The sequence below is a fragment of the Rutidosis leptorrhynchoides genome, chromosome 9 (genome assembly GCF_046630445.1).
Source record: "Rutidosis leptorrhynchoides isolate AG116_Rl617_1_P2 chromosome 9, CSIRO_AGI_Rlap_v1, whole genome shotgun sequence".
Lineage (NCBI taxonomy): Eukaryota > Viridiplantae > Streptophyta > Magnoliopsida > Asterales > Asteraceae > Rutidosis > Rutidosis leptorrhynchoides.
The window spans coordinates 227,147,564-227,291,742 of record NC_092341.1 but is presented as its reverse complement, the minus strand read 5'-3'; the positions used below and the strand labels follow the sequence as shown (position 1 = coordinate 227,291,742).

Genomic DNA, 144,179 nt, shown 5'->3' with positions numbered 1-144,179 from the left:
AAAAGAAAAAAAATGGTTGAAAAATAAAAGGTGACGGAAAAATAACAGAAACTTATAAAAACTTAAAAATATTTGACTAACCTAACCTTATTACTACAACTAACTTAAAATTATAATCGCAAATTGAAATTACTAATTGGAATGATAATTGATACATAGTAAAAGGTGTCTAAAAATATTAAAGCTTACAGGAAAAACTAAATCCCAAATGGAAATAACTTAAAAAGAAACTAAAACTTAAAAAGGCGTCGCAAAATTCTAAAGTACCTAAATCTTAGTCTAAAGAAAAAGCACTTAAGGAATTCTACGGCAAAGCCTAAAAATCTAGGAGTAAAAATAACTATAGCAAAAACTAAGTTTAAAATTAAATATGAGCTAAAAAATACAAATATTACGCTACAACGATTAAAAAGGTACAAAATATAAAAATATACAAAAAGTTGTAAAAAGTACAATTTTTATAAAAATATTATTTTTATATTATTTATTTAATAAAACTACTAATTTTACAATTTTATTAAACTAATTTAACTAAAATACATAAATTAAATAAAAAGTAAAAATAAAACTAAAACTAATAATAATAATAATAATAATTAGGTTTAAATAATAATAATAATTAATTAAATCCCGTAATTAATGCAGATTTAGGGTTTCTGTTCGCGTGTCAGAGTAGCTCCGCGAGTCGCGGCAATTAAAGAAGAAAACCCCGCGAGTCGCGGGGTTCAGAAATTCAGTTGACAGCTTTGAAATTTTACGCGTTTTCTTTATTTATTTTTTTTTATTTCCTGTTTTCTGTTTTTTTAAATAAATAAAAGATTTTAAAATAAAACTTATATTTTTATAAACTAAAATAAAAATAAAGAAACTTATAAAACTTAAATATTTAACAAAATCTTAAAAATACTTATATTTTTCTTTTTCTTTTTATATTTTCGAATATTTAAAACGTATTTTTACAAAAATACTTTTAATAAAAGTAACTAAAAATCTTTTTTTTTTTTTTTTATATTAGCGTTGCGCTTCCGGCTTTTAAGATAATTCCCCGGCAGCGGCGCCAAAAATACTTGATGTTAAAGCTAAGGGGTATAAAATACTATTAAATTTTAGCAGAAAATACTATTAAATACGATACAATTTTACACAAGATATTTATTTATTTATAGAATGGATATACTTAAACCTTGCTACAACACTTATAGGCAGTGTACCTAATCGTACAGTAGTGTAGTTTTTAGTAAGTCCGGTTCGTTCCACAGGGAAATCTTTAAACAAAGCTCAACGCTATATTAGTTTACTTTTATAAAAAATACAAATATATATATAAGTAATATTATTATTATAAAGGGGGGTTTTTACCGTTTAATGACCGGTTTGTCGATTTTAAGACTTTAGTCGCAGTTAAAACCTAATGTAAAATATAAAATAAATACAAGACTTAAATTAAAGCGTAAAGTAAATAACGATAATGAAATTGCGAGTAATAAAAATGCGATAAAATAAAATTGCGATAATTAAAAAGTACGATAATTAAAAGTGCGATTAAATAACAATAAATAAAAGTGCGATAATTAGAAGTGCAATTAAATATAAAATAAAGGAAATTAAATATGAAATAAAAGAATTATGCTTATTTAAACTTCCGTAATCATGATGTTTGATGTGTTGATTTTAATTTTATGCCCATGGGTTAATTGTCCTTTGTCCTGGATTATTTAATATGTCCGTCTGGTTTTTGTCCATAACAGTCCATCAGTCATAAATATAAATTGCAAGTGTCCTCATCAAATTATTCTTATACCCGAAGTTAAATATTCCAACTAATTGGGGATTCGAATTGTAACAAGGTTTTAATACTTTGTTTAATGAATACACCAGGTTATCGACTGCGTGTAAACCAAGGTTTTACTACTTTGTTAACAATTACACCAATTACCCTTGAATGTAATTTCACCCCTGTTTTGATTATTCTAGTGGCTATTAATCCATTCCCGTGTCCGGTTAAATGAACTATTATTCGTACATATAAATACCCCGCCCATCGTGTCCGATCGAGTGTATATGGTAATTTATAGGGACGCCCAATTGTAAATCTTTATATTAACATTAACAAACTTTCATTTAGTTAAACAAATATAAAGCCCATTAATAGCCCATAGTCTAATTTCCACAAGTGTCGTTCTTTTGTCCAAACCCCAATTATGGTACAAAGCCCAATTACCCAATTTTAGAATTAGCCCAACATCATGATTACTTCGTTTTAAATAAGCATAATAATAACTTAGCTACGAGACATTAATGTAAAAAGGTTGAACATAACTTACAATGATTAAAAATAGCGTAGCGTTACACGGACAGAATTTCGACTTACACCCTTACAACATTCGCTAACATACCCTTATTATTAGGATTTAAAATTAAAATTAAAATTAAAATATAAAATATATATATATATATATTACGTATATATTGAGAGAGAGATAGATATTAGGTTATGAAATTTGATCAGAATTCGGTTTGCTTTATAGCCAGAGTTGAATTTTGGGGCTCCGCGACTCGCGGCAAAATGCTCTTCAAACTCCGCGAGTCGCGGAGATAGTATTTACAGCTCAGCCCTTGGAGTTTTCTCTGCCGACGGTTTTTATATATATAAATATAATATTTAAATAATTATAAGAATTATTTAAATATTATATTATATTTATGTGCATAGTTGACTCGTAATTTTTAGTCCGTTGCGTCGAGCGTTAAGAGTTGACTCTGGTCCCGGTTCCGGATTTTTGAACGTCCTTGCGTACAATTTTATATTTTGTACTTTGCGTTTTGAATCTTGTACTCTTGTAATTTCGAGACGTTTCTTATCAATAATTGGAACCTTTTTGATTGTCTTTTGTACTTTTGAGCTTTTTGGTCGTTTGCGTCTTCAATTCGTCGAATCTGTCTTTTGTCTTCACCTTTTATTATTTAAACGAATATCACTTGTAAATAGAACAATTGCAACTAAAAGCTTGTCTTTCTTGAGGAATAATGCTATGAAATATATGTTCGTTTTTAGCATTATCAGGTGCCGTCTACTTAGGTCCCGTTGCGTGGTCATAGTCTCTATATGAGACGCGTTTGACCAAAATCATGTCGCATTCATTTGAAATGTACAAAACTTGCAAAGTTTAGTTTACAAAACGGTTCGACAACAAGTTTAAGTTTACAAAAGTTATAAAGTGTAAATGAAATAACTTGCGACATAATTAGTTTAAAATCACGGTTTGCTATTGTAGTGACCCGAACTTTTCCATGTTTATATATATTAATTGAGATTGATATTTACATGATTAAATGTTTCCAACATGTTATGCAATCAAACTTGTTAAGACTTGATTAATTGAAATATGTTTCATATAGACAATTGACCACCCAAGTTGACCGGTGATTCACGAACGTTAAAACTTGTAAAAACTATATGATGACATATATATGGATATATATATAGTTAACATGATACTATGATAAGTAAACATATCATTAAGTATATTAACAATGAACTACATATGTAAAAACAAGACTACTAACTTAATGATTTTTAAACGAGACATATATGTAACGATTATCGTTGTAAAGACATTTAATGTATATATATCATATTAAGAGATATTCATACATGATAATATCATGATAATATAATAATTTAAAATCTCATTTGATATTATAAACATTGGGTTAACAACATTTAACAAGATCGTTAACCTAAAGGTTTCAAAACAACACTTACATGTAACGACTAACGATGACTTAACGACTCAGTTAAAATGTATATACATGTAGTGTTTTAATATGTATTTATACACTTTTGAAAGACTTCAATACACTTATCAAAATACTTCTACTTAACAAAAATGCTTACAATTACATTCTCGTTCAGTTTCATCAACAATTCTACTCGTATGCACCCGTATTCGTACTCGTACAATACACAGCTTTTAGATGTATGTACTATTGGTATATACACTCCAATGATCAGCTCTTAGCAGCCCATGTGAGTCACCTAACACATGTGGGAACCATCATTTGGCAACTAGCATGAAATATCTCATAAGATTACAAAAATATGAGTAATCATTCATGACTTATTTACATGAAAACAAAATTACATATCCTTTATATCTAATCCATACACCAACGACCAAAAACACCTACAAACACTTTCATTCTTCAATTTTCTTCATCTAATTGAACTCTCTCAAGTTCTATCTTCAAGTTCTAAGTGTTCTTCATAAATTCCAAAAGTTCTAGTTTCATAAAATCAAGAATACTTTCAAGTTTGCTAGCTCACTTCCAATCTTGTAAGGTGATCATCCAACCTCAAGAAATCTTTGTTTCTTACAGTAGGTTATCATTCTAATACAAGGTAATAATCATATTCAAACTTTGGTTCAATTTCTATAACTATAACAATCTTATTTCAAGTGATGATCTTACTTGAACTTGTTTTCGTGTCATGGTTTTGCTTCAAGAACTTTGAGCCATCCAAGGATCCATTGAAGCTAGATCCATTTTTCTCTTTTCCAGTAGGTTCATCCAAGGAACTTAAGGTAGTAATGATGTTCATAACATCATTCGATTCATACATATAAAGCTATCTTATTCGAAGGTTTAAACTTGTAATCACTAGAACATAATTTAGTTAATTCTAAACTTGTTCGCAAACAAAAGTTAATCCTTCTAACTTGACTTTTAAAATCAACTAAACACATGTTCTATATCTATATGATATGCTAACTTAATGATTTAAGACCTGAAAACACGAAAAACACCGTAAAACCGGATTTACGCCGTCGTAGTAACACCGCGGGCTGTTTTGGGTTAGTTAATTAAAAACTATGATAAACTTTGATTTAAAAGTTGTTATTCTGAGAAAATGATTTTTATTATGAACATGAAACTATATCCAAAAATTATGGTTAAACTCAAAGTGGAAGTATGTTTTCTAAAATGGTCATCTAGACGTCGTTCTTTCGACTGAAATGACTACCTTTACAAAAACGACTTGTAACTTATTTTTCCGACTAGAAACCTATACTTTTTTTGTTTAGATTCATAAAATAGAGTTCAATATGAAACCATAGCAATTTTATTCACTCAAAACGGATTTAAAATGAAGAAGTTATGGGTAAAACAAGATTGGATAATTTTTCTCATTTTAGCTACGTGAAAATTGGTAACAAATCTATTCCAACCATAACTTAATCAACTTGTATTATATATTATGTAATCTTGAGATACCATAGACACGTATACAATGTTTCGACCTATCATGTCGACACATCTATATATATTTCGGAACAACCATAGACACTCTATATGTGAATGTTGGAGTTAGCTATACAGGGTTGAGGTTGATTCCAAAATATATATAGTTTGAGTTGTGATCAATACTGAGATACGTATACACTGGGTCGTGGATTGATTCAAGATAATATTTATCGATTTATTTCTGTACATCTAACTGTGGACAACTAGTTGTAGGTTACTAACGAGGACAGCTGACTTAATAAACTTAAAACATCAAAATATATTAAAAGTGTTGTAAATATATTTTGAACATACTTTGATATATATGTATATATTGTTATAGGTTCGTGAATCAACCAGTGGCCAAGTCTTACTTCCCGACGAAGTAAAAATCTGTGAAAGTGAGTTATAGTCCCACTTTTAAAATCTAATATTTTTGGGATGAGAATACATGCAGGTTTTATAAATGATTTACAAAATAGACACAAGTACGTGAAACTACATTCTATGGTTGAATTATCGAAATCGAATATGCCCCTTTTTATTAAGTCTGGTAATCTAAGAATTAGGGAACAGACACCCTAATTGACGCGAATCCTAAAGATAGATCTATTGGGCCTAACAAACCCCATCCAAAGTACCGGATGCTTTAGTACTTCGAAATTTATATCATATCCGAAGGGTGTCCCGGAATGATGGGGATATTCTTATATATGCATCTTGTTATTGTCGGTTACCAGGTGTTCACCATATGAATGATTTTTATCTCTATGTATGGGATGTGTATTGAAATATGAAATCTTGTGGTCTATTGTTACGATTTGATATATGTAGGTTAAACCTATAACTCACCAACATTTTTGTTGACGTTTTAAGCATGTTTATTCTCAGGTGATTATTAAGAGCTTCCGCTGTCGCATACTTAAATAAGGACAAGATTTGGAGTCCATGCTTGTATGATATTGTGTAAAAACTGCATTCAAGAAACTTATTTTGTTGTAACATATTTGTATTGTAAACCATTATGTAATGGTCGTGTGTAAACAGGATATATTAGATTATCATTATTTGATAATCTACGTAAAGCTTTTTAAACCTTTATTGATGAAATAAAGGTTATGGTTTGTTTAAAAATGAATGCAGTCTTTGAAAAACGTCTCATATAGAGGTCAAAACCTCGCAACGAAATCAATTAATATGGAACGTTTTTAATCAATAAGAACGGGACATTTCAGTTGGTATCCGAGCGTTGGTCTTAGAGAACCAGAAAATTTGCATTAGTGTGTCTTATCGAGTTTGTTAGGATGCATTAGTGAGTCTGGACTTCGACCGTGTTTTCTTTAAAAATGATTGCTTAACATTTTTGTTGGAAACTATATATTTTTAACATATGAATATTATGTGATATATTAATCTCTTAACGTGTTTGATATTATGTGATAGATGTCTACCTCTAGAACAAGTCCCATTGACTCACCTAATAATAATGAAGAGTCAAATGTAAATTGGAATAATTTGTGGACTGATTCACAAGTTCCCGAAGAGGAACCGGAAGAAGAGTCGGAACCGGAAGAAGAATCGGAACCGGAAGAAGAATCGGAACCGGATGAAGAAATAGAACCGGTGGGGGAAATAATAAAACGGTTAAGTAAAAGAAAATCCTCAACCAACCGACCAAAGTTAATTATGGTCAATGGTGTTTCCGCCAAGGAAGCAAAATATTGGGAGGATTACCAATTCTCCGATGAATCGGATTCCGACGAGAATTCCGATGATGTTATAGAAATTACCCCAACTGAATTTAAAAAGGCAAAAGAAAATAATAAGGGAAAGGGCATAAAAATAGAGAAATCTAATTCCAACCCCGATGAACTTTATATGTATCGTCAACCCCCGAAGTCCTTAAGTTGTAACAATGACCCGGGAACCTCTAAACCACCAGGTTTTTCTAAACCAATGTGGACAACGACGGTTCGTATTAGGGGAACATCATATATCCCTAGAAACTTGGCAAAACGAACCAAAACCGAAGAAGAAGAAACGAGCGAGTCGGAATAAGATAGTTGTATTCGTGTGGTGTAATATATGGAATATAGTGTTCTTATGCTTTATGATATATGTAAAAATTGCTTGTATTAATAAGTATTTTTTTTTATGAATCTAACTCTTGTCTATTTTACAGTTTAAAAATACAAAATGGATAGACAACCCAATATTTTAAGAGACCTACCCGGAGACATGATTGATGAAATCTTGTCTAGAGTCGGCCAGAATTCTTCGGCACAACTATTTAAGGCGAGATCAGTTTGTAAGACATTCGAAGAACGTTCCAAGAATATCTTGGTTTATAAGAGACTTTCGTTTGAAAGATGGGGGATATCACATTGGGAAACCCATAAGTTACGATGTGTTTACTTTGACGCATATATTGCGGGGAACCCAAATGCTATTTTACGCAACGGGTTAAGAAATTATTTTGACTCAATATATCCGAATATTGGACTTCGTGATTTAGAAAAAGCGGCTAACATGCAACATAAAGAAGCATGTTATGCTTACGGATTAGTAATGTTCGCTTCTCACCAAAGTGAGAACAAGAACATCGGGCTGCAACTATTAAACAAAACGTTTCCACAAGTGACGGAGTCGGTAATTGGGGTAAGAAATGAGGTTTTTAGATTATTACGGGACTGTTGGACATTACGTAACCCTCGTCCCTTTGATGACGTTACAACACGCTGTCTTATCAACGGCCATAACGGTTATGTTGCACAAGACCAAGGATGGGAAGTAGTCCTAGTAAAACCAGAATGCATGACTTGTTTCTGGACGTATGAATTACGTGTCTTTATTGCCTTTGCCGAACGACTTATGTACTAGCTAGAATTGTCTTCACAACTATCTTGTATCAAAGTTATTGTGTGCTATATTTCATGCTTTATGTAAAATAAGCGGTATTGTAAGTTTGTAAAATATTGTATAAAAGTTTGAACGCGAAATATTATTACAATCAGTTTTTCATATAGAATTGTAGTAGTTGAATTGTATATTAGCTACTAAGTATGAACTTAACGGGTAGGTACTACCCGAATTTAAACTTATAAAACGCTAATATGAAGAAAAAGCTTTTATAAATGAGTTCATATTATGCTACGAAATACTATTAACTACTCTTAATATTCTGTATGATTAACTTGTTCCATTTAACTATTTTGAAGGAAATGGCACCGACTACTCGACACACCGTGAATATGAATGAAGAGGAATTCCGTACTTTTCTAGCTTCAAACATAGCCGCAGTACAGGCTGCGCTACATACCAACAATAACCTTGGATCTAGCAGTACAGGAAATCGTGTAGGATGCACCTACAAAGAATTCACTGCCTGCAAACCTTTGGAATTTGATGGAACCGAAGGACCGATCGGATTGAAACGGTGGACCGAGAAGGTTGAATCGGTGTTTGCCATAAGTAAGTGTACTGAAGAGGACAAAGTGAAGTACGCTACGCATACCTTCACAGGTTCTGCGTTAACATGGTGGAATACCTATCTAGAGCAAGTGGGACAAGACGATGCGTACGCACTACCGTGGTCAGCATTCAAGCACTTGATGAACGAGAAGTACCGTCCCAGAACCGAGGTCAATAAGCTCAAGACAGAACTTAGAGGGTTACGAACCCAAGGATTTGATATTACCACGTACGAAAGACGATTCACAGAATTGTGCCTATTGTGTCCGGGAGCATTCGAAGATGAGGAAGAGAAGATCGACGCATTTGTGAAAGGATTACCGGAAAGAATCCAAGAAGATATAAGTTCACACGAGCCCGCCTCCATACAACAGGCATGTAGAATGGCTCACAAACTAGTGAACCAGATTGAAGAAAGAATTAAAGAACAGACTGCTGAAGAGGCCAATGTGAAGCAAGTCAAAAGAAAGTGGGAGGAAAACGGTGATAAGAATCACCAATACAACAACAACAACAATTACAACAATAATCGCAACAATTATCCCAACAATCGCAACATCAATCGCAACTACAACAAACGGCCCAACAACAACAACAACAACAACAACAGCAACTACAACAATCATTCCAACAACAATAATAACCGCAACAACAACAACAATCAGAAGCAACTATGCCAAAGGTGTGAAAAGAATCACTCGGGGTTCTGCACCAAATTTTGCAACAAGTGTAAAAGAAATGGTCATAGCGCGGCGAAGTGTGAGGTCTACGGACCAGGGGTTAATAGAACGAAAGGAACAAATGGTGTCGGAACGAGTAATGGCGGAGCAAGTAGTGTCGGAGCAAGTTATGCCAATGTAGTTTGTTATAAATGTGGAAAACCAGGCCACATTATTAGAAATTGCCCGAACCAGGAGAACACGAATGGACAAGGCCGTGGAAGAGTTTTCAATATTAATGCGGTAGAGGCACAGGAAGACCCGGAGCTTGTTACGGGTACGTTTCTTATTGACAATAAATCTGCTTACGTTTTATTTGATTCGGGTGCGGATAGAAGCTATATGAGTAGAGATTTTTGTGCTAAATTAAGTTGTCCATTGACGCCTTTGGATAGTAAATTTTTACTCGAATTAGCAAATGGTAAATTAATTTCAGCAGATAATATATGTCGGGATCGAGAAATTAAACTGGTTAGCGAAACATTTAAGATTGATTTGATACCAGTAGAGTTAGGGAGTTTTGATGTGATAATCGGTATGGACTGGTTGAAAGAAGTGAAAGCGGAGATCGTTTGTTACAAAAATGCAATTCGCATTATACGAGAAAAAGGAAAAGCCTTAATGGTGTACGAAGAAAAGGGCAACACGAAGCTACATCTTATTAGTAATTTGAAGGCACAAAAACTAATAAGAAAAGGTTGCTATGCTGTTCTAGCACACGTCGAGAAAGTACAAACTGAAGAAAAGAGCATCAATGATGTTCCCATTGCAAAAGAATTTCCCGATGTATTTCCGAAAGAATTACCGGGATTACCCCCACATCGATCCGTTGAATTTCAAATAGATCTTGTACCAGGAGCTGCACCAATAGCTCGTGCTCCTTACAGACTCGCACCCAGCGAGATGAAAGAACTACAAAGCCAATTACAAGAACTTTTAGAGCGTGGTTTCATTCGACCAAGCACATCACCGTGGGGAGCTCCTGTTTTGTTTGTCAAGAAGAAAGATGGTACATTCAGGTTGTGTATCGACTACCGAGAGTTGAACAAACTTACCATCAAGAACCGCTACCCACTACCGAGAATCGACGACTTATTTGATCAACTACAAGGCTCGTCTGTTTATTCAAAGATTGACTTACGTTCCGGGTATCATCAAATGCGGGTGAAAGAAGATGATATTCCAAAGACTGCTTTCAGAACACGTTACGGTCATTACGAGTTTATGGTCATGCCGTTTGGTTTAACTAATGCACCAGCTGTGTTCATGGACCTTATGAACCGAGTGTGTGGACCATACCTTGACAAGTTTGTCATTGTTTTCATTGATGACATACTTATTTACTCAAAGAATGACCAAGAACACGGTGAACATTTGAGAAAAGTGTTAGAAGTATTGAGGAAGGAAGAATTGTACGCTAAGTTTTCAAAGTGTGCATTTTGGTTGGAAGAAGTTCAATTCCTCGGTCACATAGTGAACAAAGAAGGTATTAAGGTGGATCCGGCAAAGATAGAAACTGTTGAAAAGTGGGAAACCCCGAAAACTCCGAAACACATACGCCAGTTTTTAGGACTAGCTGGTTACTACAGAAGGTTCATCCAAGACTTTTCCAGAATAGCAAAACCCTTGACTGCATTAACGCATAAAGGGAAGAAATTTGAATGGAATGATGAACAAGAGAAAGCGTTTCAGTTATTGAAGAAAAAGCTAACTACGGCACCTATATTGTCATTGCCTGAAGGGAATGATGATTTTGTGATTTATTGTGACGCATCAAAGCAAGGTCTCGGTTGTGTATTAATGCAACGAACGAAGGTGATTGCTTATGCGTCTAGACAATTGAAGATTCACGAACAAAATTATACGACGCATGATTTGGAATTAGGCGCGGTTGTTTTTGCATTAAAGACTTGGAGGCACTACTTATATGGGGTCAAAAGTATTATATATACCGACCACAAAAGTCTTCAACACATATTTAATCAGAAACAACTGAATATGAGGCAGCGTAGGTGGATTGAATTATTGAATGATTACGATTTTGAGATTCGTTACCACCCGGGGAAGGCAAATGTGGTAGCCGATGCCTTGAGCAGGAAGGATAGAGAACCCATTCGAGTAAAATCTATGAATATAATGATTCATAATAACATTACTACTCAAATAAAGGAGGCACAACATGGAGTTTTAAAAGAGGGAAATTTAAAGGATGAAATACCCAAAGGATCGGAGAAACATCTTAATATTCGGGAAGACGGAACCCGGTATAGGGCTGAAAGGATTTGGGTACCAAAATTTGGAGATATGAGAGAAATGGTACTTAGAGAAGCTCATAAAACCAGATACTCAATACATCCTGGAACGGGGAAGATGTACAAGGATCTCAAGAAACATTTTTGGTGGCCGGGTATGAAAGCCGATGTTGCTAAATACGTAGGAGAATGTTTGACGTGTTCTAAGGTCAAAGCTGAGCATCAGAAACCATCAGGTCTACTTCAACAACCCGAAATCCCGGAATGGAAATGGGAAAACATTACCATGGATTTCATCACTAAATTGCCAAGGACTGCAAGTGGTTTTGATACTATTTGGGTAATAGTTGATCGTCTCACCAAATCAGCACACTTCCTACCAATAAGAGAAGATGACAAGATGGAGAAGTTAGCACGACTGTATTTGAAGGAAGTCGTCTCCAGACATGGAATACCAATCTCTATTATCTCTGATAGGGATGGCAGATTTATTTCAAGATTCTGGCAGACATTACAGCAAGCATTAGGAACTCGTCTAGACATGAGTACTGCCTATCATCCACAAACTGATGGGCAGAGCGAAAGGACGATACAAATGCTTGAAGACATGCTACGAGCATGTGTTATTGATTTCGGAAACAGTTGGGATCGACATCTACCGTTAGCAGAATTTTCCTACAACAACAGTTACCATTCAAGCATTGAGATGGCGCCGTTTGAAGCACTTTATGGTAGAAAGTGCAGGTCTCCGATTTGTTGGAGTGAGGTGGGGGATAGACAGATTACGGGTCCGGAGATTATACAAGAAACTACCGAGAAGATCATCCAAATTCAACAACGGTTGAAAACCGCCCAAAGTCGACAAAAGAGCTACGCTGACATTAAAAGAAAAGATATAGAATTTGAAATTGGAGAGATGGTCATGCTTAAAGTTTCACCTTGGAAAGGCGTTGTTCGATTTGGTAAACGAGGGAAATTAAATCCAAGGTATATTGGACCATTCAAGATTATTGATCGTGTCGGACCAGTAGCTTACCGACTTGAGTTACCTCAACAACTCGCGGCTGTACATAACACTTTCCACGTCTCGAATTTGAAGAAATGTTTTGCTAAAGAAGATCTCACTATTCCGTTAGATGAAATCCAAATCAACGAAAAACTCCAATTCATCGAAGAACCCGTCGAAATAATGGATCGTGAGGTTAAAAGACTTAAGCAAAACAAGATACCAATTGTTAAGGTTCGATGGAATGCTCGTAGAGGACCCGAGTTCACCTGGGAGCGTGAAGATCAGATGAAGAAGAAATACCCGCATCTATTTCCAGAAGATTCGTCAACACCTTCAACAGCTTAAAATTTCGGGACGAAATTTATTTAACGGGTAGGTACTGTAGTGACCCGAACTTTTCCATGTTTATATATATTAATTGAGATTGATATTTACATGATTAAATGTTTCCAACATGTTATGCAATCAAACTTGTTAAGACTTGATTAATTGAAATATGTTTCATATAGACAATTGACCACCCAAGTTGACCGGTGATTCACGAACGTTAAAACTTGTAAAAACTATATGATGACATATATATGGATATATATATAGTTAACATGATACTATGATAAGTAAACATATCATTAAGTATATTAACAATGAACTACATATGTAAAAACAAGACTACTAACTTAATGATTTTTAAACGAGACATATATGTAACGATTATCGTTGTAAAGACATTTAATGTATATATATCATATTAAGAGATATTCATACATGATAATATCATGATAATATAATAATTTAAAATCTCATTTGATATTATAAACATTGGGTTAACAACATTTAACAAGATCGTTAACCTAAAGGTTTCAAAACAACACTTACATGTAACGACTAACGATGACTTAACGACTCAGTTAAAATGTATATACATGTAGTGTTTTAATATGTATTTATACACTTTTGAAAGACTTCAATACACTTATCAAAATACTTCTACTTAACAAAAATGCTTACAATTACATTCTCGTTCAGTTTCATCAACAATTCTACTCGTATGCACCCGTATTCGTACTCGTACAATACACAGCTTTTAGATGTATGTACTATTGGTATATACACTCCAATGATCAGCTCTTAGCAGCCCATGTGAGTCACCTAACACATGTGGGAACCATCATTTGGCAACTAGCATGAAATATCTCATAAGATTACAAAAATATGAGTAATCATTCATGACTTATTTACATGAAAACAAAATTACATATCCTTTATATCTAATCCATACACCAACGACCAAAAACACCTACAAACACTTTCATTCTTCAATTTTCTTCATCTAATTGAACTATCTCAAGTTCTATCTTCAAGTTCTAAGTGTTCTTCATAAATTCCAAAAGTTCTAGTTTCATAAAATCAAGAATACTTTCAAGTTTGCTAGCTCACTTCCAATCTTGTAAGGTGATCATCCAACCTCAAGAAATCTTTGTTTCTTACAGTAGGTTATCATTCTAATACAAGGTAATAATCATATTCAAACTTTGGTTCAATTTCTATAACTATAACAATCTTATTTCAAGTGATGATCTTACTTGAACTTGTTTTCGTGTCATGATTTTGCTTCAAGAACTTTGAGCCATCCAAGGATCCATTGAAGCTAGATCCATTTTTCTCTTTTCCAGTAGGTTCATCCAAGGAACTTAAGGTAGTAATGATGTTCATAACATCATTCGATTCATACATATAAAGCTATCTTATTCGAAGGTTTAAACTTGTAATCACTAGAACATAGTTTAGTTAATTCTAAACTTGTTCGCAAACAAAAGTTAATCCTTCTAACTTGACTTTTAAAATCAACTAAACACATGTTCTATATCTATATGATATGCTAACTTAATGATTTAAAACCTGGAAACACGAAAAACACCGTAAAACCGGATTTACGCCGTCGTAGTAACACCGCGGGCTGTTTTGGGTTAGTTAATTAAAAACTATGATAAACTTTGATTTAAAAGTTGTTATTCTGAGAAAATGATTTTTATTATGAACATGAAACTATATCCAAAAATTATGGTTAAACTCAAAGTGGAAGTATGTTTTCTAAAATGGTCATCTAGACGTCGTTCTTTCGACTGAAATGACTACCTTTACAAAAACGACTTGTAACTTATTTTTCCGACTAGAAACCTATACTTTTTTTGTTTAGATTCATAAAATAGAGTTCAATATGAAACCATAGCAATTTTATTCACTCAAAACGGATTTAAAATGAAGAAGTTATGGGTAAAACAAGATTGGATAATTTTTCTCATTTTAGCTACGTGAAAATTGGTAACAAATCTATTCCAACCATAACTTAATCAACTTGTATTATATATTATGTAATCTTGAGATACCATAGACACGTATACAATGTTTCGACCTATCATGTCGACACATCTATATATATTTCGGAACAACCATAGACACTCTATATGTGAATGTTGGAGTTAGCTATACAGGGTTGAGGTTGATTCCAAAATATATATAGTTTGAGTTGTGATCAATACTGAGATACGTATACACTGGGTCGTGGATTGATTCAAGATAATATTTATCGATTTATTTCTGTACATCTAACTGTGGACAACTAGTTGTAGGTTACTAACGAGGACATCTGACTTAATAAACTTAAAACATCAAAATATATTAAAAGTGTTGTAAATATATTTTGAACATACTTTGATATATATGTATATATTGTTATAGGTTCGTGAATCAACCAGTGGCCAAGTCTTACTTCCCGACGAAGTAAAAATCTGTGAAAGTGAGTTATAGTCCCACTTTTAAAATCTAATATTTTTGGGATGAGAATACATGCAGGTTTTATAAATGATTTACAAAATAGACACAAGTACGTGAAACTACATTCTATGGTTGAATTATCGAAATCGAATATGCCCCTTTTTATTAAGTCTGGTAATCTAAGAATTAGGGAACAGACACCCTAATTGACGCGAATCCTAAAGATAGATCTATTGGGCCTAACAAACCCCATCCAAAGTACCGGATGCTTTAGTACTTCGAAATTTATATCATATCCGAAGGGTGTCCCGGAATGATGGGGATATTCTTATATATGCATCTTGTTATTGTCGGTTACCAGGTGTTCACCATATGAATGATTTTTATCTCTATGTATGGGATGTGTATTGAAATATGAAATCTTGTGGTCTATTGTTACGATTTGATATATATAGGTTAAACCTATAACTCACCAACATTTTTGTTGACGTTTTAAGCATGTTTATTCTCAGGTGATTATTAAGAGCTTCCGCTGTCGCATACTTAAATAAGGACAAGATTTGGAGTCCATGCTTGTATGATATTGTGTAAAAACTGCATTCAAGAAACTTATTTTGTTGTAACATATTTGTATTGTAAACCATTATGTAATGGTCGTGTGTAAACAGGATATATTAGATTATCATTATTTGATAATCTACGTAAAGCTTTTTAAACCTTTATTGATGAAATAAAGGTTATGGTTTGTTTAAAAATGAATGCAGTCTTTGAAAAACGTCTCATATAGAGGTCAAAACCTCGCAACGAAATCAATTAATATGGAACGTTTTTAATCAATAAGAACGGGACATTTCAGCTATAAATAGCAAAAGTATGTAAGCTTTAAGTTTGAATCCAAAAGCGCTATCCCTAGCGTATGCATGTATACTTGACTCCAAGTAAGTAATCAAAGTGCGCGGAAGCATAAATCAAGTAGCCAAGTATGAACCTGAGAAACATATAGAAAACTGTCAACGAAAAACGTTGGTGAAATCATAGATGTAGTAATAAACGTTATTTTTGAATCACAAGATTTAGTATTTCCATAAAATTGATCATCCAAAAGTTGCATTCCAAAAGTTTGTTCGCGAGCACCCAATTATCAAGACTTAACGTTTCCTTCCATAGAACCCCATCACAATAGTGTTAGAACATACACTGTTTCTCAAAAATATATTTCATCCGTAGACGGTAGCGAACCGTCCGAAATGAGGGTTTGTCAAACCCGTATGGCCACACAATATAAGTTCTCGCTTACACCCTGCAAGTGTAACTAATGATAATCGAATTGAGGATTTTTGTTCTAACTCGCTGTGGAATGTTTGTTTCATCGTACTTGTGTTTAAAGTATAAAAGTAAGTAGTACAAAATGTAACAAAGTATATGTTTCTCAGCCCACAATTTAAAAGTATAAAAAGTTGTTGAAAAGGTGGGACTATGATCTCACCTCGAGTGCAAGAGTATAATAGTACTTCACAAGTAACGTATGCAAGAACGAATGCTAGTCTTGACCTAAACAAATAGGTTTGTATCAATATCGGTAAACACGGTCGGTCAAAGTGTTCAATTAGTCCTATGGCTCGTTACGACTCGATTAAGTAGCATGTGAATCAAATTATCACGTTTCATGCAAGATACAAGTATAGAAGCGAGTTAGAAAGATTGTATAAGTATTCGGTTAAGTTTTGCTAAAAGTCAAACTTGGTCGGGTCAAAGTCAACGAAAAAGTCAACACGTTCGGGTCGGGTCCCGAACTATTTTTCTGAGGTTTTTAATCATATATAAGCATGTTGGTCAAGTTTCATGTTAATCGGAGGTGCGTAGCATAGTTAGAATTAAACGAAAAACGACAATTTTGGACAGCCCCTGATAGTTCATCTGGACGGCGTCCAAAATGGCTGGACGGCGTCCAGTATTGAAGGCCTGGACGGCGTCCAAAAGGCTGGACGGCGTCCAAGTCTGAAGGGCTGGACGGCGTCCAAGAATCTGGACGGCGTCCAGATCTGTATCCAGGCCCTGTTTTGCTGCAACAAAGAAATGCACGAATCAAAACTCAAACAATCCCAATTTATGACCCGCAAACAATCAAAACATGTATCCTATATCATCGGGAAGGTATTTTGACAAAGGATACAACTAACCACATATCATCAATCGAGTTTATCATTTACAACAACAAAAACCTCATCAAGAGATCGTTAAATGTTCATAATCAAAGTCTCAAGTTCGCAAAATGCATTTCATGATTCGGGAATCCAATTTATACATATGATATGCCGTTTTGAAGGTAACGAAACATACAATACAACTAAACACTTACTAACAATGTTTCATGGCATTCAAATCATCAAAAGTCCATTTTAAGAGCTATCAAACCCTAGCCAAGAATCACAAAATCAATAATCATGTTAGTGATGTTTTTCCAAATCAACCTACACACCAAATTGAAGCTAGTGATACTAGTAACACAATTAAAACATGAACTTTAACAATTTAACAACATTAACTCATCCAAAATCAAAGATTAAGCACACCCATTTCAATTGTTCATACTAGTTACTCAAAACAACAAATCGAGCAAGTAAATCATATATTCATGCTAGACACGAGCCATAGACACTAACTAACACCATTTCAAATCAAAAACACGAATTTAGAGAAATCTAGAGTTTTAGAAATGTTACCCAAATGAGATGAAGTTGGTATCAAATTGTAGAGGATGAAGAGAGGATTCCAAATACGTAATTTGTTTTGATGTTGGCCTCCTAGATCGAATTTAGATGATGAATGATTGAATTGGGTAAATGTGTGTGTGTTCTTGCTAGAGAGAAAGAGAGAGAGATGGAGATGATTGAATGGTGGTGATTGGGGTGGACTAGTTGACCTAGTCAACTAGTTTGCCCCGTGTCAATTTTAGTCCCTCGAATTTAGAAGCGGGTGCGGGATTTTACCTAACGAATATTTTGAAAATGCTCGAGTAAACGAGTGATGTTATAATTAAATAACGGAAATATTATGAACGTTAGTCAACGGAAACTACGAATTTAGATAACGGAAGATATTATCTAAAAAAAAAAGACGATCGTTAAAATAATTTAACGGAAAAATGCGGGATGTTACATTACCTACACCTTAAAAGAAATTTCGTCCCGAAATTTAGTTGAAAGTAGTAGTCGTTGTTCCTTCATCGAGATCGTGCGTTTCCCATTCTATGGATAAGTGAAAGTACTTCATCGGGCATTTCAACGAACTTTGACAGTCGGGGTTTTACGTTGTTTCAGAGTTTGGTTTCATGATTCAAAATTTCAACCGGTTCTCCTAGGAAGGAAAGTTTGTCATCGATAGTAGGTTCGTCGAAGAGGGTAACAAGTCCTGGTTTCGCAAGGCACGTCTTTAAGTTTGATACGTAGAATGTGGGATGTACGGAGACTCGAATGAGTTGAAAAATCTAAACGGCTAGTAACGGGTCCGAAACGCTCCAGGATTTTAAAAGGTTTTGTGTATCGCGGATTTAGCTTCCTACGTTTATCGAAACGGATTGCACCTTCCTAAGGTGCGACTTTTAACGTTACGCGGTTACCCACTTGGAATTCGAGAGGTCCACGTCTAACATCGGCATAGCTCTTTTGGCGACTACGGTCCGCCTTGAGCCTTTCTTGGATTTGAACGATCATAACGGTTATCTCATAAATGAGTCCGGGTCCGGTGGTTTGCATGTCAACTACTTCGGTTCAACAATTTAGAAAATGAAAATTGTGGCTATATGAGTTCTCGAAAGGTGTGGCGTTAATACTCGAATGAAAATTATTGTAGTACTAGAATTCGGCTAAAGGCAAATACTTTTCTCAAGTAAATTTGAAGTTGATAACGCAACTTCGTATTACGGCTTTCAAGGTTGAATTGTACATGTGCTTTGTTCGTCGGTTTGTGGATGATACGCGGTACTCATGTCTAAACGTGGTCCCGAGACTTTTGTAAGGCACTTCTAAATCTAGAAGTGAAACGAGGATCTCGATCCGAAACGAGGTACATTTCCTTAAGATAAATTTGAATAAGTTTGTTAGGACTTGAAAACTTTAGTTAGAACAAGTTTCTGTTTCTCAAGAATTTCGCGCCGCGTAAGATTTATCGGTTTTCGAAAACGTTTGTTAGGACTATTCACCCTTGTGGTGAATACTAGTATAACGTGAAGAGTCTCTCTCTCCATTGAGAGTTTAGAATAATGATTTCCTTAAACGGAAGTACGAGTGTAATGCGAGAGAAGTTTCCGCCTCGATGTGAGCATACCAAACAGTTTGTAGTTCGTCGATAAAACTATGCGAAAACGAGGTAGTATACACGTATAACATACGTCTGATGTTGAAAGAATTTGCCATTCATTCGGAAGCATAACTATGGTTCGACAATAATTGAAGATGTGTCCCGGGTATGGTTGTTATCAGTATTCTCGAGGTTTTCGGATATCCAATCAAGAAAGATGAAGTCATGTACATGGCACATGGTGGTGATTAGGTTGATCGAGTCCAACCACCATCACGTGTCATTAGAACTTTGGTATGACTTACCGTAATATAACCACGAGTGTCGTTATATTACGCTAACTCATACCTCCATTCCCACATCACTCCATAGATTCAAGTTCGTATAATCATAAAGTTTTAAAATGAACAAAGTGTAACGATGTCTCTAACGTAACTCGTATTGAATCGAAAGAATTAGTGCAACTCGGAAGGAGCGTTTCCCGAGGGAAGTGTATAAATGATTGTTCAAGTCAATGCGGTTCAAGTCAAACAATAATGTCCTTAGGCACGAAAAGAGTAACGAATTATGATAACGAGTAGTACGCAACCGTAGTGATAAGTAGTGACGACGATACTCACCTAGAGTAGTGATGGTAGTAACAAGAAGTGGTAGATAGTGAAGAACACTGGTGTGGCACCGATAGTAAGTTGAGACAGTGGCGAATAACAATCTGGGAGATAGAGTTCCCGAACAAGTGTGACTAACGAAGTCGTTGTCATCCTTTCGTGTATGAATCTTGAAATTAACGTGGTTTACCAGAAAGTGCCAGAATACCGATTCGTATGATGAAAGTTTGGTATCATTAAGAAGTTTGCCTAAGAATGATTTAAGTATAATGCACAAGTAGTCAAGTAAGTGCTATCTATAGCAAATGTATGTCAGAATGCAATGGCTAACAATCCGGTTGTAGTCTAGATTCACTAATGCGTCCTAACGACTCTGTCAGACACACTAATACATGTCCTAGTTCCCTACAACCAACGCTCTGATACCATCTGTAGTGACCTGACAAAATCGTCATTGACAGTGCCGTCTACTTAGGTCCCGTTGCGTGGTCATAGTCTCTATATGAGACGCGTTTGACCAAAATCATGTCGCATTCATTTGAAATGTACAAAACTTGCAAAGTTTAGTTTACAAAACGGTTCGACAACAAGTTTAAGTTTACAAAAGTTATAAAGTGTAAATGAAATAACTTGCGACATAATTAGTTTAAAATCACGGTTTGCTATAAATAGCAAAAGTATGTAAGCTTTAAGTTTGAATCCAAAAGCGGTATCCCTAGCGTATGCATGTATACTTGACTCCAAGCAAGTAATCAAAGTGCGCGGAAGCATAAATCAAGTAGCCAAGTATGAACCTGAGAAACATATAGAAAACTGTTAACGAAAAACGTTGGTGAAATCATAGATGTAGTAATAAACATTATTTTTGAATCACAAGATTTAGTATTTCCATAAAATTGATCATCCAAAAGTTGCATTCCAAAAGTTTGTTCGCGAGCACCCAATTATCAAGACTTAACGTTTCCTTCCATAGAACCCCATCACAATAGTGTTAGAACATACACTGTTTCTCAAAAATATATTTCATCCGTAGACGGTAGCGAACCGTCCGAAATGAGGGTTTGTCAAACCCGTATGGCCACACAATATAAGTTCTCGCTTACACCCTGCAAGTGTAACTAATGATAATCGAATTGAGGATTTTTGTTCTAACTCGCTGTGGAATGTTTGTTTCATCGTACTTGTGTTCAAAGTATAAAAGTAAGTAGTACAAAATGTAACAAAGTATATGTTTCTCAGCCCACAATTTAAAAGTATAAAAAGTTGTTGAAAAGGTGGGACTATGATCTCACCTCGAGTGCAAGAGTATAATAGTACTTCACAAGTAACGTATGCAAGAACGAATGCTAGTCTTGACCTAAACAAATAGGTTTGTATCAATATCGGTAAACACGGTCGGTCAAAGTGTTCAATTAGTCCTATGGCTCGTTACGACTCGATTAAGTAGCATGTGAATCAAATTATCACGTTTCATGCAAGATACAAGTATAGAAGCGAGTTAGAAAGATTGTATAAGTATTCGGTTAAGTTTTGCTAAAAGTCAAACTTGGTCGGGTCAAAGTCAACGAAAAAGTCAACACGTTCGGGTCCGGTCCCGAACTATTTTTCTGAGGTTTTTAATCATATATAAGCATGTTGGTCAAGTTTCATGTTAATCGGAGGTGCGTAGCATAGTTAGAATTAAACGAAAAACGACAATTTTGGACAGCCCCTGATAGTTCATCTGGACGGCGTCCAAAATGGCTGGACGGCGTCCAGTATTGAAGGCCTGGACGGCGTCCAAAAGGCTGGACGGCGTCCAAGTCTGAAGGGCTGGACGGCGTCCAAGAATCTGGACGGCGTCCAGATCTGTATCCAGGCCCTGTTTTGCTGCAACAAAGAAATGCACGAACCAAAACTCAAACAATCCCAATTTATGACCCGCAAACAATCAAAACATGTATCCTATATCATCGGTGTAGCGACCCCGACAAATCGTCAAGTGACGGCGTCGTCTACGTATGGTCCCATTACATGGTTATAAGTATTTATAACAAAGTTTGACCGAAAATATGTCGCATACATTTCATAAAGGATGTTTCAATGTTTACAAAAGTAATTCCCAGGACAAGTACATAACAATGTTTAAAGTTTGTATGAAACACGTGCGACATAGTTTAAAATAGCCAAAAAGACGCTCCACGTATGCAAGTATACTCGACATCCAATGCAAGTATCAAAAGTATGTGCGGAAGCATGTATCACCTAAGTTCAAGGACCTGAGAAAAACATAGAGAATCTGTCAACGAAAACGTTGGTGAAATCATAGGTTTAAATAAGTAAATGAGTAGTAGTAAGTTGAACCACAAGATTTGCAACATCGATAAAGCCATAGTACATTCTAAAAGTTAATATTCACGAGCACCCAATTATCAAAGCTTAACGTTCCGTCCGTTGAATACCCCATCAATTAGTGCTAGAACAACACTGTTCCCGAAAATATATTTCATTCGTAAACGGTAGCGAACCGTTTGAATGAGGGTTTGTCAAACCCATATGGCCATATAACATAAGTTCTCGCTTACACCATCTGATGTAACTAATGATAATCGGATTGAGGATTTTCGTTCTAAACTCATATGTAGAATGTTTGTTTCCCCGTTCTTGTGTTCACTTAGTTCAAAAGAATCGTTTATGTTTTCTCATCCCAAAAGTAAGTTTAAAAGAGTAAAAGTGGGACTATGATCTCACCTTTGATTGCAAGAGTGAAATAGTACTTCAACAAGTAAACGTGCAAAGAACAATGCTAGTCTCGACCTAAACAATTAGGTTGTATCAATAACGATAGTCACGAAGGGTCAAAGATGTGCAATTAGTCCTATGGCTCAATACGACTCGATTAATATAGCATGTGAAGCAAATTGTCAAGTTTCATGCAAGATACAAGTATAAAAGTATGTTAGGAAGATTGCAAAATCATTTGGTTAAGTTTGACAAAAAGTCAAACTTTGGTCGGTCAAAGTCAACGAAAAGTCAACATGTTCGGGTCGTGTCCCGAACTATTTTTCTGAGGTTTTTAATCATGTATGAGCATGTTAGGACAAGTTACATGTGAATCGGAGGTGCGTAGCATAGCAAACATTATTCGAAAATTGACCAAGTTGGACAGACCCAAACGGCGCGCCGCGCGGGTATATGGCGCGCCGCGCCAATACCTGTGCAGAGAATTCTGGCAGTTTTTAAGTTTTATGCACGAACCTAACTTCAAACAATCACCATTTATGATCCGCAAACAATCAAGACAAGTATCTTATACCGTTGGGAAGGTAATTTGACGAGGAAAACAACTAAACACATTTCATCAATCAATCTACCTATTACAATAACCAAAACCGCATCTAATGCTTAACATTAACCGCATACAAGTTCATAAATGCAATTCAATGATTCGGGCAACCAATTTACATGAATGATATGCCGTTTCGAAGGTAATCAAGCATACAATCCAACTAAACACTTACCAATAATAATCCATGGCATTCAATGCATCAAAAGTCCATTTCAAGTTCATCAAACCCTAACCCAAATTCACCAAAATCAATAATCAAGTTCATGAAGTTTTCTAAGGCAACCTACACATCAAATTGAAGCTAGTGATGCTAGTAACACAATTAAAACATCAACTTTTAACATCTAACAACATATGATCATCCAAAATTCAAGAACAACACACCAAAATTCAAGTTCATGCTAGTTACACTAAAACAACGAGATCGAGCATATAAATCATATATTCATGTTAGACTTGAGCCATAGACACTAATTAACAACCTTTTAATTCAAAAATCTCAAGAACACACAAAATTAGTGATTTTAGAAAGTTACCCAAATTTGATGAGGTCGGTATGGAATCGAAGAGGAGATCACGAGGAGTTCAAATATGTAATTTGTTTGGCAAGATGACCGCTAGCTCGATTTTGGATGATGAATCTTTGTATGGAAGTTGAGAGAAAAGTTGAAGTGGTAAGAGTGAAAGAGATGAGATTGAATGGATGAGGATGAGGGTTGACTCTTTGACCTAGTCAAAAGTTTCAACCCTTGGCAAGTTTGGTCCCTTAACTTTAAACCGGGTGCGGGAAATACCTAAACGAGATAATTCAACGCATATTAACGGGATGTGTTATAAACATATAACGGAACTTAAATAGTTAAACGGAAAAGTAAACGGAAAAAGGCGGGATGTTACATTACCTACACCTTAAAAGAAATTTCGTCCCGAAATTTAGGTAGGCGTAGTAGTCGTTGTTTCTTCCTCAGAATCTGACGTTTCCGGAACCGGGAATAGATGAGGGTGTTTCTTTCGCATTTGATCTTCTCTTTCCCAAGTAAACTCGGGTCCCCTTTTGGCGTTCCAACGGACCTTGACAATCGGGATCCGGCTTTGTTTCAATTCCTTCTCGACGTAGTCCACAATTTCAACCGGTTCCTCCACAAAATGAAGTTTGTCATTAATAGTAAGTTCCTCGAGAGGAACGACGATATCGGGCTCGGCAAGACATTTCTTCAAGTTAGATACATGAAAAGTAGGATGGACGGAGCTTAGTTGAGGCGGAAGTTCCAAACGATACGCAACGGTTCCAACACGTTCTAAGATTTCGAAAGGACCAACGTACCGCGGATTTAGTTTCCCACGTTTCCCAAAACGGATGACACCTTTCCAAGGTGCGACTTTTAACATGACGCGGTCACCGACTTGAAATTCGAGGTCTTTGCGTCTTTTGTCGGTATAGCATTTTTGACGACTCCGGGCCGTCCGAAGCCTATCTCGGATTTGAAGAATCTTCTCGGTGGTTTCGTGAATGAGTTCAGGCCCGGAAATTTGCACGTCACCCACTTCGGCCCAACAAAGAGGAGAGCGACATTTTCGACCATATAACGCTTCAAAAGGTGCGGCCTTAATACTCGCGTGATAACTATTGTTGTAAGAGAATTCGGCGAGAGGTAAGTGATTGTCCCAAGCTTTTCCAAAATCAACAACGCAGGCTCGTAACATATCCTCTAAGGTTTGTATTGTACGTTCACTTTGCCCATCGGTTTGGGGATGATATGCGGTGCTCATGTCCAAACGCGTTCCCAACGCTTCTTGTAACGTACGCCAAAATCTAGAAACGAAACGACCATCTCGGTCGGAGATAATCGATAACGGTACTCCGTGTCTGGCTACAATCTCTTTAATGTAAAGTCGTGCAAGTTTCTCCATTTTGTCGGTTTCTTTCATGGCGAGAAAGTGCGCGGATTTAGTGAGACGGTCAACGATGACCCAAATTGTATCATAACCGCCCGACGTTTTCGATAGTTTGGTGATAAAATCCATCGTGATCCTTTCCCACTTCCATTGCGGGATCTCGGGTTGTTGAAGTAACCCGGACGGTCTTTGGTGTTCGGCTTTGACTTTAGCGCAAGTCAAACATTTGGCAACGTAAGTAGCGACTTCCTTTTTGATGTTCGGCCACCAATATCGTTCTTTAAGGTCATGGTACATCTTATTGGCGCCGGGATGAATCGAGTATCGTGATTTGTGGGCTTCGTCTAGGATGAGGTTTCGTAAGTCGCCGTATCTAGGCACCCAAATTTTTCCGGCGTAATATCGAAGTCCGGTCTCCTTAACTTCGAATCGGGAGACGAGAATGTTTAAAAGTTCGCGTGCGATGTTGTTGTCCTTAAGAGCTTCATCTTGGGCTACCCGAATTTGGCTATTAAGGTTGGAGTGGATGGTGATATTCAAAGCTCGAACACGAAGAGGCACCGCTCTTTCCTTTCGACTTAAGGCATCGGCCACTACATTTGCCTTTCCGGGGTGGTAACGGAGCTCGCAATTATAATCGTTCAAGGTCTCAATCCACCTTCGTTGTCTCATGTTTAGTTGCTTTTGATCGAAGATATGTTGGAGACTTTTGTGATCGGTAAAGATAGTACTCTTGGTACCAAGAAGATGATGTATCCATAGCTTAAGTGCAAAGATGACGGCACCGAGTTCAAGATCATGTGTCGTGTAGTTTCGTTCGTGGACTTTGAGTTGTCGAGAGGCATAAGCAATGACTTTCTTTCGTTGCATTAATACGCATCCATAACTGTTTTTCGAGGCATCACAATATACAACAAAATCATCATTGCCTTCGGGAAGTGACAAGATAGGAGCGGTGGTTAGCTTAGTTTTCAAGATTTGAAAAGCGGTTTCTTGTTCGGATGTCCAAACGAATTTTCGTTCCTTGTGAGTTAACGCGGTTAGAGGGCGAGCGATTAAGGAGAAATCCTTGATGAATTTACGATAGTATCCGGCGAGACCCAAGAATTGACGAATTTGAGTAGGAGTAGTAGGAGTCTCCCATTTACTAATGGCTTCGATTTTCGCGGGATCGACTTTAATGCCTTGATCACTTACAACATGACCGAGGAATTGAACTTCCTTCAACCAAAATTCACACTTGGAGAACTTGGCATAGAGTTGTTCTTTTCTCAAGAGTTCAAGCACGAGTCGAAGATGTTCTTTGTGTTCCTCTTTGTTTTTAGAATAGATCAAAATATCATCGATGAACACGATAACGAATTTGTCGAGGTAAGGTTTGCACACGCGGTTCATGAGATCCATGAACACAGCCGGCGCGTTAGTGAGACCGAAAGGCATGACAAGGAATTCATAGCTACCATAACGAGTCCGGAAAGCGGTTTTGGAGACATCTTCCCCCTTAACCCTTAGTTGATGATAACCCGAACGGAGATCGATTTTTGAGTATACACGAGAACCTTGTAGTTGATCAAAAAGGTCATCGATGCGAGGAAGAGGATATCGGTTCTTAACCGTCAATTTGTTTAGTTCACGATAATCAATGCACATTCGTAGGGATCCGTCTTTCTTCTTGACGAACAAAATCGGAGCGCCCCATGGTGAATGGCTAGGTTGAATGAAACCACGGTCAAGTAACTCTTGGATTTGACTTTGTAATTCTTGTAATTCGGATGGAGCGAGTCTATACGGTGCACGCGCTACGGGTGCGGCTCCTGGAATAAGATCGATTTGAAATTCAACCGGTCGATGAGGTGGAAGACCCGGTAGTTCGTCGGGAAACACATCGGAAAAGTCACTAACAATCGGCACATCATCGATGCGTTTCTCGTCGGCCTCGACTCTCTTAACGTGGGCAAGAATCGCGAAACAACCCTTGCGAAGTAGCTTTCGAACTTTAAGGCACGAAACGAGATTGAGCCCGGTGCAATTTTTGTCGCCATAGACAATCAATGGTTCACCATTCTCGATAGGAATTCGGATTGCGTGAAGATCGCAAAGAATGTGAGATTTATTTTTGACCATCCAATTCATACCGATTATTACATCAAAACTCCCTAATTCCATGGGTATCAAGTCAATTTCAAATTCCTTACCCAAAATGTTTAAAGTACACCCCCGGTAATATGTGTCGGCACTTAAGAGTTTTCCATCGGCCACTTCAATGGAATAAGTAGTATCTAAAGGGTGTGGTGGAGTGCAAAGAGTAGGAGTCAAAGTCTTAGACACAAAACATTTATCGGCACCCGAATCGAATAAGCAAGTAACATAAGTGTTGTTGAGAAGAAACGTACCCGTGACTAGTTCGTTGTCATCTCGGGCTTCCTCGGTGTTAATGTTAAAGGCTCGGCCTCGGTTGTTGGGGTTGGCTTTCTTCTTCGGACATTCGTTCTTATAATGGCCCGTTTGGCCACATTCGTAACAAGTGACCGTTTTTGGAGGATTGGGCCCCTTTCGAGCGACGGGGGCGGTGCTTGTGCAATTGTTGGCCCTATGACCAACTCCTTGGCAACGGTGACAAATTAGCTTGTTACATTCGCCGTAATGATGTTTGTGGCACTTGTTGCACAAAGGTAAGTTTCCGACATAACCCTTCTTGCCGTCGTTGTTGAAGGGCTTTTTGGTGAAGGTGTTGTTGTTGTAGTTAGTTGATGGAGTGGCTTCCCATTTCCTTTTGTTGCCACCCGACTTGTCCTCGGCCTTAGGAGCCGGTACTACGATTTCGTCAACCGTTTCAATTAATTGGCGAGCCATGTTCATAGCGGCTTGATGAGTAGTGGGTTTGGATGACATCACCCCTTGTTTGATGCTTTTTGGAAGACCGAGCATGTAGAGCTCAATCCTTTGAGATTCGGGGTTAACAAGATTAGGACACATCAAGGATAGTTCGGCGAAGCGTTGATTATAAGCCTTAAGATCGTTTCCGACCGCTTTCAAAGCTCTTAGTTCTTCCTCGAGCTTTCGGGTTTCTTCGCGCAGAAAGTATTCGACAATCATCTTTTCCTTCAAATCGGCCCAAGAGAGGGCATGAGCTTCATCGGTACCCACCGATTGAACATAGGTGTTCCACCAAGTGAGAGCAACACCGGAGAACGTGTGGGTGGAGTATTTGACCTTGTCTTGATCCCGACAACCGCTTATGCTAAAGACGGCCTCGGTTTGTTCAAACCAACGAGTAAGCACAACCGGTCCACCGGTTCCATCATAAGTGTGAGGTTTGCACCCCATGAAAGCTTTGTAGGAGCATCCCTCGTTTGAGTTACCGGCCCCATTGTTGTTGTTGTTGTTGTTGTGGTTGTTGTTATTGTTATTGTTGTTGGAAGAGTGACCGGCCATGGCCGCATCTACGGCGGTAGCTATCATCCGTTCGAGAGCTTGTTCGGGAGTTTCATTGCGGCGTACACGACGAGGAGCCATTGTTCCTTCAAAACAAAAGAATACCGTTGGTTAGTATTCTAAATAATACTAACCGTGATATGGGATAAAGATAGAGAGAAAATTATCCTTGACCCGCCTTAAATTCTTTATGTCATAATGTCGGTATGTTCATATGAGTCACCGTAATATAATTTCCGGGAATTATATTACCCTAATTCATATGTGCATTCGACATTACATCATATAGTCAAAGTGGCGTGTCAATTAAATTATACAACGCAAGATTTAGATAGGATAAGAGTAGATATGAGTAAGAGAGTTCGAGTATAAATGCGCAAATAGTCAAGTAATTCCTACGTCAAGTCTATATGCCGGTTGTAGTCTAGACTCACCAATGTACCCTAAGACTCGGGGTTGACACCAATGAACTCTAAATCCCTACAACCAAAGCTCTGATACCACTTGTAGCGACCCCGACAAATCGTCAAGTGACGGCGTCGTCTACGTATGGTCCCATTACATGGTTATAAGTATTTATAACAAAGTTTGACCGAAAATATGTCGCATACATTTCATAAAGGATGTTTCAATGTTTACAAAAGTAATTCCCAAGACAAGTACATAACAATGTTTAAAGTTTGTATGAAACACGTGCGACATAGTTTAAAATAGCCAAAAAGACGCTCCACGTATGCAAGTATACTCGACATCCAATGCAAGTATCAAAAGTATGTGCGGAAGCATGTATCACCTAAGTTCAAGGACCTGAGAAAAACATAGAGAATCTGTCAACGAAAACGTTGGTGAAATCATAGGTTTAAATAAGTAAATGAGTAGTAGTAAGTTGAACCACAAGATTTGCAACATCGATAAAGCCATAGTACATTCTAAAAGTTAATATTCACGAGCACCCAATTATCAAAGCTTAACGTTCCGTCCGTTGAATACCCCATCAATTAGTGCTAGAACAACACTGTTCCCGAAAATATATTTCATTCGTAAACGGTAGCGAACCGTTTGAATGAGGGTTTGTCAAACCCATATGGCCATATAACATAAGTTCTCGCTTACACCATCTGATGTAACTAATGATAATCGGATTGAGGATTTTCGTTCTAAACTCGTATGTAGAATGTTTGTTTCCCCGTTCTTGTGTTCACTTAGTTCAAAAGAATCGTTTATGTTTTCTCATCCCAAAAGTAAGTTTAAAAGAGTAAAAGTGGGACTATGATCTCACCTTTGATTGCAAGAGTGAAATAGTACTTCAACAAGTAAACGTGCAAAGAACAATGCTAGTCTCGACCTAAACAATTAGGTTGTATCAATAACGATAGTCACGAAGGGTCAAAGATGTGCAATTAGTCCTATGGCTCAATACGACTCGATTAATATAGCATGTGAAGCAAATTGTCAAGTTTCATGCAAGATACAAGTATAAAAGTATGTTAGGAAGATTGCAAAATCATTTGGTTAAGTTTGACAAAAAGTCAAACTTTGGTCGGTCAAAGTCAACGAAAAGTCAACATGTTCGGGTCGTGTCCCGAACTATTTTTCTGAGGTTTTTAATCATGTATGAGCATGTTAGGACAAGTTACATGTGAATCGGAGGTGCGTAGCATAGCAAACATTATTCGAAAATTGACCAAGTTGGACAGACCCAAACGGCGCGCCGCGCGGGTATATGGCGCGCCGCGCCAATACCTGTGCAGAGAATTCTGGCAGTTTTTAAGTTTTATGCACGAACCTAACTTCAAACAATCACCATTTATGATCCGCAAACAATCAAGACAAGTATCTTATACCGTTGGGAAGGTAATTTGACGAGGAAAACAACTAAACACATTTCATCAATCAATCTACCTATTACAATAACCAAAACCGCATCTAATGCTTAACATTAACCGCATACAAGTTCATAAATGCAATTCAATGATTCGGGCAACCAATTTACATGAATGATATGCCGTTTCGAAGGTAATCAAGCATACAATCCAACTAAACACTTACCAATAATAATCCATGGCATTCAATGCATCAAAAGTCCATTTCAAGTTCATCAAACCCTAACCCAAATTCACCAAAATCAATAATCAAGTTCATGAAGTTTTCTAAGGCAACCTACACATCAAATTGAAGCTAGTGATGCTAGTAACACAATTAAAACATCAACTTTTAACATCTAACAACATATGATCATCCAAAATTCAAGAACAACACACCAAAATTCAAGTTCATGCTAGTTACACTAAAACAACGAGATCGAGCATATAAATCATATATTCATGTTAGACTTGAGCCATAGACACTAATTAACAACCTTTTAATTCAAAAATCTCAAGAACACACAAAATTAGTGATTTTAGAAAGTTACCCAAATTTGATGAGGTCGGTATGGAATCGAAGAGGAGATCACGAGGAGTTCAAATATGTAATTTGTTTGGCAAGATGACCGCTAGCTCGATTTTGGATGATGAATCTTTGTATGGAAGTTGAGAGAAAAGTTGAAGTGGTAAGAGTGAAAGAGATGAGATTGAATGGATGAGGATGAGGGTTGACTCTTTGACCTAGTCAAAAGTTTCAACCCTTGGCAAGTTTGGTCCCTTAACTTTAAACCGGGTGCGGGAAATACCTAAACGAGATAATTCAACGCATATTAACGGGATGTGTTATAAACATATAACGGAACTTAAATAGTTAAACGGAAAAGTAAACGGAAAAAGGCGGGATGTTACAATCGGGAAGGTATTTTGACAAAGGATACAACTAACCACATATCATCAATCGAGTTTATCATTTACAACAACAAAAACCTCGTCAAGAGATCGTTAAATGTTCATAATCAAAGTCTCAAGTTCGCAAAATGCATTTCATGATTCGGGAATCCAATTTATACATATGATATGCCGTTTTGAAGGTAACGAAACATACAATACAACTAAACACTTACTAACAATGTTTCATGGCATTCAAATCATCAAAAGTCCATTTTAAGAGCTATCAAACCCTAGCCAAGAATCACAAAATCAATAATCATGTTAGTGATGTTTTTCCAAATCAACCTACACACCAAATTGAAGCTAGTGATACTAGTAACACAATTAAAACACGAACTTTAACAATTTAACAACATTAACTCATCCAAAATCAAAGATTAAGCACACCCATTTCAATTGTTCATACTAGTTACTCAAAACAACAAATCGAGCAAGTAAATCATATATTCATGCTAGACACGAGCCATAGACACTAACTAACACCATTTCAAATCAAAAACACGAATTTAGAGAAATCTAGAGTTTTAGAAATGTTACCCAAACGAGATGAAGTTGGTATCAAATTGTAGAGGATGAAGAGAGGATTCCAAATACGTAATTTGTTTTGATGTTGGCCTCCTAGATCGAATTTAGATGATGAATGATTGAATTGGGTAAATGTGTGTGTGTTCTTGCTAGAGAGAAAGAGAGAGAGATGGAGATGATTGAATGGTGGTGATTGGGGTGGAGTAGTTGACCTAGTCAACTAGTTTGCCCCGTGTCAATTTTAGTCCCTCGAATTTAGAAGCGGGTGCGGGATTTTACCGAACGAATATTTTGAAAACGCTCGAGTAAACGAGTGATGTTATAATTAAATAACGGAAATATTATGAACGTTAGTCAACGGAAACTACGAATTTAGATAACGGAAGATATTATCTATAAAAAAAGACGGTCGTTAAAATAATTTAACGGAAAAATGCGGGATGTTACACCTAACACTTACAATTAACATTTCATGTCATTCAAAGCATTAAATGTTCACATTAAATTCTATCAAACCCTAACCAACAACATCAAAATCACTAATCATGTTTATGAAGTTTTCTAAAACAACCTACTCATCAAATTGAAGCTAGTGATACTAGAAACACATTTAATACATGCATTTATAACATTTAACAACATTCAAACAACCAAATCACCAAATCAAACACACCAAAGTTCATATTCAAACTAGTTACTTCAAATAACGAAATCGAACATATAAATCATATATTCATGTTAGACTTGAGCCATAGACACTAATTAACAACTTTATAAGTCAAAAACATCAAGAACACAAAATCTAGTGATTTTAGAAAGTTACCCAAATGAGATGTAATCGGTATGGAATCGAAGAGGAAGTTACAAGGATTCCAAATATGTAATTAGTTTAGATTGAAGCTTGCTAGATTTTGATTAGATGATGAATCTTTGAAATGGTGTTTGAGAGAATTTGTGAAAGTATTAGAGAAAAATGGAAAAAGAAAAGAAATAATGAATGGAGGAGGAAGAGTGTTGACTCTTTGACCTAGGCATCTCTTTGCTCCTTTGTCAAACTTAGTCCCTCAACTTTGGAAACGGGTGCGTGAATTACCTAAACGAGATAATTTAAAACGCGTATTAACGGGGGATGTTATAAACATATAACGGAGTTTAAAATAGTATAACGGAAAAGTAAACGAAAAAGGCGGGATGTTACAATTGGTTCACCCGACATGAACCCCACTCAACTTGAACTTTTGTTTGGTTGGTCTTGAGTATCAAGCTCCTGACATGAACCCAGTTCAATCTTGAACCTTGTTTGGTTCGCCTATAATATTCGGTTTCCTGTTTTATAAAGACAAACAGAGCTTGCTGCATTGACTCAACCCTGTTGCTTCTCCTTCTTTGAGTAGCTTCATGCCGCCTCTTCTTAATGGCAGTTTTGATTACTGCCTCTTCTTTATCTTTTATCGTTTGTACTTTTTTCTTACAGACATCATTGTTGCCTCATAGCCGATCAATTGCTTCTTCTTTACGATTCATCTCTCAGTCAAACAGTTATGTATGTCGTGGACTAAATTATTTAAGTTGATTCGGCTTGACTTGAACTTAGGTTCATCAAACGCCAACGTGTCCTGCTCTTTTTCATTAGATGCCTCGGTAATCAACTCACGGTAACACTAGAATCAATCTCCCCCTCACCAGTGTGTTGGATATACACCGGAAATATAATAAAAGCAAGGATTAGTATTTCGTAACCACATTTCATTCCACCAACACACAATGATCTTATGAAAACTCCCCTCACTTGTGTGTTGGGGTTTATAATAATATTTAGTCTAAAATAAAACCGTTATAATTCAAGTGAAGATGTGACACCTTTTTGACTTGAACATGAAAGTTTTAATATTTGACGAGGTTTAATCGCCCACGTTTAAATTGAACAACCCTCAATTTACAGTTTAAGTTTATTACAACTTAAACCGTGGTTTTACATCGGAATTTTTTGGAAAAACTTGGAACCTCTTTTAAGAAAATATTTTAACATTGACTAAAAAATTGTCTCGTTGATCAGTTTGACTACTTATTTCTTGAAAGATAAATTGACCATTCCGTTACTTTTCAAATACTTCTAAAAAGTGACTCCTTTGTTATCATTCGTGATTTTTTTATCAATAGCGCTTTTGGTCATTTTTAGTCACTTGTGCAAAATATTGGAACCTTTTTAATAATAAAGGATTTTAACATTTAACGAAATTACAAACCAAAGTCCCCTTTAGAATATCTAATGATTTCTTAAAAAGAAACATCAATTTTGGCCAGTACCATAATTCATTTATACTTTTTATTCTATTATTGTTACATTTGTTCCTCCAATTAAAAAATGTGTCACAAAATTTAGAACCTCTTTTTCATAAACTTTAATTTAACTTGAAAGAAAAACCAGCTCCTGAAATGTCCCGTTCTTATTGATTAAAAACGTTCCATATTAATTGATTTCGTTGCGAGGTTTTGACCTCTATATGAGACGTTTTTCAAAGACTGCATTCATTTTTAAACAAACCATAACCTTTATTTCATCAATAAAGGTTTAAAAAGCTTTACGTAGATTATCAAATAATGATAATCTAAAATATCCTGTTTACACACGACCATTACATAATGGTTTACAATACAAATATGTTACAACAAAATAAGTTTCTTGAATGCAGTTTTTACACAATATCATACAAGCATGGACTCCAAATCTTGTCCTTATTTAAGTATGCGACAGCGGAAGCTCTTAATAATCACCTGAGAATAAACATGCTTAAAACGTCAACAAAAATGTTGGTGAGTTATAGGTTTAACCTATATATATCAAATCATAATAATAGACCACAAGATTTCATATTTCAATACACATCCCATACATAGAGATAAAAATCATTCATATGGTGAACACCTGGTAACCGACAATAACAAGATGCATATATAAGAATATCCCCATCATTCCGGGACACCCTTCGGATATGATATAAATTTCGAAGTACTAAAGCATCCGGTACTTTGGATGGGGTTTGTTAGGCCCAATAGATCTATCTTTAGGATTCGCGTCAATTAGGGTGTCTGTTCCCTAATTCTTAGATTACCAGACTTAATAAAAAGGGGCATATTCGATTTCGATAATTCAACCATAGAATGTAGTTTCACGTACTTGTGTCTATTTTGTAAATCATTTATAAAACCTGCATGTATTCTCATCCCAAAAATATTAGATTTTAAAAGTGGGACTATAACTCACTTTCACAGATTTTTACTTCGTCGGGAAGTAAGACTTGGCCACTGGTTGATTCACGAACCTATAACAATATATACATATATATCAAAGTATGTTCAAGATATATTTAAATATATTTACAACACTTTTAATATATTTTGATGTTTTAAGTTTATTAAGTCAGCTGTCCTCGTTAGTAACCTACAACTAGTTGTCCACAGTTAGATGTACAGAAATAAATCGATAAATATTATCTTGAATCAATCCACGACCCAGTGTATACGTATCTCAGTATTGATCACAACTCAAACTATATATATTTTGGAATCAACCTCAACCCTGTATAGCTAACTCCAACATTCACATATAGAGTGTCTATGGTTGTTCCGAAATATATATAGATGTGTCGACATGATAGGTCGAAACATTGTATACGTGTCTATGGTATCTCAAGATTACATAATATACAATACAAGTTGATTAAGTTATGGTTGGAATAGATTTGTTACCAATTTTCACGTAGCTAAAATGAGAAAAATTATCCAATCTTGTTTTACCCATAACTTCTTCATTTTAAATCCGTTTTGAGTGAATCAAATTGCTATGGTTTCATATTGAACTCTATTTTATGAATCTAAACAAAAAAATTATAGGTTTCTAGTCGGAAAAATAAGTTACAAGTCGTTTTTGTAAAGGTAGTCATTTCAGTCGAAAGAACGACGTCTAGATGACCATTTTAGAAAACATACTTCCACTTTGAGTTTAACCATAATTTTTGGATATAGTTTCATGTTCATAATAAAAATCATTTTCTCAGAATAACAACTTTTAAATCAAAGTTTATCATAGTTTTTAATTAACTAACCCAAAACAGCCCGCGGTGTTACTACGACGGCGTAAATCCGGTTTTACGGTGTTTTTCGTGTTTCCAGGTTTTAAATCATTAAGTTAGCATATCATATAGATATAGAACATGTGTTTAGTTGATTTTAAAAGTCAAGTTAGAAGGATTAACTTTTGTTTGCGAACAAGTTTAGAATTAACTAAACTATGTTCTAGTGATTACAAGTTTAAACCTTCGAATAAGATAGCTTTATATGTATGAATCGAATGATGTTATGAACATCATTACTACCTTAAGTTCCTTGGATGAACCTACTGGAAAAGAGAAAAATGGATCTAGCTTCAATGGATCCTTGGATGGCTCAAAGTTCTTGAAGCAAAATCATGACACGAAAACAAGTTCAAGTAAGATCATCACTTGAAATAAGATTGTTATAGTTATAGAAATTGAACCAAAGTTTGAATATGATTATTACCTTGTATTAGAATGATAACCTACTGTAAGAAACAAAGATTTCTTGAGGTTGGATGATCACCTTACAAGATTGGAAGTGAGCTAGCAAACTTGAAAGTATTCTTGATTTTATGAAACTAGAACTTTTGGAATTTATGAAGAACACTTAGAACTTGAAGATAGAACTTGAGAGAGTTCAATTAGATGAAGAAAATTGAAGAATGAAAGTGTTTGTAGGTGTTTTTGGTCGTTGGTGTATGGATTAGATATAAAGGATATGTAATTTTGTTTTCATGTAAATAAGTCATGAATGATTACTCATATTTTTGTAATCTTATGAGATATTTCATGCTAGTTGCCAAATGATGGTTCCCACATGTGTTAGGTGACTCACATGGGCTGCTAAGAGCTGATCATTGGAGTGTATATACCAATAGTACATACATCTAAAAGCTGTGTATTGTACGAGTACGAATACGGGTGCATACGAGTAGAATTGTTGATGAAACTGAACGAGAATGTAATTGTAAGCATTTTTGTTAAGTAGAAGTATTTTGATAAGTGTATTGAAGTCTTTCAAAAGTGTATAAATACATATTAAAACACTACATGTATATACATTTTAACTGAGTCGTTAAGTCATCGTTAGTCGTTACATGTAAGTGTTGTTTTGAAACCTTTAGGTTAACGATCTTGTTAAATGTTGTTAACCCAATGTTTATAATAACAAAAGAGATTTTAAATTATTATATTATCATGATATTATGATGTACGAATATCTCTTAATATGATATATATACATTAAATGTCGTTACAACGATAAACGTTACATATATGTCTCGTTTCAAAATCATTAAGTTAGTAGTCTTGTTTTTACATATGTAGTTCATTGTTAATATAATTAATGATATGTTTACTTATCATAATATCATGTTAACTATATATATAACCATATATATGTCATCATATAGTTTTTTACAAGTTTTAACGTTCGTGAATCACCGGTCAACTTGGGTGGTCAATTGTCTATATGAAACCTATTTCAATTAATCAAGTCTTAACAAGTTTGATTGCTTAACATGTTGGAAACATTTAATCATGTAAACATCAATCTAAATTAATATATATAAACATGGAAAAGTTCGGGTCACTACAGTACCTACCCGTTAAATAAATTTCGTCCCGAAATTTTAAGCTGTTGAAGGTGTTGACGAATCTTCTGGAAATAGATGCGGGTATTTCTTCTTTATCTGATCTTCACGCTCCCAGGTGAACTCGGGTCCTCTACGAGCATTCCATCGAACCTTAACAATTGGTATCTTGTTTTGCTTAAGTCTTTTAACCTCACGATCCATTATTTCGACGGGTTCTTCGATGAATTGAAGTTTTTCGTTGATTTGGATTTCATCTAACGGAATAGTGAGATCTTCTTTAGCAAAACATTTCTTCAAATTCGAGACGTGGAAAGTGTTATGTACAGCCGCGAGTTGTTGAGGTAACTCAAGTCGGTAAGCTACTGGTCCGACACGATCAATAATCTTGAATGGTCCAATATACCTTGGATTTAATTTCCCTCGTTTACCAAATCGAACAACGCCTTTCCAAGGTGCAACTTTAAGCATGACCATCTCTCCAATTTCAAATTCTATGTCTTTTCTTTTAATGTCAGCGTAGCTCTTTTGTCGACTTTGGGCGGTTTTCAACCGTTGTTGAATTTGGATGATCTTCTCGGTAGTTTCTTGTATAATCTCCGGACCCGTAATCTGTCTATCCCCCACCTCACTCCAACAAATCGGAGACCTGCACTTTCTACCATAAAGTGCTTCAAACGGCGCCATCTCAATGCTTGAATGGTAGCTGTTGTTGTAGGAAAATTCTGCTAACGGTAGATGTCGATCCCAACTGTTTCCGAAATCAATAACACATGCTCGTAGCATGTCTTCAAGCGTTTGTATCGTCCTTTCGCTCTGCCCATCAGTTTGTGGATGATAGGCAGTACTCATGTCTAGACGAGTTCCTAATGCTTGCTGTAATGTCTGCCAGAATCTTGAAATAAATCTGCCATCCCTATCAGAGATAATAGAGATTGGTATTCCATGTCTGGAGACGACTTCCTTCAAATACAGTCGTGCTAACTTCTCCATCTTGTCATCTTCTCTTATTGGTAGGAAGTGTGCTGATTTGGTGAGACGATCAACTATTACCCAAATAGTATCAAAACCACTTGCAGTCCTTGGCAATTTAGTGATGAAATCCATGGTAATGTTTTCCCATTTCCATTCTGGGATTTCGGGTTGTTGAAGTAGACCTGATGGTTTCTGATGCTCAGCTTTGACCTTAGAACACGTCAAACATTCTCCAACGTATTTAGCAACATCGGCTTTCATACCCGGCCACCAAAAATGTTTCTTGAGATCCTTGTACATCTTCCCCGTTCCAGGATGTATTGAGTATCTAGTTTTATGAGCTTCTCTAAGTACCATTTCTCTCATATCTCCAAATTTTGGTACCCAAATCCTTTCAGCCCTATACCGGGTTCCGTCTTCCCGAATATTAAGATGCTTCTCCGATCCTTTGGGTATTTCATCCTTTAAATTTCCCTCTTTTAAAACTCCTTGTTGCGCCTCCTTTATTTGAGTAGTAAGGTTATTATGAATCATTATATTCATAGATTTTACTCGAATGGGTTCTCTGTCCTTCCTGCTCAAGGCATCGGCTACCACATTTGCCTTCCCCGGGTGGTAACGAATCTCAAAGTCGTAATCATTCAATAATTCAATCCACCTACGCTGCCTCATATTCAGTTGTTTCTGATTAAATATGTGTTGAAGACTTTTGTGGTCGGTATATATAATACTTTTGACCCCATATAAGTAGTGCCTCCAAGTCTTTAATGCAAAAACAACCGCGCCTAATTCCAAATCATGCGTCGTATAATTTTGTTCGTGAATCTTCAATTGTCTAGACGCATAAGCAATCACCTTCGTTCGTTGCATTAATACACAACCGAGACCTTGCTTTGATGCATCACAATAAATCACAAAATCATCATTCCCTTCAGGCAATGACAATATAGGTGCCGTAGTTAGCTTTTTCTTCAATAACTGAAACGCTTTCTCTTGTTCATCATTCCATTCAAATTTCTTCCCTTTATGCGTTAATGCAGTCAAGGGTTTTGCTATTCTGGAAAAGTCTTGGATGAACCTTCTGTTGTAACCAGCTAGTCCTAAAAACTGGCGTATGTGTTTCGGAGTTTTCGGGGTTTCCCACTTTTCAACAGTTTCTATCTTTGCCGGATCCACCTTAATACCTTCTTTGTTCACTATGTGACCGAGGAATTGAACTTCTTCCAACCAAAATGCACACTTTGAAAACTTAGCGTACAATTCTTCCTTCCTCAATACTTCTAACACCTTTCTCAAATGTTCACCGTGTTCTCCGTCATTCTTTGAGTAAATAAGTATGTCATCAATGAAAACAATGACAAACTTGTCAAGGTATGGTCCACACACTCGGTTCATAAGGTCCATGAACACAGCTGGTGCATTAGTTAAACCAAACGGCATGACCATAAACTCGTAATGACCGTAACGTGTTCTGAAAGCAGTCTTTGGAATATCATCTTCTTTCACCCGCATTTGATGATACCCGGAACGTAAGTCAATCTTTGAATAAACAGACGAGCCTTGTAGTTGATCAAATAAGTCGTCGATTCTCGGTAGTGGGTAGCGATTCTTGATGGTAAGTTTGTTCAACTCTCGGTAGTCGATACACAACCTGAATGTACCATCTTTCTTCTTGACAAACAAAACAGGAGCTCCCCAAGGTGATGTGCTTGGTCGAATGAAACCACGCTCTAAAAGTTCTTGTAATTGGCTTTGCAGTTCTTTCATCTCACTGGGTGCGAGTCTGTAAGGAGCACGAGCTATTGGTGCAGCTCCTGGTACAAGATCTATTTGAAATTCAACGGATCGATGTGGGGGTAATCCCGGTAATTCTTTCGGAAATACATCGGGAAATTCTTTTGCGACGGGAACATCATTGATGCTCTTTTCTTCAGTTTGTACTTTCTCGACGTGTGCTAAAACAGCATAGCAACCTTTTCTTATTAGTTTTTGTGCCTTCAAATTACTAATAAGATGTAGCTTCGTGTTGCCCTTTTCTCCGTACACCATTAAGGGTTTTCCTTTTTCTCGTATAATGCGGATTGCATTTTTGTAACAAACGATCTCTGCTTTCACTTCTTTCAACCAGTCCATACCGATTATCACATCAAAACTCCCTAACTCTACTGGTATCAAATCAATCTTAAATGTTTCGCTAACCAGTTTAATTTCTCGATTCCGACATATATTATCTGCTGAAATTAATTTACCATTTGCTAATTCGAGTAAAAATTTACTATCCAAAGGCATCAATGGACAACTTAATTTAGCACAAAAATCTCTACTCATATAGCTTCTATCCGCACCCGAATCAAATAAAACGTAAGCAGATTTATTGTCAATAAGAAACGTACCCGTAACAAGCTCCGGGTCTTCCTGTGCCTCTACCGCATTAATATTGAAAACTCTTCCACGGCCTTGTCCATTCGTGTTCTCCTGGTTCGGGCAATTTCTAATAATGTGGCCTGGTTTTCCACATTTATAACAAACTACATTGGCATAACTTGCTCCGACACTACTTGCTCCGCCATTACTCGTTCCGACACCATTTGTTCCTTTCGTTCTATTAACCCCTGGTCCGTAGACCTCACACTTCGCCGCGCTATGACCATTTCTTTTACACTTGTTGCAAAATTTGGTGCAGAACCCCGAGTGATTCTTTTCACACCTTTGGCATAGTTGCTTCTGATTGTTGTTGTTGTTGCGATTATTATTGTTGTTGGGATGATTGTTGTAGTTACTGTTGTTGTTGTTGTTGTTGTTGTTATTGGGCCGTTTGTTGTAGTTGCGATTGATGTTGCGATTGTTGGGATAATTGTTGCGATTATTGTTGTAATTGCTGTTGTTGTTGTATTGGTGATTCTTATCACTGTTTTCCTCCCACTTTCTTTTGACTTGCTTCACATTGGCCTCTTCAGCAGTCTGTTCTTTAATTCTTTCTTCAATCTGGTTCACTAGTTTGTGAGCCATTCTACATGCCTGTTGTATGGAGGCGGGCTCGTGTGAACTTATATCTTCTTGGATTCTTTCCGGTAATCCTTTCACAAACGCGTCGATCTTCTCTTCCTCATCTTCGAATGCTCCCGGACACAATAGGCACAATTCTGTGAATCGTCTTTCGTACGTGGTAATATCAAATCCTTGGGTTCGTAACCCTCTAAGTTCTGTCTTGAGCTTATTGACCTCGGTTCTGGGACGGTACTTCTCGTTCATCAAGTGCTTGAATGCTGACCACGGTAGTGCGTACGCATCATCTTGTCCTACTTGCTCTAGATAGGTATTCCACCATGTTAACGCAGAACCTGTGAAGGTATGCGTAGCGTACTTCACTTTGTCCTCTTCAGTACACTTACTTATGGCAAACACCGATTCAACCTTCTCGGTCCACCGTTTCAATCCGATCGGTCCTTCGGTTCCATCAAATTCCAAAGGTTTGCAGGCAGTGAATTCTTTGTAGGTGCATCCTACACGATTTCCTGTACTGCTAGATCCAAGGTTATTGTTGGTATGTAGCGCAGCCTGTACTGCGGCTATGTTTGAAGCTAGAAAAGTACGGAATTCCTCTTCATTCATATTCACGGTGTGTCGAGTAGTCGGTGCCATTTCCTTCAAAATAGTTAAATGGAACAAGTTAATCATACAGAATATTAAGAGTAGTTAATAGTATTTCGTAGCATAATATGAACTCATTTATAAAAGCTTTTTCTTCATATTAGCGTTTTATAAGTTTAAATTCGGGTAGTACCTACCCGTTAAGTTCATACTTAGTAGCTAATATACAATTCAACTACTACAATTCTATATGAAAAACTGATTATAATAATATTTCGCGTTCAAACTTTTATACAATATTTTACAAACTTACAATACCGCTTATTTTACATAAAGCATGAAATATAGCACACAATAACTTTGATACAAGATAGTTGTGAAGACAATTCTAGCTAGTACACAAGTCGTTCAGCAAAGGCAATAAAGACACGTAATTCATACGTCCAGAAACAAGTCATGCATTCTGGTTTTACTAGGACTACTTCCCATCCTTGGTCTTGTGCAACATAACCGTTATGGCCGTTGATAAGACAGCGTGTTGTAACGTCATCAAAGGGACGAGGGTTACGTAATGTCCAACAGTCCCGTAATAATCTAAAAACCTCATTTCTTACCCCAATTACCGACTCCGTCACTTGTGGAAACGTTTTGTTTAATAGTTGTAGCCCGATGTTCTTGTTCTCACTTTGGTGAGAAGCGAACATTACTAATCCGTAAGCATAACATGCTTCTTTATGTTGCATGTTAGCCGCTTTTTCTAAATCACGAAGTCCAATATTCGGATATATTGAGTCAAAATAATTTCTTAACCCGTTGCGTAAAATAGCATTTGGGTTCCCCGCAATATATGCGTCAAAGTAAACACATCGTAACTTATGGGTTTCCCAATGTGATATCCCCCATCTTTCAAACGAAAGTCTCTTATAAACCAAGACATTCTTGGAACGTTCTTCGAATGTCTTACAAACTGATCTCGCCTTAAATAGTTGTGCCGAAGAATTCTGGCCGACTCTAGACAAGATTTCATCAATCATGTCTCCGGGTAGGTCTCTTAAAATATTGGGTTGTCTATCCATTTTGTGTTTTTAAACTGTAAAATAGACAAGAGTTAGATTCATAAAAAAAATACTTACTAATACAAGCAATTTTTACATATGTTATAAAGCATAAGAACACTATATTCCATATATTACACCACACGAATACAACTATCTTATTCCGACTCGCTCGTTTCTTCTTCTTCGATTTTGGTTCGTTTTGCCAAGTTTCTAGGGATATATGATGTTCCCCTAATACGAGCCGTCGTTGTCCACATTGGTTTAGAAAAACCTGGTGGTTTAGAGGTTCCCGGGTCATTGTTACAACTTAAGGACTTCGGGGGTTGACGATACATATAAAGTTCATCGGGGTTGGAATTAGATTTCTCTATTTTTATGCCCTTTCCCTTATTATTTTCTTTTGCCTTTTTAAATTCAGTTGGGGTAATTTCTATAACATCATCGGAATTCTCGTCGGAATCCGATTCATCGGAGAATTGGTAATCCTCCCAATATTTTGCTTCCTTGGCGGAAACACCATTGACCATAATTAACTTTGGTCGGTTGGTTGAGGATTTTCTTTTACTTAACCGTTTTATTATTTCCCCCACCGGTTCTATTTCTTCATCCGGTTCCGATTCTTCTTCCGGTTCCGATTCTTCTTCCGGTTCCGACTCTTCTTCCGGTTCCTCTTCGGGAACTTGTGAATCAGTCCACAAATCATTCCAATTTACATTTGACTCTTCATTATTATTAGGTGAGTCAATGGGACTTGTTCTAGAGGTAGACATCTATCACATAATATCAAACACGTTAAGAGATTAATATATCACATAATATTCATATGTTAAAAATATATAGTTTCCAACAAAAATGTTAAGCAATCATTTTTAAAGAAAACACGGTCGAAGTCCAGACTCACTAATGCATCCTAACAAACTCGATAAGACACACTAATGCAAATTTTCTGGTTCTCTAAGACCAACGCTCGGATACCAACTGAAATGTCCCGTTCTTATTGATTAAAAACGTTCCATATTAATTGATTTCGTTGCGAGGTTTTGACCTCTATATGAGACGTTTTTCAAAGACTGCATTCATTTTTAAACAAACCATAACCTTTATTTCATCAATAAAGGTTTAAAAAGCTTTACGTAGATTATCAAATAATGATAATCTAAAATATCCTGTTTACACACGACCATTACATAATGGTTTACAATACAAATATGTTACAACAAAATAAGTTTCTTGAATGCAGTTTTTACACAATATCATACAAGCATGGACTCCAAATCTTGTCCTTATTTAAGTATGCGACAGCGGAAGCTCTTAATAATCACCTGAGAATAAACATGCTTAAAACGTCAACAAAAATGTTGGTGAGTTATAGGTTTAACCTATATATATCAAATCATAATAATAGACCACAAGATTTCATATTTCAATACACATCCCATACATAGAGATAAAAATCATTCATATGGTGAACACCTGGTAACCGACAATAACAAGATGCATATATAAGAATATCCCCATCATTCCGGGACACCCTTCGGATATGATATAAATTTCGAAGTACTAAAGCATCCGGTACTTTGGATGGGGTTTGTTAGGCCCAATAGATCTATCTTTAGGATTCGCGTCAATTAGGGTGTCTGTTCCCTAATTCTTAGATTACCAGACTTAATAAAAAGGGGCATATTCGATTTCGATAATTCAACCATAGAATGTAGTTTCACGTACTTGTGTCTATTTTGTAAATCATTTATAAAACCTGCATGTATTCTCATCCCAAAAATATTAGATTTTAAAAGTGGGACTATAACTCACTTTCACAGATTTTTACTTCGTCGGGAAGTAAGACTTGGCCACTGGTTGATTCACGAACCTATAACAATATATACATATATATCAAAGTATGTTCAAGATATATTTAAATATATTTACAACACTTTTAATATATTTTGATGTTTTAAGTTTATTAAGTCAGCTGTCCTCGTTAGTAACCTACAACTAGTTGTCCACAGTTAGATGTACAGAAATAAATCGATAAATATTATCTTGAATCAATCCACGACCCAGTGTATACGTATCTCAGTATTGATCACAACTCAAACTATATATATTTTGGAATCAACCTCAACCCTGTATAGCTAACTCCAACATTCACATATAGAGTGTCTATGGTTGTTCCGAAATATATATAGATGTGTCGACATGATAGGTCGAAACATTGTATACGTGTCTATGGTATCTCAAGATTACATAATATACAATACAAGTTGATTAAGTTATGGTTGGAATAGATTTGTTACCAATTTTCACGTAGCTAAAATGAGAAAAATTATCCAATCTTGTTTTACCCATAACTTCTTCATTTTAAATCCGTTTTGAGTGAATCAAATTGCTATGGTTTCATATTGAACTCTATTTTATGAATCTAAACAAAAAAATTATAGGTTTCTAGTCGGAAAAATAAGTTACAAGTCGTTTTTGTAAAGGTAGTCATTTCAGTCGAAAGAACGACGTCTAGATGACCATTTTAGAAAACATACTTCCACTTTGAGTTTAACCATAATTTTTGGATATAGTTTCATGTTCATAATAAAAATCATTTTCTCAGAATAACAACTTTTAAATCAAAGTTTATCATAGTTTTTAATTAACTAACCCAAAACAGCCCGCGGTGTTACTACGACGGCGTAAATCCGGTTTTACGGTGTTTTTCGTGTTTCCAGGTTTTAAATCATTAAGTTAGCATATCATATAGATATAGAACATGTGTTTAGTTGATTTTAAAAGTCAAGTTAGAAGGATTAACTTTTGTTTGCGAACAAGTTTAGAATTAACTAAACTATGTTCTAGTGATTACAAGTTTAAACCTTCGAATAAGATAGCTTTATATGTATGAATCGAATGATGTTATGAACATCATTACTACCTTAAGTTCCTTGGATGAACCTACTGGAAAAGAGAAAAATGGATCTAGCTTCAATGGATCCTTGGATGGCTCAAAGTTCTTGAAGCAAAATCATGACACGAAAACAAGTTCAAGTAAGATCATCACTTGAAATAAGATTGTTATAGTTATAGAAATTGAACCAAAGTTTGAATATGATTATTACCTTGTATTAGAATGATAACCTACTGTAAGAAACAAAGATTTCTTGAGGTTGGATGATCACCTTACAAGATTGGAAGTGAGCTAGCAAACTTGAAAGTATTCTTGATTTTATGAAACTAGAACTTTTGGAATTTATGAAGAACACTTAGAACTTGAAGATAGAACTTGAGAGAGTTCAATTAGATGAAGAAAATTGAAGAATGAAAGTGTTTGTAGGTGTTTTTGGTCGTTGGTGTATGGATTAGATATAAAGGATATGTAATTTTGTTTTCATGTAAATAAGTCATGAATGATTACTCATATTTTTGTAATCTTATGAGATATTTCATGCTAGTTGCCAAATGATGGTTCCCACATGTGTTAGGTGACTCACATGGGCTGCTAAGAGCTGATCATTGGAGTGTATATACCAATAGTACATACATCTAAAAGCTGTGTATTGTACGAGTACGAATACGGGTGCATACGAGTAGAATTGTTGATGAAACTGAACGAGAATGTAATTGTAAGCATTTTTGTTAAGTAGAAGTATTTTGATAAGTGTATTGAAGTCTTTCAAAAGTGTATAAATACATATTAAAACACTACATGTATATACATTTTAACTGAGTCGTTAAGTCATCGTTAGTCGTTACATGTAAGTGTTGTTTTGAAACCTTTAGGTTAACGATCTTGTTAAATGTTGTTAACCCAATGTTTATAATAACAAAAGAGATTTTAAATTATTATATTATCATGATATTATGATGTACGAATATCTCTTAATATGATATATATACATTAAATGTCGTTACAACGATAAACGTTACATATATGTCTCGTTTCAAAATCATTAAGTTAGTAGTCTTGTTTTTACATATGTAGTTCATTGTTAATATAATTAATGATATGTTTACTTATCATAATATCATGTTAACTATATATATAACCATATATATGTCATCATATAGTTTTTTACAAGTTTTAACGTTCGTGAATCACCGGTCAACTTGGGTGGTCAATTGTCTATATGAAACCTATTTCAATTAATCAAGTCTTAACAAGTTTGATTGCTTAACATGTTGGAAACATTTAATCATGTAAACATCAATCTAAATTAATATATATAAACATGGAAAAGTTCGGGTCACTACAGCTCCTAACCAAAGTTCCCTTTTGTTTTCAAATGAAAGAAATGTGTATTTTTAAATTAACAAGAATTTGACTTTATAAATGAAAACTTTCGATTCCTCATCATAAAAAAAATATTTGGACCTGTTTAACTTTTTTTTACGTTAAAAAACGATTTGACCATGTTTTCGACTTGGCTTATTATGTACACTTAAAAGTACATTTTGCTTTATAAGGTTGTATTATTCAACCCTCACTTTTTGTAAAACTCATTTACACACTTTATTTTATTATTATTATTTTTAATTCTTTTAAAAAAAAAAAACAAGGTTATATTGGCGTAGTTGGGCTGATTAGTGGATTCAGGACATTCAGGCCAAAGGTTATAGTAATAATGGGATTTTAAAAATAAAAAAATAAAAATCTAGTTCATTAATATTTTTAAAAAGAGTCATGTGTTGGCCTGGTCTCTTTTTTAATGTTGATCCAGCCCATGCGTTTTTAATTTCTGACCCGCTAGAACAGTAGAACCCATTTGTTTCCCCATATGGCCAGCATGTGAACACCCCATTTGGCAGTATTCAGGCACGCGTACACCTCGTGTCACGTACCCCATGTTCCCCAAAGTCATCGTTTACAGTATGTTTATTCTCCCCAGGGTGGTTTTATCCCTAGATGGACGATACCCAAACGATAGTCGATTGAAGACATCATCCCCAAACCGTTTATTATCCCCAAATTGACTATTCAATTTATCATCTCTATCTCTATTCTCATAAACCCTAGATTTGGTTCTTCCTATATCTGTAAAAAAAAAGAGATAAAAGGTTTGAGATTGAGTTTTGTACCAATTTGGTCTTTGGGTGCTACAACTCCACCGAAACCTTTTTCGGTGATGGTGATGGCAGGTTGTTCATCCACCGTTGCGTTGCTCCCTCCGTCAACGTTCAAGTCGTTGATTTCTTTTCCCTTTTTTCCCGGTGCCAGGTAATTACCTATGGCAGCCTTTAACTATTGATGGTTGGTTGATGGTCACCATTGTTGGTAGCTCCTTGGTTACCCACGGCTTCAAATCCCACTTTTTCTTTGTTTAAAAGTTGCAACATAATCACCATGGCAACTGCAACTATATTTTGTTGCTTGGTGGCTGGTGAAGTTGAGGCTTGAGTTGAAGTTCTCGGTTGATTATTGAGTCAAGCTACCATCCTTCTTTGACATGGCATATTGACTAAGATAACCTTTTATTTTTTTTTATTGTAATCTGCTCAATTGAGCAGCTAAATCATGGTTACTCATTGTAATCTTGTATTTTTATATTGGGTTTGATTTGTGCTACCGTCTATGGACATGGCGGCACGAATCATGTAGGTGAAGTAAACCTTGAAAGATCTTTGCTTTGATTCTACGATCAGCAGACCTTTCGGCTCTTTCTGCTGCCTAAATTTTGGTTGGGTTTCGAAACAGTTTATGAACTACAGTTAATTGACATGGCAGCTCAATTTGGTAAATGATTACAGCTTAAAATGATTATCTTACTCAAAGGATCGATACATATTTCGAAGAGGTAACGACCCGACTTTTTCGACTTGCTTTTGTGCTTTGTACTTTCACGAAACTGCGTATTTGTGCGTACTGAGCTATATTATACTCTGAGATCTTACTACATGTGGATTACTTTCGTTTATATATTAAAACGTGGCTTTAAGTACATAGGTTACTTAACTTGAACCCCGGAAGCCTTTATGACCGTTAGTATCACTTGACGTTTAGAACGAACTGCGTACTGTGTACACGTTTAACTTTTGTCGTAACCGGAATATTACGACTATGAAATACTAATTGTTATTTTATAATAACAAGTACTTGGGTTTTTGAATGCTTAATTACGCTTAGTAATTTACCAGAGCACACTAGTTGGTCTTGTTGGACTTTCTACCTTGTTGGACTTTAGCCCACCCTACACTAGCTAGTGGACTATTTAATTAGCCCAATTATAATAAGTTAGTGACCCATATTAATGGAAGACAAATGCCCATTTATTAGAGGGAACATAATAGCATTTTTGTTAAGCATTATCCTTAATGTTGCATGGGATTCTAACATAAGCACCAACTTTAGATAGCCATTAACCAAAAAGCAAAAAGTTTGTCCCCCTATCTCCCCCCAATCCCACGGCCATACCACCCCACCACCACTATAAATACTGCTCAAACCTCACCCATTTTACACTTGATCTCATTTGCAATTTACACACACTTACTCTCTAATTCTCTCTCTAGTCTTTCTCACTCTAAAAAGTGTAAGTTTTAAATTTTCTTCTTCTTCTTTTCTTCTTCATAAAGTCGACATCATCATCATCATTTTATGGATCTAGCTTTTAGCTTTTGATCTTGTTATATCTTATAGATTCAAACTTGGGTTTGAATCCTTCAAGAACATGAAAGATTCAAGCTTTCTAGCTTGGAATCTTCATTTACTTGTTAGATCTAGCTTGTAATTTCTTTGTTTTGTTATAAAGATCATAACTTGTGTTTATGATCTTCATGTATCTTAAAGATCCAAGCTTTATGCTTTAAGATCTTCAAGAACACTAAAGATCCAAGCTTTCTAGCTTAGGGTTTCATTATTATGTTAAAGATCTTAGTTTTTTAGCTTATGGTCTCATTACTTTTATTATTTTGTTAAAGATCTTAGTTTTCTAGCTTATGGTCTCATTAATCTTGTAAAGATCAAAGCTTTCTAGCTTAGAGTTTTCTTAATACTTGAGATCTAAATTATTATTGTAGATCTCACTTACTTGGAACCTTTTTGTGTTTGCTGTGATGATAAAGATCAAGTCATCATCATCACATATGATGGAGATGCATAAACTTGTGTAAAAAGGACAAAGGTTGAAGCTTTATTGGGTTTATGCAATAAAGAGGCAATCTTGATGTCTAAAACTTGTAGCTTGATAGATTTTACTCTTAGTTATGTATTGATGGTTGAATCTTGGTCAAATTGATGCTAAAACATCAAAGAGTTGTGCACTTGAAGCTTACAAGCATCAAGGATGAGAACCGTGATCAGCATCAAGCACCAGGAACCTCACCGGAGCACTTGTTTGCATTTTTTCGGGGTCTGATCAAACTCCTGGACTTCTGGAAAATTGATTTTCAGATATTTCATTTCGAGTACATGACTTTTCGTTTAGGCCTCGACTTAATCCGATATACGGTTTAGGATTTATAGTCTTCCGAAAGTCTCTACGCGTTTGTAACGTTGTGCTTAAAATTTCTGACCTACTCGCACTTAAACCGTCGCCACGGTCAAACGAAGACGAGTTAGGTTCTGAAAATTGGTCAGCCGTTAGAGGACTCACATATGGAGCCATAGCCACTGACTACGCGTCTTTTCGATTTGTATAGAGGTCGTAACAGCTGTCCAAAGTCAGCCTTTTGTTTCGATCACTATTCTTGTTAAACATACTTAGCTTTTATGATGATGAATGATGTTGATGATGACACTTAAACTTAATTTATGCACTTTTAAATCTTTTGGGACAACATACTGTAACCACCCGTCAAAATTGCTATTGACGCAGCACGTTAATCATTGATTCAACAGTGAGGATTTGACCTCTATATGATACGTTTTGATAAAATATTGCATTCATTAAAATAAGTGACTTTCTAAACATAGAAAGTTATAAACACGTGGGCAAGTGCTTAAGTATAAGCAAAACCCCAAAATACATAAGTCTTTAATTTACAAGTTGACATCACAGTCCAATTATTTATTACACAACGCAGTTTTATTTTGAATGCAATAAAATTTGTACAAAGCATGAGAGACTCCATGCAGGCAACAAGCACATCACAGCGGAAGCAGTCTAAGGACCTGAGAATAAAATATGCTAAAAAGGTCAACACGAATGTTGGTGAGTTATAGGTTTAATTGCTCGAGTCATAAATATATATAAAGATAGACCACAAGATTTCATCGAAAGTTTATCAATAGATTCTACGTAACAGAGCACCCTGGTAACTAAACTTAACGCTATAATGAAAATTACCCCATTCGTTTTAATACATGCAAACCAACGTGTCATAAACTCAAATAACATACGTCCGTTAAAAGGCTAGCGCTCTAGCTCGGACGGGGATGTCAAGCCCTATGGATCCATATACAATTATTCGCGTCCACCAGTCCATATCCTATGTACTGGCAGCTATTAGTTACCAAAGCTAAGGGATTTTCGGTTTAACTCAGTGTAAAATTTAGTATGTACTTGTGTCTTATTGCGTTTAAAATAAATTGCATGTATTCTCAGCCCAAAAATATTTAAAGTATTTAAAAAGGGAGACTATAAACTCACAGTTCAATATTGAGACTCAATATTGTAGGCAAATTGCGTAAACGTAATGATGGTAGACGACTGTATGGTTGGCCTTGGATTCAAGAACAATACCCCGAACAATACCCAATACTTCCTTAGCTTAAAGCGGTTTGAAACCCGAATTAAAAACACCCTCGTATATACCTTATTATTATTAAACTTAAATTTAAAATTATAATTATAATATAAATATAAATATAAATATAAATATAGAGATAAAAAAAAAACTTTGTGTAAATACATCGTCGAGTAAACTGCCTTTTATAGGCATGTTTCCTGATTTTGGTCCCCATGCGATCGCATGGGTTTTCAGTGCTTTTGCCATGCGATCGCATGGCTAGGCTGGACAGCTCATTTCTGCTTGTTTTCTAGTTCGTCGACATCAAATAGTGTTAATGTAGCAAATAGTGTTTACTGTAGCAAATCACTGTAGATTGTAGCTAATGTAGCAAAGTACGGTTTTACTGTAGCAAATAGTGTTTTACTGTAGCAAATAGTATTTTACTGTAGGAAAGTCGTTTTTACTTGTACATATATATATATACATACATATAATTGTTCATGAATCGTCGAGAGTAGTCAAAGGTAATTGTATATATGAAACAATTCTAAAATTTTGAGACTCAATCTAACAAACTTTGTTTAACTTGTCAAAATAATAAATCGTATAGAGAATTGGTTTAAATAAGTCGAAATTTTTCGGGTCATCATAGTACCTCCCAGTTAAAGAAAATTTAGTCCCAAAATTTTGAGTAGTACCTGTTTCATGAGCGATATCAGTGAACAAATGTGGATACTTTTGCTTCATTTGATCCTCACATTCCCAAGTAAACTCGGGTCTTCGTCTAGCGTTCCAACGAACCCTAACTATCGGTATTTTGCTTTGTTTTAATTGTTTGACCTCACGGTCCATGATTTCAACAGGTTCTTCGATAAAATGGAGTTTATCATTGATTCGTATTTCGTCAAGAGGAATTACGACATCCTCTTCAGCTAAACATTTCTTCAAATTTGACACGTGAAATGTGTTGTGAACACTACTAAGTTCTTGCGGTAGCTTTAATCGATAAGCAACTGTTCCAATTCTTTCTGTGATTTCCAATTCTTTCTGTGATTTCAAAGGGTCCTACGTACCTAGGACTTAACTTTCCTCGTTTACCGAATCGTACTACGCCTTTCCAGGGTGACACTTTCAACATGACTTTGTCGCCCACTTGAAATTCTAGCGGTTTTCTTCTTACATCAGCATAACTCTTTTGGCGACTCATGGCCGTTTTCAATCGCTGTTGTATTTGAATGATCTTGTCGGTGGTTTCATGAAAAATTTCTGGTCCAGTAAGTTGTCTTTCTCCTACTTCACTCCCACAGATAGGAGATCTGCACTTTCTACCGTAAAGTGCTTCAAATGGCGCTGCGTTGATGCTCGTATGATAGCTGTTATTGTATGAAAATTCTGCCAACGGTAAGTGTCGATCCCAACTGGTTCTAAAGTCAATCACGCATGCCCGTAACATGTCTTCCAATGTTTGTATTGTTCTTTCACTTTGACCATCTGTCTTTGGGTGATAAGCGGTGCTCATATCTAATCGAGTTGCCAATGCTTTTTGTAATGACTGCCAAAAACGTGACGTGAATCGGGTGTCGCGATCAGATATGATAGAGATGGATACACCATGCCTGGAAACTACTTCCTTCAAATATAGGCGTGCTAATTTCTCCATACTGTCTATCTCCTTTATTGGTAGAAAGTGAGCTGATTTAGTTAGACGATCAACTATCACCCAAATAGTATCATGACTACTTGCAGTCCTTGGCAATTTTGTAATGAAATCCATGGTTATTCTTTCCCATTTCTACTGCGGAATTTCCGGTTGTTGCAGTAATCCTGATGGCTTTTGGTGCTCAGCTTTGACCTTTGCACACGTCAAACATTTGCTTACATAAGTAGCAATTTCTGTCTTCATATTAGGCCACCAATAGAACTTCTTGAGATCGTGGTACATTTTCTCATTTCTTGGATGAATTGAGTACCTCGTTTTGTGTGCTTCATCCAGTACTAGTTGCCTTAGGTTACCATGTCTTGGTACCCATATCCTACCAGCAAAATACAGGGTTCCATCGGCTTTTACTTCAAGTTGTTTTTCTAACCCTTTGCTCATTTCGCCTTTTTTGGTTTCTGCTTTTAAAGCCTCTAACTGTGCTGCTTGAATTTGCTTTGTGAGATCAGTACGAATTGTAATATTCAAAGCTCGGACCCTAAGAGGTTTTACTCTTTCTTTCTGACTTAGGGCATCAGCTACAACATTAGCATTTTCGGGGTGGTAACGGATTTCACAATCGTAATTGTTTAACAACTCTACCCAGTGACGTTGCCTCATATTGAGTTGTTTTTGATCAAAAATATGCTGAAGACTCTTATGGTCAGTGTACACTGTACACTTAGTGCCATATAGATAGTGTCTCCATATTTTGAGTGCAAAAACTACTGCTCCAAGTTCCAAATCGTGTGTCGTATAGTTCTTTTCATGAATCTTTAGTTGTCGTGAGGCATATGCGATAAATTTTGTGCGTTGCATTAATGCACATCCTAAACCTTGGCGCGAAGCGTCACAATAGATCACGAAATCATCATTTCCTTCTGGTAATGACAAAATGGGTGCAGACGTTAACTTCTTCTTTAATAACTGAAATGAGGATTCCTGTTCCGTGGACCAATCATACTTCTTTCCCTTTTGAGTCAATGCAGTTAAGGGTTTGGCGATTCTAGAGAAATCTTGAATGAATCTTCGGTAGTAACCAGCAAGACCTAAGAATTGGCGGATTTGTGTTGGAGTCTTCGGTGTTTCCCATTTACTAATGGCTTCGATCTTGGCAGGGTCAACTTTAATTCCATGTTTACTGATAACATGGCCCAAAAATTGTACTTCTTGTAACCAGAAATCACACTTTGAAAATTTTGCGTACAATTCTTCTTTCTTGAGTATCTCTAGTACCAGTCTTAAGTGTTGCTCATGTTCTTCCTTGTTCTTCGAGTAAATCAATATGTCGTCGATAAAAACAATGACAAATTTGTCTAAATACGGTCTACAGATGCGATTCATTAGATCCATGAATACTGCTGGAGCATTAGTCAATCCAAAAGGCATGACTAAAAATTCATAGTGACCGTAACGGGTTCTGAACGCGGTTTTAGGAACATCTTCTTCCTTCACTCTCAGCTGATGATATCCGGAGCGTAGATCAATCTTAGAATAAACACTTGATCCTTGCAATTGATCAAACAAATCATCAATCCTCGGTAATGGGTACCGATTCTTGATCGTTAATTTGTTTAATTCTCGGTAATCTATGCACATTCTCATAGATCCATCCTTCTTCTTGACGAACAAAATAGGAGCACCCCAAGGTGAATAACTGGGGCGAATAAATCCACGGTCCGATAATTCTTGCAACTGGTCTTGTAATTCTTGCATTTTTAAAGGTGCAAGTCTATATGGAGATCGGGCTACAGGTGCAGCTCTCGGTATGAGATCAATCTGGAATTCTACACATCTGTGTGGAGGTAGCCCCGGTAATTCTTCTGGAAATACTCTGGGATATTCTCTTACAACCGGCATGTTATCAATGCTTCTTTCTTCAGTATCGATCTTCTTTACGTGTGCCAGAATAGCATAACAACCTTTTCTTATAAGTTTGTGGGCCTTCATACAGCTGATAAGGTTCAGCTTCGAGTTGCTTTTCTCCCCATAAATCATTAATGACGTTTCATCCTTTCGAGGGATGCGGATCGCTTTCTCAGCGCAAACAACTTCCGCTCTTGTTTTGGACATCCAGTCCATGCCAACGATTACGTCAAAACTTCCTAATTCTACGGGTATCAAATCGATTTTGAAGGTTTCATCAGCGAGATTTATTTCGCAACCATGGCAAATTTTATCGGCTTTTATCAGTTTACCATTAGCTAATTCAATAGTATATTTATCGTCTAGAGGTAATGATGCACATTTTAGTTTAGAACTAAAGTCTTTACACATATAACTTCTATCAGCACCCGTATCAAACATAATAGAAGCTAGTTGATTACCCGTGACAAGATTAGGATCCTCACGTGCTTCACTGGTACTAACATTAAATGCCCTCCCACGTGCGGGTTCTTTGTTCTTCTCCTTATCAGGGCATTGATTTATAAAGTGACCAGACTTCCCGCATCCAAAACATTTCTTGACATCGGTCGGTTTTGTCTTTACTTCAGAAACGATGGCATAACAATCTTTCGCCACATAACCTTTCTTGTTGCACTTATCACAGATCACTTGGCAATAACCTGCGTGATGTGTGTAACATCTTTTGCAGAACGGATGGGGTCCCTTATAGTTTGGACTAGCAGTTTCCCCATCTTGTTTACCTTTAAAAGTTTCTTGCTTCTTTAGGTGAGTACTTTTGCCCTTATAGTCTTCCCATTTCCTCTTTCCTTCAGTTGTCTTGACTTCGGTAATTGGTGCCTTAATCGAACTCTCTGTGATCTGGTCCATGAGTTGGTGTGCCATTGTCATGGCTTCCTGCATCGTATTCGGTTTGGACGATGTAACATTTCCTTTGATATTGATCGATAAACCGTCAATATACATTTCTATCTTTCGTTTCTCGTTTGGCACTAATTCGGGACACAACAAGGCTAGTTCCATGAAACGCTTTTCATAGTTATTGAGATTCGCGCCGAAAATCTTCAGATTACGTAACTCAGATTCCATTTTTCTGATCTCGTTTCGAGGACAGTACTCCTCGATTAGCATCTTTTTCAGTTCTTCCCGAAGATATCATATGTCGTATCTACTCCTTCTGCTTTAGCATAATTGTTCCATCAAGTAAGTGCACCGTCTTGCAACGTGCACGAAGCATACTTTGACTTTTCTCCGTCCGCACAATTACTGATTTTGAAAACGGACTCCATCTTTTCAAACCATCGGGTTAGACCGACTGGTCCCTCGGTTTCACTAAACGTCTGTGGTTTGCATCCTTGAAAAGTTTTGTATGAGCATCCGTTTCATGAGTTTGTGTTTACGACTGCTGCTTTGGCTGCTGCTTCGGCTGTTGCTTTTGCTGCCTCAGCTGCAGCAATTCTTTCATTCACACGTTTCTCGACTAGTTCCTCCAACTCAGCATCCGACATTTGAGACATGTTTCTTCAATAAACACAACCGATATAATTTAATCATATAGAATATTATAGGTAAAATGAGTTGTCAATAGTTAATCGTAGCATATTAATAATATGAACCAATTATTATAAAAGCTTTTTCTTCTTATTAGCATTTTATAATTATTTCTAGGGTATTACCTACCCGTTAAGTTCATACATAATAGCTAGTACAAGGAATTAACTACTAAAATCCTAATAATATTCCATTATGAAAAAATTATAGCGAGTTACTACGTTATTATGTAGTAATAATAATAATAATAAGTAGTAATAATACAAATAATCATTCCATGCATTTATTATTAATAAATCAAAATAATACAATACCATACAATACCGATATTTTACATATGCTTATTCTACATAACAAGATAGAGTAGCACACATAAGCAATAGAAAAGCGCATGGAAGATTTATGGTTGCGAGGTCGTTTATTCAGAACTATCAGAAACTTCTTCCCATTTGGTTCTCTCTGCCAATTGTTTGTGTGCACATGGTCCGACAGACATTCTAGCAGTGTATTTTATTTTTGGTTGGGGTTTTGAGGTACCCGTTGTAGTGACCCGAACTTTTCCATGTTTATATATATTAATTGAGATTGATATTTACATGATTAAATGTTTCCAACATGTTAAGTAATCAAACTTGTTAAGACTTGATTAATTGAAATAGGTTTCATATAGACAATTGACCACCCAAGTTGACCGGTGATTCACGAACGTTAAAACTTGTAAAAACTATATGATGACATATATATGGTTATATATATAGTTAACATGATATTATGATAAGTAAACATATCATTAATTATATTAACAATGAACTACATATGTAAAAAACAAGACTACTAACTTAATGATTTTGAAACGAGACATATATGTAACGATTATCGTTGTAACGACATTTAATGTATATATATCATATTAAGAGATATTCGTACATCATAATATCATGATAATATAATAATTTAAAATCTCTTTTGATATTATAAACATTGGGTTAACAACATTTAACAAGATCGTTAACCTAAAGGTTTCAAAACAACATTTACATGTAACGACTAACGATGACTTAACGACTCAGTTAAAATGTATATACATGTAGTGTTTTAATATGTATTCATACACTTTTGAAAGACTTCAAGACACTTATCAAAATACTTCTACTTAACAAAAATGCTTACAATTACATCCTCGTTCAGTTTCATCAACAATTCTACTCGTATGCACCCGTATTCGTACTCGTACAATACACAGCTTTTAGATGTATGTACTATTGGTATATACACTCCAATGATCAGCTCTTAGCAGCCCATGTGAGTCACCTAACACATGTGGGAACCATCATTTGGCAACTAGCATGAAATATCTCATAAAATTACAAAAATATGAGTAATCATTCATGACTTATTTACATGAAAACAAAATAACATATCCTTTATATCTAATCCATACACCAACGACCAAAAACACCTACAAACACTTTCATTCTTCAATTTTCTTCATCTAATTGATCTCTCTCAAGTTCTATCTTCAAGTTCTAAGTGTTCTTCATAAATTCCAAAAGTTCTAGTTTCATAAAATCAAGAATACTTTCAAGTTTGCTAGCTCACTTCCAATCTTGTAAGGTGATCATCCAACCTCAAGAAATCTTTGTTTCTTACAGTAGGTTATCATTCTAATACAAGGTAATAATCATATTCAAACTTTGGTTCAATTTCTATAACTATAACAATCTTATTTTAAGTGATGATCTTACTTGAACTTGTTTTCGTGTCATGATTCTGCTTCAAGAACTTCGAGCCATCCAAGGATCCATTGAAGCTAGATCCATTTTTCTATTTTCCAGTAGGTTTATCCAAGGAACTTAAGGTAGTAATGATGTTCATAACATCATTCGATTCATACATATAAAGCTATCTTATTCGAAGGTTTAAACTTGTAATCACTAGAACATAGTTTAGTTAATTCTAAACTTGTTCGCAAACAAAAGTTAATCCTTCTAACTTGACTTTTAAAATAAACTAAACACATGTTCTATATCTATATGATATGCTAACTTAATGATTTAAAATCTGGAAACACGAAAAACACCGTAAAACCGGATTTACGCCATCGTAGTAACACCGCGGACTGTTTTGGGTTAGTTAATTAAAAACTATGATAAACTTTGATTTAAAAGTTGTTATTCTGAGAAAATGATTTTTATTATGAACATGAAACTATATCCAAAAATTATGGTTAAACTCAAAGTGGAAGTATGTTTTCTAAAATGGTCATCTAGACGTCGTTCTTTCGACTGAAATGACTACCTTTACAAAAACGACTTGTAACTTATTTTTCCGACTATAAACCTATACTTTTTCTGTTTAGATTCATAAAATAGGGTTCAATATGAAACCATAGCAATTTGATTCACTCAAAACGGATTTAAAATGAAGAAGTTATGGGTAAAACAAGATTGGATAATTTTTCTCATTTTAGCTACGTGAAAATTGGTAACAAATCTATTCCAACCATAACTTAATCAACTTGTATTGTATATTATGTAATCTTGAGATACCATAGACACGTATACAATGTTTCGACCTATCATGTCGACACATCTATATATATTTCGGAACAACCATAGACACTCTATATGTGAATGTTGGAGTTAGCTATACAGGGTTGAGGTTGATTCCAAAATATATATAGTTTGAGTTGTGATCAATACTGAGATACGTATACACTGGGTCGTGGATTGATTCAAGATAATATTTATCGATTTATTTCTGTACATCTAACTGTGGACAACTAGTTGTAGGTTACTAACGAGGACAGCTGACTTAATAAACTTAAAACATCAAAATATATTAAAAGTGTTGTAAATATATTTTGAACATACTTTGATATATATGTATATATTGTTATAGGTTCGTGAATCAACCAGTGGCCAAGTCTTACTTCCCGACGAAGTAAAAATCTGTGAAAGTGAGTTATAGTCCCACTTTTAAAATCTAATATTTTTGGGATGAGAATACATGCAGGTTTTATAAATGATTTACAAAATAGACACAAGTACGTGAAACTACATTCTATGGTTGAATTATCGAAATCGAATATGCCCCTTTTTATTAAGTCTGGTAATCTAAGAATTAGGGAACAGACACCCTAATTGACGCGAATCCTAAAGATAGATCTATTGGGCTTAACAAACCCCATCCAAAGTACCGGATGCTTTAGTACTTCAAAATTTATATCATATCCGAAGGGTGTCCCGGAATGATGGGGATATTCTTATATATGCATCTTGTTAATGTCGGTTACCAGGTGTTCACCATATGAATGATTTTTATCTCTATGTATGGGATGTGTATTGAAATATGAAATCTTGTGGTCTATTATTATGATTTGATATATATAGGTTAAACCTATAACTCACCAACATTTTTGTTGACGTTTTAAGCATGTTTATTCTCAGGTGATTATTAAGAGCTTCCGCTGTCGCATACTTAAATAAGGACGAGATTTGGAGTCCATGCTTGTATGATATTGTGTAAAAACTGCATTCAAGAAACTTATTTTGTTGTAACAGATTTGTATTGTAAACCATTATGTAATGGTCGTGTGTAAACAGGATATTTTAGATTATCATTATTTGATAATCTACGTAAAGCTTTTTAAACCTTTATTGATGAAATAAAGGTTATGGTTTGTTTTAAAATGAATGCAGTCTTTGAAAAACGTCTCATATAGAGGTCAAAACCTCGCAACGAAATCAATTAATATGGAACGTTTTTAATCAATAAGAACGGGACATTTCACCCGTTGCCTCAGTGGGTTTAATACACTAAGGGTGGTTACGAATCGAATGGTCATGTTCCTTTTTAATAATTAAGGACTTTTTATTATTGTGGTTGTTTTTATTATCTATAGCAAGTTGGAATTTCTCCTTAGTGACTTCTTTTATTTCATTAGCGAAATCCTCCTCCTCACTGATCTCGTCTGATGACGAACTATCTGAGTCATGTGTAGGAGAATATGATTACGAACTGTCTGCATCATGTGTACGAGAATATGTACCGGTGGTCATGAACCGAAATCTGCTAGGCGTAATCTGCACAACCCGCCCGTCGGCGGTGTATCTGGCCCAATGTCCATGTTCGTTTAGAAATGGATGATCTTCGTTTACTCCAGGGATCATGGGTCCATGCCAACGATACTGTGGCTCTGGAAAACTAAAGCTGGGTGGAGCTGGAACCTCCTCTGAGTTTACCGGGAGTTGAGATTCCCCGGCTAACACAATTTCTTCTTTAATAGGTATTGGAACGCCCTTTTTAGTTGTGGATAGAATAGATTCAGTGTCCGATTCCGAGTCGTATAAAATGATAGGATTAGAAGAAGTCATCTATCACATAATCGAAGCAACAATTACGTTAGCATATAAATATATCACATATAATGTTTTTGACCAAATGATAAGCAAAAATCAGTAAAAACAGATATGGTCATAGTCCAGACTCACTAATGCATCCTAACAATTACTAGTTAAACACACTAATGTAATTTCTGGTTCCCTATGACCTCAAGCTCGGATACCAACTGTAACGACCCGTCAAAATCGCTATTGACGCGGCACGTTAATCATTGATTCCACAGTGAGGTTTTGACCTCTATATGATACGTTTTGATAAAATATTGCATTCATTAAAATAAGTGACTTTCTAAACATAGAAAGTTATAAACATGTGGGCGAGTGCTTAGGTATAAGCAAAACCTCAAAATACATAAGTCTTTAATTTACAGGTTGACATCACAGTCCAATTATTTATTACACAACGCAGTTTTATTTTGAATGCAATAAACTTTGTACAAAGCATGAGAGACTCCATGCAGGCAACAAGCACATCACAGCGGAAGCAGTCTAAGGACCTGAGAATAAAACATGCTAAAAAGGTCAATACGAATGTTGGTGAGTTATAGGTTTAATTGCTCGAGTCATAAATATATATAAAGATAGACCACAAGATTTCATCAAAAGTTTATCAATAGATTTTACGTAACAGAGCACCCTGGTAACTAAACTTAACGCTATAATGAAAATTACCCCATTCGTTTTAATACACGCAAACCAACGTGTCATAAACTCAAATAACATACGTCCGTTAAAAGGCTAGTGCTCTAACTCGGACGGGGATGTCAAGCCCTATGGATCCATATACAATTATTCGCGCCCACCAGTCCATATCCTATGTACTGGCAGCTACTAGTTACCAAAGCTAAGAGATTTTCGGTTTAACTCAGTGTAGAATTTAGTATGTACTTGTGTCTTATTGCGTTTAAAATAAATTGCATGTATTCTCAGCCCAAAAATATTTAAAGTATTTAAAAAGGGAGACTATAAACTCACAGTTCAATATTGAGACTCAATATTGTAGGCAAATTGCGTAAACGTAATGATGGTAGACGACTGTATGGTTGGCCTTGGATTCAAGAACAATACCCCGAACAATACCCAATACTTACTTAGCTTAAAGCGGTTTGAAACCCGAATTAAAAACACCCTCGTATATACCTTATTATTAAACTTAAATTTAAAATTATAATTATAATATAAATATAAATATAGAGATAAAAAAAAAACTTTGTGTAAATACATCGTCGAGTAAACTGCCTTTTATAGGCATGTTTCCTGATTTTGGTCCCCATGCGATCGCATGGGTTTTCAGTGCTTTTGCCATGCGATCGCATGGCTAGGCTGGACAGCTCATTTCTGCTTGTTTTCTAGTTCGTCGACATCAAATAGTGTTACTGTAGTAAATAGTGTTTACTGTAGCAAATAGCATTCACTGTAGCAAATCACTGTAGATTGTAGCAAATCACTGTAGCAAAGTCGTTTTCACTGTAGCTACTGTAGCAAAGTACGGTTTTACTGTAGCAAATAGTGTTTTACTGTAGCAAATAGTATTTTACTGTAGGAAAGTCGTTTTTATTTGTACATATATATATATATATATATATATATATATATATATATATATATATATATATATATATATATACATACATACATATAATTGTTCATGAATCGTCGAGAGTAGTCAAAGGTAATTGTATATATGAAACAATTCTAAAATTTTGAGACTCAATCTAACAGACTTTGTTTAACGTGTCAAAATAATAAATCGTATAGAGAATTGGTTTAAATAAGTCGAAATTTTTCGGGTCATCACACATACTGACCTAGTGACCTTTGACTTAGGTTGACGACCTTTCGGACCGACTTACTACTTACATACTTTGCATATTGACTTTTACTGCTTATTCACTGTGAGTTATAGCTTCCCTTTTTACTTACACTATTTTTGAGACTGAGAATACATGCGCTTTTCATGTTTTACATACTAGACACAAGTACTTAAACTTTACATATGTGTGGGTTATATAACGGCATAAGCTTTCCCCTTAGCACGGTAACGTTTAATCATTGGTTTTTGAACCGGTGAATGCGAATATTAGATATGGATCCATAGGGTTTGACATCCCCATTCGGGCTAGTCGCGCTAGCATTTAACGGGTGTTTGATACTTCGAGGAGTTACGCACTCGCCAAGTGTACTTTTATGGGGTATTATTATTACGTTAAGTTAGTTACCGGGTGCCCACGGATAAGCATATACTTTTCATACTGTTTTGAATACGAAATCTCGTGGTCTACATTACATTACTGGAACAAACAAACTATAGCTCACCAACATTCGTGTTGACTTTTAAGCGTGCATTTCTCAGGTGCTTAGACGATGTTGCTTCCGCTGTTAGACTTGCCGTCTTGGTGTTATAGACTTGCTATTATGGACCTGCTGTGTTAGATTTCCGCTGTATTACTTAAGAGATGTCTCAATCATGAAACTTTTATCTTGCATTCACAACTTATGTTATTTGAATAATGGCTTTGTAATGACCTTTGTGTCACGTTATCTTTTGTAAACGCTATCTTTTTATGAATGCAAAACTGGTTTTCAAACAGCATATAGTGTTTGACCGTGTAAAGATCATGTTGTTGACGAATCGTACACGATGATTTTATACGAGGCGTCACATTGCCTTTTGTCTCCTATTTGTTGTTGTTGCAGTCTAATACTTTTTACTATTTTCTGTCATAAAATATATACTAATGAAATTAAACTTTAGAGAATTTTTATTGAGATGTCAAAACGTCTAACTATTTAGTAATCTTGTCATGATTTTTATAAACTATCGCAACGTCGTCCTTGGTGGTTTTTTGGCGGATTAGGGTTTCAGCTATGCTATTACTGTGAGAATGAAAAGTTAATCAAACCATCGTGAAAGTTCCAGGGCAATATATAATTCACGAAAATACCCTTTTTGTTATAATAATAATAATAATAATATAGATATGGATAGTCAATTTTGGTGTATACATATAGTCAATTTTGGTACACAAAGTATGTATTTTTATATTGAGATTTTAGGCTATAAATACTCATGAATGCAAGCATTAAACTTGCACCATTTCTCACACTTACAAAGTGTTTCTTTCTTTCTCTCCATTATCATCTTTGTTCTTACACTTCATTATTAGTATTCTAAATCAAGAATCAAATCACTAAAGGTAGTTATAAGCCTACTGAATTATAACATCAAGAATCAAACCACTAAAGGTAGTTATAAGCCTACTGAATTATAACATCAAGAATCAAACCACTAAAGGTAGTTATAAGCCTACTGAATTATAACACGTTATCAGCACGATAATCTTAATACTAAATATGGTTGGCTATACCACCAAAATGATATATGGTCGGTTATACCACCAAAATGATATATGGTCGGTTATACCACCAGAATGATATAGGTCGGTTATACCACCTGAAAAAATATATGGTCGACACTGTCGCCAAATTTTCATTTATGTTTACTAATATTTATATTTTTGTTATATAACATTTATTTATGATTGCTTACACATGGTCGACACTGTCACCTACTTATCATTTATGTTATATTAAATTTATGTTTAATGTTTATATACTTATGAATATAAATTGACTCTAATTTATCATGATGTTTGTTTTAATTTTTGATAATAGAAAATGTCGAATCTGGAAAAGCTTAAATTTACTCCTTTAGAATCAACTGGAAACAACTACATGCCATGGGTTATAAAAGTAAAAATGCATCTTAAATCAATGGGCATTCTTGAAACCATAAATGAAAACAACACTTGTTCTGAAAAAGAACAAGCTACGGCATGTTGCTTTATTCATCAACATATTGATGAATGCTTACAAAATAATTATGTGACTGTAGAAGATCCCCATGTTTTATGGGAAGGTCTCAAAAGCAGATTCAATAATCAAAGAGAAATTTTACTTCCAGCTGCAATGGAACAATGGAGAACATTAAGGTTCCAAGACTTTAAGAAAGTAAATGAATACAGCTCAGCTCTGTATAATACATGTTCACAACTTAAATTCTGTGGACATGAAATTAGTGATGCAGACATGATGGAGAAAACTTTCTCCACAATGAATGCTGCAAACATCACAGTGCAAAGAAATTTGAGAATGCTAAAGTTCAAAACATATCCTGAACTTAATTCATATCTCTTAGTTGCAGAGCAAAATGATGAGCTATTAATGAAAAATCAGCAATCCCGTCCTACTGGTACACTTGCAATCCCTGAAGCAAATACTGCAAATAATTATAAACAGGGACAAGGACGCGGGCAAGGTCGTGGTTATAATAACCATCACCATCATCATGCCAAAAGCCATAACTATGGTAGAAACCATCCTTATGGTAATGGTAATGGGCGTGGACGTGGTCGTGGTCGTGGCCGTGGTGGTCAAAGAAATAGTAATCCACGAAAATATAAATATCAACCACAAAACAAGCCCATTAAACAAGATGTTGAAGAAAATTCTTCTAAAAATTCTGAAGAATCTTGCTACAGATGTGGTAGAATGGGCCACTGGGCTAATACTTGCCGAACATCTAAACATCTTGTTAAGATGTATCAGGATTCGCTGAAAGGTAAAGAAAAGGAAGTAAATTTTGTGGATAATATTGATCCAACAGTCACTGAGAAACCATCTGATTTATATGAAGATTTCTTGAATGTTTAAGTTGTGTGTCTTTTGAAAAATAAACGATTTAATATCGTCTGTCTTTGTCATTATGTTTGCTAAATGTTTCAGTACTATCTATTTGCGTTTAAAATATTGTGTAATATTAATGTACTCACTATTTATTTCTTATATATGAAGTTCAATATGAATTTTGATGGAATACAACATCAATCAAGTGGTGGAGATCTCTGTATAGCAGACAGTGGAACTACACACACTATACTTAAATCCGAGAAATATTTTATTGATCTAAAACCAACGGAAGGAACTATACATACAATATCAGGACCTGCTAACTTGATAAAAGGGATAGGAAAGGCAAATTTCATACTACCAAATGGTACAAAATTTTTAATAAATGATGCCTTATTTTCTCCCAAGTCAAGCAGAAATTTATTGAGTTTCTCCGACATATACCTTAACGGGTATGATTATCAGTCAGTGACAACAGAAAATGAGAAATATTTAAGTATCACTGACAAGAGTCATGTGGTTGAAAAACTGCCAAGACTTAGTTCTGGATTACATTATACACATATAAATGTACCAGAAATACATATGGTAGTTAACGAAAAATATATTGATCCTGGTGTATTCAGTTTATGGCATAACAGATTAGGCCATCCAGGATCAACAATGATGAAAAGGATTATTGAATGTACTCATGGACATCCACTAAAGGATAGAAAAATCCATCATGATACAATGGTTCCATGTACATCTTGCTCTCTTGGAAAATTGATAACTAGACCCTCACCACTTAAGGTTGAGAAAGAATCACCAATGTTTCTTGAAAGAATTCAAGGTGATATATGTGGACCAATTCATCCACCATGTGGACCATTTAGATATTTCATGGTTCTAATAGACGCATCTAGCAGATGGTCTCATGTTTGTCTGTTATCAAGCCGTAATGTGGCATTTGCAAAATTTCTTGCCCAAATTATTAAATTGAGAGCTCATTTTCCTGATTACACCATTAAAAGGGTGAGACTTGATAATGCTGGTGAATTTACATCTCAAGCATTTAATGACTATTGCATGTCTATAGGAATTGTTGTTGAACATTCTGTTGCTCATGTGCATACACAAAATGGTTTAGCCGAGTCATTGATTAAACGTTTACAGTTAATCGCTAGACCATTGATAATGAGAACAAAACTCCCTGTATCTATATGGGGTCATGCAATTTTACATGCTGCTGCATTGATTCGCATCAGACCAAGTGCAAGTCATAAATATTCCCCCCTACAACTTGCTTTTGGTCAAGAGCCAAATATTTCCCATCTTAGAACATTTGGTTGTGCAGTGTATGTTCCAATTGCGACACCACAACGTACAAAAATGGGTCCTCAAAGGAGGTTGGGAATATATGTTGGATATGAAACATCTTCAATATTAAGGTATATTGAACCTATGACAGGTGACGTTTTTACAGCACGTTTTGCTGATTGTCATTTTAATGAAACATTGTTCCCTAGATTAGGGGGAGAAATGAAAAATAAAGAAAATGATGTTTCATGGTGTGAACCTCAATTAAAGTATCTTGATCCTCGCACAAAAGAATGCGAGACAGAAGTTCAAAAGATAATGCATATACAAGAACTTGCAAATCAATTGCCTGATGCATTTACAGATACAAAAACGGTGACAAAATCATATATACCAGCAGTAAATACTCCAGCTCGAATTGAAATTCCAAAAGCTGGCAATAACGTCACTCATGAATCTTTGCCACGTCAGAAACGTGGAAGACCAATCGGTTCAAAGGATAAAAATCCTCGAAAAAGAAAATCAGCTGATAATGAAGTAAAAGAAAGTGTTCAAGAAGAACCACAAATCAGTACTCCTACTGCAGAGGAGATTGATGATGTCAATACAGAAATTGCAATCAATTATGCATATTCAAAAATATTATGGAACCGAAATGAAATGAAAAATCTTGATGAGAAATTTTCATTTAATGTTGCATATGACATCATGAATAATGATGATGATCCAGAACCAACATCTATGGTTGAATGTCAAAATAGACATGATTGGGCTCAATGGAAAGAAGCAATACGAGCTGAATTAGAATCACTCAATAAAAGAAAAGTTTTCGGATCCATCATTCTCACTCCTAAAGATGTGAAACCTGTAGGATACAGATGGATTTTTGTCCGAAAAAGAAATGAGAAAAATGAAGTTACAAGGTATAAAGCTAGACTTGTAGCTCAAGGTTTTTCTCAAAGACCGGGAATTGATTATGAAGAAACTTATTCTCCTGTTATGGATGCAATTACTTTTAGGTACTTAATCAGTCTGGCAGTTTCTAAAAATTTAGAAATGCATCTCATGGATGTTGTGACTGCTTATCTATATGGATCACTTGATAGTGATATATATATGAAGATACCTGAAGGATTTAAGGTACCAGAAGCATCAAATGCAAAACCCAAAGAAATGTATTCGATTAAATTACAAAGATCTTTATATGGGTTAAAACAATCGGGACGTATGTGGTATAACCGATTAAGTGATTACTTGATAAGCAAAGGGTATACAAATAATCTTACTTGCCCTTGTGTTTTCATTAAGAAAACAACATCCGGATATGTGATCATAGCTGTTTATGTTGATGATCTTAACATCATAGGTACAAATAAAGAGATCCATGAAGCCATTCAACTTCTAAAGAAAGAATTTGAAATGAAAGATCTTGGAAAAACCAAGTATTGCCTTGGTTTACAAATTGAGCATATGCCTAATGGTTTACTTGTACATCAAACAACATATACTGAAAAGATTTTGAAACGTTTCAATATGGACAAGGCAAAACCATTAAGTACTCCTATGGTTGTTAGATCACTCAATGTTGAAGCTGATCCATTTCGTCCATGTGAAGATCAAGAAGACATTCTTGGACCAGAAGTACCATATCTTAGTGCAATTGGAGCTCTTATGTATCTTACAAATTGTACAAGACCTGACATTTCTTTTGCAGTTAATTTGTTGGCAAGGTTCAGCTCTGCTCCTACCAAAAGACACTGGAATGGGATCAAACACATATTTCGATACCTTCGAGGAACTACTGATTTAGGATTATTTTATTCTAACGAATCAAAACAAGATTTGGTTGGTTATGCAGATGCAGGTTATTTATCTGATCCACATAAAGCTAAATCTCAAACTGGATATGTATTCCTAAATGGAGGTACTGCAATATCATAGCGTTCTCAAAAACAAACACTTGTTGCTACATCGTCAAATCATGCCGAAGTGATTGCATTACATGAAGCTACTCGAGAATGTTTTTGGTTGAGATCAATGACACAACTCATTACTGATTCTTGTGGACTAGAACGCGATAAAAGTCCAACAACTATCTATGAAGATAATGCAGCTTGCATAGCACAGATGAAAGAAGGGTATATCAAAAGTGACCGAACAAAACACATACCACCTAGATTCTTCTCATACACTCAAAATCTCATTAAGGACAACCAGATTGAAATGAGATATGTGCAATCTAGCAAAAACTCTGCTGATCTTTTCACGAAAGCACTTCCAACTGCTATTTTCAGAACACACGTTCATAACATTGGCATGAGACATGTTCAAAAGATGTAACAGCTGAAGCGATGTCTACTTGAGGGGGAGTCAACTCCATGCTGCACTCTTTTTCCCTTAGCTAAAGTTTTTTCCCACTGGGTTTTCTTTAGCAAGGTTTTTAACGAGGCAGTAATTTATAGTTGATCTTCAACAAAATAAAATTGCTATCCAAGGGGGAGTGTTATAATAATAATAATAATATAGATATGGATAGTCAATTTTGGTGTATACATATAGTCAATTTTGGTACACAAAGTATGTATTTTTATATTGAGATTTTAGGCTATAAATACTCATGAATGCAAGCATTAAACTTGCACCATTTCTCACACTTACAAAGTGTTTCTTTCTTTCTCTCCATTATCATCTTTGTTCTTACACTTCATTATTAGTATTCTAAATCAAGAATCAAATCACTAAAGGTAGTTATAAGCCTACTGAATTATAACATCAAGAATCAAACCACTAAAGGTAGTTATAAGCCTACTGAATTATAACATCAAGAATCAAACCACTAAAGGTAGTTATAAGCCTACTGAATTATAACACTTTTGTAATACTCCATATTATAATATTCATAAACAGTAATATCAAGGGTTCAAATGATATAATAGTAATTTATGCGTGACTTATTTGTATCTACTAGACTACTAGTAGTATAGTATTTACCATTTTACCAAAAATAAAAAAGTTAAAAATTAATAATTAAAAATAAAAATAAAAAAATTACTCAACTTACGTATACTGTTACTGCCTACATATATGTCTTTATTCATCACCTTTCTATTACTACTCATCATCGTCATGCACATACACTAACACTTGTACAAACAAATACTGCTTCACTTCCAAGTGTTCATCTCCTTTCCCAATAAAACCCTCCATTCACAACACAACAGTAATTTTTTTTTTAAATTTTTTTTTGGTAAAAAAATGAAAACTAAATATAACAATTTTTGTATTTCGAATTAGGTAGATTTTATTTAAATATGCTTAGTTAGTTTTAATTAAACTATTTATAACGAAATTATATTGTTCATTTTCATGAATTGATATTTTTATCATTGTTAATGAAATTATTTTTTCATTAAGTATTAATTATTATTTTTATATTTATATTTAAAACTAAAAATAAAAATAAACAACTCATTTGCGCTCTGACTTGTCTATCGGATCACACTCACTAAGCTACTGGGCCATTCGCATTATATCTGCTATATATATATATATATATATATATATATATATATATATATATATATATATATATATATATATATATATATATATAAAATCGTAAATATCTAATCCAGCACAACAATATAAATAAGGGTCAACAGGTCCTATCGGGTCATCCGGGTGTTAAAGAGACGACCCACGTAATAACAGCTTCAGTTAACATCGACTACTCAAAAACTCATCTTCTCTGGCACAAAACATCGCCGCTGCTAAACGTGAATTTTGTTGATACTAGCATTCTTAAATTAAACTCGGATTTCAGGTCTGAATATGTTCTTATCACTATCCTCGTACAATTAAATTCTCACATTTTATGTATAATCTACATATATCTATAATTAATTAGTTATCTATCACATATATACATGCAAATTAAAATTAGGGTTTTAATTTTGTTCTTTTTGCACTACGTATCGTTATATACAGTAATCGTTAACTAAGATGTGTATAACTTTTGTAAATTAAAATTTCAGGTTTGAATATGCTCTTTTCACTATTTCCTTCATTTAAACTCTCATCTTCAAAGTATATCTATAAATAATTAAATATTTATTATACATATATCACATGCATTCTTAAATTAGGGTTCGATTTTGTTCTTTTGCACGGTCGTTATATACAGGAATCGTTAATAATTGTGTATTGTAATTTGTAAGCATCACATGTGTGACATGTGCGGAGTGTGAAACCGATGACCCAAAATTATGAAAAAAAAAAGTAATGCATTTAATTATATACAGTAACAAAATATTATTCAAATAAGACTTTCAATTTGTAATTAGCTTACAGATTTTGAACTTAAAAAGATAGTTTATTACCATTTGGTCTCAACTATTAGATAACCCAAGCTAAATTCATCGATTCTCGTTTATCCTTAAGTGATGGAGCTTTATGATTATTATAAGGGGGCCGCATATGACATGTTTTATCAAGAAGACATAATAATTTATCGTACAATATAAAGTTTTAGTACATTTTTTTTGTACAAATAACTTGTTAGTATGTTGGCGATATCCCGGACAAAATAGGGGCTCTACCGGACGAGAGGATCCTAACTTTAATGTAACCATAAAATAGAAACTTGTAACCCTTTGAGTTACAAGCGTTTAAATTTTTAAATCAACTAAATCTGAATCCGTATGAAGTAGCTATGACCAAAACGGTGACAACTTGCAAATTTTGCGAGCTTTCACAATTTTCATCATATCTCCATCATACATACTTCAATTTAGTTGATTCGGAAATCCTAAACGTTCGTAACTTAAAGAGCTACATACAAGTTTTATTTTTAATTGCATAGGGCCATAGCTCCTCCCTGCTCATAAAGCTCCGTCTTTGGCCCAAATAATTAGGGCCCATTTTACATCTCGAACATGGCCTTCAAAAACAATGAGACGGCCCTGTGTGTGTATCCTTTTGTAAATTTAATAAAACAAGATATTTGAGTACTATTATTTCTACTATAATGTTTTTAGGTTCATATGTGAAATAGAAATTACTTCCATTCTGTAAACACATGTATATCTATTGATCTGTACATATACTTTATTAAATTGGAATGTTACGATGAATTAATTAGTGCATTCAGGTCATCTTGCCTGCTTTACATAGTTGTAATTAGTGCATTCATAGTGGTACATGTGTTTGAAGACTTTGCATTGTTAGAAGGAATGTTAGTTTAAAAAACTGAAGTTAGCAAGCTGCTGTTTAATTTAATCTATGTTGTTTTCATACTATGCCAACCTCACTCAAAATTTATGATTTTTGTGGAGTGGATACTATCTTGTCGGGCCAGTACGATTTAGGGTAAGAATTAGTTGAACCCCCAAAAGTTTACAAATCTCGGTCTGATACAAATTAGGTGAAATAAGTTTACAAATGATACATATCCTATTAGCGTGTTGTAAAGAGCGGTTACTGTCGAAATTGAATATGATTTCAAATATACTACAAGTGGTCCATCGGTCTCAAGTATTGAAAGAGAAATATTGGTCATGACCCGGCCTGGATTTGACCCGACCCGTTTGACCCGTTGAAAAAACCTGACCTGTATTGACCCGAACCCGTTTTGCTAGGGCACCAATAATTGGTTGACATGTTACAGGGGCTATAAAATACAACCAAGTGATTAACTAGTATCATTGTTCTCATTTTTTCCTTTTAGCAAAAATGGAAGTGATGAGCAACATGAAAGATGAGCTTACACCGGCAACACTACTCGTCACCATTTCAATAGTAATCGTATTTACTCTTTTACGGTACAAGTTGAGACTTTCGAGCACCTCACCACCATTGCCACCAGGTCCGCGTTCGTTGCCAATTGTTGGTTACCTTCCATTTCTTAAAGATGACCTGCCCTTACAGTTCACCAACATGGCACGCATTTACGGCCCAATCTTCAAGTTCTTTGTCGGAAACAAACTTCATGTTGTAATAAGCGCCCCAGAATTAGTAAAGGAGGTTGTTCGTGACAATGACGATATCTTTGCTAACCGCTATCTTACAGTTGCTGCCTCAGTAGTGAGTTATGGAGGCCAAGATATAGCATTTTCTAATAACAGCTCGAACTGGCGTAAGCTACGAAAGATATTCGTACAGGAGCTTTTAAGCAACAAGAATCTTGAAGCTTGTAGTTCTTTTCCAGTGGATGAAGTTCGAAAAACCATCAAGAATGTTTATAGTAAATGTGGTACAAAAATTGACATTAGGAACATTACCTTTTTGACAGCGGCGAACATCATAAGAAGAATGGTTTGGGAAAACTCATTAGATGAAGGTGCGGATCTTGGAGATGAGTTGCAGGTGGTATGTTTGAAGGTCGCAGAGAATCTTGGAAAACCAAATTTGTCCGATTTCTTCCCTTTTCTTGCTTGGTTAGATCTACAAGGTGTCGAGCGGGCTCTTAAGAGGGAAATTATGAAATTGGATCGTATTTTTGAAAAAATAATTGAAGATAGAATCAAATCTAACTCCAAAATGTTAGATGATGGATTTGGGGATGCAAAAAAGAAAGATTTTCTTCATATCTTATTGCAGCTCAAGGACAAAAATGATGCAACATCACTTAACATCACCCAAATAAAGTCACTCCTCTCGGTAATTAATAAATAATCCTCCCGTTTCATATTAATAGTCTTGTTTTGACTTTAAAACTTTGCATCTCATATTAATAGTCCTGTTTTGACGTTAAAACTTTGCAGGTCTTTTCTTTCCAAATTTGACTTTAAATATTTTTGTTTGTATTAAATATTATTCGATTAAAGTTATATAAATTGATTAGTTTTTGAATATATTTTTACCTGTATAACGTTCATCAAGTATCAAGTATTATAGAACACAAAATAGTAATTTAAAGTCAAAGTTGGAAAGAAAAAACCTTTGAATTAATATGGGATGGAGGGTGTGTATATGCTTTATTATTAATATATAAACTAACAATTTACTATTACATTGTGCTTCATTAACAATTAAGATGATTAAAGTTTGTTGTATCAGAATATTATGATTGGAGGACCAGATGCATCTGCCACACTAATAGAATGGGCGATGGCAGAAATTATAAAAAATTGCAAGGTTATGAAAAAGATTCAAGAAGAATTGGCAGAAATTGTAGGAGTAAACAACATTGTTGAAGAATCTCATCTCGTAAAACTACAACACTTAGATGCAACTATAAAGGAAACACTCCGGTTGCACTCTGTATCCCCTCTTCTGATTCCGCGGGTCCCAAGTCAAGATTGCAAGGTGGGCGGGTACACAATCCCAAAGGGCTCTATCGTCTTTTTGAATGCTTGGTCCATCCATCGGGATCCTCGGTACTGGGACAATCCTTTGGAGTTTAATCCGAATAGGTTCTTGGTTCACGAAGGCACAAACAAATGTGATTACATCGGAAACAACTTGAAATTCATCCCATTTGGATCAGGGAGAAGAGTGTGTCCAGGTATTCCGTTGGCTGACAAAATGCAAATGTTTATATTGGCTTCAATTTTGCACTCTTTCGACTGGAACCTTCCGGAAGGTGAAGAACATGACCTTTCCGAAAAGTTTGCCATTAGTATGAAAAAAAGTAAACGGCTCCTTGCTATCCCGTCTCAAAGGTTGCATGATGTGAGCCTTTATGCATGATATTACAGAACTTGTACATGTGGTTAAGAATCTCTCAAGATAACTTAAACACACTGCTTTTGAATTCCTATGCTTGAACTTGTTTTGTTATGTTTTGTTTAGTTAATTTATCTTAGTACTTTATTGACCTGCGGCTGTGCTAGTAGTAATTTTTAGAATTACAAACTTATTATAACAATAAAAACATTAATATTGTTGTGTACTGGTCATCTAATTTGTAATTATGTTGATAAAACAAATAAAAAATAACTACCAACCCATTCGTTTATGTGTGTTGTACAACGTCGTAATTCCATCACCGTTCCGGTAAAGATTTATGTAAAGATGCGGCATGTGTTGTCCTGCTTGAAAGCTAGTCTACAATTCAAAAATATACAATAACATGGTGATTTTAAGATCAAAATTTGGGTATATATATATATATATATATATATATATATATATATATATATATATATATATATATATATATATATATATATATATATATATACTAGATTTAAGAGTTCGTGCGTTGCACGTTAGCTCTGTAAAATAGTATTTGAAAGAGTTTGTATTGGTACCGATTATGTGTATGATACAATTACAATGAATCTAAAATGTCATACGTGATTTCAGCTTGTAATATAACGTATTAAATATGAAAGTGAATACTTAAAAATTTTAGTCACTCTCCATAACGTTAGCAAATTGTTCAATTTTTGGTTAACAAATGTTACTGAATCTATCTCCATAGTTAAATTGGATCTCTTATAAATATAAACTAGGCAAGTTCTGTCGTTTTTTGCCACTCAATTTTCACAATATTCTTCAGAAAATTCTCAGTCTTATAGAGAGAAAACAGGATGAACAAGCTTGAGTGTCGATAGGTGACTTTAAGCCGTACTGCTATCCAAACGAAGATGAATTACCTACCGAACCGACCTTGTTCTTTCTCAATTCAGTAGATAGAAGAAAGTATTAGATAAGGAGTAGGTGAGTGAGTCCTCGCTGACACACACACACACACATATAAAAATAAACATATATATATATATATATATATATATATATATATATATATATATATATATATATATATATATATATATATATATATATATATATATAGGGGTAGGATCAAGAGGGAAGTAACCAATCGGGGGGAAGCAAAAACATTTTTTTTCTTTTTTTGAAAAAACTTTGTTCACGAACATTATAGATGAGATGAAAATATGAACATTTAGTATAGACACTTTGTGATAAATGTTTTTATTTTGGCAGAAAAACGCCCAAAGAAGTAATATATAACAATTATCGTGTTTTTCGAGCGTATATTGAGGTTTTAGCTATTGGGGTTTAGATATTAGGGTTTAGATATTAGGGTTTATAGGGTTAAGATATTAGGGTTTAGAAATTTAGGGTTTAGGGTTTAGATTTAGGATTTAGATTGAATTTTTAACACGAACGGACCCTAAACCCTAAACCCTAAACCCTAAATCGGGCTAAATTTTACTTCACAAAACATGAAGAAAAAAAACGTTCATATTCTTCACGAACAATATTATCTTGAATGTTATTTTTGTCGATCGTTTTCCCGCCTAAATAATAACATTCATCACGAAGTGTCTCTTCTAAATGTTCATATTTTCGTGTGATCTTGATGCCGGAAAAAAAAAATTCCAAAAAATAAACGAAAAAATAAAAAAAATTTTGCTTCCCCCCGCTTCCCCCCGATTGGTTACTTCCCCATTGATCCTGCCCCTATATATATATATGTATATATATATGTGTGTGTGTGTAGATGCGTTCAAATGAGAACGTTCTCATTTTTAGTTTTCGTGAGAATAAATCTGAACCACACATTTTAATTAATTTAAATCACAATAAATATTATATTTATTAAATTTCACGTGGTAAAGGGATATTAACGGAAATTAAAACTTAAAAATCATCTTTCTTCCTTAAAAAATGGATGTAACCACCAACATGCAGCTACCCCATTAAGTAACTATCTCTTTCACGACACAATTCGTAAACATTAAACTTCCATGGATCGATTGAAAAGTTTCCTTTAACATAAAAATTAAATTGATTTATTTCAACAATTGTTTAATTATTTATATTTTTCAACCATTGACATTCGGTTGTGGTTATACTACATCTACATCCCGAGTTTCAACTTAAACGTATGTATGCATCCCAACTCCCTAGTCCCGATGTTTATGTAAGCATGTCGAGTCCTTACTGATATCATGTATGCATCCTGAATACCGACATACCATGGATGAAAACATCCTTACACCTGACTAATGTGTATGTATGCATTCTGAGTCCCGACTCATGTTTAAGTATGCATCTAGATCCCCGAGTCTCGATGTATATGTATATATATACAATCCAGACTACTATGTATATCTTATGCATCCATATTCTTTTTTAGTTCAAATGCACATGATAATATAATATGTCTCTTGAATTAAAGTGGATGTGTAAACTGAATAATTGATGTGATATTTTATATTAAATGGGAAAACGTCTACAATCTTCAGAAGAAAAAAAGATTACAGTTGAAATCAAATGGAGCTTTTATAAGAGACGGTTGAATTAGTATAGATGCTTGTGACGACCCGGAAATTTCCGACCAAATTTAAACTTAATCTTTATATGATTTCAACACGATAAGCAAAGTCTGTTATGTTGAGTCTCAAAATTTTTGAACTGTTTCATATGTTCAATTGACCTTTGACTATTCCCGACGATTCACGAACCGCTATCTGTATATATATATATATATATATATATATATATATATATATATATATATATATATATATATATATATATATATATATATTGAATGTATATTTATATGGTTTCGAATTTATTTAGTAAACGATAATAGCACTCGTTTGCCAGTCGATCGATATTAAGTAAGTTAAATTCAGACTTATATAATTTTAAAATAAACCGTGATCCGAAAATGAGTAATATAAATTTTAGGCTTATTAAAAATGTATTTAGGAACTATTTGTTGAATTTTAAAACTTTTTATATTTTACTTGGGGTTGAGAGTGAATAATTAATGTAATTTTTATTTAATAATTAATGATCGAATTTTATAGCATAATGACCAAAATAAATAAATATAGCTAATTTAAAAATATGGAATTTTTCTGAACACTTTTATCCACTACTGATTAACAACGAAGCACGATACCCTCTCCGTGGAAATTGTCGGCAATATACATCTAACAAAAGGTTACGAGGTTGTAAAGGGAGTACTGTTTCTTTGTTGAATATTGTTACACCCCATTATCATATTACATATTTATATATTATACATTACTATAAATGATATATCTATATCTTATATCTATAAATTTATATATATACGAGAGATAGATGGCTTCTGGGAACAACCAACATCAAACACTCGACCTCACCACCAACCTCTCTCTTCTCTCTCTCCTATTTCTTTTAACCGTAAACATCACCCTACTTATTAATTCCGTTTCTTAATGATCGAACCCTCACGTTCATAAACCTGCACACCATTCACTACTGCTTCTGTCGAGCTGCTTCTGCTCACCCAAACAGCAGCTCTTGCTGTTTCTGTTTTCAATTCACAGCCCAACCAAACACCCCCATCGACAACCCATAACAACCTACATGCCACCACCTATGAACCTACCATCACTAGACCACCTTTCAACCAACAGCCACCATTGGCCGCCACCACACTCCATCTCCCTCCTAACCTCGAATCGCCACCACTTGCAAACCGAAGGACCACCACCTTCATCACCTTTACAACCATCATCATCCACCTGTTACTTCTACTTCTTGTGTAGACCGATACTGTCTCTGGTTTTCTACTCGATGAAACCACCAACAAGACCACCATAATCTTATTATTAAACTATCATCCAAAACCATCCTTACTAGCTACTACTTCTACATATGTTACGATCGTGAACCCAGCCAAACACACACCAAGTTCGAAACTGTTCTCTTGTTCCTTGATAAACAACCAACAGAACCAAACGAAAATGTAACAACGCAACCCGTGTTCCATACAATAATTTTTTTTATACAATACACATTTACGCGCCAATTAAATATGTAAACCATTCCACAAGTTCCATTTAAACGTACAACCATTTAAATGTTTACAAAAGGCTCGAAGGCCATTAATTAAGTTTAATACAAGTTTGACCCACTACAACGATAGTTTATAATCCAAACGACACTCGAGCATAGTTTGGGGCTAAACTACCCAAAAACGTTAGGCCACTTCAAAAGCTATCCCAAAAGCACCCCCTGTCAACACAAACGGGAGACAACTAATCCAACCGTATGCCCTTACCCTTGTCCAAGCCGGAACCTATAAAAATGGTAAACAACGAGAGGGTAAGCAATGCTTAGTGAATGCAATAGTTATACATACATATATATAACCCATCTATTTGCAATCACAAATACCAAATACCACGCACGAACATGTAACTCACATAGCAAGTCAATCATACCCGAAATACCAACAAGTCGTACATTGACACCAAATCTCATTAGCATATACTCAACACCATATATATATATATATATATATATATATATATATATATATATATATATATATATATATATATATATATATATATATATATATATATATATATATATATATATATATATATATAATGCTAAACGATCACAACACAATATGGTTAACCATGACGCTATGGTGCTACCGGCATTTGAGTCTCACTCTTTTATAGTGCTACCGGCACATGGTTCACACTTTGACGCTACCGGCACGTGGTTCACGCCTCACTTTATAGTGCTACCGGCACGTGGTTCACACTCGATGCTACCGGCACGTGGTTCACATCCTATATCCGTCACATACATGTTATGGCACTACCGGCACATGGCTCATACCATAACATTCACAAATAAACACGTCATATACACGAACGTATAATTATTCCACTCACCTTATCACAAGGATGATGATTTGGCACTTCCGAGCTTCAACGCAATGTACCTAAATCATTAAGTGCACATTCAATTTCACAACTAGTGGGATTAACCACAATACTCTCACTTGAGCATTTAATGACCCAATTTGCATTAAATGACTCAACTACACACAACCGCCCATAAATGGCTAAGACTCGACTTTAATCACTAAGACTAGTGAATTAAAGTCTATTAACTTCAATTAACACAAAACTTAGGGCAATCCATACCCATTTCATCTAATTAGGTCAACTAGTACATTTTGACCCATTTTATATTTCTTAGATTCACAATCAAGTCAAACTTACCCATTTACACTTCTTTCATTCATCTTAAAGTGCATTAGTGACTAACAACACCATTTGGCACTTACAACTCCAAATCACAAGGCCAAAACCCTAGATTGTGGCTATTAGGGTTTCATTACAACAACATAACCCAAACTCACCCATTTTACCCTCAAATGGGTCATACAAATCTCTAGTAACCCAAACCCTAGCCTTTAACCAATTAAAACTTAAAACATAAAGTTAGAACTTACCAAGACTATCTTCTCATAGCTAGTAACAAGGAGAACAACTTTAAATCTCGCTCCTAGGTTTGATTCACAAATCTCCAACTCCAAATCTCAAGATTAAACTAAGTGGGTTTTGTGTTTTGAGAGAGAAAATGGAGAGAAAAGAGAAAAAGAAATGAATTAAATGGATATGTGGTGGAGAGTTAATGCTCCCATCAGATTCACATGTCAATTTACCATTTTGCCCCTTAAAATCCCTTAAATTGAGCTAAGTCCGACACCAGTCCAGCAGAACTGTCTCGGCGCGGACTCAATCATCGCGGCGCAACACATAAAGGGAAAATAGACCCTTCTTAATCCATTCCCTGATCCTGGTTCGCTTGATATGCCGCGGCGCGGACCCATTTGCCGCGGCGCGGCGTTTGCCTGAGCCTGGTCACTTCGACCATTTAACACAAAACGATGGTTCAAACAACTAGCACACCTCATTCACACTTCCTATGCACGCCTAGCTTCAACCTTAAGTCTCGCAGGACTCAACTCCATCTCGACACATTATAAATACTCATACGCACGCATTCACGTATATAAATATAATTATACATTTACTCAAAAACTAACACTTTGGCTCATTTAATCACATAAACGAACATGTATAATCGTGCTAATAATTTAGTTTGTACCTTTAAATATGTACGGGAAAAATGGGATGTTACAACTCTCCCCCACTTGAATCGGAGCGCGTCCTCGCGATCCAAGCCGCATGACAAGAAGGAAGATAAACCAACACAAACTCTTCGGGCTCCCAAGTAAACTCGGAACCCTTACTACGATGCCATTGAACTTTAAAAGTCCTAACCTCTTTATGTCTCAACCTTTTGACCTACTCATCGAGTATTGCAATCGGTTCCTCGATATACTCTAACTTATTATTTAACTCAATCTCTTCTAATGGCACCCAAGATGAATCATCCGCAAGACACTTACGGAGGTGGGAAACATGAAATGTATTATGGATCCCCGCAAGCTCTTCGGGTAATTCCAAACGATACGCGACCTCACCAACACGAGCTAAAACCTTAAACGGCCCAATAAACCGAGGAGCTAACTTTCCTCGTTTCCGAAACCGAATAATACCCTTCCATGGCGAAACTTTGAGCATCACCATGTCACCTTCTTGAAATTCGATTGTTCGTCTACGTTTATCGGCATAAGATTTTTGCCTATCTTGAGCCTTTTTCAAATGCTCTCGAATCCCATCAATCTTGCTATTCGTCTCTAAAACCAAATCGGTACCCCCGATTTCCTTTTGTCCCACTTCACCCCAACAAATCGGGGTTCGACACCTTCGCCCATAAAGCATCTCATAAGGTGGCATCCCAATACTAGTATGATAACTATTATTGTACGAGAATTCCACCAAAGGTAAGTGCTCGTCCCAACTACCACCAAAGTCGATAATGCACGCGCGTAACATATCTTCCAAAGTTTGATTTGTACGTTCGGTTTGACCGTCCGTTTGAGGATGATACGCCGTGCTCAATTTCAATTGTGTACCCATATCCTCATGAAACTTTTCCCAAAATCGAGATGTAAAACGAGTATCTCGATCCGAAACAATCGATATAGGAACACCGTGTCGAGAGATGACTTCCTTGATAAACAACTTAGCCAAGGTCTCCGACGATATCGCTTCCTTAATGGGAAGAAACAAAGCGCTTTTCGTAAATCGATCTACTATAACCCAAATCGAATCAAATTGGGTTCTTGCCGTTTTAGGTAACTTTGTGATGAAATCCATGGTAATGTGCTCCCATTTCCATTTCGGGATTTCTAACGGTTGTAACTTACCATACGGCTTTTGGTGCTCGGCTTTAACTTGCAAACACGTGACGCATTGCTCAACATACTTCACAACATCACGTTTCATGCCCGGCCACCAATAATCTTTCCTTAAATCAAGATACATTTTCGTCGCGCCCGGATGAATGGAATACTTTGACTTATGTGCTTCATCGAGTAGCACTTGTCGGTAATCACCCATCTTAGGCACCCACACTCTTCCTTGAAAAGACAACAAACCACGCGAGCCCAGAGTAATGAACTCCGATTGTCCCACAATTCGCTCCGCATGCTTGTTGTGAACGTAAGCCTCTATTTGAATCACACCGAGTTTTTCAAGAAAATCGTTAGTAATAATCATACGTAACAATCCCAATCGTAACACCGGGTGATGACTCTTTCGACTTAACGCATCCACGACCACATTCGCCTTGCCCGGATGATAAAGTATTTCACAATCATAATCTTTCACCACATCCATCCACCTACGTTGACGATAATTCAAATCTCGTTGATTAAAGAGGTGTTTCAAACTCTTATGATCCGAATAAATCGTACACTTGACACCATACAAGTAATGGCGCCAAATTTTCAACGCATGCACAACTGCCGCCAACTCGAGATCATGAGTCGGATATCTCGTCTCGTGTTCCTTTAATTGTCGAGAGGCATAAGCAATGACTTTACCTCTTTGCATTAGAACACACCCGAGTCCATTTAATGAAGCATCACAATAAACCGTCATGTCTTCCACTCCTTCCGGCAATACTAACACCGGAGCTTGACACAACTTCTCTTTTAGCAATTGAAAAGCAATTTCTTGCTCGTCCTCCCAATTAAATCTCGCGTTCTTCCTCGTCAACTTTGTCAATGAAGAAGCGATCTTAGAAAAGTCTTGGATAAACCGATGATAATAACCGGCCAATCCGAGAAAACTTCGGACCTCCGTAGACGTAGTCGGTTGTCTCCAACTCTTCACCGTCTATATCTTCCCCGAATCCACTTGAATACCCTCCTTGTTCACAATATGACCAAGGAATTGAACTTCCCTTAGTCAAAATTCACATTTGGAGAACTTAGCATACAACTTCTCCTTTCGTAATGTCTTCAATACTTCACGCAAATGACGTTCATGTTCGTTCATACTCTTTGAATAAACAAGTATGTCGTCAATGAACACAATTACTGACTTGTCCAACATAGGTTGGCACACTCGGTTCATAAGATCCATGAATGCCGCTGGTACATTCGTAAGACCAAAAGGCATAACTACGAACTCAAAATGCCCATAACGCGTTCGAAAAGCCGTTTTCTCAATATCGTCCTCACTGACCCGCATTTGGTGATAGCCGGACCGTAGGTCGATCTTAGAGAAATACGTCGCACCTTGGAGTTGATCAAACAAATCGTCGATCCTAGGCAGTGGATAACGATTCTTGATTGTCACTTTATTCAACTCCCTGTAGTCGATGCACATCCGCATACTACCATCCTTCTTTTTCACAAATAAAACCGGAGCGCCCCACGGCGAAGCACTCGGTCGAATAAAACCCTTCTCAAGCAACTCTTGGGTTTGATTTAACAACTCTTGCATTTCTGTTGGTGCTAAACGATAAGGAGTTTTAGCAATGGGAGTAGCTCCCGGAACCAACTCAATACGAAATTCAACTTGTCTTTCCGCCGGAACACCCGGTAACTCGTCCGGAAAAACATCTTCGGATTCCCTAACCACCGAAATTTCACGAATAGGTGGCAGCTCATCATGAGTATCAACAACATGGGCAAGAAAAGCCAAGCCACCACTAACAAGAAAACGACGAGCCCGTGCAAAAGAACATATCGACACAAGTCTTCTTCGTCTATCGCTATGAATAATCAACTCTCCCCCACTTGGGGTCTTCACACGAATAAACTTTTCATGGCATGCAATATCGGCTCTATTTCGATCGAGCCAATCCATACCAACAACGATATCAAAATCGCCCAAAGTCATAGGGATGAGATCAATTTTAAAGTTTTCGGCACGAAAAATGACATCACAGTTCTTACACACATCAACCACTAGCACCGTCTTGCCGTCCGCTATTTCGACTTCTACCGGACGACTTAACTTAGCTAACGGTCTATCAAGTTTAGGCACAAATTTTGGAGACAGAAACGACAAATTTGAACCGCTATCAAAAAGAATCCTTGCCGGATTAGAATTAACCAAGAAGGTACCTGAGACAACTTCGTTGGATTGATTGGCTTCGTCGTTAGTCATCAAATAGTTTCAACCTCGAGCCATACCCGCCGCCTTCTCTAGCCTTTTAACATTATCGTTGTTCAAATCGGGACACTCTGACTTTCGGTGTCCTTCTTTACCACAGTTATAGCAAGTAAATTTGTTCGGGCCATTGGTACAATCACGGGCCATGTGTCCCTTTTGTTTACAATTAAAACACGTGGGCCCGAAACCCCCGGAAGCACCCTTCTTCACACTATTTAAGCTTTCGGAGCCTTTCTTGTTCTTTTTATTTGAAAAGTTCGAATGACTCGAACCTTCAAACTTTCTTTTAGAAAAAGTGAAATCGCTTTTCCTTGGAACCTCTGGCTCAAAACCCCGAGCCAACTCAAACAACTCCTCAAAAGACTTAGCCATACCCCGACTAATCTTACCCTTCAACTCATCATTTAAAGTACGGTAGAAATCTTTCATTAATTTGTGATCGTCACCAACATATTCCGGGCAAAAGCGAGTCTTTGCCAAAAAAGTAGACTTGAGAGTAACCAAGTCCATCGAACCTTGTTGCAAATGATGCAACTCGTCCCGGATTCTATCAAGGTCGGAAGAAGTTCGGTATTCTTGAAAAAATTCCTTCTTAAACTCCTCCCATGTCAAGCTCATACATTGCTCTTCACCATACAAATTGATTTTATCGTCCCACCACAACTTGCCTTCTTCACGTAACATGCTAGACCCATACCTCGTCTTCTTCTCGGGAGGACATTCCGCGGTACGAAAAGCTCTCTCGATATCGGAAATCCAACAAGTGCTTTTCAATGGATCCCTCACCCCATTAAACATCGGAGGTTGAGTATCCTTGAAATTTTTGTAGTGGAAGTCCCGCCTTTCACCCCCCACCATTACCTTCACCCCCTTCGCCTCGAGGATAAATGCTTCTAGCCTCTAAAGCCTCCTCTATTGCGGCTTTCATTCGATCATTGATCATTTCGGTCACTTTTCCATTGACCGACTCTTGGAAGACCTTTCGGACATCGTCAAGAAAATCCTTCTTTAACTTTTTAAAGATGGCCTCAACCTTGGCCGTGAGTTCAACATCCTCACTCGTACCACCGTTATCATTATCGTGTCCGTTTCTCGTCTTCATTCTATAAAACGGAAAAGATTAAACAAAGAACGAAAAGACATAACATGTAAGTATATACATGTACCCCACACTACTCCATCTTGCTCGACAATCGTCGTACATTACTTGTTTGACACGATTTGCACCCGTAACAATGGTAGCTAATCATTGTTACGCGAGCACGTCGCATTAACTTGCTAGTACAACGTCCATCTCACTCGATGTTTGCTAAACACAACACAGATCAATTAGCACAAGGTAAGTTCACATAAACCAAAGCACTAACAATTCCCGATTAGACCCAAAGTCCTACAAGTCTCGCATAAAGCGCTCACACAATAAAGTCCAAGTCTAGGCACCTATCTCAAGTCGCCTAAATCCCTTAGACCATGCTCTGATACCACTTGAAACAACCCAACCCGTATTCCATACGATAAATTTTTTTTATACAATACACATTTACGCGCCAATTAAATATGTAAACCATTCCACAAGTTCCATTTAAACGTACAACCATTTAAATGTTTACAAAAGGCTCGAAGGCCATTAATTAAGTTTAATACAAGTTTGACCCACTACAACTATAGTTTATAATCCAAACGACACTCGAGCATAGTTTGGGGCTAAACTACCCAAAAACGTTAGGCCACTTCAAAAGCTATCCCAAAAGCACCCCCTGTCAACACAAACGGGAGACAACTAATCCAACCGTATGCCCTTACCCTTGTCCAAGCCGGAACCGATAAAAATGGTAAACAACGAGAGGGTAAGCAATGCTTAGTGAATGCAATAGTTATACATACATATATATAACCCATCTATTTGCAATCACAAATACCAAATACCACGCACGAACATGTAACTCACATAGCAAGTCAATCATACTCGAAATACCAACAAGTCGTACATTGACACCAAATCTCATTAGCATATACTCAACACCATATACATATATATATAATGCTAAATGATCACAACACAATATGGTTAACCATGACGCTATGGTGCTACCGGCACGTGGTTCACACCATACGCATTTGAGTCTCACTCTTTTATAGTGCTACCGGCACATGGTTCACACTTTGACGCTACCGGCACGTGGTTCACGCCTCACTTTATAGTGCTACCGGCACGTGGTTCACACTCGATGCTACCGGCACGTGGTTCACATCCTATATCCGTCACATACATGTTATGGCACTACCGGCACATGGTTCATACCATAACATTCACAAATAAACACGCCATATACACGAACGTATAATTATTCCACTCACCTTATCACAAGGATGATGATTTGGCACTTCCGAGCTTCAACACAATGTACCTAAATCATTAAGTGCACATTCAATTTCACAACTAGTGGGATTAACCACAATACTCTCACTTGAGCATTTAATGACCCAATTTGCATTAAATAACTCAACTACACATAATCGCCCATAAATGGCCAAGACTCGACTTTAATCACTAAGACTAGTGAATTAAAGTCTATTAACTTCAATTAACACAAAACTTAGGGCAATCCATACCCATTTCATCTAATTAGGTCAACTAGTACATTTTGACCCATTTTATATTTCTTAGATTCACAATCAAGTCAAACTTACCCATTTACACTTCTTTCATTAATCTTAAAGTGCATTAGTGACTAACAACACCATTTGGCACTTACAACTCCAAATCACAAGGCCAAAACCCTAGATTGTGGCTATTAGGGTTTCATTACAACAACATAACCCAAACTCACCCATTTTACCCTCAAATGGGTCATAAAAATCTCTAGTAACCCAAACCCTAGCCTTTAACCAATTAAAACTTAAAACATAAAGTTAGAACTTACCAAGACTATCTTCTCGTAGCTAGTAACAAGGAGAACAACTTTAAATCTTGCTCCTAGGTTTGATTCACAAATCTCCAACTCCAAATCTCAAGATTAAACTAAGTGGGTTTTGTGTTTTGGGAGAGAAAATGGAGAGAAAAGAGAAAAAGAAATGAATTAAATGGATATGTGGTGGAGAGTTAATGCTCCCATCAGATCCACATGTCAATTTACCATTTTTCCCCTTAAAATCCCTTAAATTGAGCTAAGTCCGACACCAGTCCAGCAGAACTGTCGCGGCGCAGACTCAATCATCGTGGTGCGACACATAAAGGGAAAATAGACCCTTCTTAATCCATTCCCTGATCCTGGTTCGCTTGATATACCGCGTCGCGGACCCATTTGCCGCGGCGCGGCGTTTGCATGAGCCTGGTCACTTCGACCATTTAACACAAAACGATGGTTCAAACAACTAGCACACCTCATTCACACCTCCTATGCACGCCTAGCTTCAAACTTAAGTCTCGCAGGACTCAACTCCATCTCGACACATTATAAATACTCATACGCACGCATTCACGTCTATAAATATAATTATACATTTACTCAAAAACTAACACTTTGGCTCATTTAATCACATAAACGAACATGTATAATCGTGCTAATAATTTAGTTTGTACCTTTAAATATGTACGGGAAAATGAGATGTTACAGAAAACCACACTCATTGTCACCTTGCTACTGCCGTCCAGTTTCTGTTTCAACACATCGCAAACCACCATCGAATCCCACCTTAAACTATGTTACTATGTAACACCCCGTTTTTCCCCGTACATGATTTATAAGTGTATTGTGTATGTACGATAGGCGTATGAAGGGTTCGGGACATGTTCGGGTGTTAAAGTCTTGTACGCGAGAGAAGGGCTCAGGTCGAGCTTTGTGTCGCGGCACGACAAAGGAGGCCGCGGCGCGGCAATGAACTAAAGTTGAGATCAGAAGTACGACAAAGAATGATCCCAGACCCAGTTATAGGTCGCGGCGCGACAAAGAGGGCCGCGGCGCGGCGTTTCGAAGAAATCCAGACCAGAAGTTCGTTTAAAAGTGATCTCAGTTCAAGGCAATCGTCGCGGCGCGACGAATTAGGCCGCGGCGCGGCAAATGGTGCGAACTGGCACCAGATTCTTGTAAATTTAAATGAAGTTCAAGGGCAAATTGGTCATTTCACGATTGAGCCAGATGGGGATTTAAAATCTGGTCCACCCATTTCATTTCTTATTTTCTTTTTCCTTTTCTTTCATTTTCTCTCAAGAAACTCAAATACCCCAAGTGTTTCAAGTGGGATTTTGGAAAGGAAGAAGCGGTTTTGATCTTTGGCGTAGTTAACAAGTGTGTTCTCCTCGTTCTTAGCTACACGGTGATACTAGTGGTTAGCTCTAACTCCGAAATTCATTTTCGTGTTCATCATTCAAGTTTAGGGCTTTTGATTGTATGATTCATAGGTGAAACCCATTTAGTTGTTAATTGAAGGTTAACACCAAGATTCGGGTTTATTGTTGTTAATGTCGGGTTTTGGGTTTGGTGTGCAAGTTTATGCTTGTAAGACTTGTAAATGGTGTATAATCACTAGTATTAGTGATTATTGAGGTTTTGGGGACATTTAGGGTTCTTGGAGTTGACTAATTTTGACTAGAGCCAAAATTAGGGTTTGGTGATGATTTTGGCCCGATTGTTGATTTATTAAGGTTTATAAACTTAAAATGGATTTAGTTGAAGTATTAAACCGAGCTAAATGTGTTTTGGTGTCAAGACTTGTAAACGGTGAGATTTTGACTTGAGTTTAGGTCAAAATGGGTTTTTGTGTAATTGATGCAAGTAATATATTTTGATGTTGAAACATTGTGTAAAATATGGTGTTAGAACATAATCACTAGTTGATTGTGATTATGGGTGTTTTGGGCGAGATTTGACTTAGTCAAATTGGATGTAAGTGCAAATGGGTTAATATTGCACTTATTGGTGTTTTGGGTATAAGCTAGAATGTTTAGCTTATTTGTTTGTAAATTACTTAGGTGATTTGCATTTGGACGATTTGGAGCTCAAGCGGGATTGCTTTTCAAGTAATCGAAGTGAGTGGAATATTTATACACTTATGTATATAATTTGGTTGCTTGCGTGCTACGTGGTAAGTGACATCCGTTAGGATTCACTTTTAGTGGACCACATTTGAGTTGGGAAAATATAGTGAGTGATATCCGTGTGGATAGCTCTTCGTTGGCTATATTCGTTTTGTGTAGGTAGCGAGTGATAAATGTTTGACCTATCGCTCTTTGTCGGCCACGTGTGTATGTGTGTGTTTGGAATGTGGGGAGTGATTTCCGTAAGGAATGACTCTTTGTCGACCACAAATGGATGTGAGGCATGTGACGAGTGATAACTGTTTGACCTATTGCTCTTCGTCGGTTACATGTTAGTATTGGTTATGTAGCGAGTGATTAATGTTTGATCTATCACTCTTCGTCGGCTACATGTGTGCGTTTGGATATGTGACGAGTGGTTAATGTTTGACCTATCACTCTTTGTCGGTCACATGTGTATATTTTGTTTTGTGGCGAGTGATTAACGTTTGACCTATCGCTCTTCGTCGGCCACATGTGTGTATGGGTAAGTGGTGAGTGTTATCCGTTTAGGGATTCGCTCTTCGTTGGCCACTTATCGTGGGATGGTAAGCGGTTTCGCTTTTCGTCGGCCATCCTTGTGATTGAGGTAAGTGTTAACGTTTCGGTTGCACTTTTCGTCGGCCTCATGGTGCGTAGTGGTGAGTGGTTAACGTATTTGACCTACCGCTCTTCGTCGACCACGTACGTGTTGCGATGGGTGGTGAGTGGTTAACGTATTTGACCTACCGCTCTTCGTCGGCCACCATCGAGTCGAATGTCGACATTGTGTATATTGGGTTGTGTATGTTCTACTAGCATTGTACGTATGATTATTCGTGTATTCGTTTATTGTGGTATGCTAATGATATTGTGTTGTTGTGTAGGTGTATGCAAGTAATTGGATTATGTATGTATGTGTATAAGTATTGCATTCACTAAGCATTAGCTTACCCTCTCGTTGTTTACATTTTTATAGGTTCGCATGCTTGGCGGCTCGGGTAAGCTTGGGGATTAGAGATCTTGGCTAGGTTGCTTTAGAAGATCTTGCTTTCGGACTCGATTAGGATTTGGGTAGCATAGTCCCAAATCACCATGCTCGGGTTATGTTTTAAATAACATATTATTGTATTAAGGAGTTTAAATTATTAATGTATGTTTTAAGTTCGTTGAACTTACTTCGGTAACAAATATGTTTTGGAAATTGTGTATTAGGACCTAAAGTATTATTTAACGCGTATTAAAAGGAAAAATTTTTATGGGCCGGTTTTAATACGGGTTGGGTTGTTTCAAGTGGTATCAGAGCATGGTCTAAGGGATTTAGGTGACTTGAGATAGGCGCCTAGACTTAGACTTTTTGTGTGTGCTATTATGCGGGACTTGTAGGATTACGGGTCGGTTCAGGTTTTAGTTAGTGCCTTAGAGAATAGGTGAACTAACTATGTATTGATTATGTTGTTACTAATCATGTTGTTTTGTGTTGAACGTCTAGCGAGATAGTTGTTGTATTCATGAGCTCGGCATGACGTGTGAGCGTAATAATGCTTCGCGACCATTATTACGGTTGCAAGCCAAGTCAAGTAAGTGATGTACAACAAGTATTGAACCAGATGGGATGTGCGAACGGTGGCGTATTTACTTGATTGTGATTAGTGTTCACGACGGTGTATATAATTTATTCGTGTTGCGTTCCTAACCGAGTTCATTTCTTAGAATGAAGACGAGGAACGAACATGATAATGGTGATCAAGGCGAGGACTCCGAGTTCACGGCTAAGGTTGAGGCCATCTTCGAACGTCACAAAGTGGGGTTTCTAGAGGACGTTAAAAAGATGTTCTTAGATACGATTGACGAGCAAGTAGTCAATCTAGTCAAGGAACAAGTTAAGATTGTTCTTCACGAAGATAATATGGTAAGGTGCGACTTCTACTACAAAAACTTCAAGGATGCTCAACCTCCCACTTTCGAGGGTGAGCGAGATCCACTTAAGAGTGCTCGATGGATCTCCGATATGGAGGGGGCCTTTCGTACTAGTGAGTGCCCTCTCGATAAGAAGACGAGGTATGGTAGTAGTATGCTAAGGGGTGACGCCAAGTTGTGGTGGGATGCGAAAATTCAACTCTATGGTGAGGAACAATGTATGGAGTTCAATTGGGACGAGTTCAAAGCGGAATTTTTCAAGGAGTACCGAACTTCGGCCGATCTTTCTAAGCTTAAAGACGAGTTGCGTGCCTTGAGGCAAGGGTCAATGGATTTAAACACTCTCAAATCCGTATTCTTATCAAAGACCCAATTTTGCCCGGAGTTTGTCGGTAATGACAAAATGTTGAAGGAAGACTTCTATCGAATCTTGAACGATAGTTATCAAGAGAAGATTAGCGTAAACGTGGTGAAAACTTTTGACGAGTTGTTTGACATGGCGAAAGGTTTTGAAACGCTTGTCCTAAAGAAGAGTGGTTCCGATGTTAGTAAGCGGAAGTCCGAGACTACGATGCATTCGAACAAGAAAAGTAAGAGTACTTCCGAGGGCGGCGGAAGCGTGAAGAAGAGTGGTACGGGCGGTTTTGTACCCACGTGTTATAATTGCGGAGAACGGGGTCATTTGTCGCGTGAATGTACGAATGCGAAGTCTAACAAGGTTACGTGTTTTAATTGTCGAAAGGAGGGACACCGAAAGTCGGCGTGTCCGGATTTGGTTGGTAATGCATGAACCTGACGACGATGTTCAGGTACCTTTCGATTATCTTATTGAAACGTACTTATGACTTTGTTTAAATGCATTTTGTGTTAGTGCATAGTGTGATGAGGGGCAGCGTTCCATATGGAAGTACCCTATGACGATGGTCGGATTGACGAGCTAAGGGCGTAAGACTTGGTGATTCCAAGCATTCCTTAGTGTTGGGAGAAAGATTTTACCAAGCCATGAGAACGGGCTTTGGTGTTGTTTTGGTAGCGCGTAGTCGCTTTTGTGTCGTAATTGATGAAACATAAGTTTCGTCGGGTACGGATGACTTAAGGTCACTTTAGTGTTGTGATGGGTGACATCGGATGAATGGAACCCTCGAGGTCGAGTTTTTCGGTCTCGATGAATGTTGATAGTGGATTCTATGTGACGCGATGTCAGGTGCCTCTTTCATACCTTCAAGCGTAACGTTCGACTCCGACGGTATTGTGGTTACATTGTACTTAGGGTACCGGAGAGAAACCCTTAGGTACATGAGTGACTAGGTGGAACTTTAACAAGTTGTGGCAATCGTGGGATTGCAAGAATAAAGTTGTGTAATTTGTGATGAACTCTTCGTTCGAAGTGTTTAAGGGTATGTTAAGATCCTTAGTATGCTCAAGGTTGGAGCAAGATATGGTGATGGGTCGTGTGAACCCAATTGTTGGTAAAGTCTACCTTTGGTAGCATTGTACGGTTGTGCAAGATGCAGTTATGGAACGTAGTTCCAAGTGGGGGAGTTACACTCCCGCACGAGGAGGTTTTGGTGTGAAAATTTCGGATAATGCTCATGATTAGATCCGGAGTTGGTGTCGAGGCCTAGATTGGTCGATTTGTGGTGGAATACAATTTTGGTTGAATTGTATTTATTGATTTGGATGTGAATTACTACTCGAGGTGGTAATGTGGGAAATCTCGTTGAGAGATAATGGACGTGTTTGACGAGCAAGGAAATCCCCGGTTAAGGAGTGTGCGTGTCAAATTCTCTTCTAGAGGATTATTGTTTTGTGCCTATGTGCGCTATAGGTAGTTCTTGCTCGATTGTGTTAAGCAATGTTCGCGGGTGCGGACATTTCGTGTGCGGAAATTCCAGACGGTATGGAATGATTCTAAGTATGCGCATATACTTAGTTTGTTTGTATGTATTGTGGTAAGTGTTATCCATTGTGAGGATTCACTTTTCGTTGGCCACGGTTTGAGTGTGATAAGTAGTAAGTGTTATCCGTTAGGATTCACTTTTCGTTGCCTACTTATTGGTGTGTGGCATGCGTTTTCCGTTAGGAATCGCTTTTGTTTAGCCATGTGTGAGGAGAGGTAAGTGTGATCCGTAAGAATGCGCTTTTTGTCGGCCTCTTGTTGCGTAGTGGTAAGTGGTTAACGTTTGATCTACCGCTTTTCGTCGGCCACGTACGCGTGAGGATATGGGGCAAGTGGTATCCAATCGTGAGGATTCACTTTTCGTTGGCTCCATTGTATTGTTTGTTGGCCATATTATTGGTGTGTTGTTACTTTAGCGATGTACATGATAAGGGTACGCTAAAGGGATTGCTAACTCGGTACGAAATTTGGAATGTTAGCATGTGTTTGTCATACGGTCGAGACATGAGTTCGTTCCGGTTTGGGGACGAAACGAGATTCTAGTGCTCGGCTTGGTAGATTTAGTAAATCACGGATGATGATTTAAATCGGGAGGGTAACTTTTGTGTAAAGTCGCCTAAAGGAGTTGAGCGAAATCTTCAGATTTGTGGGAATTGTTGTGGACATCGAATTTGAGACTTATGTTGAGGACCATAGCGTGTGGATTCGGATCGGTTAAGTGACGAGGATCACGAGGACGTGATCGAGTCTAAGTGGGGGAGAGTTGTAACACCCCGTTTTTCCCCGTACATGATTTATAAGTGTATTGTGTATGTACGATAGGCGTATGATGGGTTCGGGACATGTTCGGGTGTTAAAGTCTTGTACGCGAGAGAAGGGCTCAGGTCGAGCTTTGTGTGCAATGAACTGAAGTTGAGATCAGAAGTACGACAAAGAATGATCCCAGACCCAGTTATAGGTCGCGGCGCGACAAAGAGGGCCGCGGCGTGGCGTTTCGAAGAAATCCAGACCAGAAGTTCGTTTAAAAGTGATCCCAGTTCAAGGCAATCGTCGCGGCGCGACGAATTAGGCCGCGGCGCGACAAATGGTGCGAACTGGCACCAGATTCTTGTAAATTTAAATGAAGTTCAAGGGCAAATTGGTCATTTCACGATTGAGCCAGATGGGGATCTAAAATCTGGTCCACCCATTTCATTTCTTATTTTCTTTTTCCTTTTCTTTCATTTTCTCTCAAGAAACTCAAATACCCCAAGTGTTTCAAGTGGGATTTTGGAAAGGAAGAAGCGGGTTTTGATCTTTGGCGTAGTTGACAAGTGTGTTCTCCTCGTTCTTAGCTACACGGTGATACTAGTGGTAAGCTCTAACTCCGAAATTCATTTTCGTGTTCATCATTCAAGTTTAGGGCTTTTGATTGTATGATTCATAGGTGAAACCCATTTAGTTGTTAATTGAAGGTTAACACCAAGATTCGGGTTTATTGTTGTTAATGTCGGGTTTTGGGTTTGGTGTGCAAGTTTATGCTTGTAAGACTTGTAAATGGTGTATAATCACTAGTATTAGTGATTATTGAGGTTTTGGGGACATTTAGGGTTCTTGGAGTTGACTAATTTTGACTAGAGCCAAAATTAGGGTTTGGTGATGATTTTGGCCCGATTGTTGATTTATTAAGGTTTATAAACTTAAAATGGATTTAGTTGAAGTATTAAACCGAGCTAAATGTGTTTTGGTGTCAAGACTTGTAAACGGTGAGATTTTGACTTGAGTTTAGGTCAAAATGGGTTTTTGTGTAATTGATGCAAGTAATATGTTTTGATGTTGAAACATTGTGTAAAATATGGTGTTAGAACATAATCACTAGTTGATTGTGATTATGGGTGTTTTGGGCGAGATTTGACTTAGTCAAATTGGATGTAAGTGCAAATGGGTTAATATTGCACTTATTGGTGTTTTGGGTATAAGCTAGAATGTTTAGCTTATTTGTTTGTAAATTACTTAGGTGATTTGCATTTGGACGATTTGGAGCTTAAGCGGGATTGCTTTTCAAGTAATCGAAGTGAGTGGAATATTTATACACTTATGTATATAATTTGGTTGCTTGCGTGCGACGTGGTAAGTGACATCCGTTAGGATTCACTTTTCGTGGACCACATTTGAGTTGGGAAAATATAGTGAGTGATATCCGTGTGGATAGCTCTTCGTTGGCTATATTCGTTTTGTGTATGTGGCGAGTGATAAATGTTTGACCTATCGCTCTTTGTCGGCCACGTGTGTATGTGTGTGTTTGGAATGTGGGGAGTGATTTCCGTAAGGAATGACTCTTTGTCGACCACAAATGGAGGTGAGGCATGTGACGAGTGATAAATGTTTGACCTATCGCTCTTCGTCGGTTACATGTTAGTATTGGTTATGTAGCGAGTGATTAATGTTTGATCTATCACTCTTCGTCGGCTACATGTGTGCGTTTGGATATGTGACGAGTGGTTAATGTTTGACCTATCACTCTTCATCGGTCACATGTGTATATTTTGTTTTGTGGCGAGTGATTAACGTTTGACCTATCGCTCTTCGTCGGCCACATGTGTGTATGGGTAAGTGGTGAGTGTTATCCGTTTAGGGATTCGCTCTTCGTTGGCCACTTATCGTGGGATGGTAAGCGGTTTCGCTTTTCGTCAGCCATCCTTGTGATTGAGGTAAGTGTTAACGTTTCGGTTGCACTTTTCGTCGGCCTCATGGTACGTAGTGGTGAGTGGTTAACGTATTTGACCTACCGCTCTTCGTCGACCACGTACGTGTTGCGATGGGTGGTGAGTGGTTAACGTATTTGACCTACCGCTCTTCGTCGGCCACCATCGAGTCGAATGTCGACATTGTGTATATTGGGTTGTGTATGTTCTACTAGCATTGTACGTATGATTATTCGTGTATTCGTTTATTCGTTTATTGTGGTATGCTAATGATATTGTGTTGTTGTGTAGGTGTATGCAAGTAATTGGATTATGTATGTATGTGTATAAGTATTGCATTCACTAAGCATTAGCTTACCCTCTCGTTGTTTACATTTTTATAGGTTCGCATGCTTGGCGGCTCGGGTAAGCTTGGGGATTAGAGATCTTGGCTAGGTTGCTTTAGAAGATCTTGCTTTCGGACTCGATTAGGATTTGGGTAGCATAGTCCCAAATCACCATGCTCGGGTTATGTTTTAAATAACATATTATTGTATTAAGGAGTTTAAATTATTAATGTATGTTTTAAGTTCGTTGAACTTACTTCGGTAACAAATATGTTTTGGAAATTGTGTATTGGGACCTAAAGTATTATTTAACGCGTATTAAAAGGAAAAATTTTTATGGGCCGGTTTTAATACGGGTTGGGTTGTTTCATACTACCTTTGTTTCTTTCCTGATTCGGTTGAAACCCAACAACCCATACCGTAAGAAAACCATCAACGTTATTATTATTATTTTTTACTGCTATGTGTATGATTTTCTGTCAACAAACGAAGAAGTTAATGAAGATGACCTACTACTCAATTCCTGTTTCTATTTCTGTAGTAGTTAAGGATGATGAAGATACACTGTAACGATGATGATGATAATCGAACGATGATGAACTAAAGACTACATGAACCATCGTGAAATTTTTCTTCGTTTCTACTGCTGCAAACCGTCTCCTTCTCTTCTGTTTATTCGACAGCTCAAAATTTAGGTTACTGTCGTTATCCAAACCTCATCAATCAATTAAATTAAATGTTACTAGTGGGCTGTTGTTTATGGATCCAAGTAATCACTTAAATGGGTTTTTATGTTGGGCCGAAGTTTTAATTCTGGGCCGAGAATTGAATGGTGTCCAGTTGGGCCGAAATAAAACGGGTTTTTTATATTTTGGGTTGCTATAATTCAAGAAAAACATTGATGGTCGAATGGTTAAGCGTGTTATCAGTTAGCGTGAAGTCGTGGGTTCGATCCTGGGCAAGGGCACTTATGTTTTTTGAACTTATTCTTTGAGGTAGTTTTCTATTATTATTATTATTATTATTATTATTATTATTATTATTATTATTGTTATTATTATTATTATTATTATTATTATTATTATTATTATTATTATTATTATTATTATTATTATTATTATTATTAATATTATTATTATTATTATTAATTATTGTTGTTATTATTATAATTAAATGTTATTATCCCTAATATTAATAACATAATTATTATTATCATTAATATTAGGATTACTATCATTTCCATAAATATTATTATCATTATTATTATTACGATTATAAGTATTATTATCGATAATACCATTACTATTATTAATATGATTACCATTAATAAGTATTTTTATTATTAAGAATTATTATCATTATTATCACTTTTACAAAAATTATCATTTTTATTATTATTATTAGAATTATTATTATTATTATTATTATTATTATTATTATTTCTATTAAAAGTATCTTTATAACTACAATTATCAAAGTTATCATTTTTATTAAAACTATAATTTTTATTAAAACTTAACATTTTTAGTAAAGTTATTATCTTTATTATAATTATCATTTTTAAAATTAACATTTATATTATTATTATTATTATTATTATTATTATTATTATTATTATTATTATTATTATTATTATCATTATAATTATTATTATTATTATTATTACTACTACTACTACTACTACTACTACTATTATTACTATCATTATTAAAAATTTTATTATGATTATCATTTTTATCAATATTAACATTATTATTAGTATTATCATTATTATTATTATTATAAGTATCATTATTATTAATATTATTCCTGTTATTAATATTATAACAAATAAATATTAATTATATCAAAATATATTTAATACATATAACATAACTATATTAGTATTTTTAAAATAAATAATAATTATCTATCTAAAGTAAATAGAGTAAACATATCTAACTAAATTATTAAGGAAACCTATAAATTATTAAATATAATAATTATATCACTAAGAATAATACATAAATTTGTTCGATTTCAATTATTTGTGTTAATATATATATATAAATGATATAGGTTCGTGAATCCGAGGCCAACCTTGCATTGTTCAGTATCGTCGTATGCATATTTTTTCTACAAAATATCGTATTGTGAGTTTCATTTGCTCTCTTTTTAAATGCTTTTGCAATATATATTTTTGGGACTGAGAATACATGTGCTACTTTTATAACTATTTGACGAAATAGACACAAGTACTTGAAACTACATTCTATGTTTGAATTATTATAGCGGATATTACCCTTTTAGCTTGGTAGCCTAAGAATTAGGGAACAGACCCCCCTAATTGACGCGAATCCTAAAGATAGATCTATTGGGCCTAACGAACCCCATCCAGTTATGGATGCTTTAGTACTTTGATTTTATATACAGATGAGTGTACCTGTATATTTGGAGATATTCTAGATGCATTTGTTAATGTCGGTTACCAGGTGTTCACCATATGAATGATTTTTAATTCGTAGGTTATGCGTACTATTTTGTACTCGGGTTACGTGTACAATTAAATATCTGAAATCTTGTGGTCTATTAAAATATTGAAATGATTGTTATCTGGTCTATTAAAATATTGAAATGATTGTTATGATAAACTAATGAACTCACAAACCTTTTAGTTGATACTTGGAAGTATGTTTATTCTCAGGTATGAAATAAATCTTCCGCTGTGCATTTGCTCATTTTAGAGATATTACTTGGAGTCATTCATGACATATTTCAAAAGACGTTGCATTCGAGTCGTTGAGTTCATCAAGATTATTATTAAGTCAATTATAGTTGAATATATTATGAAATGGTATGCATGCCGTCAACTTTCGATGTAATGAAAGTTTGTCTTTTAAAGACGAATGCAATGTTTGTAAAATGTATCATATAGAGGTCAAGTACCTCGCGATGTAACCAAATGTAATGTATTCGTCTAGATGGATTAGGACGGGTCGTTAAAGTTGGAATCAGAGCGGTGGTCTTAGCGAACCAGGTCTTGCATTAGTGTGTCTAACTGATAGTTGTTTAGATGCATTAGTGGGTCTGGACTTCGACCTTAGCTGCATGTCAAAAAGTTTGCTTATCATTTCTTGTCGAAAAATTTCATGCTTATCATTCTTAAGTCTAGACATGTTTTCCTGCAGTTATTGCATATATAGTGTATAGACAAAATTCATATCTTAGCGTATTTGCTAATTCATATCTTAGCGTATCTGTTACTGTAAACTTTGCCTGACATATTTTGTAAATTCCTCCGTAATCTACGAAATCTTTTGTTCTATATATATAGATATTCTATGTAATTAGAATACCATCCGATAGTCAGAAATCATTTCATGTCGAAAAATCCTTTATTCAATCGTACGAAATGGAATTCGCCGCTAGTTCAAGTCCCTCGGATTCCGATATGGATTTCCACTCGAACTCCAAAAGCAGTGTGACCGGAATGGATCAACCAATCAGCCATCATCTATTCTGGATGAATTGGGGATGGGTTCGTAGTCTACTTAGTCATTGGAGACAAGAAGAAGGTAATCCCTTCCATCCACCACATTTTCCTCTTGGCGAAGAACCTGAAGCACTTACCGGCGAACCCATTCGAAACACCTTTTTCACACTCATTTCCAGAGTATCTCGCCACGATTATATTCTATCTAAAATTCTAAACCTTATTCATCCGCTCGTTCCGACTGACAATCATCCTGGAGTAATGGAAAAAGTCAACAAGCTTCGCGCTCGAGTAATAAATTTGGAGAATATGGTGCAAAACTTACCCGCTTCAACAACACCACCGGCACTAACAGCACCACCAACAGCACCAGTACCACCAACAACAATCTCCGCATCACACGCCTCAACTATACAATCTGTACCTCAAGCATAACCTTCGCTCTACATATTGTTCTACATCATTTACCTTCGTTCTACATGGCGATTATGTAATCTCTAATGTTTTAGAAAATATATATTCTTGTTCTAATGGTAAATCAAATGAGATTAATATTGTATTAGCTCATTAAATCCATGATTACATCTGAAGAAAATATATATGGAAGTATATTTTCATAAAGATTGTAATTAAAAATTCTTTTGTACAAACTGTTAATGGTGAAAATATTTTAAAGGGTAGGTAATACCCGAGAAATATTTAGATTTCACATTAATAAGTTACATTGTACATTCTTCGAATCTGATTCAAGGGTCATTTACTATCCTACTTACATCCACAGATATACGAATCCGTTCACCACAGAATAACCATTTTCATTCAATTTCATATTTGGATTTTGACTTATCAGAATCCAACAAGTGGCATAATGAAGAAAATATTGGACAAAAATAAAATTTGTTAAAAACAAACAAATTAACTATGAGAAATTTTGTTAAGAATCCACGCTAACACAATCCTAGCTAACTGTTCCTAGCTAACTGTTAATTCCTTATTACATTTATTTATCGCAATTTTAATTCTCGCAATTTTATTTATCATCATTTAATTTCTGTTATTTATTTTACGCACTTTATTTATCGTCATTTAAATACTTTTATTTACGCTTTTTAAATATCGGGACACGTATACAATGTTTTGACATATCATATCGACGTCATCTATATATATTATTTGGAATAACCATAGACACTCTATATGCGGTAATACTCGAGTTTGCTATACAGGGTTGAGGTTGATTCTACAATAATATATATACTTTAAGTTGTGATCGAGTCTGAGACATGTATACAATGGGTCACGATACGTATTAATTAATTCGAATATTATATATGAATTATTGAATTACTAACTGTGGACTACCAACATTGGACAATTAAAATGAATTAAAATATTGATTATAACATATGAAACTAAACATCTCTTCAAGTTTGCCACTTGATTTCATCTTAAACCTCATTTGTATCTTGACGATTACAATATGCGTTCAAACCTTTCATAATTCTTGAAAACATCTCAATCGGGAGGATGAACCAACCGCACTTCATCTACGGATGGAAAGATTTATGCATATAGTTATGCACCTGAAAAACTCTCGGAAACTGAGTAAACGTTTAACAGGTAGCTGTGCTAATTCCTAGCGTTATTATTACCAAAAATAACTTTGCAATTCCTTTTCAAAATAGCAAATTTTGTCACAGCTTCAGCAAATCAACTTCAACTTTTCATTTGGATTAACCTGAGTATAACCTTGAAATACACGATTGCTTTTTCGTCATCGTTACCGGGGAATCGTTTATATCCCACCACATTAGCAGTAAACTTACCAACAACTTGATTGATCTTTGACTTTCCAAAAAATCAATATATTTATTGAAACTCCATCGTGTGCTCATCTGCATCTTGTAACGATAGTTGTCATACCAAAAAGCTTCAATCATTATTCTCGAATCTCTCAGCGTTTCTACATCAACAGTTATATGTATACATACAAACTTTATCTCCTAGAATTATGATCTTCAATTCTGAAATTCTGAAAATCGCCCAGTCTACGAACTAATACATTGAATTCTGAAAAAGCTGAATGAAGCAGCAGAAACTGTAGACAACTGTAACAGTCAAAAGTTTGACGATAAAGAATAGTGTGTTGAAAAAGAGAAGATTTGGAATTGGAAAACGGATTGAGCAAACCATGAAGGAGGCTGTGGACAAATCACAAAGACAAAACCTGCCTTCAAAGAATCCAAATGATTCAGTATATGCTGGATTCATTAACGAATACCTTGCCCCTGACTCTAAACCTTTACGTACAAATCTTCATCATCATCCATCGATATTAGAAATTCTAAGATATCATCGTATCTTTCATTATAAATATCCTCGATATTTCTGAAGATATTTTCATAACTATTCCTATATGAAATAATTTATCTATTCGCGCTATCCGCGTTACATCATAAAAGAAACAGTTTTAGTCTCTAAATTCTGAAAGATTCAAATTTAAAATATGAATGTTTTTGAAGTAGTGTTGGGAACTGAAGCATGAGTTAGTATAATATAATGACACTTGATCAACGTGATTATATTATAGTAAGTCATGTTGAGTTTCTAATGGAATGTGATGATTCACAGATTATAACATGATCATGTGCCATGTTACACGACTCTTACATTCTACTTAAACTCCAAACATATCGAGAACATATCTCCTGATAGTCCTATCTTTTCTCTTGAATTCTGGTAATTTAACCAATCAAGATCGTGCTATTACAATCTCTCTCTTAGAACATTAGTCATGTTCATTCGAAACTTCATACCTACGAATTCTGGACCATTGTTCGCTTGACTTAAAGTCAGGAAGAGAAAACAAAAGGATGGAACTCCAAAATATAAAGGAAACGAAGAGGGTGGATTTATAGCGAAATATCCGACAGAACAATCGAAATAGATTATTGCATCTAACCAAAGAGGATATTAATTTCTTTAATTACCCGAGAACCAAATCTTATTACGAAGATTTTCTCTAAATCTCTTGAATTCCGGAAATCAACCGTGACTACGTCACCGGTTAAGACGAACTTGCATTTACTCGTTTCATTCTTTTGTGATAGCTTCACTCGTACTCTTCGAATAGTCGAATTATCTTATCCATATTACTCAACAGTAATAAAACTCTATTTATCAGCTCATATTCGACAGGAAAACATTCTTATTGTTAGCCATGACGATCTCAATCAAATTTTGGGACGAAATTTCTTTAACGGGTAGGTACTGTGACGACCCGAAAATTTTCGACCAAATTTAAACTTAATCTTTATATGATTTCAACACGATAAGCAAATTCTGTTATGTTGAGTCTCAAAAATTTAGAACTGTTTCATATGTTCAATTGACCTTTGACTAATCCCGACGATTCACGAACCGCTATCTGTAAATAAATATATATATATATATATATATATATATATATATATATATATATATATATATATATATATATATATATATATATATATATATATATATATATATATTAATTATATATATATATATATTAATTTTAAATAGAAACTTATATGATTTAATTCATTTGTGTAAATAAAATAATATATGATATTATTATTAATATATATATATATATATATATATATATATATATATATATATATATATATATATATATATATATAAGGTATATTGAATGTATATTTATATGGTTTCGAATTTATTTAGTAAACGATAATAGCACTCGTTTGCCAGTCGATCGATATTAAGTAAGTTAATTTCAAACTTATATAATTTTAAAATAAACGGTGATCCGAAAATGAGTAATATAAATTTTAGGCTTATTAAAAATGTATTTAAGAACTTTTTGTTGAATTTTAAAACTTTTTATATTTTACTTGGGGTTGGGAGTGAATAATTAATGTAATTTTTATTTAATAATTAATGATCAAATTTTATAGCATAATGACCAAAATAAATAAATATAGCTAATTTAAAAATATGGAATTTTTATGAACACTTTTATCCACTACTGATTAACAACGAAGTATGATACCCTCTCCGTGGAAACTGTCGACAATATACATCTAACAAAAGGTCACGAGGTTGTAAAGGGAGTACTGTTTCTTTGTTGAATATTGTTACACCCCATTATCATATTACATATTTATATATTATACATTACTATAAATGATATATCTATATCTTATATCTATAAATTTATATATAGACGAGAGATAGATGGCTTCTGGGAACAACCAACATCAAACACTCGACCTCACCACCAACCTCTCTCTTCTCTCTCTCCTATTTCTTTTAACCGTAAACATCACCCTACTTATTAATTCCATTTCTTAATGATCGAACCCTCACGTTCATAAACCTGTACACCAGTCACTACGGCTTCTGTCGAGCTGCTTCTGCTCACCCAAACAGCAGCTCTTGCTATTTCTGTTTTCAATTCACAGCCCAACCAAACACCCCCATCGACAACCCATAACAACCTACACGCCACCACCTATGAACCCACCATCACTAGACCACCTTTCAACCAACAACCATCATTGGCCGCCACCACCCTCCATCTCCCTCCTAAACTCGAATCGCCACCACTTGCAAACCGGAGGACAACCACCTTCATCACCTTTACAACCATCATCATCCACCTATTACTTCTACTTCTACTTCTTGTGTAGACCGATACTATCTCTGGTTTTCTACTCGATGAAACCACCAACAAGAACACCACAATCTTATTATTAAACTATCATCCAAAACCATCCTTACTAGCTACTACTTCTACATATGTTACGATCGTGAACCCAGCCAAACACACACCAAGTTCGAAACTGTTCTCTTGTTCCTTGATAGACAACCAACAGAACCAAACGAAAACCACACTCATTGTCACCTTGCTACTGCCGTCCAGTTTCTGTTTCAACACATCGCAAACCACCATCGAATCCCACCTTAAACTATGTTACTACCTTTGTTTCTTTCCTGATTCGGTTGAAACCTAACAACCTATACCGCAAGAAAAACCATCAACGTTATTATTATTATTTTTTACTGCTATGTATATGATTTCCTGTCAACAAACGAAGAAGTTAATGAAGATAACCTGCTACTCAATTCCTGTTTCTATTTTTGTAGTAGTTAAGGATGATGAAGATACACTATAACGATGATGATGATAATCGAACGATGATGAACTAAAGAATACATGAACCATCGTGAAATTTTTCTTCGTTTCTACTGCTGCAAACCGTCTCCTTCTCTTCTGTTTATTTGACAGCTCAAAATTTAGGTTCCTGTCGTTATCCAAACCTCATCAATCAATTAAATTAAATGTTACTAGTGGGCTGTTGTTTATGGATCCAAGTAATCACTTGAAATGGGTTTTTCTGTTGGGCCGAAGTTTTAATTCTGGGACGAGAATTGAATGGTGTCCAGTTGGGCCGAAATAAAATGGGTTTTATATATTTTGAGTTGCTATAATTCAAGAAAAACATTGATGGTCGAATGGTTAAGCGTGTTATCAGTTAGCGTGAGGTCGTGGGTTCGATCCTGGGCAAGGGCACTTATGTTTTTTGAACTTATTCTTTGTGGTAGTTTTCTATTATTATTATTATTAGTATTATTGTTATTATTATTATTATTATTATTATTATTATTATTATTATTATTATTATTATTATAATTAAATGTTATTATCCCTAATATTAATAACATGATTATTATTATCATTAATATTAGGATTACTATCATTTCCATAAATATTATTATCATTATTATTATTATGATTATAAGTATTATTATCGATAATACCGTTACTATTATTACTATGATTACCATTAATAAGTATTGTCATTATTAAGAATTATTATCATTATTATCACTTTTACAAAAATTATCATTTTTATTATTATTATTATTAGAATTATTATTATTATTATTATCATTTCTATTAAAAGTATCATTGTAACTACAATTATCAAAGTTATCATTTTTATTAAAACTATAATTTTTATTAAAACTTAACGTTATTAGTAAAGTTATTATCTTTATTAAAATTATTATTTTTAAAATTAACATTTATATTATTATTATTATTATTATTATTATTATTATTATTATTATTATTATTATTATTATTATTATTATTATTATTATTATTATTATTATTACTATTATTACTATCATTATTAAAAAAATTTATTATGATTATCATTTTTATCAATATTAACATTATTATTAGTATTATCATTATTATTATTATTATTATAAGTATCATTATTATTAATATTATTCATGTTATTAATATTATAACAAATAAATATTAATTATATCAAAATATATTTAATACATATAACATAACTATATTAGTATTTTAATAATAAATAATAATTATCTATCTAAAGTAAATAGAGTAAATATATCTAACTAAATTATTAAGGAAACCTATAAATTATTAAATATAATAATTATATCACTAAGAATAATACATAAATTTGTTCAATTTCAATTATGTGTGTTAATATATATATGAATGATATAGGTTCGTGAATCCGAGGCCAATCTTGCATTGTTCAGTATCGTCGTATGCATATTTTTACTACAAAATATCGTATTGTGAGTTTCATTTGCTCCCTTTTTAAATGCTTTTGCAATATATATTTTTGGGACTGAGAATACATGCGCTACTTTTATAACTGTTTGACGAAATAGACATAAGTACTTGAAACTACATTCTATGGTTTAATTATTATACAGGATATCACCCTTTTAGCTTGGTAGCCTAAGAATTAGGGAACTGACCCCCTAATTCACGCGAATCCTAAAGATAGATCTATTGGGCCTAACGAACCCCATCCAGGTTATGGATGCTTTAGTACTTCAATTTTATATACAGATGAGTATACCTGTATATTTGGAGATATTCTAGATGCATTTGTTAATATCGGTTACCAGGTGTTCACAATATGAATGATTTTTAATTCGCAGGTTATGCGTACTATTTTGTAATCGGGTTACGTGTACAATTAAATATCTAAAATCTTGTGGTCTATTAAAATATTGAAATGATTGTTATGATAAACTACTGAACTCACCAACCTTTTTGTTGACACTTGAAAGCATGTTTATTCTCAGGTATGAAAGAAATCTTCCGTTGTGCATTTGCTCATTTTAGAGATATTACTTGGAGTCATTCATGACATATTTCAAAAGATGTTGCATTCGAGTCGTTGAGTTCATCAAGATTATTATTAAGTCAATTATAGTTGGATATATTATGAAATGGTATGCATGCCGTCAACTTTCAATGTAATGAAAGTTTGTCTTTTAAAGACGAATGCAATGTTTGTAAAATGTATCATATAGAGGTCAAGTACCTCGCGATGTAACCAAATGTAATGTATTCGTCCAGATGGATTAGGATGCGTCGTTAAAATGCTAATGTACCTTTTTTTTTACCCTTTTTAAAGATTGATGAAATGATTGGCTTAAAAGTGTTCTCACCAAAATATAAAGTGAGAACATTCTCATAGGAGTATATATATATATATATATATATATATATATATATATATATATATATATATATATATATATATATATATATATATATATATATATATATATATATATATATATATATAGCTAAAAGTTCAATTAAGAACCCCAAAAAGATACAGAACCGTGAGAACCTGAATAGTTGAGGGTAAATCAGTAATTTACAGGTTAAATCACTTTTCCCGTATTTGAAATTCAATTTTTTTTCCCAAATACACCTCGACGGTTACTCCACATCTTTAGGATAGCAGTTTCTTTGGCCATGGTTTACGCTATATCCTTCCCCCATACTAGAATTAGTCATTTTCAATTTTTTTCATCGCCACCACCAACAATACAATCGTTCAGTTTTGCAGATTCGTTCGGTTTTAATTTAGTATGTCCGTGCCAATCGATTAAGGGAGAGAACCGAATGATTTCAATTTACAGAACCATGGCAATTCAGACGATGCAGGGGGTATTAATGTTCATCAATTGGAAGATGATAATAACAATCTATAACATTTCACCCCTAATCGAAATCAAGGTATATAATATTTTGGAACTCTTTAAATTATCGATTGCATTTGTCATCAGTGTTTTACATAGATTGAGTTTTTTTTATTGCACCTCAATTCAGCAACTGATATGTTTACTAGTGTTCCAATTGATACATTTTGTAAAAAATTGTTACATAAATGATGTTTTTGTGGTTATACATAATTTATATATACATTTTTTTATTGCTACTTTAAAATCACATTCTATGCTGTAAGCTGTGTGCCAAGTGATAATTATATATTTTAACTCTAATGTTGGGTATCAGAAGTGATAAAAACACAGACCAATTCATCGGTGTTAATACATAAAAGTGTGAATTCATGTTAAAGTTAACAGTTGTACACTAATTGATGGGTAAGTTAACATCAGAACATGTATGTTAACAAATACATGTTTGAATAGATGTTAAAATTAACATTTTTTCAATAAATGAATGATTTATAAGTTAACATTGGTACATGTTTTGTGATAACATTGGTGAGAGAGATGCACAAATGTTGATCAATAAGTTCGCCAACAGAAAGTTAAACAATCCTGAGCTATGTTTTGAATACAAAACTGAACAAAATGAGCTTGTTGCGTTGTTCTGGGCTGATGAGACCTCACGTTGTAATTACCGGTTGTTTGGCGATGTACTTGCCTTTGATGCAACCTACCGTACCAACAGGTAAACACTTCATGTTTACCTGTAGTGTATCATATGTTACGGTTTGCTTATTGCATATCTTCTAATATATATTTTCCATATGGGTAGTGCATCTATGTTGAATTGTTTTACTGTGTATTTTTTTAGCAAATTATGTTGAGTTCAAACATTCTAATAGTAACATCAACATACATACTATCTACTAGTTAACAATAAAACAATACTAGTTTAAAAAAAAAAAAAAAAAAAAAAGATACTAGATAACATCAGACTTGGTATCAGACTTGTATCATATTTTATTGTTTATATTTTTGCCTTTTATACAATACTTTATAGAACCATACTTGCACATTAAATATAATTATTTCATTCTATATTTTCAGGTAAAACATGGTGTTCGTTCCATTTACTGGTGTGGATCACCACAACAAGTGTGTAACGTTTGGTGGTGGTCTGCATAAGTACGAAACTATTGAGAAGAGAGGCATGTCAAGAAACGCAAACAATGTTATAGGTTGTGCAAAAAATGTGGAGAATATCAAGATACACATGATTCACACAAGTGTGAAAAGATGAAAGAAAAAGAAAAGATGTTGAAAAAAAGCGGGGTAAGCGAAGGACACAATGAAACTTCTGGACATGCACGAGTTATCCCGTTCGATGGTTACTATGATCACACATAAAGCAACTGATTTGAACATTTTAAGTACTTTTTGGTATCTTATGTTTTGAACAATGTTTCGTTGTTTTTATACGGTTTCTGTTTCTTGGAACGATGTGTTGGTGTTTTATTTGTAATACGTCTATTAATTCATCTTTAAAGTTTATTTCCCCATATGAGCAATATTCACACTTATTACAGTATGATTCCTAACTGTAATTGTTTTTCAGATATTACTATATTATATGAATTTAAAGTACCTGTGTTGTTTTACCAATTTGTTGCATCAAATTAGGTTTTTATTACAACAAATTTATTATAAACGCCTTGTTAAACTGTGCAGACTGTCCACAATGGTTATTCAAAGTTATTTTCAGGTCATTACGATCAATTGAAAAATCCAAATAAAACACACTAATATATGTTCTGGATTGTTCACTATGATTCACCTATTTTTATTGATCAACACACTCACATAATAACATAAAATTCAATTGACACACAACATCAAATAAGATCCAACTAAAAATCATAACATGAAAAAACGTAAGAAATAACGGGCCTAATAATAAAAAACCATGAATATCACGTCATACAAGTGCACTAAAAAACATAACATGAGTTTCACAACCGAAGTTAACATAACTTTCACATGACACCAGTTCACCATAAATAAGAAACATACCTAACAATACCAATAACAAATAAAAAAATGACTACTATCCAGAAATAAAGTTACCACTGCAACATACAAAACATCAGTTCTTATAAATCATAAGGAAAAAAAAAATACCAAAACATACTAACTTCATTTGCTTCACAAATCCAATTTCATCACTCTTTAATTTTCCCTTCCACGCGACTTCATCCTCTTGTTATTATTTCTCACGATGGTTGCATAACATCCCGCATTAAACATAATATTATCCTTTAGTAAGTTGTGATCTGATAGTAGTAACTTTATAACATATTTCTTCCTTAACTTTTTCAAAATCATTTTCTGTGGATGCCCCTCTTCTCCCGGTCCACATTTCCATCTACTTACGTCTTCACCTGCATAAGATTCCATGTGCTCAAACGCTTAATTGCACTAAACAATGGCTTCGGCGAAGATCTTGTTCTAATTGCAGGCAATGTATCTTCTGATGCATGCTTATTGCTTAAATCACCTGTTTTCTTGTTACTATTTGACTTTCCTTCAGAATAATCGTTTCTTACCGGACGAACGTCGAAATCATTATCTTCTACTTCAGCCGAATGTTTTTTCAGTTTTAGTTGACTATTCCCAGATGATCTTAATGCTGCTATTATTAGAACAATATATAAAGTTAGTCATTACCATTTACACACTAACCATCTTTTTTACAATAACTACGCATTCGATATGTTCTATCATCACACAAACTAATAAATGATAATACAAAAAAATAAAAAAATTAAAAATTAAAAAAAAATCACTTACACTCTATAAATTAGTGTTAGTAAATACAAGTGACCTAATGAACATTTTATATTAACATCCAAACATGTTAACCTTCTGCTCAAGTTAACAATTCTGCCATTATTAGTTTGTTATCATTAACATGTTCACCTAATTAACAAACATAAAAAACTGTACGTGACCTAATGAACATTCTAAACTTATTAACAACCAAACATGCTAACCTGCACACGTGAACCTTTGTTAATTAAAACACAATAGCCAATGTTAAAAAGTCTTCATGGGTTATTTTGTTATCATTGATAAATAAAACACCTAATGAACATGTTAACAATTATAAATACAACACAATGAACATGTTAACATTTCTAAATTTTCACATAATGCACATGTTAACCAACTGGACATGATCCCTTAAACAACAACTAAAAAAACTCTAAACATGTTATCCTTTGATGTCATTAACATGTTCACTTAATGAACAACTTCACAACTATAAATGTTCTCCTATCAAACAAGTAAACTAATGAACAATATGCTCCTATTGTTAACATTTGCAAGCTAACCAATACATCAACACACCTACAAACTAACAAATGATAATTCAAAAAATAAAAAAATAATAAATAAAAAAAATTCACTTACACACTGGAAATTAGTGTTATCAAATACAAGTGACCTAATGAAAATTTTATATTAACATCCAATCATGTTAACATTCAGCTCACGTTCTCATTTCTGCCATTATTAGTTTGTTATCATTAACATTTTCAGCTAATTAACAAACAAAAAAATGTACGTGACCTAATGAACATTCCGAACTAATTAACAACCAAACATGCTAACATGCACACGTGAACCTTTGTTAATTAAGCATGGGTTATTTTGTTATCCTTGATAAATAAAACACCTAATGAACATGCTAACAATTATAAATAAAACACAATTAACATGTTAACATTTATAAATTTCACATAATGAACATGTTAACCAACTGGACATGTTCCATTAATGAACAACTTTAAAAACACTAAACATGTTATCCTATGCTGTCATAAACATGTTCCCTTAATGAACAACGACACATCTCTAAATGTTATCCTATAATACAAGTAACCTAATGAACAATATGCTCCAATTAACATCCAAATAACATTAACATACTGAAAATGCTTACATTTGCAATCTAACCAATACATCAACACACCTACAAATGAACAACACATCAATTACCCAAATAACTAAACAAAATCAGTGTGTGTATGTTACTATGTTGCTATTGTCATTTAAAAAAAAAACGTATTTTGTTATCTTTGTTAAAGAACTTAAAAATCCACAACGCACATGTGAACCTATGTTAGATAAAACGCCTGATTAACATGTTAACATTAATACAATTTCATCTATTGAACATCTTAACCTAATGAACATGTTAAACTTTCTTGTCATCTCAACATAATCACATAACCAAAGTGAATTCAGTAACTCTATGGCATCAAATGTGAACATATTAATACATAATTTCATACATCAATTACCAAACATGAAAACATCTGAACATTTTTCCACCCAAAAAAAAATAGAAAATAAAATATAAAAAAAAAATGTTTCATACCAGACGTCATAGCACCAACAATCAACCAAATTAACTTGTGAACAATAATTGAATTTTTCTTCGCCAATTCCATATACTACGGCACCGAAACAAAATATTTTGGTTTCAATAATTAGTAATATGAATAACCCATTCTAATTTTAGTCGCTTTTTATGAACATAAAAAAGTAAACATACCTTAGTTTTGGACGATTACACAGAGATTTTATTTGTTCTTCTTGAATATTGGCGGTTCAGATAAAGAAGATAACAAAAACTAAACTTGCAGTTATACGCATATTTGCTTTAAATTACGGATTGTAATTTGAATCCCTTTAGAATCGGAGATCGTATCATCGTTAATTTGTTCCTCGAACCGTTGTTCCTGATTTCCCTCAACTGAAGCATCGGTTATGTGTCACAAAGTAAGTGTTCAGATCCCTTTTATAATTTTGGATTCCGTAAATACCCCTTTTAGTGTAAACCTATTATTAATTAATTTTTAATTATTAATATATTATAATAGCCATTGATGTACTTAATCCAACGGTTAATAAGAGTTCCTGCAGTTCTGTATCTTTTTAAGGTTCCTATTTGAACCCTCCCCTATATATATATATATATATATATATATATATATATATATATATATATATATATATATATATATATATATATATATATATATATATATATATATATATATATATATGGTTATGACTTATGAGGAAAAGTAATTATTATTTCACTACAAGGATGAAATAAAGAACTCCAACAATATAAGTTTTGTTATTTGCATTTCTTCATGAGAGCTGTTTTGGAAAGGGCTTGAGATCCAGCATTTTCTTGAAACTACATTCCTAAAAGTCACAATAAAAAAACCCATGTAAAAAAAGTAAACAAAACGCAACTTACCCATATGATTTTTTGTTAAGAGGTGGTATAATGGGCGGGTCAGACACGTGGGTAGCTGATGTGTAATCAATTTTATTAAAAAAAAGGTTATCGTAAACGCTACGAATGAATACAACTACAGTGCAACACCTAAATGATCATAGCTAATCTAATTGATAGGACCTTTAACACATGAATATCAAATGAATGTGAAGATTAACCATTAAGATTGAGAGAGAAAGTCAATTGGTCAAGATTGAGTTCCACGGCTCTCTTGAAATCTCAACATAATAGTGGCTAAACTTAGTAAATCTAGGGAGCCTTGGATACTTTATATAGCCATTATCTAAAGGATCCTCTATAAGGTTAGAGAAGCACGTTTTACTCCTTCTCAGGGTTCTAACAATCTCCCCCTAAGAGTGAGACGGGTTTCTAAAAACTAACTACCTAGTAAAACATACAACATTACAAGGAAAGAATCAACTATTGCTAACTAACTTCCCCCCGAATGATGTACGGCCGTTGATGAAGATCTTGAAATCTTCAAAACTTGATATCATTATTCTTTCAACGGTCTTTGAGTTTGCACAGCGGAATGCGAAAGGTAGACATTCATCATTGCATCACTTCATGTTGATGAAGAATACCTCGAATACTTAGAATCTCCCCCTTCTAAGCACTCGTGGACTCCTAAGTGATCTAAAACGAAGTCTTGTGGCTTTTGACTAAGTTGATATACCCCAATGAAGAAGGATCTTTTTTGAATTTACTTAACTCCTCCCCAACACTTGCCTTGATTAGTAAACTCGGATAACTTGAGAAACTCCCCTCATAAAGTATATGGGGCACGGCCAATCAAGTGTGATTTCAATCGCATCCATGATAGTCACATAAATCATTATATTGCGTATCAATATAAGGTAGCATGACGTGGCTCCTTCGAAATTCCTAACGTCTCCAATACTCCCCCAAGGATGTGGAAGTCTCTTTGGTTTTCCTTTGCTCACTCGTCAAACAAGTAATGCTTTGATTTTGTCTCTTTGAACTCCGAGTCCAATACCGTACGCGTATTAAAGTCATACGCACATCAACCATATCCATATCTTGCCCACAATGATGCTTGCATAAAATAAAAGCTTCATTGTTTAAAATGGTTGACGTGCTCGGCAAATACCTAAAATTTCTCAAATAACGTGTATGAGAAAATCCATGTGAATCCGAGCCTCAAAAGTATTTGAAAAATATGCTTTAGAGGTCCTGATTCAGTAAGGAACCATCCCTAAAAATTCTAATAAACTGCAGAAGCCAAAACTGTCAAAATTTGAGTAAGATTCAGTCAGGGACTACCTTTGTAAAATCTTGATACATGTCAGGGACTAAAGCTGACAATCTTCATCAGAGTTTAATAATTGGACTGAAATTCCCATGTTGGGCTCAATGGATTCGGTAGCCCAATAACATATCAGATCCAGATTCGGTTGGGCTTAAGATTCGTGTATGGATTCGGTATTGTGCATGTGATATTCAAACAAAATAGATTCGGTTGGGCCTTATGAAACATGAAACCGAACAATAAATATGCAAGCCCAAATTCAGGAATTGGTACCGAGTCATCTTCAATACCGAGTCTCATAACAGATACTGAATCATCAATATACAATTCAAAATCATCATTAATACCAAATCATATAACCGTTCTTAACAGAAGCAACACCGAATCATCATCATTGTTCAATACTGAGCCATCATCATCCATTGAAGCACATACCAAATCAAATAAACATCAATACCAAATCGATAATCAAGCCAGCTACCGAATCAGTAACCACCACAGTAATACCGAATATGTTCATCAAATGTTCATTGTGAGAATCTAATCTCCACAATTTCAAAACAATTAAACACTGAGATCGATTGAAATCACATTCAAATGCAGCGACTTAGCTGTTGTGAGGATTATTCGTCCAAAAAACATCAACAAATTCCGAATTAGAGCGATGAACAGTAGCGGTTAGGAACTTTTGAAGTTCAAAATTTATTTTCATATCCACTTTGTTTCAGGCTTCGATCTCCACATAAATGTTGTTGAAAATCACTAACATAACACTCGTGAATCATCATTACAACCTGAATCATCGTTTAAATTTCGAATTTGATCATTAAAATTTTGGTTGACTTTTAATCCGAACCTTTGACTTCAAAATTCGTGATCAATACTTTGAAGTATGAACTGAGATCTTGCAGACACCTTCACGAAGTGATTTAGAACATTTATGTTGTTGATAATTTGAATGAGTGTTGTACGAACATTAGGAATATGTTTAGCAACAATATTTTGAAAGCGATTTGATGAAAATTTATCACAATAAGATTTGCCTAATTTTGTACATGAATAAGAAGTTGACGAGTACTGTTGCAGGTTGTTTTATCAATCTGATTTGTAATTAGTGAAATAGGAATAGGAATATAAAAGTGTAATTGAGAATCTGTAAATGAAATCAGTGATAATGAGTGGTTGTGGTTGTTGATATTTTGCATTTTGTAAGTTGATGATTTTGAATAAGTGACAGTGTAATTCGTGATTTTGTGATTTGGATTGTGTTAATATAAAAGTGAGATTCGGTAATGTGAGAAAAGGATTCGGTCCGAAAAAATTTTTGAAATTTTTTTAAATTTTTTTTGAAGATCTTCATATTTTCATGATGAAGATGATGAAGATGATGAAGATTTGAAGGTTTGAAGATATATGTGTTTGGTGTTTGAAGGTTTTGAAGGTGGAGGAAAACATTCATGAATATTCATAAGGATCTCCTTCATGTGATGAAGGTATTAGCTCTGATACAATTTGATAGGACCCTTAACACATGAATATCAATGAATGTGAAGATTAACCATTAAGATTAAGAGAGAAAGTCAATATGAAATGTCCCGTTCATATTGATTATAAACGTTCCATATTAATTGATTTTGTCGCGAGGTTTTGACCTCTATATGAGACGTTTTTCAAAGACTGCATTCATTTTTAAAACAACCATAACCTTTATTTTATCTATAAAGGTTTAAAAAGCATTACGTAGATTATCAAATAATGATAATCTAAAATATACCGTTTACACACGACCATTACATAATGGTTTACAATAAGAATATATTACATTAAAAATAAGTTTCTTGAATGCAGTTTTTACATAATATCATAGAAGCATGGACTCCAAATCTTGTCCTTATTTTAGTATGCAACAGTGGAAGCTCTTAATAATCACCTGAGAATAAACATGCTTAAAACGTCAACAAAAATGTTGGTGAGTTATAGGTTTAACCTATATATTATCAAATCATAATAATAGACCACAAGATTTCATACTTCAATATACATCCCATACATAGAGATAAAAATCATTCATATGGTGAACACCTGGTAACCGACATTAACAAGATGCATATAAGAATATCCCCTATCATTCCGGGAAATCCTTCGGACCTGATAAAAACGAATTCGAAGTACTAAAGCATCCGGTACTTTGGATGGGGTTCGTTAGGCCCAATAGATCTATCTTTAGGATCCGCGTCAATTAGTAGATCGGTTTACTAATTCTTAGTCTACCAAGCAAAAGGGGCATATTCGGCTTCGATCATTCACCCATATAATATAGTTTCATTTACTTGTATCTATTTCGTAAAACATTTATAAAACTGCATGTATTCTCATCCCAAAATATTAGATTTTAAAAGTGGGACTATAACTCACTTTCACAGATTTTTACTTCGTCGGGAAGTAAGACTTGGCCACTGGTCGATTCATGAACCTATAACAAATATGTACATATATATCAAAGTATGTTCAAAATATATTTACAACATTTTTAATACGTTTTACTGTTTTAAGTTTATTAAGTCAGCTGTCCTTGTTAGTAACTTACAACTAGTTGTCCATAATTAGATGTACAGAAATAAATCGATATATATTATCTTGAATCAATCCATGACCCAGTGTATACACGTCACAGGCTAGATCACAACTCAAACTATATATATTTTTGGAATCAACCTCAACCCTGTATAGCTAACTCCAACATTACTGCATATAGAGTGTCTATGGTTGTTCCAAATAATATATATAGATGGGTCAATATGATATGTCAAAACATTTGCATACGTGTCTATGGTATCCCAAGATTACATAATATATTAGAATACATGTATAATATAATATAAGTTAGCTAGGATATGATTAATATAGATTTGTTACCAATTTTCACGTAGCTACAACAAGCAAAAATAACCAATCTTGTTTTACCCATAACTTCTTCGTTTTAAATCCGTTTTGAGTGAATCCAATTGATATGGTTTCATATTGAACTTAAGTTTATGAATCTATACAGAAAAAGTATAAGTTTATAGTCAGAATTACAGGTTACAAGTCATTTTTGTAAAGGTAGTCATTTCAGTCGAAAGAACGACGTCTAGATGACCATTTTGGAAAACATACTTCCACTTTGAGTTTAACCATGATTTTTGGATATAGTTTCATGTTCATAAGAAAAATCATTTTTCCAGAAGAACAACTTTTAAATCAAAATTTATCATAGTTTTTAATTAACTAACCCAAAACAGCCCGCGGTGTTACTACAACGGCTTATATTCGGTTTTACGGTGTTTTTCGTGTTTTCCGGTTTTAAATCATTAAGTTAGCATATCATATAGATATAGAACATGTGTTTAGTTGATTTTAAAAGTCAAGTTATAAGGATTAACTTTTGTTTGCGAACAAGTTTAGAATTAACTAAACTATGTTCTAGTGATTTCAAGTTTAAACCTTCGAATAAGGTAGTTTTATATATATGAATCGAATGATGTTATGAACATCATTACTACCTCAAGTTTTATGGATAAACCTACTAGAAAAGAGACAAATGAATCTAGCTTCAAAGGATCCTTGGATGGCTTGAAAGTTCTTGAAGCAGAATCATGACACGAAAACAAGTTCAAGTAAGATTTTCACTCGAAATAAGATTGTTATAGTTATAGAAATTGAATCAAAGTTTGAATATGAGTATTACCTTGTATTAGAAAGATATCTTACTATAAATAAGAAAGATTTCTTGAGGTTGGATGATCACTTTACAAGATTGGAAGTAAGCTAGCAAACTTGGAAGTATTCTTGATTTTATGAAACTAGAACTTATAGAATTTATGAAGAACACTTAGAAATTGAAGATAGAACTTGATAGAGATCACTTAGATGAAGAAAATTGAAGAATGAAAGTTTTTGTAGGTGTTTTTGGTCGTTGGTATATGGATTAGATATAAAAGATGTGTAATTTTGTTTTCATGTAAATAAGTCATGAATGATTACTCATATTTTTGTAATTTTATGAGATATTTCATGCTAGTTGCCAAATGATGGTTCCCACATGTGTTAGGTGACTCTCATGGGCTGCTAAGAGCTGATAATTAGAGTATATATACCAATAGTACATACATCTAAAAGCTGTGTATTGTACGAGTACGAATACGGGTGCATACGAGTAGAATTGTTGATGAAACTGAACGAGGATGTAATTGTAAGAATTTTTGTTAAGTAGAAGTATTTTGATAAGTGTCTTGAAGTCTTTCAAAAGTGTATGAATACATATTAAAACACTACATGTATATACATCTTAACTGAGTTGTTAAGTCATCGTTAGTCGTTACATGTAAATGTTGATTTGAAACCTTTAAGTTAACGATTATGTTAAATGTTGTTAACCCAATTTTTATTATATCTAAAGAGATGTTAAATTGTTATATTATCATGATATTATGATATATAATATATCTTAGTATGACATATATATAGTTAAATGTCGTTATAACGATAATCGTTACATATATGTCTCGTTTCGAAATCATTAAGTTAGTAGTCTTATTTTTACATATGTAGTTCATTGTTAATACACTTAATGATATATTTACTTATCATTTAACATAATTAACCAAGTGTATCAATATCTTAATATGATTCATATGTACTTAGTAAGACGTTGATATAACGATAATCGTTATATATATCGTTTTTGAGTTTCTTAAATTCAATAGTCTCATTTTTATGTATATAACTCATTGTTAAAATACCTAATGAGATACTTACTTATCATAATATCATGTTAACTATATATATAATCATATATATGTCATCATATAGTTTTTACAAGTTTTAACGTTCATGAATTACCGGTTAACTTGGGTGGTCAATTGTCTATATGAAACCTATTTAAATTAATCAAGTCTTAACAAGTTTGATTTCTTAACATGTTGGAAACACTTAATCATGTAAATAACAATTTCATTTAATATATATAAACATGAAAAAGTTCGGGTCACTACAGTACCTCCCCGTTAAATAAATTTCGTCCCGAAATTTTAAGCAGTTGGAGGTGTTGACGTATCTTCTGGAAATAAGTGCGGGTATTTCTTCTTCATCTGATCTTCTCATTCCCAGGTGAACTCGGGTCCTCTACGAGCATTACATCGAACTTTAACAATTGGTATCTTGTTTTTCTTAAGTCTTTTAACCTCACGATCCATTATTTCGACGGGTTCTTCGACGAATTGAAGTTTTTCGTTGATTTGGATTTCGTCTAACATAATAGTGAGATCTTCTTTAGAAAAACATTTCTTCAAATTTGAGACGTGGAAAGTGTTATGTACAGCTGCGAGTTGTTGTGGTAATTCAAGTCGGTAAGCTACTGGTCCGACAAGATCAATAATCTTGAATGGTCCTATATACCTTGGATTTAATTTCCCTCATTTACCAAATCGAACAACGCCTTTCCAAGGTGCAACCTTAAACATGACTATCTCTCCAATTTCAAATTCTATATCCTTTCTTTTAATGTCGGCGTAGCTCTTTTGTCGACTTTGGGCGGTTTTCAACCGTTGTTGAATTTGGATGATCTTCTCGGTAGTTTCTTGTATTATCTCCGGACCCGTAATCTGTCTATCCCCCACTTCACTCTAACAAATCGGAGACCTGCACTTTCTACCATAAAGTGCTTCGAACGGCGCCATCTCAATGCTTGAATGGTAGCTGTTGTTGTAGGAAAATTCTGCTAACGGTAGATGTCGATCCCAACGGTTTCCGAAATCAATAACACATGCTCGTAGCATGTCTTCAAGTGTTTGTATCATCCTTTCGCTCTGCCCATCAGTTTGTGGATGATAGGTAGTACTCATGTCTAGACGAGTTCCTAATGCTTGCTGTAATGTCTGCAAGAATCTTGAAATAAATCTGCCATCCCTATCAGAGATAATAGAGATTGGTATTCCATGTCTAGAGACGACTTCCTTCAAATACAGTCATGCTAACTTCTCCATCTTGTCATATTCTCTTATTGGCAGGAAGTATGCTGATTTAGTGAGACGATCAACTATTACCCAAATAGTATCAAAACCACTTGCAGTCCTTGGCAATTTAGTGATGAAATCCATGGTAATGTTTTCCCATTTCCATTTTGGGATTTATGGTTGTTGAAGTAGACCTGATGGTTTTTGATGCTCAGCTTTGACCTTAGAACACGTCAAACATTCTCCTACGTATTTAGCAACATCGGCTTTCACACCTGGCCACCAAAAATGTTTCTTGAGATCCTTGTACATCTTCCCCGTTCCAGGATGTATTGAGTATCTGGTTTTATGAGCTTCTCTAAGTACCATTTCTCTCATATCACCAAATTTTGGTACCCAAATCCTTTCAGCCCTATACCGGGTTCCGTCTTCCCGAATATTAAGATGCTTCTCCGATCCTTTGGGTATTTCATCCTTTAAATTTCCCTCTTTTAAAACTCCTTGTTGCGCCTCCTTTATTTGAGTAGTAAGGTTATTGTGAATCATTATATTCGTAGCTTTTACTCGAATGGGATCTTTGTCCTTTCTACTCAAAGCGTCGGCTACCACATTCGCCTTCCCCGGGTGGTAACGAATCTCAAAGTCGTAATCATTCAACAATTCAATCCACCTGCGCTGCCTCATGTTCAGTTGTTTCTGATTAAATATATGTTGAAGACTTTTGTGGTCGATATATAATACTTTTGACCCCATATAAGTAGTGCCTCCAAGTCTTTAATGCAAAAACAACCGCGCCTAATTCCAAATCATGCGTCGTATAATTCTGCTCGTGAATCTTCAATTGTCTAGATGCATAAGCAATTACCTTCGTTCATTGCATTAATACACAACCGAGACCTTGCTTTAAAGCGTCACAATATATCACAAAATCATCATTCCCTTCAGGTAATGACAATATAGGTGCCGTAGTTAACTTTTTTTTTTTTAACAATTGAAATGATTTCTCTTGTTCATCCTTCCATTCAAATTTCCTCCCTTTAATGCAGTCAAGGGTTTTGCTATTTTAGAAAAATCTTGGATGAACCTTCTGTAGTAACTAGCTAGTCCTAAAAATTGGCGTATATGCTTCGGAGTTTTCGGGGTTTCCCATTTCTCAACGGTTTCAATCTTTGCTGGATCCACCTGAATACCTTCTTTGTTCACTATGTGACTGAGGAATTGAACTTCTTCCAACCAAAATGCACACTTTGAAAACTTACCGTACAGTTTTTCTTTTCTCAGCAACTCTAGCACTTTTCTTAAATGTTCTTCATGCTCTTGATCATTCTTCGAGTAAATAAGTATGTCATCGATGAAAACAATGACAAACTTGTCAAGATATGGCCCACACACTCGGTTCATGAGGTCCATGAACACAGCTGGTGTGTTCGTCAATCCAAACGGCATAACCATAAACTCGTAATGACCGTAACGCGTCCTAAAAGCAGTCTTTGGAATATCATCCTCCTTCACCCGCATTTGATGATACCCAGAACGTAAATCAATCTTCGAATAAATAGACGAGCATTGTAGTTGATCAAATAAGTCGTCGATTCTCGGTAGTGGGTAGCGGTTCTTGATGGTAAGTTTGTTCAACTCTCGGTAGTCAATACACAACCTGAATGTACCATCTTTCTTCTTGACAAACAAAACAGGAGCTCCCCATGGTGATGTGCTTGGTCGAATGAAACCACGCTCTAAAAGTTCCTGTAACTGACTTTGTAATTCTTTCATTTCGCTGGGTGCGAGTCTGTATGGAGCACGAGCTATTGGTGCAGCTCCTGGTACAAGGTCTATTTGAAATTCAATGGATCGATGTGGGGGTAATCCCGGTAATTCTTTTGAAAATACATCTGGAAATTCTTTTGCAACGGGAACATCACTGATGTTCTTTTCTTCAGGTTTAACTTCCTCGATGTGTGCTAGAATGACGTAACAACCTTTTCTTATTAGTTTTTGCATCTTCAAACTACTAATAAGATTTAATTTCGCGTTGTTCTTTTCTCCGTACACCATTAAAGGTTTTCCTTTTTCACGCATAATGCGAATCGCGTTTTTGTAACAAACGACCTCTACTCTCACCTTCTTCAACCAGTCCATGCCAATTATTACATCAAAACTCCCTAACTCGACTGGTATTAAATCAATTTTAAACGTTTCATCCCCCAGTTTAATTTCTCTCTCCCGACATATATTATCTGCTGAAATTAATTTACCGTTTGCTAATTCGAGTAAAAATTTACTATCCAAAGGCGTCAATGGGCAACTTAATTTAGCACAAAATTCTCTACTCATATAGCTTCTGTCCGCACCCGAATCAAATAAAACATAAGCATATTTATCGTCAATAAGAAACGTACCCGTAATAAGCTCCGGGTCTTCCTGTGCTTCTGCCGCATTAATATTGAAAACTCTTCCACGGCCCTGCCCATTAGTATTCCCCTGATTCGGGCAATTTCTAATAATGTGGCCCGGTTTTCCACATTTATAACAAACAGCGTTGGTATTACTTGCTCCGACACTATTCGTTTCGGCATTACTTGTTCCGTCATTATTTATTCCTTTAGTTCTGTTAAACTTTGATCCGTAGACCTCACACTTTGTCGCGCTATGACCATTTATTTTACACCTGTTGCAAAATGTCGTGCAAAACCCCTGATGATTTTCTTCACACCTATGACATGGCTGTTTTTGGTTTTTGTTGCCGTTGTTGTTATTGAGGTTGTTGTTGGGATTGTTATTGTTGTTGAAATGGTTGTTGTAGTAGTTGTTGTTGTTGTTGGGATGTTTGTTGTAGTTATTGTTAGGATTATGGTTATTGTTGCAATTGTTGTTGCGGTTGTTGGGATAGTTGTTGCGATTGTAGTTGTAATTGTTGTTGTTGTTGTACTGGTGACTCTTGTCACCGTTTTCCTCCCACTTCCTCTTGAGTTGGTTTGTGTTGGCTTCTTCAGCCGCCTGCTCTTTAATTCTTCCCTCAATCTGATTTATGAGTTTATGAGCCATTCGACTTGCCTTCTATATAGAAGCGGGCTCGTGTGAACTCACATCTTCTTGAATCCTTACTGATAACCCTTTTATAAACGCGTCGATCTTCTCTTCTTCATCTTCGAACTTTCCCGGACACAATAGGCACAACTCTGTGAATCGTCGTTCATATGTGGTAATGTCAAACCCTTGTGTTCATAACTCTCTAAGCTCTACCTTAAGCTTATAGACTTCGTTTCTAGGACGGTACTGCTCGTTCATCAATTGCTTGAATGCCGACCACGGTAGTGCGTAAGCAGCATTTTGTCCTACCTGTTCAAGATAGGTGTTCCACCACGTTAACGCAGTACCTGTGAAGGTATGCGTAGCGTACTTAACTTTGTCCTCTTCAGTACACTTACTTATGGCAAACACCGATTCGACTTTCTCGGTCCACCGTTTCAATCTAATTGGTCCTTCGGTTCCATCAAATTCCAAAGGTTTGCAGGCAGTGAATTCTTTGTAGGAGCATCCTACACGATTTCTTGCGCCGTTAACTGCATTGCTAGATTCAGAGTTATTGCTGGTATGTAGCGCAGCCTGTACTGCGGCTATGTTTGCAGCAAGAAAGGTACGAAATTCCTCTTCGTTCATATTCATGGTGTGTCGAGTAGTCGGTGCCATTTCCTTCAAAATAGCCAACTGAATCGAGTTAATCATACAGAATATTAAGAGTAGTCAATAGTATTTCGTAACATAATATGAACTCATTTATAAAAGCTTTTTCTTCATATTAGCGTTTTATAAGTTTAAATTCGGGTACTACCTACCCGTTAAGTTCATACTTAGTAGCTAATATACAATTCAACTACTATAATTCCATATGAAAATCTGATTATAGTAATATATCACATATAAATATTCTTCAAACTTACAACATCACTATATTACATATAACATGAAATATAGTACACTTTGATACAGGACAGTTTTGAAGATAAATCTTAGTTAATACGCAAGTTGTTCAGCAAAGGAAATAAAGACACGTAATTCATAAGTCCAGAAACAAGTCATGCATTCTTTTTTTACTAAGACGACTTCTCATCCTTGGTCTTGTGGAAAATAAATGTTATGACCATTGGCTAGGCAGCATGTTGTAATGTCGTCAAAAGAACGAGGGTTTCATAATGTCCAACAGCCCCGTAATAATCTAAAAACCTTGTTTCTCACCCCAACTACTGAATCCGTCACTTGTGGGAAGGTCTTATTTAAAACCTGCAGTCCGATGTTCTTTTTATCACTTCGGTAAGAAGCGAACATCACTAACCCGTAAGCATAACATGCTTCTTTATGTTGCATGTAAGAAGCTCTTTCTAATTCACGAAATCCTATGTTGGGATATGTTGAGTCAAAATAGGTTCTTAACCCGTAGCGTAAAATTGCATTTGGGTTCTCCGCATTTAATGCTTTAAAGAAAACACGGTGTAACTTACGGTCTCCCCAATGTGATATACCCCACCTATCAAAGGAAAGCCTTTTATTAACTAAGGCATTTTTGGAAAGTCTTTCAAATGTTTGACAAGTTAATTTCGCCATAACTAAATGTGCTGATGAATTCTGACCGACTCTAGACAAGATTTCCTCAATCATATATTCTGGTAGGTCTTCTAAAATATTCGGTTGTCTACCCTTAACGTCCATTTTGTTTTTATACTGTAAAATAGACAAGGATTAGATTCGTAAAAGATAATTAACAAACAATACAAGCAATTTTTACATAGAACATAAAAGTACAAGCACACTACAGTACATATAATACACAACATGATTACAACCTTCTAATCTGAATCACTGGTTTCTTCTTCTTCGGACTTGGTTCATTTTCCTAATTTTCTAGGAATATATGGTGTTCCTCTAATACGAGCAGTCATTTTCCATAATGGTTTAGAAAAACCTGGTGGTTTAGAGGTTCCCGGGTCATTGTTACATTTTAGGAAATACGAATGTTGTCGATACATATAAAGTTCATCGGGGTTGGAATCGGGTTTCTCTATTTTTATACCTTTTCCCTTGTTATTTTCTTTCGCTTTATTAAATTGGGTCGAGGTAATTTCTATAACATCATCGGAATCCTCATTGGGATCCGATTCATCGAAAAATTGGTAATCTTCCCAATATTTTGCTTCTTCGGCGGAAACACCATTGACCATTATTAACTTTGGTCTGTTGGTTGAGGATTTTCTTTTATTTAATCGATTTACTATAGGTATCAATATTTCTTCCTCTGGAACCTCTTCTTCTAGTTCCTCCTCTTCCGATTCCTCCTCTTCTGGTTCCACTTCTTCCGGTTCCTCCTCTTCCGGTTCCTCTTCGAAAATTTGTGAATCTTCCCAAAATATATTCGACTCTTCATTATTATTAGCTGAATCAATGGGATTTGTACTAGAGGTAGACATCTATCACACAATATCAAACACGTTAAGAGATTAATATATCACATAATATTTACATGTTAATAATATATAGTTTCCAACAAAAAATGTTAAGCAATCGTTTTTGAAGAAAAACACGGTCGACGTCCAGACTCACTAATGCATCCTAACAAACTCGGTAAGATACACTAATGCAATTTTCTGGTTCTCTAAGACCAATGCTCGGATACCAACTAAAATGTCCCATTCATATTGATTATAAACGTTCCATATTAATTGATTTCGTCGCGAGGTTTTGACCTCTATATGAGACGTTTTTCAAAGACTGCATTCATTTTTAAAACAACCATAACCTTTATTTTATCTATAAAGGTTTAAAAAGCATTACGTAGATTATCAAATAATGATAATCTAAAATATACCGTTTACACACGACCATTACATAATGGTTTACAATAAGAATATATTACATCAAAAATAAGTTTCTTGAATGCAGTTTTTACATAATATCATACAAGCATGGACTCCAAATCTTGTCCTTATTTTAGTATGCAACAGCGGAAGCTCTTAATAATCACCTGAGAATAAACATGCTTAAAACGTCAACAAAAATGTTGGTGAGTTATAGGTTTAACCTATATATTATCAAATCATAATAATAGACCACAAGATTTCATATTTCAATATACATCCCATACATAGAGATAAAAATCATTCATATGGTGAACACCTGGTAACCGACATTAACAAGATGCATATAAGAATATCCCCTATCATTCCGGAAAATCCTTCAGACATGATAAAAACGAATTCGAAGTACTAAAGCATCCAGTACTTTGGATGGGGTTCGTTAGGCCCAATAGATCTATCTTTAGAATTCACGTCAATTAGTAGATCGGTTTACTAATTCTTAGGCTACCAAGAAAAAGGGGCATATTCGGCTTCGATCATTCACCCATATAATGTAGTTTCATTTACTTGTGTCTATTTTGTAAAACATTTATAAAACTGCATGTATTCTCATCCCAAAATATTAGATTTTAAAAGTGGGGCTATAACTCACTTTCACAGATTTTTACTTCGTCGAGAAGTAAGACTTGACCACTGGTCAATTCACGAACCTATAACAAATATGTACATATATATCAAAGTATGTTCAAAATATATTTACAACATTTTTAATACGTTTTACTGTTTTAAGTTTATTAAGTCAGCTGTCCTTGTTAGTAACTTACAACTAGTTGTCCATAATTAGATGTACAGAAATAAATCGATATATATTATCTTGAATCAATCCACGACCCAGTGTATACACGTCTCAGGCTAGATCACAACTCAAACTATATATATTTTTGAAATCAACCTCAACCCTGTATAGCTAACTCCAACATTACTGCATATAGAGTGTCTATGGTTGTTCCAAAAAATATATATATATGACTCGATATGATATGTCAAAACATTTACATACGTGTCTATGGTATCCCAAGATTACATAATATATTAGAATACATGTATAATACAATATAAGTTAGCTAGGATATGATTAATATAGATTTTTTACCAATTTTCACGTAGGTACAACAAGCAAAAATAACCAATCTTGTTTTACCCATAACTTCTTCGTTTTAAATCCGTTTTGAATGAATCCAATTGATATGGTTTCATATTGAACTTATATATATATTGAATATATATAGAAAAATTATAAGTTTATAGTCGGAATTACAGGTTACAAGTCGTTTTTGTAAAGGTAGTTATTTCAGTCGAAAGAACGACGTCTAGATGACCATTTTGGAAAACATACTTCCACTTTGAGTTTAACCATGATTTTTAGATATAGTTTCATGTTCATAAGAAAAATCATTTTTCCAGAAGAACAACTTTTAAATCAAAATTTATCATAGTTTTTAATTAACTAACCCAAAACAGCCCGCGGTGTTACTACAACGGCGTATATTCGGTTTTACGGTGTTTTTCGTGTTTTTCGGTTTTAAATCATTAAGTTAGCATATAATATAGAGATAGAACATGTGTTTAGTTGATTTTAAAAGTCAAGTTAGAAGGATTAACTTTTGTTTGCGAACAAGTTTAGAATTAACTAAACTATGTTCTAGTGATTTCAAGTTTAAACCTTCGAATAAGGTAGTTTTATATATATGAATTGAATGATGTTATGAACATCATTACTACCTCAAGTTTTATGGATAAACCTACTGGAAAAGAGACAAATGGATCTAGCTTCAAAGGATTCTTGGATGGCTTGAAAGTTCTTGAAGCAGAATCATGACACGAAAACAAGTTCAAGTAAGATTTCCACTCGAAATAAGATTGTTATAGTTATAGAAATTGAATCAAAGTTTGAATATGAGTATTACCTTGTATTAGAAAGATATCTTACTATAAATAAGAAAGATTTCTTGAGGTTGGATGATCACTTTACAAGATTGGAAGTAAGCTAGCAAAATTGGAAGTATTCTTGATTTTATGAAACTAGAACTTATAGAATTTATGAATAACACTTAGAACTTGAGAGAGATCACTTAAATGAAGAAAATTGAAGAATGAAAGTGTTTGTAGGTGTTTTTGGTCGTTGGTATATGGATTAGATATAAAGGATGTGTAATTTTATTTTCATGTAAATAAGTCATGAATGATAACTCATATTTTTGTAATTTTATGAGATATTTCATGCTAGTTGCCAAATGATGGTTCCCACATGTGTTAGGTGACTCTCATGGGCTGCTAAGAGCTGATCATTGGAGTGTATATACCAATAGTACACACATCTAAAAGCTGTGTATTGTACGAGTACGAATACGGGTGCATACGAGTAGAATTGTTGATGGAACTAAACGAGGATGTAATTGTAAGCATTTTTGTTAAGTAGAAGTATTTTGATAAGTGTCTTGAAGTCTTTCAAAAGTGTATGAATACATATTAAAACACTACATGTATATACATCTTAACTGAGTCGTTAAGTCATCGTTAGTCGTTACATGTAAATGTTGATTTGAAACCTTTAAGTTAACGATTATGTTAAATGTTGTTAACCCAATTTTTATTATATCTAAAGAGATGTTAAATTGTTATATTATCATGATATTATGATATATAATATATATTAGTATGATATATATACAGTTAAATGTCGTTACAATGATAATCGTTACATATATGTCTCGTTTCGAAATCATTAAGTTAGTAGTCTTATTTTTACATATGTAGTTCATTGTTAATACACTTAATGATATATTTACTTATCATTTAACATAATTAACCAAGTGTATCAATATCTTAATATGATTCATATGTACTTAGTAAGACGTTGATATAACGATAATCGTTATATATATCATTTTCGAGTTTCTTAAATTCAATAGTCTCATTTTTATGTATATAACTCATTGTTAAAATACCTAATGAGATACTTACTTATAATAATATCATGTTAACTATATATATAATCATATATGTGTCATCATATAGTTTTTACAAGTTTTAACATTCGTGAATCACCGGTCAACTTGGGTGGTCAATTGTCTATATGAAACCTATTTAAATTAATCAAGTCTTAACAAGTTTGATTGCTTAACATGTTGGAAACACTTAATCATGTAAATAACAATTTCATTTAATATATATAAACATGGAAAAGTTCAGGTCACTACACAATCGGTCAAGATTGAGTTCCACGGCTCTCTTGAAATCTCTACATAACAGTGGCTAAACTTAGTAAATCTAGGGAGCCTTTGATCCTTTATATAGCCCCCTAATCTAAAGGATCCTCCATAAGGCTAGGGAAAAATGTTTTACTCCTTCTCAGGGTTCTAACACTAATAAAGTAGAAATTTACCTGTAATTTTTCAACAAAATTTTAAAAGGTGTATATATTGTATCAATTGAGGTTATGATTTCAGCTTTAAGAGTATAATGCATAAAAAAATGTTTCAAAGGGTTCTGACATACTCCCATTTTTATGCCATTTTTCACACTATTGATGCGTCATTTGAAAGTCACAGCAATCTAATGTTTAAAAAATGGTGCATCAGGACACGTTTTAAGAACATTTTACTTTCTACTATTTTTACATTAAGTGCACTCTTATCCTAAAGGGCACCCTGACAAGTAAGGGTTGTGATATACTGCCATTTTTTACACTATAGATGCGTCATTTGAAAGTCACGCCAATCTAAAGTTTAAAAAATGGTGCATCAGGACACGTTTTAAGAACATTTTACTTTCTACCATTTTTACATTAAGTGCACTCTTATCCTAAAGGGCACCCTGACAAGTACACATGTTCGCAGACATTATCAACAAACGCATCACAAGAATTTCTACACTATGAACTCCCCATTTAATTGCTATTTATCAAGTAACTTCTTTTCTATTTTAAAAAAATCAAGATTTAATTATTTAAGAAATTGTACCTTCTCTTACATTGACCAGTAGTGCGTTTACCCATAAAAGATGGGAAAAGTCCCGGACAAAATCATCACGAACCATGGCCACGTTACCATTGTCGTCTAGTTAGCAGACTTCAGTCAATCGTAAAGATTAATATTCATATGATTAACATCAACATTAAAATTAAAAACTAAACGTACCATGTTTGACAAATAGATCAAAAACAAACAACATTATGCTCTTCCCTAAAGGAAAGATTCCAAAGCCCTTCGGCAACCTCTTCAGCCACCAATCTGTTCATCGATCTACCGCAACCGACTTTGCAAAGGTGAGATTCACCGAAAGATTTTCAATAGCCTACAATAACAATTATATTATCATTAGATTACAATATACAATATATTCGTTTACACTTTATTGGTCAATGAACCATAAAAGAACTAATGATTCAACCTTAGTTGTTTCTGATTGAAGCCCTTCCTTCCACGATCTTGCAAGGCCAAAAAGAAGCTGAATGCCGCCACCTTTATGACGGCCTCAGCCCGTCCCATATACATTTACATGTAATAGAGAATGAAAAGTAATAACATAAGCAGAAGACATTTACATATAACAAACAAAGCGTAAATTTAGATGCTACATTTCTTTCACTAAGAATTAGTTCCATCATTTGGAACTGCTCCTCCCTACCAAATCCCTTTTAACTAATGTTTACAATAGTATGCCAAATCTGTAACTTATTAAGCAATTGATAAGGTTGATGGTAATAAGATTACTAAGTATTCAATTCTAACAAACCAAGAGACTTCTAGATTAAAAAAACAGTTAGCCCTAAAATTCATAGTATAAACACGCGAACATAGCTGATAATTTAGGGTAAGTCGTTGAAATAAACATACCAGTCAGTCCAACCTCAAAAAGAAAAGAAAAATCATAATCTACTAATGTAGTCAAAAAGTGCAAGCTTACTTGTTTATAGAATTTGAAGCAGTGTACCACATGAAAATAACAATTGTGGTTATCAAAACATAAACACAATTAATTGTAGTTAGTAACTTTGTACTGTAAATATGTAATTTAACTCCAAAAGCTGAATTTTATGTCTTCAAAAACAATTTATCTAATAAAAAAAATTATATAGAATACCTCAATAATCGTTTGATGAAGCATAGGATCCGAATGAAAATTTGTTGTCAATCAAACTCCGAACGAAACCAAAATCCAGCAAATCGGTTCCTGAATAATGCATCAATAAGCGGAAAAAATAGAAATAAACGATAAACACTAATTAGATTGATTTGCTAAAGAAATTATCTACAACAAATAATCTAGAAAATGGTAGATTAAGAACCACCTAGTAGGCCACTGGAAATTATCTATAAAATGTTGGATTCAATATTTATAGATGCTTGACCTGAATCTAACTGAAACTGTTTTGATCCATTTGATCCATGGCGAACCCACTTGACCCGCCCATATTGTCATCTACAAAACAATTAAAAAAACACTGATGTGGCACCTTTATATATGTGTTGAATTCATTCGGTGTAACTTTATCAGTCCTGACTCGCATGCAGATCCAGATTTTTTCCTCTTTATTCCAAGCACACTCAACGATTTTCACCGATTATGATGCAGGATCGATATCATCTGCAAATTCATAGGAAACCCATTTACGAAACTCTAAAATAATGGATTTAGAGGTGGTGGGAAACTTCAACCCATTTTCATGTAAATGTGTTGATTTAGGTTATGTCTTATATAGATAAGGTCGGATGGGTTAAGCAAAAATAATCCATTAAAAATCATAATAAATGCTCTGAATGCGCATAAGAATCCTAGGCTCCACAGCCTAACAAACATCTACTCCTTTGCAGTCTCAAACACTTTGAACAATTGGTTAACCAACCAACCCATCTTTCCACCCATTGTAGAGATACATAGTGTGCAAGAGCATATATGGAATAAAGTGATAAACTGTAATTTACAATCGAACAAACACTTTAAAAGCATCAGGTGTCCTTCATGATAACCATCTGATTGCCTAATTGCTTCGTTAGCAAGCAAAAATGTTTAGAAAGACTGCTTTGGTTAAATTCAACATATCACTGAATCAAAGTACCAACATTATACACTAAATCAAACAGGTGAATTAGAAAAACTTAAAAGGAATGACTCAGATAGGTCGTCATGTGGAAGTTCTAGGTATTTTGATCTGAAAATGTTTTCCCAGGCTTAAACAATCTGGGTTGACACAAACCTAATGTGATAATTATTTTGCGAAAAAGCATGGTTATGATTTTTTTCGCCCGCATGACGCAACTTATTATGCCCTAATTAATGTAAGAGTTTAGTTTAATTCATGCTATTCAAATCTATGCAGTAGCAGAAAAGATACTAATTTAAGAGTAGTAGTACCTCTATCATTATAAATAAAGGCTGGTAAATCACTACTTGTTTAGCCTCAAGAAGTACTGGTATTAATTAGTGTGTGAATACAAACATTTTAACAAATTGGTTTACGGAGGGTAGCCAATCATTATACTTCCTACGGCCCCTAACACATTTTAGTCGCAAATCTACCCACATGAATAACAAATAACATACAATTAATATAGATGATTTTAAAAAATCTATCGGCTTTTTTATGAATGTGGAGTTAATTATTCAAGTACGAAATGTATAATCAATAATACAGATCAACTATAATGACCCAACCCGTTAAATTCACAAAACAAAAAACTGTTAGCGAAATACACTAATCCGCGCCCTTCAGGGCCGCGGCGTGGTCACTCCATGGGCTGATTCTGACTTTAACAAAAAAGCACAAGTCCCCAAAATTCCACGATATTCGACAAACATCAATTCAAAAGGCCTTCCGCCACACAACTAAGAAAAGTTTACAAGTTTTAAGGACTCCAAACAAGTATTTGACCATCGGGCTTCATTCGCCCATTTACAACCCAAAATATAAGTTTCAACCGACAAGTTTAAATACCAAACAAAACACGAGCATGGTGTTTGGGGTTAAACTACCCAAACCTAGGTCGATCTTCAAAAGCGACTCTCTAGCATAAACATATAGGGAGCCCGCTAGTTCAAACGAATACCCTTGCCTTTGTCCACGCCGGAGCCTAAAAAAGGTAAACAACGATGTGACAACCCGGAAATTTCTGACTAAATTTAAAATTTATCTTTATATTATTCCGACACGATAAGCAAAGTTTGTTAAGTTGAATTTCAAAAATTTTAAACTATGTTCATACATTCATTTAACCTCGACCAAGTTCCGACGATTCACGAACCATTATATAAATGGATACGATTATATATGTATATGTATATGTATATATATTAACTTGAAAACGTTAACAAAGTATTAGATGTATAATACTTTACATAAACGTATTTGTTTCAATATATGTTTAATATATTTATTGATGAGATTAAAATATCAAATGATTGAATTATCTAATACAATGTGTTATGGTTACGAGTCTCTGTTGTGACGTCCACGTTGATTTGAGAAATCTTTCCATTTTAACAATATTCGGAAAATGGTAAAGTGATTTACAAGTAAGGATAAATTGTCAAGTTTCGAGAGTTAGACAAAGGTTAGTGGAGGATTGAATTTCATAATACTCGATTGATCTATTTTCAAATGTACGAAAACACTTTTCGATATAATAGAACTTTTTAATTAAAATATCTTTAATTATATAACGTGAGTCGGAATATTGGTTGGTAAATATATAGATAACTTGCAACGTGTATTTAAAACGTAAGGTGATATAATAATATCTAATATTTAAACGATTTTTAAATATATTAAACTTTGAAATATAATTAGTTTTTGAAAAACTAAATATTATATTAGTAAGTAAATATTTCTAAAATATATAAGATTATATTTTTAAATGATAATATCATTATTTTACAAAGTGATAAAATATAATATTAACTTATTCGTAAAACGTTTTGGATTTAAAATAGTATTATTATAATATATATTGGTAAATAACGAGACGTCGATTTATAGAAGCAAATGACCAAAACACTCAAATGAATAAGTTACACTTTGAGTGGGATAATTTTTCATTGATTTAAGTCTAATTATTGATAAAGGTACACGTCACGAAACATAAAGTACAAGTTTTCTAAGCGTATGAAAGGACGCTCGAAAAACCGGAACTGACACGTAAGTCGAGCGTCAACGTACTATTCATCGGTGCTAAAATTACAAATCAACTATGCACGAGAATATAATATAATATTTAATTAATTCTAAAGATTAAATATATTATATATTAAATCATATATATAATAATTCATAAGAGAGTGTCGGCAGTTAGATTGAAGATTTATGAATTGGAAAGAGTCCTCATGCGATCGCATGGGCTCTTCACACAACCCTCATACGATCGCATGAGGTGGTAGGTGAGGCCACATCCATTTATAGTCGAACGTTTTTGTCTTCTGAATCATTCATTCATCAATCTACTCGATATCTCTCTATATATTTATATTTATTATTATTATTATTATTATTATTATTATTATTATTATTATTATTATTATTATTATTATTATTATTATTATTATTATTATTATTATTATTAGTAGTAGTAGTAGTAGTAGTAGCAGCAGCAGCAGCAGCAGCAGCAGCAGTAGTAGTAGTAGTAGTAGCAGTAGCAGCAGTAGCAGCAGTAGTAGCAGTAGCAGCAGCAGCAGCAGTAGTAGTAGTAGTAGTAGTGTTAGTATTAATATTATTATTTATACATAAAATACTACGACGAGGTTTTGCTTGCATGTTTTCAAAATGAGTTTTTTTGATAGGGATAGAGCTAAGAAAATTATGGGTTATAGCTATGGAGGTTATGGGTATTGTTTGGAGTATGCTCGTGGGGTCAAACTAGTGTTTATCATCTCCGTTGTGTCTACGTACTTTCCTGCAATATTGAATCACAATATTGATATGTGAGCACTCATAACTTAACTTTTATATATTAATAGTGTATCCCTGACTAGTGCTCGAGTATATATGATTATGCATGCTTGTATGTTTAATTTCGTCGTTAAATAGTTTATGATAGATCATGAATTTAATACATATGCTACTGAGATAAGGTATATGATATGCATGTCGTTGGAAAGGTGGCGAAAAATTAATAACTTTTCATTTAGAAAGCGTATAGTTTCGATGAACGGATTAAAAGATATAGCCAATTGAATTATCATTAATTTTAGTATTATTACTAAAACAATTATTATTATTATCATCGTTATTATCGTCGTTATTATTATCTAATTATTATTATTATTATTATTATTATTATTATTATTATTATTATTATTATTATTATTATTATTATTATTATTATTATTATTATTATTATTATTATTATTATTATTATTATTATTATTATCGTTATCGTTATAAGTATTATTATTAAAAATTGTCATTATTATTAGTATTACTACTGTTATTATCATTAAGATTATTATTAACATTATCATTATTACTACTACTACTACTACTACTACTACTACTACTACTACTACTACTACTACTACTATTATTATTATTATTATTATTATTATTAATTATTATTATTATTATTATTATTATTATTATTATTATTATTATTATTATTATTATTATTATCATTATTATTATTATTATTATTATTATTATTATTATTATTATTAGTATTATCATTAATATTATTAATATTATTATAATACTTATTAGATCATTATCGTAAAAACTAATATTAGTATCATCTAATTATTATGAATAATAATATTATTATTATTATGAATGCGATATAAAGAGAACTAAAAGCTATTAAACAAATCAATTAGAAAATAATGAGTATGAGTATCATGATGAAATTAAAATAGTGTAAGATATTGATTTAAGAGAAAAATATCAATTTCATTATTATTATCATTTTAGTATTATTAATAAAATAATTATTATTATTATCGATAATATTAAAAAGTGTTGTTATTATTAAGATTATCATTGTTAGAAAATGTATTCATTAAAATTATCGTTTTATGAATAATATTAGTATTATTAATAACAATAATATTATTATCACTGTTATTATCATTAATATGCTTATAATAATATTATTTATTATAAAAATTATTATTATCATTAATAAACATAAATAATGTTATTATTATTATTTTTATTATTATTATCATTACTATTATTAAAATAATTAATATTATTATTATTACAAAATAATGCAACTTTTGTTCATTATTATTATTATTATAAATATTATTTTATCAAATAAATATGTGACACAAAGATATTTTTACGACACGTAATATAATTACATTAATAATACATACCACTATATTTTATAATATTAAGTGAACTTTATAAATTTTACTACTTAAGATATATAAAAGTATATTTTTATCATATATAAATTTTAATATAAATTTTTATTTATTAGTAAATGATTTATATTATTTACTCTAATAAAATATGATAAATATATTTAAATATATAAAACGACTATATTTAAGTTATATAATAAACATGTATAGATTTTGGAATCATTTTGGATCAAGTTAACTTTTGTTGACTTTTGCATATCGATCTCGAGCATTAGGATTGTGATACACTATGACCTGACCTAAATTTTTAGACAGTTAATGACCAGCATATAAATATATATACTTAATATAGGTTCGTGAATCCGAGGCCAACCTTGCACTTGTTCAATGACGTCATATGTATTTTTACTACGAAATACAATATTGTGAGTTTCATTTGTTTCCTTTTTAAATGCTTTTGCAATATATGTTTTGGGACTGAGAATACATGCGATGCTTTTATAACTGTTTTACGAAATAGACACAAGTACTTGAAACTACATTCTATGGTTGAATATACCGGATATCACCCTTTTAGCTTGGTAGCCTAAGAATTAGGGAACAGACCCCATAATTGACGCGAATCCTAAATATAGATCTATTGGGCCTAACAAACCCCATCCAGGTTATGGATGCTTTAGTACTTCGATTACATATATACAGATGAGTGTACCTGTATATTTGGGGATATTCTAGATGCATTTGTTAATGTCGGTTACCAGGTGTTCACCATATGAATGAATTTTAATTCGCGGGTTACGCGTACTATTTTGTACTCGGGTTACGTGTACAATTAAATATCTGGAAATTTTGTGGTCTATTAAAATTATGGTAATGATTGATTATGATAAACTAATGACCTCACCAACCTTTTGGTTGACACTTGAAAGCATGTTTATTCTCAGGTATGAAAGAAATTTTCCGCTGTGCATTTGCTCATTTTAGAGATATTACTTGGAGTCATTCATGACATATTTCAAAAGACGTTGCATTCGAGTCGTTGAGTTCATCAAGAATATTATTAAGTCATTTATAGTTGGATATATTATGAAATGGTATGCATGCCGTCAACTTTCAATGTGATGAAAGTTTGTCTTTTAAAAATGAATGCAATGTTTGTAAAATGTATCATTTAGAAGTCAATTACCTCGCAATGTAATCATTTGTTATTGTATTCGTCCTTATGAATTAGGACGGGTCATCTCAAACGAGAGGGTAAGCAAAACGCTTAGTGAATGAAATAATTATACATATACATATATAACCTACTTACTTGCAATCACTTACACAATTACCGCATACACGCTAGCAATATAATTAGCATACCATCGCAAAGTATAACGCTAAATCTCCAATAACACAAGCTTGCACAACAATAGCATATATAACGAACAATATAATATGCTACACTACAACACGCAACCTTGGTTAACCAATCGTACAAGGGAAATGGCACTCACGAAAGGCCATCAGAGTTCACAACATCCATTAGTGTACTTAACATCGCGTATCACTAACCCCCGGGTGGCATCTTAACACCTCGATACTTCACCCCCGGGTGGTGTCTTAACACCTCGACACTTCACCCGCCATATTTCTTGGGGTGACATATTAATACCTCGATTCTTCACTCCTTCATAATTCCTGGAGTGGTGTCTTAGCACCTCGACACTTCACTCATCACGTGAAACGTGGTGTCTTAGCACCTCGACACTTCACATCTCACGCTACACAAATAAGTACATTATATACATACACATATAATTATTTCACTCACCTTGTATCCAAAACGAAGGTAAGCCAACAAGCTCTTCAACCGTCAATGAAATCACCTATTACATTAACATAAAATCAACGCTTATCTAAATGGGACTCTCAACCCACCCAAATAGACACCTAGCGCAAATATTCACCCTTTGCACTCACAACGCCAAACATAGGCCTAGAGCACCAATAATCACTAAAGCTAGTGACCATGGTATTAAATCACCCAACTACACACCACTAGGTGATTCAAAAACCGTTTGACCCATTTTAAGGTCAACACACCCATTTGGGTCATCCACAACCCAAATAACACCCCTTTACAAAATCAACAAAGTGTGCTAGTGATTTACAACCACTTTAGACCCTTAAACACCAATTATCACTTTGAAACCCTAGGTTAGTTACTCTTGGGCCTTTATGACTCATTCTTACCCAAAAACCCCCAATTTACCAACAAATGGGTTTCATGTTCACCTTTGACCCAAACCCTAACCCTTAAACAAAGAAAAGTAAAAAAATCAAGGTTAGGACTTACCACCACAATCAAAACGTAGCTAGTGACTAGATGAACAAATTTAATACTCGCGCTTTGACCCGAATCAAACTTCTTCCTCATTGATTTGAGCTTTCTCTCTCTCAAATGGGTTTTCTCTCTCTAGAATTGAAGTGGAGAAGATAAGGTTGGTGAATGAGAAATTATGAGCCAAACCAGCATTCTAATGGCCATAAACTCGACCTCAAGTGAAAAGTCCATACTACCCCTCTTTTAATTTAAATATAACAAGGATTTCCACCAAATTGAAGTTGTGCCGCGGCCCAACGCAGAAAAGGGAGGCCGCCAGCTTTTTTTTTATATATATACAAATGTACATATTTGAAACTTGGGTCTTACAACTCTTCCCCACTTGAATCGGATTGCGTCCTCGCAATCCAAGCTGCATGACAAGCAGGAAGATACACCAAAACAAACTCTTCAGATTTCCACGTGAACTCGGAACCCTTTCGATGACGCCATTGGACTTTAAAAGTCCTCACCTCTTTGTTACGCAACATTTTAACCTTTTCGTCAAGAATAGCAATCGGTTCCTCGACATATTTTAACTTGTTGTTCAAGGAAATCTCATCCAACGGTACCCACGTCGAGTCATCCACAAGACACTTACGGAGATGGGAAACAGGGAATGTGTTATGAATTCCCGCAAGTTCTTCGGGTAACTCCAGTCTATAAGCAACTTCACCGACACGATCCAAGATTTTGAAGGGACTAATAAATCGAGGAGCTAACTTTCTCCGCTTTCGAAACCGTATAATACCCTTCCATGGCGAAACCTTAAGCATTACCATGTCACCTTCTTAGAACTCAATAGGTTGCCTCCGCTTATCGGCATAAGATTTTTGTCGATCTTGCACCGTCTTTAATCGAGCCCAAATCATCTCAATCTTACTATTCGTCTCTAAAACCAAATCGGTACTCCTGACTTCCTTTTGTCCCACTTCACCCCAACAAACTGGAGTTCGACACCTTCGTCCATAAAGCATCTCGTAAGATGGCATCCCACTACTAGTATGGTAACTAATGTTGTACGATAATTCCACCAAAGGTAGGTGCTCATCCCAACTACCACCGAAATTAATCACACACGCTCGTAACATGTCCTCCAACATTTGATTCATACATTTAGTTTGACCGTCCGTTTGAGGATGATACGCCGTGCACATCTTCAATTGTGTACCCATATCCTCAAGGAACTTATTCCAAAATCGTGATGTGAAACGAGTATCCCGATCCGAAACAATAGATATAGGAACCCCAGGTCTCGATATCACCTCCTTGATAAACAACTTAGACAAAGTCTCCGATGATATTGTCTCTCGAATGGGAAGAAACAATGCACTTTTCGTCAACCGATCAACTATCACCCAAATTGTATCAAATTGAGTTCTCGCCATCTTTGGTAACTTTGTAATGAAATCCATGGTAATGTGCTCCCATTTCCATTTCAGGATTTCCAAAGGTTGTAACATACCATACAGCTTTTTATGTTCGGCCTTTACTTGCAAACACGTAACGTATTGCTCAACATACTTAACCACGTCACGTTTCATCCCAGGCCACCAATACTCCTTCTTCAAATCAAGATACATTTTCGTCGCACCCGGTTGAATGGAATACTTGTCGATAATCGCCCATCCTAGGCACCCACACTCATCCTTGAAAGGACAACAAACCATGCGGGCCTAAGGTAATAGACTCCGTTTGCCCCATGATTCGTTCTTCACGCTTGTTGTTAACAATAGCTTCAATTTGAATCTCACCGAGCTTTAAAAGAAAATCGTTAGTAATAGTCATGCGTAACGATCCTACTCGTATTGCCGGATGTTGACTCTTTCGACTCAACGCATCCGCGACCACGTTCACCTTACCCGGATGGTAAAGTATCTCACAATCATAATCCTTTACCACATCGATCCACCTATAATTCAAATCTCGTTGGTCAAAGAGATGTTTCAAACTCTTGTGGTCTGAATAAATCATACGCTTGACACCATACAAGTAGTGGCGCCAAATTTTCAATGCATGCACCAGCGCTGCCAATTCAAGGTCATGAGTCGGATATCTCTTTTCTTGTTCCTTTAATTGTCGAGAGGCATAAACGATAACTTTTCCCCGTTGCATGAGAACACACTCGAGCCTATTTAATAAGGCATCACAATAAACCGTCATATCTTCTACACCTTCCGGTAACACCAAAATCGGAGCTTGACACAATTTCTCTTTTAACAATTGGAAAGAAATTTCTTGCTCGTTCTCCCAATTGAATCTTACATTCTTCCTTGTCAACTTTGTCAAAGGAGAAGCAATTTTAGAAAAGTCTTGGATAAACCGACGATAATAACCGGCCAATCCGAGAAAACTTCGAATTTTCGTAGGTGTAGTCGGTTGTCCCCAACTCTTCACCGTCTCTATCTTCCTTAGATCTACTTGAATGCCTTCTTTGTTCACAATATGGCCAAGGAATTGCACTTCCCTTAGCCAAAATTCACACTTGGAGAATTTAGCATACTTCTCCTTTCGTAACGTCCTTAACACTTTGCGCAAATGGTGTTCATGTTCTTTCATACTCTTAGAATAGACAAGTATGTCGTCAATGAACACAATTACCGACTTGTCCAACATTGGTTGGCACACTCAGTTCATAAGATCCATGAATGCCACCGGCGCATTCGTAAGACCAAAAGGCATAAATACAAATTCAAAATGCCCGTAACGAGTTCAAAAGGTCGTTTTCTCAATATCATCCTCACAGACCCCCATTTGGTGATAGCCGAACCGTAAGTCAATTTTAGAAAAGTAAGTCACGCCTTGGAGTTGGTCAAACAAATCATCAATCCGAGGCAATGGATAGCCATTCTTGATTGTCACTTTGTTCAACTCCAGATAATATATGCACATCCGCATACTACCATCCTTCTTCTTCACGAGTAAAACCGGAGCACCCCATGGCGAAGCACTCGCTTGGATAAAACCGTTTTCAAGCAACTCTTGGATTTGATTCAACAACTCTTGCATTTTCGTTGGTGCCAAACGATAAGGAGTTTTAGCAATGGGTGTAGTCCCCGGAACCAACTCAATGCGAAATTCAACTTGTCTTTCCGCCGGAACACCCGGTAACTCATCCGCAAAAATGTCTTCGAATTCATTAACCACCAGAATTTCACGAATGGATGGTGGCTCTTCGCGAGTATCAACCACATGGGAAAGAAAAGCCATGCCACCACCACTTAGAAAATGGCGTGCCCGCGTATAAGTGCATAACGGTACGAGTCTCCTTCTCTTATCACCATGAATAATTAACTCCCCCCACTTGGGGCCTTTACACGAATAAACTTTTCGTGGCATGCAATATTGGCTCTGTAACGGTCGAGCTAATCCATACCAACAACGATGTCAAACTCACCAAGGTCATCGAAATAAGATCGATTTTAAAGGTTTCAACACCAAACACAACATTACAATCTTTACACACATCAACCCCTAGCACCGTCTTACCATCCGCTATTTCAACTTCTACCGGATTACTTAACTTTGCTAGCAGTTTGTTAAGCTTCGACACAAATCGTGGAGACACAAATGACAAATTAGCACCGCTATCAAATAGTATCCGTGCTGGATTAGAGTTAACCATGAAAGTACCTGAGATGACTTCATTGGATTTTTTGGCTTCATCATTGGTCATCAAATAGTTGCGACCCCTAGTCGTACCCGCCGCTTTCTCTAGCTTCTTAACTTGATCACCTCGCAAATTGAGACACTCCAACTTTTGGTGTCCTTGCTTTTGACAATTTAAACACGTGAGTTTGTTTGTGGAAGATGGGTTCGGGCAATCACGAGCCATATGACCCCTTTGTCCACAATTGTAGCACGTATAGGAAAAACCCCCAGAAGCACTCTTCTTCACGCTACAGACACTCTTGGTCACACCCTTATTCTTCTTGTTGGAATGACTAGTAGCTTCAAATTTTCTTTTGCTAAAAGAGAAATCACTTCTTTTCGGTACCTCCGGCTCGAAACCTCGAGCCAACTCAAATAATTCTTCAAAAGACTTAGCCATTCCCCGACTAATCTTACCTTTCAACTCATCGCTTAAAGTACGATAGAAATTTTGCATCAACATTTGATCATCACCAACATACTCCGAACAAAAACGTCTTTGGAAAGAAGGTAGATGATAGTGCTCCAAATGAACATATATTTAGGCTCAATATCCTTCTAAAATGTAAAGCTTTTAGTTGCAATTGTTCTATTTTTATGTAATATTCGTTTAAATAAATAAGTGCGAAGACAAAAGAAGAAACGACGATTTGAAGATGTAAA

The 144,179-nt window shown here is 34.9% G+C and overlaps 1 protein-coding gene across 1 annotated transcript; it reads left to right on the top strand.

Moving 5' to 3' along the window:
* Positions 1-73,669: 73,669 nt before the first annotated feature.
* Positions 73,670-75,619, top strand: LOC139868560 (labd-13Z-ene-9,15,16-triol synthase, chloroplastic-like). The gene is made up of 2 exons (XM_071856895.1): positions 73,670-74,587; positions 74,987-75,619. The coding sequence occupies exons 1-2, from the start codon at positions 73,670-73,672 to the stop codon at positions 75,617-75,619; spliced, it is 1,551 nt and encodes a 516-aa protein (XP_071712996.1).
* The last annotated feature ends 68,560 nt before the right edge of the window (positions 75,620-144,179 follow it).

Bases quoted from the DNA above. Each gene is read 5' to 3' on its own strand.
- LOC139868560 (XM_071856895.1), top strand. From the start codon at position 73,670: ATGAGCAACATGAAAGATGAGCTTACACCGGCAACACTACTCGTCACC. The intron at 74,588-74,986 runs GTAATTAATAAA...TTGTTGTATCAG, and splicing joins AAATAAAGTCACTCCTCTCG to AATATTATGATTGGAGGACC.